Below are 144179 nucleotides of genomic sequence, written 5' to 3' on the forward strand. Positions count from 1 at the left end.
TCCAAGGAGTAAGCATATATCCACGCAAAAAGTTGTTTATGAATGTTCATAGTAGCATTCTTCAAGAGAGCCAAAAAGTAGAAGCTACCCAGTTGCCTATCAACTGATTAATGGATAGGCAAAATGTGATAGATATATCAACACTATATATAAAAAGGAATGAAGTATTGATACACAGTAGAACACAGATGAACTTTGAAGATGTTAGGCCAAATGAACAAAGCTGATCCAAAAGGCTATATACTGTATGATTCCATTTATAGGAAATGTCCAGAATAGACAGATCCCTAGAGACAGCAAGTGAATTAATGTTTTCTTAAAGCTGGCAGGAAGGGGAATGCAGTGTGACTGCTAAAGAATATAGGGTTTGGCAGTGATGAAAATGTTCTGGAATTAGTTCTTATTGATGGTTTCATAACCGTGTAAATGCACTAAAAACCACTCAATTGGTATCCTTTAAAATGGTGAATTTTATGGTATGTAAATTTTATTTGAATTATTTTTAAAAGCACTTGTTTCATAGGGTTGTTGTAAGACTAAATGAAAGTATGTAAAATGTGCATAATCTATATCTGATAAACACTAATTTTCACTTTTTAAAAGGATTCAGTGGAAAAGATAGACGTTATTCATTTTTGAGAATTGAAAACAATTGTAGTTTACATAGTTTACAAAAGCTATAAGGGAAGTGAATACAAATGCATTAAAACTTTTAAAATCAAAACACTACTTACAGAAACACTAATAAATCCTAAGAAAGACAGTAGACCACTTAACTAGCCTTTTTCTGACTAGTACTATTTATATTGAAGTGAATGCACCAAGCTATTAATGCTCCTTTTAAGTTTTATCACAAGAACAAAGTCTGGTCATTGGCCTAGAGATAAACACACAACAGCCCACCCAACAATCAAGTAAACCAATTACTGAGTTACCATTGTGACTAATATTTTGGTTGCTATATATCACACAAGATATTTAAATATAGAATGCAATTATAATAATCATGTCAGAGTTTGCTGTTATCATCAATGGAGCCACTACCAGTAGCAAAAATAAAGTTCACAATTATTAGGGATAAATTATGCCAGCCTCTAGTGTCTTCATTGGTGCAGTACTTAGTGGTCAGCAGTGAATTTTAAACAGTAGCACAGCACATTGTAAAAGCTACCTTATCTGATAAGAAGTATATGCAACTAATTGTTTATGATCCTGCATTCCTGAGAGATGTGTGCTGCACTAAATGTTTAATGTGTCCTTGACCAAAAGAGAATGCAATATTAATTTTGTTTTGGTGACAAGTTGACTCTCTACAGAAATAGGTGTGTAGCTTAGCTAAGTGCAGCAGTTTTAGGAAATCCTGCTCCCTAGGCTATGGACTATCTAAGGAACTTACCTTTCTCAAGAAGGTCATTTCAAAAGACATTCTGTAAATTCATCAACATTGAATGATGATGAAATGCAACAAATTTTACCAATTTATCAGGGAGGTACTTTGAAATATGTCAGAGATTAGAATTCAGAAAAGGCCACAATCATAAAATGGTTCACAGAGATTTGGGTGAATGAAAAATGAAAAAGAAAAAAAAAAAGCATACTTAACTTCCTGAAACACCATGTTTCTTCTTTCTTTGACTCCAGATTAAATAAAACATAAGTGTAAGTTTTAGGATGTTTAAGTTCAAATGTCTAGGCTCTGTTGTATTTAGTATATAAATTCAACTCAATTAAACACATATGACGTACTTAACATTTTACCAACATGTTTTTCAATTACATGAGAATTATGGCTTATTAATGAAAAAATAAATAAATGATAAAATAGAAGTTAATGTAAAGAACAAACGCATGGTACAAAGAAGTACTTTATGAGATTGATAGGTTCAAGTTGAATAAGTGGAGAGTAGGTTTTCCAACATGATGAAGAGAAAACTATGAATTTGACATATTCAGGAAATCACAAGTAAATTAGTCTGACTGAAGTGGAGACGTGTTAGGGAATGTGGAAGAAACAATTAAATAAAGTAAAGATAGATTAGTTTCTGGGATATCTTAGTATGGCTAATTCAACTTGATTTGTGGACAAGAAGAAATTATAGGTTCTTAAGAAGGGAAGTGACATTTATTCAGAACAAAGTGTTTTCAGAACAAAGTTTGTGGCAGTATTTAAGATGGAATGGGGAATTTGAGGTACAGATTTAGGAATGTTACTAAGGAACATTAGGAACTATTAGTAATTATTTTACTAAGATTTAGAATTGGCCCCAAACAAACTTTTACATGAAATCAAGAAAATGGGTTTATATGATAGAATTTTACATATATGGGGGTAAATAGGCTTTTATACACAGCACACTAGACAACTGGATGCAGTTTATTATGTTCCATAGGCTTCCCAGGTGGTACTAGTGGTAAAGAACTCGCTTGCCAATGCAGGAAACAGAAGAGATGTGGGTTTGGGAAGATCTCCTGGAGGAGGGCATGGCATCTCACTCCTCCAGTATTCTTGCCTGAACAGTCTCATGGACAGAGGATCCTGGCGGGCTACAGTTCATAGGGCCTCAGAGAGTTGGACACTATGGAAGCCAGTGAGCGATTTTGTCCAATATTTAAAATTATATGAAGTGAAAGTCACTCAGTCATGTCCGACTCTTTGTGACCCCATGGACTATACAGTCCCTGGAATTCTCCAGGCCAGAATACTGGAGTGCATAGCTGTTCCCTTGGGAAGATTCCAGGGCATCTTCCCAACCCAGGGATCGAACCCAGGTCTCCCACATTGCAGACGGATTCTTTACCAGCTTACCAGCTGAGCCACAAGCCCCCAAAATATAAGAAGGTCATAAATATTCAGTGTAATTCTTTTGTTTTCTGAATTCTCCCATTGGGGAAAACTGGAGAGTGTTTATCATAATTGAGGTCCAAGTAAATGAATTTAAGAACTGAGAGACCAAAATTATCCCTAGCTTTATCTGTATACATGGATGTATAAGGGTCTGTGTGTGTCTGTCTGTCTCAAGGGCACAGAAAAAGACACACACAGAAACGGAGATGAGTCAGTAGCCAGGTTGACATCAGAGAGTGGTGAAGCAAAGTCAGGAAATACGTACCTGATTTGAAAAATATTGATGCCTTCATGATGGTTTGGCATGTGGCATTTTTATCTTTTTAAAGATAAAAATTCTCTTGGTGCCATCAGTTCAGTTCAGTTCAGTCACTCAGTCATGTCCGACTCTTTGCAACCCCATGAATAGATGCAGCAAAAACTTCCTGTGGGGAAAAGGATGGTAGAAAAAGGTTAGGTTATTTTATTACTTTAGAAAGTATGAGGTCAGAGACCACACAGCCAAATTTTTCCAAATCTGCTCAAAATCTTGACAGACCGTCAGTCCATTTCCACTTGCACAATCATCCACAGTGCTTCTAATTATTATCATCTTAGAAATATAATAGTAACAGGAACATATAAAATCGAAGGGAAGATTTTCATTTCACTTATAAGAAAGGTTCCATCCAAAGTCATGGGCTTTCTTAGGACCAGAGATTTATAATATCTAGATACCTATAGAATATGCAATTGCTGCTTCTGTGTTATTTGCCCAACAGAACCAATATGTTTAGACCAATATTATCCAAGTAAAATGAATGACAAGAAAGTACCATGAGACATTTTTAACAGCTGCTTGTAATGTCACAAACACCCATTATTTTTTTTAAAAAAAAGGAGGAAACAATGTTCAATATACTTGAATAGCACCAGATTGGTTTTCTCAATGACCCTATGAGGTTTGAATGAAATGTGCATATGTATGTATCAGGAAAGGAACCAGAATAAGACCCAGGTTCTTTAAGGAGATGGAAACTAAATACAGGGAATTAAAAGCTTAGAAAATAATTGGAAAGGCTAGAGATGGAGGCTGTGCTCCAGAACACTGCAGAGCTGACCTACTAGGGGAACCTCTACTTCTGCTTCAGTCAGAAAGGTGAGGAATCCAGAAGTCACTACAGAATTTGAGTTCAAAAGTGCCCACTGCAGCTACAATTAAGGAATCAAGAAACCACCACTGCTGCCACAACAGCCTCTCAAAACCCATGAAATGTAGAACTTGGATGCTGGACGCCATCACACGAAAGTCATGTCTTTGCCATCTTACTTATTAGCAGAAAACAATACAAGCAGCAGGAAGATGACCTCCACTTGACTTCTGCCTTCTAAATCTCAACCGGTGCATCTAATTGGTTGAACATCATTTGCATCTGCAACTTTAATTGTGCAGGAATCTGGGAAGTGCAATTTTTAGCCTTCGAGCTACTGCAGTCCAGGGATGCACACTACAAAGCGGGGAATGGTTGCCAACCAGCCACATCCACCTCATGCGATTCAAAGGCTTTTGAAATTTCTCATCCAAGGTCACAGAACTAGCGAGTGCTGGAGCAGTAAATGTGAGTTCAGAGATCTTGGCCACTTGCCCAGTGCTCTTTCCACTACATCAGTCTCTAGCACTGATTACTCTCTGAAGACATTTGCCAAAGGAGACATATTTTCAAATCTTGTGCTAATTATATTTTTCAATGAAGCATTAATTCAGGCATCTGTGAATATTGTTACCTTTTAGTCTTATGTCAAATCTAGTTCTTCTTCCAAACTCAGACTTAATCTTATTTTACAGTACTTACAGTTAAACCAACACTGCAAGGGTTTAATACCTTTGAGTATTTTTCTCAGCAGGCTTGCTGCTTAATCCATTTAATGTCAGAACAACACAAACCTTCTTATTAAAATGGGGGAAAGGACATCGTTAAAGTACATTAGTGGCTTTCTTTCTACTGGGTAAAACGGCCAATCTGGCAATATTTGTCCCTTATCTTTATTTGTTTGCATTTTCTGCTAACAGTGCAAGGAAAACATTTAAAAGGAAAAAACTTGGGATGCTAAATTCTCTTGAATTTTAATTATGCATAAAAGAAAAACAGAAGGCTGAAACTCCACTTTGAGAAATCTTCCTAAGTGTATACTTCAATATTAAAATTTAAAATATGGAATATACAAATAAAGTATTTGGATACATGGAAAAATTTTAATGTATCTCTAATATCTCATTAATATAAATATAATCACAACTTTCATTCCACATGCTTTTTTAAATCAACTTTGGGAACATTTTTTTATATGCACATTTAATGATTGAGGTACAGACACTTCTATACATTAAAATGTCAATTACTAGATAATGTCTATTTAGACATCTCTGTTTAGGTTTATTAATTATACTGTGTTGCAGTTAAAAGAAGGGGTTAAATTCATGTTACTACATAGAAAACCTAGTTCTTGCAAAGTTAGCGTTCAACTCTGAGTTAGTCAAGGAAGAATGAGTCGAAGTTTGCATTTTCAATTTTTCATATGCTTTTTAAATACTGTCAAAACACTACAGCTGGATTTAGATTGGTATTTTTACTAACACAGGTGTATATTTTGGTGGTGGTGGTGGTAGCGGTGCTTTGCTTCAAAAAATCATGCAAAAAAATGACATAAATCTGAGATCACAAAATCGTAGTTTAAATGAGGAAATATAGAAAGACACAGTATCTAATAAATATTTTTAAAGTCCTATTTCCTGAAGAATTTAGATAAGAATTGTTTACATTATAAAATAACCAGTTAGGATTTCATTAAATACCAATGTACTCCAAACCAGTTACTGATTTCCATGCTTTTTTTTCTGAAACCCATTTGCTTTATGTTATTATTTATAGACCCAGATAACCAGAATGGATTCAACTTAAAGCAGGGATGTAAAGAGTAAGATGTATCCAAAAGCTGGAAATAAATTGAATCCTTATAACCTATTTCCTTCAAGACTCCTTGTCACTGTAAAGGCAGATGGCAACTCGATCTAGGTTCAGGCAGGAAAGACGCTCAACGAAAGTTTAAAGTTTTACAAGGGAAATTCTTTCACCCTGCCTTAGGAGGGAAGGGTGGAGAACCCACTGATACACAGGACACTCCACCCTCAGCGACATCCCCTTGATTAATTATGTAACCAGATCTCCTTTATCAGTATCTACTTACCAGTCAGGTAATGGCAGATGTTTCTGATGCTTGCTATAGACTTTGCTTTAGGAAGGTTCTATGAACCCTCATATCATTGCATAGCATTAACGTGAGAAGATTTTACTTGGGGTGCAAGTTAACATTTTTCCCAAAAGATTTTTTTAAAGCAATTAGTTTAGTATATGTCTTACACATATAAATGCTGACTTCTGATGCATTGTACAGTTTTATGCAAGTCAGGCAGTATAAGCAAAAGAGTGTATAAAGAAGAAATTTCAAATGTACAGTACAAGAACAAATGAAAAATATTTGTAAGGTAACGGAAGCTACTAGCAGTTTAGTATATATAAGTAGCTAGTGGATACAGCAAAATGAATAATTTGATATTAGCTTAAAGCAGCTAAATTCTCAAAAGGCACGAGTAACTACTGTACACATACATTCTTCAGTCTGTGGATGCTGCGAAATGGGGACATTGGCTTTTAAGTTTGTTCCCAAACCAGAGAAGTGCAGAAATTTCACTGGAGTCTTCTTTCGCTTATCTGCCATCTGTTTCCTGGAATATCAAGGGCTCGAGCAAATTTAATGTCAGACATGAGTCTTGGCCTGTAAAATATAAAACTTCATAACTTTTTCATAATCAAGTTTTACATTCATAAGAATAAAAGACCCAGCAAGCAAAAGGCAAAATCTGAACCTAATACATGTTAATATTTTTACAGATAACATTTTTTCAAAAAATCTTAACATTTCTGACAACAAAGCATTATTCCTAAGTAAATAGAAATAATTTTGATGAATAACAGATTATTTCTATGTATCACTTTAGTTTTCTTATCAGCGTTCAGGTTAGCATTAACCAAAAAGGTGTTACTTTCTTCTTGCTTCTGATTACGACATTGTGTAGAATATCCAAGCAAGGGAAGAGGGCAGTAAGCGTTTAGAAATAGCCCTTAGATGTTTATATCTGTTCTTTTGTGTTAGAGTCAGGGCAGGCAATTTGTAACCAGATTAGTTTTTAAGAAATGAATCAAGTTAGTTCACAGTGAGATAAAATATATTTTTTGACTGGAATAGAGGTCACGAGACCTGAATTCTTGGCTGATTCGCAGGCCACTTTATCTTGTTGGCCCTGAGGTTTTTCAGGTTAATGAAAGGTTTAGCTATGCCAAAGATTCCCGAATTTTCCCAGTTCATGGCTCTCTTAGTGTCTCAGCAATTTTTTCATGTTATGGAGGCTAAAAGAAATACCTATTAATAACAATTCCATTTATTAAGTAGTTAGGTCTGAACTTATTATGTCCATGTGTCGTAACTACTTAGTTGCTATTTCACAAAATAATGCACATACATTAAAAAAATGTTGTTATATTGTTAAGAGTATGTGCATGTTTGTTGTGTACTTTACATCTTTCTGAAAACTTTGAATTGGATAGGAAACCATACCTTCGTTTCCTGTTCCACAGTCGTTTTCCCATGGTTCCTGAGTTTTACAACAGCAGCTTACGAAACCGTCTCCTAAGATGTAATCAAAAGGACTGAGTACAGTTTCACGTTAAAGTTCTAAGCTAATTGAAGGTAGTGTCTTACATACTGTCAAGCTGATGTCACTTTGTTGGCCTTGAAAATTTTAAATATCCCATGAGGGTGCCTCTTTGACTTTGTGTGATGCCCTTGGGGTGCCTCAGTACACAGTTTGTGAAGGATGGGCTATACTCTCTTAAATATTTAATGTCACTAACAATATGTGATCTGAGATGTAGAAACAGAGAATAAGTGACATAGATCACTCTGAAGCCCTGGGCTAAGAAGCTGCAGGACTCAAGAGAAGGGAAAAATAGTAATAAATGTCTGCATGGGGCACACCTCCCCTCCCCATGTCACCTACAAAATGCTTGCCTTTGCCTCACAGTTCGGCTCATACTTCCTAAGGGCAGCCTCCCTTAAGCAAGTCAAATTAACCTATTCAGAGTAGTCATTTCATACCACCTCTCAGAGCAGCAATTATACATACATTTATTTGTATAACTACTTAATGAATTCTTCTCTCTCTAGTTAGAATTAAGTTCTAAGAGGCTAGGAATATGTCTGGTATCAGCACTGTATCCCACAGTCCAGTATATTATAGGAGCTAAAGCCTTGCCAGATGAAATGAATAAGTGCACATACTCTGACAGAATAAGGTTAGCATTCAATTATTAATTCTAAAACAGCTGCTTTTTTATAATAGCATTCCTAAAACTTTCTTTTTCTCATAATATTTATCAGTGAAAAGGAACCCATACACATATAGCTACATTGGGAACCTCAGAAACTAATCTCATCTAAACTAAGGAAAAGCATAACCTTGCTTTGGATAAGACAGTCAAATATTCATAAACTCTTACAGGCAAAATAATTTTACAAGAAAATTTCTTTTTTTTTTGCAAAGTGTGGTTTTATTTTATTATTAAATTATTTTTTATTGGAGTATAGTTGATTTACACTGTTGATCTCAGGTGTACAGTAAAGTGAATCACATATATATATATATATATATATATATATCTCCACTCTTTTTACATTTTTTTCCATATAGGCCATTACAGCTTATTGAGTAGAGTTCTCTGTGCTACAGAGTAGATCCTTATTATCTATTTTATATATATTTAATATCAGTGTGTATATATCAACCCCAATCTTCCAATTTATCCTTCCTCTCTTTCCTTTTTAGTAGCTGTAAGTTTCTTTTATACATGGTATTCTTTATGTTTTGTACACAGGTTCATTTGTACCCTTTTCTTTAGATTCCACATGTAAACAATGTCATATAATAGTTGTCTTTCTCTGACTTACTTCACTCAATATGCCGATCTCTATGTCCACCCATGTTGCTGCAAATGGCATTATTTCATTCTTTTTTATGGCTGAGTAGTATTCCATTATATATATATATATATATGTACCACAGCTTATTTATTCATTCCTCCATCAGTGGACATTTAGGTTGCTTCCGTGTCCTGGCTATTGTAAATAGTGCTGCAATGAAATTAGGGTACATGTATCTATTTGAATTATGGTTTTCTCCAGATATATGTCCAGGGGTGGGATTGCTGAATCATATGGTTACTCTATTTTTAGTTTTTTAAGGAACCTCCATACTGTTCTCCAGAGTGGCTATATCAATTTACTTTTCCAACAACAGTATAGGAGGGGTCTCTCTTCACACCCACTCCAGCATTTATTGTTTGTAACTTTTTTGATAATGGCCATTCTGAGTGGTTTGATGTGATACCTCATTCTAGTGTTGGTTTGCATTTCTCTAATAATTAGTGGGGATTCCCAGGTGGTGCTAGTGGTAAAGAACCCGCCTGCCAGTGCAGGAGACATAAAGATGGGGGTTCAATCCCTGGGTTGGGAAGATCCCCTGGAGGAGGGCATGGCAACCCACCCCTTATTCTTGCCTGGAGAATCCCATGGACAGAGGAACCTGGTGGGCTACAGTCCATGGGGTTGCAAAGAGTCAGGCACAACTGAAGGGACTTAGCATGCACGCAACACTTAGTGATGCTGACTGCTTTTTCATATGCCTCTTGGCCATCTGCATGTCTTCTTTGGAGAAATGTCTAGATCTTTTGCCCATTTTTTTAATTGGGTTGTTTGTTTTTTGATATTGAGCTGCATGCATGATTTGTATACTTGAGTGATTAATCTCTTGTCAGTTGCTTCATTTGCAAATATTTTTTCCCATTCCGTGGGTTGTCTTTTCATTTTTGTTTATGGCTTCATTTGCTGTGCAAAAGCTTTTAAGTCTAGTTAGGTCCCATTTGTTTGTTTTTGTTTTATTTTCATTACTCTTAGAAGATGGATCAAAAATATCTGCTGTGATTTATGTCAGAGAATGTTCTGCCCGTGTTGTCCTCTAAGAGTTTTATAGTATTTGGACTTACATTTATGTCTCTAATCCATTTTGAGTTATTTTTGTGTTTGGTGTTAGAGAATGTTCTAATTTCGTTCTTTTTAAAAAAAACTTTATTTTTGGCTGTGCTAGGTGCTTTGTTGCCACACGTGGGCTTTCTCTAGTTTCTGTGAGCAGAGGCTGCTCTCTAGTTGCGTTGAGCGGGCCTCCCAACGCAGTGGCTTCTGTTCTGTGGAGCGCAGGCTCTAGACTGGGAGCACAGTAGTTGTGGTGCATGGGCTTAGCTGTCCTGCCTTGGACAGTCTGTGGAACCTTCCCGGACTAGGGGCTGAACCTGTGTCCCCTGCATTGGCAGACGGATTCTTAACCACTGGACCATTAGGGAAGTTCTAATTTCATTCCTTTACATGCAGTTGCCTAGTTTTCCCAGAACCACTTATTGAAGAGATTGTCTTTCCCCATTTGTATATTCTTGCCTGCTTTGTCATAGATATGGTTCCCATAGGTACATGGTGTACCTGACTTTCTATCCTATTCTGTCGATCTATATTTAGCTCTGTGGTAGAAAAAGTTATATTACTTCATAAAAGTTGCTCATATACAAAACTTCAAAATCTTATCAAACGTCCAGACCACACTTTGAGAAACGTTCTACAGTAGTGATATCAGAAGTAGAAAAGTGATAGTCTCTAGAAAATGGCAGCTTATTTTTTTTAATGATACTCTACTACAAAGCCTAATTTTACTGACATATTAAGCACAAATTTTAAGGGAAGTGTATGATGTTACTGTTGAAATGAATTCTGAAAATCTTATTAATATTCTATTTTCATCCTGGTATAAGAATCAACTACTAAAGTCAAACAGAATCCTAAAGTGAACAGAAAGTAAGGATATAGGTGTAGGACAAAGTAAGATAGTGAACAATTGCATTAAATAACTATAACAACTTTAAAAAAAAAAAGGTGGACTTTAAAAAAAATAGTAAATTAAGATTGATTCATGGATTTTGTGCATTCAGTATATCTGTTTTCTGAAAAGTGCTTTAAGATATAGTATTGGTAAATTATATTTTGTTATGCATTTCTCACCCTTAAAGTTTTTAGACAAAGAGATTATTTGATTATACATTTTTAGGCAGAATGACTATGGGTAAAAGTACAGAGATGGGGAAATAAAAGAGAAGATAAAGATGGTTGATCTTGTGCACTTGGAATTGCTAATCCGTAAACAGCAAAGTACCCTGCATGCACTGTCTTCTTTGGGACCTTGTTTCATCTTTTCCCTTAAACTAAAAGCTAGCCCTCCCGAAAGCTATCATCTCCCAAATAGTATCTGTTTATTTTCTCTCATCACATATCCAAGATATAGAGTTGACGTCTACATAGTGCCCCTATTGCCACATCCTGGATCACTTTTACCTTATAGTCTTATAAAATTAAAAAAAAAAAACACCATAAACTATCAACCACAAAACACACCTGTACTTTTGTAGGTCATGCTAGAAATTCCTCATCAAACCTTCTTTATCTTTCTGATCCAAAATTACCAGCCTATTCTATCTCACCCACCACCCTTCTGTCCCCCAGCTTCTGTAGATTAATGTTTCTTAACCTTTATGTACATTTCAGTTACCTGGGAGATCTTGTTAGATTCAGATTTTGAGTTAGTAAGGACACCCAGAGACTGCATTTCTTGTAACCTCATTGTGAACCACTCCAAAGAGTTAGCACTAGAGGAGCTGTTTCTGCTGTTGTTTAAACTACAGTAATAATCCTCACTCCCCTCTTCTGCTTTAGCGTTCTTTCCTCCCTTTATTATTTTCAGCATCTAATCTTAAGAGTTTTTCGTCTTTTTAACATAGTCAATTTCAATCTTTCTCTCATCTCTTTCTCATCCGTTTAAATATCACCCACTTAAAAAAAAGGGAGAGGGCCTAATTTAACCCTTTACTCCCCCTAGCTGCCGTCCTAGGTCTCTGTCACAGACTTTTTTTTTGAAGAATTGTCTGTGTTTGCTGATATCACTTCATCTCCAATTCAGTTCTGTTCCCCTTCCATCTAATTTGTAGGTCCATTAGCCCACCAACAGTGTTCGCTAAAGTCACAAAATTACCCCATGGTAGGAAGCCACAAAGGACATTTTCAGTTCTCGTCTTATTTGAACCTCCCAACAGCATGCAGTTCTGTGAACCACTCCAACATTTTTCCACTTTGTCCTCCAACAAGACAGTCTTTTATTCTCCTGCTAACATTCTGGAAACTCTCTTTCAGACAGTTTTACAAGACCATCCTCTTCTATGCAGTTATTAGATATTACAAACTAAAGTTCCTTTGAGTCCTGTCTTCCTTTTCTAGCATATATCCACACCCGACAGTCTACGTAATCTCTTGTCACTTAAATGCAGATGACTTCTGAATTGATATCTCCAGCTCATACATTTCTGAGTTACAAACCTATATATCCTGTGGCCTACTTGACACACCTTAGATAGCTCAGAGCTACCTCAACTATAAGTGCTGCTGCTACTAAGTCGATTCAGTCGTGTCCAACTCTGCGACCCCATAGACAGCAGCCCACCAGGCTCCCCCGTCCCTGGGATTCTCCAGGCAAGAACACTGGAGTGGGTTGCCATTTCCTTCTCCAATGCATGCATGCATGCTAAGTCACTTCAGTTGTGTCCGACTCTGTGCAACCCCATGGACAGCAGCCCACCAGGCTCCTCTGTCTGCAGGATTCTCTAGGCAAGAATACTGGAGTGGGTAATAGTTTCCCACCATTACCTGCCATCTTCACATAGCCTGATGCATAGTGCAAAAAACTGTTTTTGACACATCTTCCTTCAGTGTCACATATCCATTCATTCCATCTTTTAGGACCTCCTTGAATTCTATGGAACCTATTTGCTTTTTTCCATCTACATTATCACCTCCACCCTGTATCAATAATTACCATCTATTGGCTGGGCTACTGTAAATGGCTTCCCATGGAATATCATTTCCATTGCATTCTGCTCCTACCTCCTTTACACCCTGAAGATATGGTGATATTTTGAAGAATAAATTTGATCATTCATGCCTGTCTCCCCTGCTCATCTTGCACTTGCTTTAGTCCCTCATAAAATTTGCCAGGCTCCTTCCACTAATGGGATGTTGCTTGTACTGTTTCATTGACTTGCAGTGTCTTCCCCTCTTTTCTTCTAAGACTTTATCCGTCAGACCTCAACTCCACCATCATGATTTTGGGAAAGCTACCTTTGTCTCAATGACTATGTCAACTTTCTTGACTAGGAGACCATACTTAATCATGTGCTTCTCCATTACAATATCCCTTGAGAGCATGGTGGTGGTTTAGTCGCTAAGTTGTGTCCGACTCTGTGTGACCCCATGGACTGTGGCCCACCAGGCTCCTCTGTCCATGTGATTTTCCAGGCAAGAATACAGGAGTGAGTTGCCATTTCCTTCTTCAGGGGGTCTTCCCCACCCAGGAATCGAACCCAGATCTCCCTCCTTGCAGGCAGATTCTATACCAACTGAGCTAGGAGGGAAGCAAACCATATTTGGATAGGAATCTCAAATGATAAAGCATTTGAGTTGGGCATTTTTTGTGTTATTATTGAAGAATAACGTGGCAGAAGATGAATTAGGGATGTTGCAATACACAAAATTAAATAGTATTTGTTGGAATATTTAGATGTAAGTTGTAGAAGAGTTGAAGATATTTCATAGGGTTGATAGGATAATGGTTGAGTATATGACAGTGAGGTTTCAGCTAAAGAAAACAATGTTCAATTTATTGATGTTCTGAATGTGAGGTAACAAACTCACCGGATGGAAATGGCTTGATGACATTTTGAAATGTAGGAATGGACATGGTGCAAGATTTCATCTAGACTTCTTAGTCTGATTGCCCTTCTCCTGACAAGCAAAACACACTCCTGTGTTTACTTTTCTGGGTAAAGGCACAGGAGGAGTCAGAAATGTTGGAGGTACTTGAGATTGCTCTCTCGTTTGTCTATTTCCTTATTATCTGCTCTTTTTCCCCTCCATCCCACTGTCACTTCCCTGGACTTTCACCTGGACTACTTCAACAACTCTAACTACTCTCTCGGCATCCAGTCTTTTTCTCCTGTAATCCAGCTTGCACTGTCATTTAAAACTTCCAAAACACTAGAATGTCTCTTGCCTGCTGTGGATCCTTCAAAGGTTTCCACTGACTGCAGAATAAAATGTGGACTCTTGATCAGGCTTTATGATTTGACCCTAGATTCCTGGATTTCACTTCCAGCTTCTCTCTCTCCAGCTATACCAGACTGCTTATTCTCAAATGCCTCCTGCTGCCTGCCTTCCCACCTTCCTGAAATCTGACTGTAGTGTAACAGTTATTCTGCCTGGGGAAAAGATACTATACTGTCTTGTACGGAGACAAAAATCAAACTCAAAACAAAAAGACAAGAAAAATGCCTAGCCTTCAAGTTCAACTGAGATGTGGCCTCCTGAAGCCTTCTCCTCTAGGAAGATTTATAGTTCCACAGGTTATCTGCCAGCTCACTGTAATGCTTAGCCAAAAGTTGGCTGACTCACTGTCTCTTGCAAAGGTGAATTTAAGCTCACTACTTGGCATTTCTTTCCTTGAGGTTGTCTGATTACAAAGACTTTGGCTACACATAATTTGTTGTCACATGTCTTTATGGACTGGAAATGTGTCCACAGATTCCTCCCCTTGACCTCAAGAAGATGGCTACTGGAGAGGGTGGGGGTCATTACGCCTTACGTCATCACGTGCCGGGAGGGTGGGGCCCTCAAGGGAAATATAGCGGAGGGCGGGGCCAAGTAGGATGGGGCGGGGCTACGAGGGGCGGGGCGGGGCTGGAGGGGGGTCGGGGGCGCTTCTGCTATTCAGCCGGTGCAAGCAGCAGCGGGAGGCATCGCAGGGCGAGTCCACTTGACGCTAGGTTCTGAAAGCGTGACTGGGACCACCGGCTCAGACCAGAGGTAGCCGCATAGCCGAGCGGAAGCTGGTGGCACCCGTAGCGGCGGCCGGAGTCCGAGCTCCGCAGGCGGGAAGCACCCGGGATCGGGGAAATCCCGGGAGCAGCGCAGCGCGGCGGCGCCTCCCTCACCCAAGGGGCCGCAGCGACGGTCACGGGGCGCGCCGCCACAGCGAGCGACCCAGGCCGGGATTTCAAACAGACAGCCCAGGCTCCTCCTCCATTCGCGCCGCCTCACCTGCGGGCAGCGCGGCGCCGCCTCAGCTGGTACAGACGGCACCTGCGCCTCCAGCCTCCCCGGTCTCCGCCCCTCGCCCCTCGGCGCCAGGCCCGGGCCGCGCACCTGGACGTGCGGGGCTGCAGAAGCCCTGCGGCTCGTGGGGTGCTGTGTCTCCGCCATCGCCCCGGGAGGGCGCAGGTGGAGCAGCCGCGGTTAAGTGGAACACCGTCCCAGTTGCCGCCGGGTCCCGGGGACAGGGCCGTCCGCGCCCGGGAGGAGCCGCAGCCAGCCAGGCACCATGAACAGCAGCAGCGCTAACATCACCTACGCCAGTCGTAAGCGGCGGAAGCCGGTGCAGAAAACGTGAGTCTCCGGAGCCTGTCCTCTGTGCTATGGGGAGGTGGGCTCTCAGGCGCGGGACACTGCCGCACCCCGCCCCCAAATCCCCGAGGCCAGGGGATTAGGTCCCTTCCCTGTGCAGTCTGTGGAATCGAGATCTGGAGGCCGGTCGAGAACCCCAGGCCTTGGATTTTTCCGTGATTAATGATTGCATTTTAAAAATTGTGCCCCCCGTTCTCTGCCCCCCCCCGAACCCCTTCTCCAGAGCACCCTTTCACACCTCCAGCCATTTGCAGCGCTGTTCACTGTGCTGTGGTCCTAATTTGTTGACAGCTCTCCTCTGCCCTGTGGGGCTGGTGGATTAGTTAACCTAAGCCCGTCTTGAAATCCCCTTTCACATTTAATATCCTCCTCTGTTAGGTTAGAGGACGGTCACCATTCTTACTCCTGGTAGGGCGAGATGCTTTAAATAGCTAAACACGTGCTGTGTGCAAGAAAGGGGCTGAGTGCCTCTGAAGGTATTTTTTGGTTCCCTGAAACTGGCTTTCTGTTATACTCTTATTTACTTATTTGGCAGTAATTTTGTAGCGCTCAGCGTGAACATATCAATAAAATGTATAGAGGTGATAGCAGCTTTGAGTGAGTGTAGTAGCCAGGATACAGTAGAAGATTTGTATTTTAAGTCATCTTTTGGGGGAGATTTATCACTTTGGAAGTGGTTTTAGGGTCTGCAAATAATTTGGAGATGGAATTATTGAAACAGACATTTTCATTCTTAGCATCATTCTCTTAATTCCCTTTTCCCTCTACTTCAAAGTTTGGTCAATTCTGATAAAGTACAAACTTAGGTTTGTTTGTTTTGGTGGGATATTTATGTGATTATGGCAAATACTTTAATTTTTTTCAGAAAAAAAAAAGAAAAATCCATGCTTAACACAGATTTACTTTTGCGAGTTGGCAATGTTCATGTGTTTATTCCTAATTATTATCCTTGAGTTATTTTACTTCACATTTTTCAAACTTTCATAAACAATTTTAAGAACACTTTAAACGGTTACTCAGAACAAATCAGAAGTGTGCATGTGGCTTAAGACTAAATTTAGGTCACTAATCCAAACCAGAAAAATAGCAGTTTAAAATTAATATTAAAGACCAGTTTAAAGGTTTCAGTATTCTGGGGTTTTAATTTCCTTTTAGAATTTCAGTGATTGCAGTCCTTCAGATTTAGACTTGGCATCAACAGAGGATATTCATCTATAAATAGACTGATTAAAATTTGGAAGACTTATCCTGCAGCGTGGTTGACATTAGGAATACTGTCAAGTCAGCAGTTTTTATCTTGGCAATTCTGTTGACATTGGTTTACAATACTTGTGTTTTATAGAATGGTTTCTTATAAAAAATGTGCTTGTCTAATTTGACTTGGTCCTTGATGGTTATTTAAAATTGAAAGGCATCACAGACACCTCTGTGTATTTTAGTTAATACAAAAGTACACTTGACATAATGTATAATATATATATGTATATCATAGGTTTTATTTGTATAGTTAGAAAACCTGAGAATTTTAAGTTATTGCATTTCAGGAAGTATGTTACACAGGACCTAGGTGACTTCAATGAAATGCTCTAATTTTTGTATTCATTTTAAAGTTTAACATTTGGGGCTTCTTGTTACCATTTTATTAAAGATTTTCCCTGTAAATATATTATTGCACATTTTCTTTTTTTTAAGGATGTACCTTTTATTATTAGCAATTAAATATGCTTTCTAAGACTTTAATATATTTGTGTTTAATATCTCCTGTAATACAACCAAAGTATTTCCACATTCACCCTTATTTTATCTAGTTAGCAGAGATGTTTATCAGATCTTTACTGAGCATCATGCATGGCTTCTAGTCCTACAAACGCCTTAAAATGTCACTGCTCCATAAGAAAAGCCTAGTGCTGACATTTACAGAATCACGGGAAGTTGTTCATAAATTGTTTTTAACTGAATGAAAAATGATGAACTTAAAATGCAGTTAGAGTCCATTTTAAGAATGGAGCCATAAACCCAGTATTTTAATGTTTTTTAAGTTAAATTACTATAACTAATAGACACTCTAATATGTTGGTATATTGTCTGAAAAATTCATCTTGTTTGAGCTGGAAATGATATTAAGATCTGTTTAACTTTGACCTTGTAAGTGAGCCTCTGTATTTTACTTAGAAGAAAATACGTTGTAACATAATCATAGAACTATTAATAAAATGACCATTAAATACAGAATTCTATAAAATTTTGGAATCAAATGGGTGACATCATTTTAACCTGAAAATCTCCCTGTCTTCGATGGTATTTATTAAACAAGATAAACTCCCCCTAGTGGTGAAGTCCAACATTCAAAGTTATCATTATTGATAGTACAAAATGATTTTAAACGTGTTCAGTTTAATCCTACTAAAGTATCTTGTGCATAGTAGACACTCAATAAATGTTTCCTTTCTTTTTAGGGTAATGAAGGGTAGAAAATTAAAGGACCTGAAGCAGCCCTGAATCCAATCTATGTTCCTAAAGAGATTTTCAAAGATATCTTAGGAATAGGTTCTATTCTGTTTCCTTAAATGTTCCTTAAAATAACCCTGCTCCAAAAAAAAACAAAAAAACAAAAAAACAACCAAAACCTTAAATTAAGAAAAAGCAATCTTTTTACTTAAACCCTCCTCTTCTTTTATCAATATTTTTCTTTGGTGGTGAAGGACCTGTTATTCATTTCTTTAATTACTGTGCATCATGAAGATAGGTGAAAAACACAGTACTGAATTAGAGTCTGAATTCCCCCCCACCAATGAAAATAACTTTGGGTGTGTTTTTGTAGTTTTTAAGCTTTATTAATACATAAAAAGTTTTAGTGGTACTTCAGTTTACCATTTCTGCAGAAAATTAGTGCTGAATGTTGGCAAATAATAGGTGTTGATTAAATAAAATCTACACCTGAAAATGATATCAACAGTAGTGATGATCAAACCAGCTATCATGAAGTGTCAGAATTAGAAATAACTCTCAGCCTTTAGGTGACCCTTTAACTTTGGTAACACACTAATAACAGTAATAGAAAAGCAGTGTCTTCCTTGCTGTGTTTATGAAATTGCTGTTCATTCTGTCTAAACTAAATGAATCTCAGTTATATTGATGCCTACTTAGTTGAATAAAATTTTGCAATGTTTTCTTGAAAATGTTAGTTATAAGTGTACTATGATACAATTACCTAAGTAGCTTTAAAAAAAAAAAAAGTCTTTTTAGTTACATACTTATTTCTCCAGTGTTGTTTTTCATTCAAGTAGTTTCCTTCAGATAGTTTACACGTAGTGGCTGTAGAGGCTCTTAGATGTTGGAACTATGAAATAAATGAATGAAAGTGATTAGCTATAGGTAACCTGTTAAAGGAGAAGGAAACGGCAATCCACTCCTGTATTCTTGCCTAGAGAATCCTGTGGACAGAGGAGCTTGGTGGGCTGCTGTGCATAGGGTCGCACAGAGTTGGACACGACTGAAGCGACTTAGCATGCATTGGAGAAGGAAATGGCAACCCACTCCAGTGTTCTTGCCTGGAGAATCCCAGGGACAGAGGAGCCTGGTGGGCTGCCGTGTATGGGGTCGCACAGAGTCGGACACGACTGAAGTGACTCAGTAGCAGCAGCAGCAGCAGCAGCAATCTATTCAAAATAAATGATGAAAAGAGGAAACAGTGAGATATAGGTTGAAAAACACTAGTTCTAAACTAAAAGGTGCAGTCTGGTTTCCTTGCTTTTGTTGGTCCGAGCAAGTGATTGATCAATAAGGCAGGGCAGTCCACACCTACACTGCCACTCTCACAACTAAAATTAGCAGGAGAAAAGTGTTTTATAATCTGTAAAGGCTGCTAATGATAGAGAGGAAACAGAAACTCTTAAATTTCATTCGTAAATACTTTTAGCCTACACTGTCACAGAATGACCATTTCTCCTGTGAAACAGTAAGAGGCAGTCTACGAATATGTTCTCAATTGTGGGTGATGACATGTGGTACTCCACTAGTGAAAACCTTAACATAGTACGTGCTTATTGATGCACATAATTAAGACAGTTGCTTAGAAATGAATATCATCAGATCTTTGACACCAGTACCTTTCTATTTCTGTGCTTCTTTTAAAATTGATTTTTTTGCATACTGGTTTAATGTAACAAAAAACTACTCTTTGTTAATGTTTACTGTGACACAGGCATGCACAGGGCTCTGCAGACATCATTTTATTTCATTTTGATAGTAGTACTATGAAAAGGTTTTATTATTATTTCAGTTTCCTCTATAGGAACCTAAGGTTCAGATTCAAAGTTGTTAGGTAGTAAATGAAAGGCTGAGTCTGAATATCAGATTCTAGGTCTTTTGGCTCCAAAGCTTGTGTTTGTTCCAACTTCACAATATTGTCCAGGTGAATATGTTCAGTGATGCGTATGGTACACCCATATATGGAGATTTCCTTATAATGCTCACTGTTTTTTCTCGAATAGTGTTCTGAAATAAATTATTCAACATTGCCCCTACCTGATGGTATGCTTGTTTCACTCCATATGTACTTTCACGCCCTGCCTTCTTGGTTCCTTTCCTTCTATTTTCATTGAGCTACTACCAGCCTCACCTCCCTCAAAACATTGTTTTCAGTGGCAGCAGAGTAGTCCCTTCTGCTAATGTTCTGTAATTTATTTTGAGGCAGAAATTTTTTCTTTCCAATCTTTCAATACTTCAAGGAGTACTTCAAAGAATATCCTTGAGTTTTGTGAATTTCTGTATGAAGTTTTAGTTCATTCCTTTGGGAAAAATTCCTGTAAGTGGAAATTTAGGGTACAAAAATATGATGTAATTTTAAGGTTGAGCCAGATATTATGCTCTGAAACATACTGTCAGATTACCAAAAAAGTTATATTCCTATTGGTGGTCTGTAGGGGAGCCTATATCCTTGCATTTTTGCTTTGCAAATATTCATTGTCAACTTCATAGGCAAAAAAGATGGGGTGGGCAATTGAACTTCTATGTTGAGATTGTATGTGTGGAATAATAGTATGTTTGCAGATTTTTCTATTAGAGATGTCCTTTACATACTAGTTTTCTTTGTCTTATGTTTTTCAGTTCGCTCTTTTACCTTATTTTTAATGAAATACTATTTTGAAAAGTATTCATTTTAAACAACACATGTACATTAAGAAGTAAAAAATACATGTATAATGTTAAGTTTGGCATACTAAGCATTATCTGATGATCTTTTATTGTGATAGTTATGGTTATCAATGCTATTTAATCTCTTCTTCATCCTCCCAATATAAGTTTTATCACAATTTTGGATTCAATTCACTTGCAGTGTTTCATTACTTTTTAAACCGTATATATTGTATACTGCTGAGTTAAGTGATACACTCTGATTACATTTCCTTTCTGTTCTCCATTGTCATCGATTTCATTGTTTACCTATTTTTCATCTTCCTATTGTTTATATCTGTGTTTACATCTGGGTTTAGCTATGTCTTTGCTTTATCCAAGACAGATTTTGTGTTTCTGTCTCTGATTTCCTTGTTTGGCATGGTTTTCTGGAAGAGAAGGATAGTTGCAGAAAGCCATGTACTCAGCCATCATGGAACTGGAAGCGATTTACGTATCTCTTAAGACCTGATTGAGAAGCCACGTCTCCATGAAACCTTCCCCCTTTATTCTACCTATAGCCGAATCTTACCTTCCTTAATTCTCCAACATAACTTTTAAGGCACCTACATTATTGAGCAATACATTATGTTTGATTTTTGCCATGTTACAGAGTGCATCTTCTCCTAGTAAGAAAGAAAAGCTCTGAAAAGATAAGTGTCTTTTCTTTGTCTTTGTAGCAACTAGAGCATCCTAGTACCATGCACATAGTAGATATCTGAGACTATTAATTTAACAATTGCCCACCACTTAAAATTTTTCATGTTTTAGTGCTTTGCATATGGTAGATGTATTCTATATGGGTTCCAAGGAAAAGACTTAGAAAAAAGTGCATATTCAAAACAGAAGAGGCTAAAGGGATCATCCTTACATTTTTTTTTTTTTCTTTTAGGATTTTGGAAGTAACAGTGGTTTCCAGGGCGTATTTCATGTTCTGGCTTTCATTGTGAAAGTCTTGTGCTAAAGATTACATGCTGTTTGTACCTTATCACTGCTCCTTGAGCATAGCAGAAGCAGGAAAGGGAAGAAGCCATCATCGCCACAGAGTGGGAACAGGAGAGTAATGGAGAAACTAAGACTCCGTACAAGGAACTGCCAGTCGGAATGCTCAGAAGTTTTTGTAGACCTTTTTTGCCTCACATAGGGAAGTAGATACCCAGCTGTATTGAGCTTAATGTGAAATCTGACTTTATTCATGTCATAGATTGCCCTCTCCAGTATCACATGAGGCATATAATTTATGATGGTAGATATTCCGCTTTTAGAGATAAATAAGTATGCACTGAAGCCATAGGGAGGAAATGAAGAATGAATGTGTTTGGAGCTGGGCTTAATGGGATATGGTAGACAGATTTATCGAGGAATACTTCAATATCCTAGCTATTGGAATGAGAGTCATACCGTTGTAGTTGCAGAGAAGGGGTGCTCAGAGTTCTGAAAAACATGAACTTGAGGACATTCAGGTACAGAGACTGGAAATAAACAAGTTATTGGTAAGTAGCTTGAAGCAGTGAGGGTAGATTAAATCATCCACAGGAAAAAGCTGATAGAGCAGACTCAGTCCTGTGATAGGTAATCTCCGTTAGAAAATGTCACCTTAATCTCATAGGATTACTGAAACAGTCTTTGCATGTCATTTTGAGGTTTTATGGTAAATGCCACATAAAAATATGAACATCTACGAACACAGTACTTTATGGTTAAACTGGGTCCTTATGTTTTTTAACTGTGTTTCAAATACTGAGCACAAATTATGAGCCTAAGAGACAGTTTAGCTCGGGATATTAAAAAGGCTTTACAAGGAGCATGCTAGCTGGCATTGGACATACCATTGGGCCTTTTACACCAGTACTTACGGGACACACGGCTTCTAAAGCAAAGCATGGCATGCAGTCAGCTGAAGGCTTGCTTTCACAACAGTTTTGGTTTACAGGTTGGGACAAGATTTTTGTGGTTAAGGCTTAAAAAAAAAATAATAAATTGACTCCTTTACATGATCAGCATCTACCGTCTCTCAGAAGATGTCTGAATTCAAAATATCTCAAATCCAATCTTTTGGAGACATTTACTTATATTTCAAATGTTAGCCTTTTGTTTAAATAGATGGTTGGCAGTATGTTTTGGCATAGGTTTGAAGAGAATACAGAAGTAATGCTTGCATAACTCAAGTCAAGTGTGTTTGATGTAGAATTACTCTCTCTTTTTACTGTTTGGTGCATCTTAAATAGGCCTGGATAAGGGTGAAGTAGTTTCACAAAATAGTTGTGACTATTTCTCACAAAATCAGTGAAAAGGTTTGTCAGGTCTGTTCCTTTAGCTTTAACAATAGTGGATCTGAAATGCCAAGTCCAGTACTTCTCAGCCCTGGCTTTCCTTAGTAACTTTGTGCATTTGACTTTGTTCTGTGACCTGCAAAATATTCTACCCTAATTCTTTTCCCGTCTGCCTTATTGATTCTTCTCTGTCCTCTTTTTGCCCACTGCCTTTCCTCAACTTTATACCTAAATGTTGACATCATTTAGGTATAAATGAGGTCTATCCTTGAGTACCTTCTCTCTGTTTGGCATACCTTCCATTAGAAAATGTAGTTGTTATCCCGAGCTCCAAATCCCAGGCATTTGTGACCTCTCCTCACCAATTTTTTTTTTTTTTCCTGTTACTCCCTGTACCTAGGAAGTCAGCAAGTCAGTCTGGTTGAGTGACCATTTGAGTCTGGCTACATATGAGCTTTGTGGTGGATTCAAAGTGCTCTTAAAAAATCTCAAGCCAGGCCATCCTTACTACCCCACAATCACTCCTTTTGGACAGGCTCCAGTCGTTTCCTTTCTGGACTCTTCTGATCAGCAGCCATCAATTGAGAGTCCTCTTTGTGTCAAGTACTATGCTGAGCATTACAGATACAAAATGATGAAGTTAACAATGTAATAAGAGTAACACATAAGTATATGCAATATAGGTTGCATAGCACTTAGGAAATTTGATCTTCTGCTAAATAGTCCAGTACGTGCATAATAATACATTAATACTGTGGACAGTTTGCAGTGTGTAAAGAAATAGTTTCTGCTAGTGCAGGCCTGACTTCTGCAAAGAGCCAGTACTAGACAGGCAGCAATATCACATGTAGAAGCACTGCTGAACCTCTTTCTCCGACTGTTCTGTTATTTCTTTCTGTGTCTTAGCAGCTTGTCTTGCTTCAGTGTTTGTGTTACTGTCTTCTCCCCAGTGTTTTATAATCATTACTGGAAAGCTCCCAAGAGCACACAACTGGATTTTATTTTCAGTTGTGGGAAATGCTATCAGCCCAGAATACTCCCTCGTGGAATGGCTATCGAAGGCACTTGCATAAGATGCACACAGTGCCTAGTCGGGTGGGAGGAATCATAGGAGTGGGTCGGGGAAGACAGCAAACATGATCTAATTGAGCAGCACTTTGAAGCTTCTGTGACAGAGCACAGGGATACTGGGGAGTAACGTGTATGAGAGCATGAGTACGTATGGGTGACTTATGTCCTGTCTTTGCTCCGGAGAATAACAGGCAAGGAAGGTTTTGCCTGGGGCATCAGAGACCAGAGGAAGAGTTCGGGGCCATAGAGAGATCAAGAGGGGGTTTCGTTTGTTAGGTCAAGGAACGTAAACTGTGCAGAGCTGCTGGGCGGTTTGGATCAGAGGGTGACGGATTTATGTTTGAGAAAAGAGGACTGGCTGTACTGTGGTCTGCCCTGCATCCCATCCCCTCCGTCACCAGAGTTAGGGCAGCCCAAGACTGGTCATGTAAACCCCAGCTGAGAGCTGAAGCTGACTTCCCGATACCAAGGGCCAACTTCATACCATTTCTGTGGGGAAACCTGCTGTTTCCTCTTTCAAGAATTTTTTTCATCAGATGCCCACATGGCTCACTCCTTCACTATATCCTTGTCTGTGCTAAACCATCGCAGCAAGAGACCTTCCTTGCAGATCAAAACCAGCACCACATCACTCCTTGCTTCCTTATCTTGCTTTATTTTTCTTCTCAACACTCACCAGCCTGGAAAGTTATATGCTTATTTGTTTCTTTCTTCATTTGTGTTATTTCTGGATCCTCCCGTCGGAATGTAAGCTTCGGGAGAACAGGGGCTTTCTTCTGTTTTGTTCACAGCCCAGTGTTGTGGGTGTGGCACGTGGTGGGTGGTCAATATTGTTGAAGGGAGTTGGCCCTAACCCGCTTCCCCGTCTCTCTCTTGCACTCTGAGCTTCTCAGATAGTTCCTCTCACTGTTTACCATTTCTCACTTGTGCCGCCTGCTGAAATCCTGTTCACCTTTCAAGGTTCAGCTCATATACCACCTATGGTATAAAAATCTTTTTTCAAGCAGTTGCTCACTATCCTCAGCCCCCTGTAACACTCTCTCAGTGTAGAGGAGAAGAATGTTTTCTGGGACTGCCTGGGACATAATAGGTGCAAACAAATATTTAACAGGTGATTGGTTGGTAGAAAATTATTCAATGGGGTGGACACGCATTATAAGTAAAAGTTGAAATTCAGTTGATTAATTGGAGAAGTGCAGTAACTAGATGTGACTTGAGTTTCATTTCACATGTGATTAGGGAAAATAGCTAGAGAGAGAGTCTTCAGTTTTGACTAGGTATGGAGTTATGCACGAAGTCTGGAGGAAAGTATTTAGGACTTACTTTGTATCTGTGCCACTTTACCAATTTCATACTCTTATTTTTTTGTAGGAATGACAGGAACTATAACAGAAACAAAAAGAAATAAACAAGTTCTGAAGAAATTACCCATTAGGGACAGTGTAAAAAAATATGCTGAATTTTCATATTGCTTTCTATCATATTCTTGCATGAAATATGACTTCTTTAAAAAAAGTATTACTTCTTCATGTTACTTCATGTAACATTGAAAGCATGCTATCTAGAAATGTTTTGATTGAATCAAATTAATAGCATTATACTCAAGCCAATTTATACTTTTAAAAATACTATAATTTGAGTCATCAAAAATACTTTGTCTTCTCTAGTAAAACTGGAAGAAGTCTTCATCTTAAGAATGCTCTTAATATTCTTTATATTTTCAGGTAAATGGAAGGGTGCAGAGACATCTAAAAATGACTTTTTTTTAATAATATCTTCTCTATATTTTAACATTGGGTATCTGATGATCTGTAAATTCACTTTTATGGATTTCTGTTATGAAATCCTGGGTAAGGCCTTTGTGTGAAGTTCAGTTTCTCATTTCTGAACTCAAGTTCTACTCCTACCCATTAGTATCTTTTCTCTCAGATGAAAATCATGCTAAATGATGGAATTTCATTGGATTTTCTAATTGAGACACAAATTATGTCATAAAGATAAAATTTGCCAGTAATTGCAGGTAAGCAATTAACCTCGAATATTTGTCGGTCAATAAATACTAATAACTGAGGTCAGATTTTTCTTGCCTTAATACTGGAGGACCCCATTAGATGGCTGGAGGACCCTGTGGAGATGCAAGAATGGCTTTGAGACGTTCTCACTGTCAGGATGAAAAGTGTTGAATACAGGAAGCTGAGGGTGATGAAGAAACAGCTTTTTATTTAAGGTCATTTCTGTTTATCTACAACCTAAATGATGCCAAGATGATTCTTGTGAAAGAAAGCAAAGGAGGCATAATTTTACATAAGTTATGGAGATTTCTTTCTTCCCCCTAGCAATGGCTGTGTTTGAGGGAGAAAAAAACCCTAGTAGATTTGTTAACTGGGAACCATGTACCACAGATGTATGAGGTGTGGAAGAGGTACTTGGCGTTTTCCTGTGATGGGTTTATAGTTTTTAATAAAACATTACAAAAGAGTTTACCTATTATCTTGTTTTTCTTAATTAAGATGTGAAAGAAGCATTTTGGAAAAAAATTTATATAAACTTGCAGTAGGTTTAAATGTTTTGTTAGAAACATAGTTGAGATGTTATAACATGATAAAAATGTTTGCTCTCTAGATTTTCATGTATTTTATGGAATTCTGTTTGTTTTTCAGTGTCAAGCCAGTCCCAGCTGAAGGAATCAAATCGAATCCTTCAAAGAGGCATAGAGACCGACTGAATACAGAACTGGACCGGCTGGCCAGCCTGCTGCCCTTCCCACAAGATGTTATTAACAAGCTGGACAAACTTTCCGTTCTTAGGCTCAGTGTCAGTTATCTGAGAGCCAAGAGCTTCTTTGATGGTAAGACAGAAGGGTTTAATTTTTCCATAATCGCTTACCAAGTACTTATGTTGCTTATGGCTGTTACTGCTTCTGTGTTGAAAACTGAAAAGATTAGCCTTATGTGAAAAAGATTTGTTTATTGCTGTTGAATAAAACTTGGGTAGCAAAGCCTAATTTTTAATATTTCTAAAAATCAGTTCTCCCGATGTCTTCATCAAACAGATGCTGCCACTTAAAGGATACGTATGTCATTCTTTGAAAATTATAACACATGTTAAGTATGACACTTTCCGGTTCTTCTCCTTCCAACTCAAATTTTTAAAGTCTTTTCTTAATGGAAAGAATGAGACAAATTAACTACTATGATATATTTTTGCTGGGTTTCCTTCACTGTGTTTCACAGATATATCATTTCGTTCGTCCTTTGAAAGTTATGTATAGTTCTGCTGCTTTATAATTAACTATATATTTACTCCAGGAAAATGTAATTAAAATATCTTCTTCCACTGGGAAGAGCATTTCGTTATTGGAGGCAGTGAACTTGACTTGGCTTTCAGTCGCCAGTGTGCCACTGACAACTATTTTGCTTTAATCTTTTAGCATCGCTTGACTCAGCTGAAAGCAAGGGATTTGAACTAGGTGATCTTTGTTAATCGTGTAGTCTGTTGCAGTCATAAAGTATTTTAAATGAAAGTTTTGGTTTGGAAATACTGTTTCAGTGGGTCTCTTCATGCAGAACAATTCCTTGATTTCTCTTTTGTCTGTCTTCTCTGTTTCTGCTTTTATGTCAGAGATTTTAGAAACTGTTCAGTCTTTTAAATGTACCATGCCATTTGACCAACAGCAGTAGAGAATGAATGATACAATCTCAATGACTTATGTCAGTGCTTCTTAACCTTTAACGTGCTCACAATCACATAGGGACCTTGATAAGAGGAAGATGCCTATTCAGTAGGTTTCACTGTCATCAGAGATTTTGCACTTCTTACAGACGGTCAGATGATGCTAACAGTGCTGCCCTTGACACAGTTACAGATGCTTGAATTTGCAGTTGGTGTGCAGAATATCGCAAGACAGTTATTTCGCTTTAGGTTTGTGTTTAGATGGTTTGCTGTGTTTAGTCTGAGCATCTTTTTTATTTATAGGTTTGTTTGCCTGCCATATGTCGTTTATTTTGGGTTAAAAAACTATATAGTTCAGTGATTGCAAATCTGAGCAATATACACTGATTTCAGGATGATAATTTCAGGGAGGGTTATATATTTAAAGGTTCATAGTGGATACTTAACATTTTCTCTGTTCTGTATAAAAAGTCTTTGAATTTTCCAGACCCTTCATCTTTGGGGTGAGTTATGAGATATTGAGTGGTGTGTCTGTGTATCAGCTGTACAGTCATTTTGCGAGCAGGAGCTAGAAACTAACTTTCCAGACTCCCTCTGTTGTTTTTGCAGACCACATCTCGGTTACTTCTGTCTTCTGGGAACCATATATATAGCAAAATCCTGAAGGCTTTTCCCTCGGTCTGTGCTTCTTAAACTATTAGTCCCCAGATGGTCAGCATCAGTTGTCCGCTGGGCATTTCTAACAGATCTTGAGCCTTACTGAGTGCATTGGAATCAAATACACTGGGGTGGTGGCAAGTTTGGGAGCCCCTGTTGTCGACTGTAACCTCAAGGGCACTCCCAGCTTCTTGGGATGCAGTCCTGACCTTCAGCATCTCTTCACATGCGGTGCTGTCAGACCTGTGATGGGGCGTCTGTGACACATACAATGTGGTCTCTGCCCTTAGAGAGTTTATAGTCTAGAAACAAGGAGGCATTATTCCTTCACTCTGATAAAGATGTACTGACATGATCATTTTGCCTTTTTGTTTCCTGTTCCTCCCTCATGGGCAATCAGCTTATATGTTAAAGAGAGGGGGAAAATGTGTAGGATTTTCCTGTTTAGAAGCAGTGGGGCAGAATTGAAGCTGCTTAGAGGATAGCCAGTGTGCAATTTAAGTACTAATATATTAATACTTACTGCTTTTGAGGCTGTCTTTCTCTCTCTCTGTGTGTATATGTGTTTATGCTTACACATATGCCTACACACATTAATATATGCATATTTAATTAAAAACTATCTATACATATTTTTTCATGATTGGATGTGTATCCTGTTAAATCCCACAAGTAAAAGCGTTTCCAAAATCTACCTTATAAAGAATGTCATAGTTTAGCAGGGCTCATTATGGAATTGTTACTTGTTAAAAAGGGTTTTCTGGGCTCTTCACTAGTGAGTTTATGTTTTATTCTGGTTCAGTGTATTTGACAGTAGGCTCTTATTACCCTCTTAGTGTCATTCCTTCATCAAAGTATCTTTCATTTGAGGTCCTTTGAATTACTGGTGTTTATACTTAAGTGTGCCTCAGCATAACTTGGAAAGGTTGTTAAATGCACATTCTAGGATGTGACCTTTCTTTTGCTGATTCTGATTAGGTTTATCCAGAACCCAGGAATCTGTATTTTTATAAGCAATCTAGATAAGTTTAGGACAATGATTTAATCTGATTTTATGCCCTATGTAACTTAAATATTTTTTCTTTGTCTTTAGAAAGACAAATCCAGATGTAGACAGTTTTAGAAAGACTTATGTGTGTTTGCTTGAGGTTAAGTGAAATGTGTACTCTAAGCAGTTACTGTAGGGTTGTTCAATACAGGAATAGAGTTAGGTGGAAGGTGAGTGAAATAATCAGTGAAAAATCCCAAAGTCTCCCCCAGACCACCAGTGGTCTAGGAAGGCAATGCAGTATTTTGGAAGCACACAGAGAATAAAATTTTCAGGTGATCATTATGACCTAAACAGATACTAAGTGCAAACAGGGAAATGTGGAGCTTGAGGACAGTGATTAGGATTTCTGTGTGTGGTGAAAACCACTCTCCCGCTGTTAGGGGGAGAGTAGAGCGAAGGGAAGCTCTAAGTGAATAACAGGATGCAAACAGGGGGTGTGTTAATTCCTGCGGAAAGAACAATATAAACGAGTAATCATACAATCTTGTTAGAAAGGAAACTCAAGTTCTACTGTAACAATAGATATTTTTCCAAGAAAATACATCTATTTATTGCAAGTTTAAATAATCCAACTTGGATGGGATCTTCTTAGACTGTGAAGCCATGACTCTATTTCCATGACTGTCTGAAAAGCAGCACTTAAGTTTCAAGTACAACATTAATCTTGATCCATTTTTAATTAATCAGAACATTCTAAACTATAACTTTAGAGTACTTGAACAAAACTCAGTCATTATGGTAAAGTTAGAAGGTGTTTCTGTACCATTATGAAACTAAAATGGTTTTTAAATACCTTTTGTAATTCAAGATTGTGCTTTATTTATTCTAAATACTGTACACTGTGCTAAATTCATGAAGAAGGAAAAAAGGGGAGGGAAGGCTTTTCTGCCCTCTAATAGTTCAAGATCGAGTGTCTTATAAACTGTGACAAATATAGTATGTGAAATCCGTTAAAAATGTGCACATGAAATATTTATAATGCAACAGTTAGGGAGTATTTTCAAGGGAGGGAAAAGGATTAGAAGCTTGTTAGTTATTAGTTTTGGTTTCAACTAAGGAAATAATGGAGGAAGTCTTTGAATGTTTAATCCTTGAAAACTCTTGAACTACAGGTATTGTAGATAGTAAAGTCCAGAGAATTTTCAGTTTATAATTTCTACTTATTTTATAGATGAAGTAATCATTACAGCATTTTCATTTTCATAATACAATGCTTTATGGTTTTTTTTGGTGCATTTAAACATGCCACATATTGCCTATTTTTTTCACTAGAATAGAAGCTCCTTGAGAATATTGTGTTTATTGTTACACCTTAAATACTTAGGACAGTGCCTGCCCCAGAGTGAGCACTCAGAAAGTCTATTAATTGTATTAACATATCTGAATAACAATGTAAAATTCATGTTGAAATTCTGAATTATATACTTTATATGAAATGTGTCTCTGGGGCTTGGTTTATGATGTTAATATTTTGCAATTTCCAGATAATCTCGCTGTGAATAGCCACTTACAATGACTGTGGTTGGTTCTATCAATTATTTTCTTTTCTTATTTCAGAATCTGCAGAGGCAGGGAATGTTTGTGTTTAGGAGCTGGAGCAGTAAGAGGTTGTTACATGGTCTTTCATCAGTTGGCTGAATCATATAGTGAGACATGTGGAAGTGCTGAAGGACCCAGTCTGCTTTGAACTGACCTTCTCACTGCCCTTTCGCAGCGCTCTCCCTGCAGCCCCTTGCATTCGTGGCTTCTCTGCCTTCGCGTTGTGTTTATTATCTTGCTCCTGAGCCAGGGTCGTTTTCTTCCTTGTTGGCTGTCCCTGTTGCACTTCCCAGTAGTCTGCCAGTCTAGGTGTATTTTTAAGTTATGTCAGCGCCGATGGGACGTACAAATAGGACTCTGAACTTAAAAGGAAAAAGCACTCTCTTTGTACATTCGATAGATGAAAAATCCCAGAGTATAGGGACATTTTAATTTCTGCACCATGGACACATTTAGACATGTTTAAGGATTAACAACCACATATTAATACTAGATTAATTGGAATTGTAAGTGTTTTAAGTTCTGTTCAGTTTCCTCAGCAGCATTGCTCTTCTGGGTTACCTTCCATTCTTGCCAGCTTGACAGTTGAAAGGCTTTTCTAAATTATGTATCTGTGAAGTATTTCTGTAGAGTCTTCTCTATTTTTAGAAAACAAATTTTAAAAATTCCAAATTGCTGTTTTCTGATGTTAGTAATTAAATAGGAACCTAGGAAAGTGCAGTTTTTGCTGCTTGATAGATTAAATCCAAGAGAAGCAAGCCTCTGGACATAAAATGACCAAGTGGACCTGTGACCTGGCAAGTCAGTGCGAAAGCCTGAAATCTTTAACACTGTGCTTATACTTCTCTATCAGATTTCAGATGTTAAAACTCAACTGTCCTTTTCTAATTTTTTTTTAAAGTAGAAAATATAAGGAAGACCTATGTCACAAGCGAGTTTTAAACTCACATAATATGTTACCTCTGAGATGGAGAATATTTAGAATAAAATTTAAATAATGACTGTGATCAATAATAGTTTATTAAGAGAGACTTAGATTTGGGGGGTTGCATGTGACCTAGTCTTTGAAATTGAGTGACGTGAAGGAAAAGGGTTGTTTCCTTCTTCATTATCTCTTAAAGCCAGGATCAAAGAGTGGACGTTGTGCTTGTTAGCCAGTCTGAATCAGTATGGTAATGGTTTATTCTTAGTAAGAGTAACTTCAACTTGTGAACAATGTTAAATTAGATTTCATTATCATTTTAAAAAATATTCATCATCATGTAAGTATCATTTGCATTATTCTACTTTTTGACAGCCCTCCCCAAAATTAATGAGAATGACTAATCCACTTCTGTGTTGAAACACAAGTATCTATAATGAAGTAAAAAAAGGCAGAAAAGTTTTCTTTCTTTGAGACAATAGTAAGTGTCAAGGACATGTGGAATTGTTCATTCTGTAAAATATCCATAGTACTTGTTGTCCCTTTAAATATAGTCTTTAACTGTGAAATCTTACATCCTTCATTATACCTCAGTCATGAGTTACTCTTCATGACATCTTTACAATGAAGATGTACAGATTTAATTTGTGGAAAGGAAAACTCAGAAATAGGAAAAAGGTGATTGTGTCTAGAGGTGAGTTTGGGGATCTGAGTTTGTAATTTCAAAGTTCTGCATTTGCAGCTGTCACGGGGGACAGTTTTCTGGTTATTTGTAAAACTAGATGGGGCTTCCCAGGTAGAGCTAGTGGTAAAGAACCCACCGACCAGTGCAGGAGATGCAAGAGACGTAGGTCAATCCCTGGGTGGGGGAGATTCCCGGAGGAGAGACTGGTTACCCACTCCCATAGTCCTGCCTGGAGAATCCCATGGACAGAGGAGCCTGGTGGGCTCCAGTCCATAGGGTCGCAAAGCTAACGCGACATAACTGAAGCAGCTTAGTACACACAACACAGAAAGCTGGATAACATAGGGGCAGTGAGTCATGAGTCACCGTGCATGCTTAAATAATCACTGTCTTATAAAGCATGAACATTTTGCACATTGGAGTATCTTAAATTCATAGAGTCTAAAAATGCTGTGAGAAGAGGGGATGAGAAGCATCAACTTCTGTTATGTGATGATCTAGAATGTATTCAGCCTCAGTGTTTACCATGGATCTTGGTGGACTCTTTTAAATTAGAAATTGTATGTGCTTTTTTTCTTGGTCTTCCTTTTGTAGATATTTAATTATTCACTTCCAGTTCATTAGGTTTTCAAAAAAGAGTTATTGTGTTTATTCATCTTTAGCTTGTGTGTTTCTCTCAATTTCAGAACATTATCTTGAAAAGTATATATATATTTGAAGTATATATTTGAAGAATGAACTTGAACAAGCAGTAAAAACCAGCTAAGAAATAGAGCCTTTTTAAGGGTTGATATAAAAGTTTAAGATGTTTGTATATGTGTTTTTTTACATTCACTGAATTTGTATGCTAACTTCATTTCCTTTTTTTTAAAAAAAGGAAATTAAATTCTTTAAAAAAAAAATACTGTAGGCCAGGTAATTCACAAAACTTCCAGTATCATACATAGCAACTGTAATTTCTGAGTTCTAGAAATGTCCTAAAAGATCAACACACTTGAAATCATCCAGTAGTGTTGTTTCATTAACCCGCTGTTTTCAGATGATAATTTATGTGCTTTTTTCCCCAGAACCTGAAAACATGAAAATTCTTAACATTCATGATACCTTCCATAAATAAACTCATAAAATTTAGAGATTCTTTTAAATTTTAATTTATGGACTTAATATAACCAGATCCATGCAGATGGAAACATGGATGCATGAAAAGAATGGTAGCTTGAGTCAGGGTGTAGTACATTCAAGGCCTGGCTCTTATATTTAATAGTATGACCTATATGGGTCAGGAATTTAATGTCTCTTTTCCACGTATAGTCCAGCTTACGGCAAAAGAGGCATTAAATTCTGTGGGTGGCGGCTTAGTCGTGTCCAAGTCTTGTGACCCTATGGACTGTAGGCTGCCAGGCTCCTCTGTCCATGGGATTTTCCAGGCAAGAATAGTGGAGCAGGCTGCTGTTTCTTTCTCCCAGGATCTTCCCAACCCAAGGATCAAACCCAAGTCTCCTGCATTGCTGGCAGATTCTTTACTGACTGAGCCACCAGGGAAACCCTTAAATTCTATGAATAAATAAATAAAATGATAGAATTATTTTATGATATTTTATATAGGATACTTTTATCTAGAGTGTTTTTCTTTGCTTTGGCAAGTATTCTTTAAAAACACAGTGACATGCATATCAGAACCTGCACTCATTATGTTCTTTATAACATGTTTTGCTTCTTTCTTGTCTCTTTTAAATTTACTGCTTTAATGAGTTTTCTCTTTGATCATTTCCTAGTGTTATATGACTCTAGGATCCTTGATCCTTACTTGCTTGGCCATGAGCAGTTCCAGTTGGTTATACATTTATGGGCTTAGCTTTCTCTTTAAAGGAAGATTACCACTGGGGAAATATTAAAGCCAGCCCAACTTTTGTAGTTTTCTCTTACCCACCCCCTCCCTCCACCCCCAGTACAGGTTGTAAATGTCTTTAGTTAAATTTTAGTTTGAGAGACTTTGTGAGACTTTTTGTGAGACTTCACTGTTGGTTAATGGAAATATACATCTGCCCTGTTATAGTGTTTTAGAAACTATTTTCACATATAATGTAAAATTAATCCCTTGAGGGTCTGTAATGAGACACAGTAACACTACCACTAATCATTTTTATTCAGTAATTATATATATAGTATTATTTTTTAATGCCCTTATGGCTTTTTGACTTTTTGATTTCTTTGTGTGTGGTATCCTTTCTAAAACTTTTTATTTTATATTGGAGTATAGTTGATTAACAGTGTTGTGATAGTTTCAGGTGAACAGTGAAGGGGCTCGGTGATACATATACATGTATCCATCCTTGCTCAAATTCCTCTCCCATCTAGGCTGCCACATAACATTGAGCAGAGTTCCCTGTGCTATACAGTAGGGCCTTGCTGGTTATCCACTTTAAATATAGCAGTGTGTACATACCAATCCCAGACTCCCTAACTGTCCCCCTGCCCCCCGTAACCATAAGTTCTATCTCTTAAGTCTGAGAGTCTGTTTCTATTTTTGTAAATAAGTTAATTTTTATCACTTCTTTTTAGATTCCACATATAATGGATATCATATATTTCCCTTTCCCTGTCTGACTGACTTCAGTCAGTATGAGAATCTCTAGGTCCATCCATGTTATTGCAAACAGCATTGTTTCATTCTTTTTAATGGCTGAGTAATATTCCATTGCACGCACACGCGCACACACACACACACACATACACACACACACACACACATACACACACACACACACATCTTCTTTATCCATTCCTCTGTTGATGACATTTAGGTTGCTCTTGGAAACAGTGCTGCAATGAGCATTAGGGTGCATGTGTCCATTTTGACTGGTGTGAGATGATACCTCCTTTGCATTTCATTATTAGTGATGCTGAATATCTTTTCATGTGCCTCTTGGCTATCTTTATGTCTTCTTTGGAGAAATATCTAAGTCTTTGCCCATTTTGATTGGATTATTTTTGATGGTATTAAGCTTCACGTGCTGTTTGTACATTTTGGAGACTAATCCCTTGTCAGTCACATCATTTGTAAATATTTGCTCCCAATCTGTGGATTGTCTTTTCATTTTGTTTGTGCTTTCCTTTGTTGTGCAAAAGTGTTTGAGTTTAATTTGGCCCTGTTTATTTTTGGTTTTATTTCCATTATTCTAGGAGGCAGATCAAAAATATCTTGCTGTGACTTATGTCACAGAGTGTTCCGCCTATGTTTTTATAGTTGTATAATATCCAGTCTCTCATTTAAGTCTTTAATCCATTTTGAGCTTATTTTTTGTGTATGGTATTAAAGAATGATCTGATTTCATTTTTTTACAGGTAGCTGTCCGGCTTTCCCAGCACCATTTGTTGAAGACACTGTCTTTCCACCATTGTGTAGTCTTGCCCCCTTTGTCATAGATTAATTGACCAGAGGTGCATGGGGTGATCAATCATTTTTAATCTGTTGGTCAAATTCATTTATTTGTTCATAGCTGGAGATTTAAATTTGGGAGTCATCATAGTGTCATTGGAATAGTATTTTAAACCATGAAAATGAAAAAAAATATTCTTGGGGAAAGCCTATAGAATAAGAGGAAAATACCAAAGATAAAATGTTTTAGGAATGGGCAGAGAGAGAGGAAAGCACATGTGTGCGTGTATGTGTAACATGAAATTGTGATACAGTTTCAGCAAACGTCATTATGGTGATGCTTGCTCAAAGATGACCTCATTTGGTGTTTCAAGTTCTTAGAGGGTCAAGGAGAAAATTACACCTGAAAGTACAAACTAAAATGAAATTTAAGTCCACAGAAAAATAATAATACTAGAGGAAGTAATTTCTGGCTCTTGGTTGTCCATAGAAAACATTAAGCCATCCAGGTGCCCACAGTGGAAGGTTGAGAGGGGAAACAGTAAAATTGGACCAACTGGAACCTAAAGTTGTCTGTATTGAATTGTTTTAGCCTTAAATTGGGCTTCCCTGGTAGCTCAGATGGTAAAGAATCTGCTTACAAAGGCTGGGGGCGGGGGGGAACCTAGGTTCAGACCCTGGGTCTGGAAGATCCCCAGGAGAAGAGAATGGCTACCCACTCCAGTATTTTTGCTTGGAGAATCCCAGGGACAGAAGAGCCTGGCATGTTGCAGTCCATAGGGTTGCAAAGAGTTGGACATGACCAAGCCATTTTCACTTCATTCAGCCTTAAGTTTGCCTGCATGGTGTGAGAGTGCTTTTATGGTCGGTTTTACAGAACATGCTGTTGTCCACTGGACTGTTGATAGTGTCTAGTCTCTGTATCACAGATGTAGCTCCCCTCTGCTTGTCCTGGCCCAGTAGAGGGAGATTGTTGTGTAAGGAGAACACCAGCAGGAAGGGGACTTGGAGGTGGTTCAGTTACCTAACCGTGTGGCTTTAGATTAGACCTGTATCCTCACTGTTCCACAGCTTTCATATTCTCAGCATGAACAGTACGAATGCTTGCCTGCCTGATGTTGTAAGTTTGTAGTGGATTTATCCTAAATAGTAAGATCTTTGTGAACCAGATTCTGAAATTAAAATTGTTTACAGTTGACCCTTGCACAACATGAAGATTAGTCAAAAACAGGCATGAAACTTTATAGTCAGCTCTCCACACCCATGGTTCCTCTCTAGCCAAAGCTCTGCATCCGTGGATTCAGCCCGTCATGGATCATGTAGTGCTGTGTTATTTACTGGGGAAAAAACCCACATATATGTGAACCTGCCCAGATCAAACCCCATGTTGTTCACGGGCCAGCTGGACGTGTAGAATTTCTTGTTACTGCCCTGTGTTTCAGTCGTCAGTTTTGTGGTTCTACTTTCATCTTTATAAAATTGAGATGAGAATTCCTTCCTGAAGACATTCATGTTAATAATGAACTTTTTAAGCAGATGAATGATAATTTTAGAGGACTTGAGGGAATGAGATCCAGAACATTGTGAGTTACTTCCTCAATCTTGATTTTCGGAGTCACTCGGAGCAGTGGTACCTTCTCTTCAGCATCTCTTGGGAACTTGTTAATGCAGCAGACTGAGGGGCCCCATACTAGGCCTGCAGAAGCAGAATTCTAGAGGCTGGGGTCCCACAATGTGTTTTAATAGTCTTCCAGATGATTCTGATGTCTGAGAAAGTTTGAGAATCACTGCTGTGGTTGATTAAATTCTCCTACTTAGAATGCAGTTTTAATTTCACTGTTTACATGGAAAGTCAAATGCAGCTCAGTTCCCACTGAAAAGGTAAACTAATTGCTCTAGTTGGTTTCATTAATTCAGAGGCCTAACATGTAGTTACAGTAGAGTTGCACGTAACTAAAATGTAAAACTGAAAAATTTTGAGTAATATCATTCAAAGTCAGTTTCCACTTGATGGAGAGTATGTTAGATAGTTTCCACTTGATCTAAGTTTAAGGACTTTTTCAACTTTAGAATGATGGGTGGTTTTTTTTTTTAGATTTGCTAAAAAAAGACAGTAACTACCACTTTAGCCTACATTCACTCATTATAAACTAACATTTGGATTTTTAAAAACCAAATTTACTTTTATTCTGCCTTGGTGAGTAGAAACTTCCAGGTAGAAAAAATAATCTGTGACTATCATCAGAAAGCACTGAACTATATACATCTTTGTCTCCTAGAGACTTAGGAAAATATAGTATATATATATTCTCCTAGAATGCAACATGGGTTTTTGTTTTTGTTTAATATAAATTTATTTATTTTAATTGGAGGTTAATTACTTTACAATATTGTATTGATTTTGCCATACATCAACATGAATCTGCCACAGGTATACACGTGTTCCCCATCCTGAACCCCCCTCCCTGCTCCCTCCCCATACCATCTCTCTGGGTCATCTCAGTTTTTTTTTTAAACTTCAGTTTCTTCTTTCTCACAAAAGGGCAATACTTCCTTTACCAAAAAGCAAACTTCATGTTACTGAAGCGAAATATCTTATTACCCCAAAGGATCTAGAAGAAACTTAGGTACACTTATATATGATTGGAAATTATTTGTAAATACTCATTGATACTCAATTGGGGTATGTAGTATTAAGTAATATAGTATTTTTTATATTCAGTAGTATAGTATAGTATAGTGAAGTCGCTCAGTCGTGTCCGACTCTTTGCAACCCCGTGGACTGTAGCCTGCCAGGCTTCTCCATCCATGGGATTCTCCAGGCAAGAATACTGGAGTGGGTTACCATTTCCTTCTCCAGGGGATCTTCCTGACCCAGGGATCGAACCCGGGTCTCCTGCATTGGAGGCAGACGCTTTAACCTCTGAGCCACCAGGGAAGCCCTTCTATTCAATAAATACTGCTTTATTCAGCCCTTTTTAATTTTTGGTGGTAGTTTTGCTCTCTTACATGCTTATATGAATGTGGGAATAGAACTTAAACTTTTCCTGCCAGAGGTAATAAAGGGGGTGATAAATATTATTGTAAAAGAAATTGAATTTATATCAACAGAGATTAAAAAGACTTATGCTTTTTCCTGGCAAGGCATTTATCATGACATCCTTCTGTTTAAATGCCAACAATAGTAACAAAATACAAAGTATAGTTTACTACATGCCAATATTTGTTCCCTGTGAATTTCTCTCTTAACAATTCAGAGCATGTTTATGAAGAGGAAATATTTGGCTTGTAGGGAGAAATGGAAATCTCAGCTTTGCTATGTAAGGAAAGAAAGTGCCATGTTAAGAAACATGGATACAGTTAAGTGCATGTGGGAATAAGACTTGAATTTGGGGAAAAAGGCTTGAATCAGTTGGTAATAATTAGAATCTTATAATCTGATAATGCTGTGACATATTTACACTCTAAATTCTGTTATCAATTAAATTCTTATACAGCTGTTTCACTGATCTCTCAAAGAGGAAATAGTTGAAATATTGTGATGGTCTATAACCTTAATATCCCACTGAATGCTCAAAGTCAGAACCTTACAGCAGACTTTGGAAGATGGCTGTTCCTACAGATGAGGGAAGGGTTTTAACAAGGTCTGTGCAGTAGGGCAGAGATTTCCCAGTAGCAGAACTGACTCATGACTTGTTTTCAGATAGTATATTTTGTTTCTGTAAACTACCATGTATTTAATTCCAGGGGTGTGATGATTAAAGTGTCTTCTCCATCTGATTATGCATGTAATTTTTATAACAACTTATAAGTTTGAAATACCTTCAATTTTATGTTTATAGTCATCATAGCAGTCCTGTCAGACACTCATTAATGCTCCCTGGTTAGAGATGAGAAAACACTCAGTTATCCCTGGTGTGTAACTTTTAGTGTCAGCTGCCATCATGGTTTGAGGGTGTATAAACTCAGGGTACAGCCTGTCCTCTCTATACTTGACTGTCAGTTATAGATTCAGGCATTACCCAAGTACTCCGCATGCTATTTTAGCCCTCATAAGAATTTGTCTCCAGAGGTATCACTGTCCTGATTTAAAGATGAGGAAAGGAAAGATCACAGGTGGTTAGCATGGGGGAGAAGTCTGGTAGGTGGTTGGTAATAGCTCATGCTATTGGGGTCTAGCTCCCTGGGTTCTTATCTCGGCTTTACCATTTCAAGGTATAACCTTGGTAAAGTTTCTTAACCTCCTTAAGTCTCAGTTTCCTAATCTACTGAAAGGACAATAAGGCCAGTCTCTTATAACTCTTGTGAAGATTAAGTAAGATGTAATACCTGGAAATGGCTTGGCATAGAGTGTGAGCTCTGAGTATCACACATTATTACTAAGGAAATTATTGAAGGGCACTCAGGTGGTAGGAAGGTCATCTCCCGACATCTGCTTCTTACTCTTTTGTTGCTTACTCTTCTGTTGCTTTCTAATCAAGGCAAGAAATGTGCATGTGAAAGTGAGTATTATTAATTAATACATCTCCTAGAAGGCAGAGGTGGTAGGTATGAAATCAAGAAATGGAGGACAGATTCGTGGAAGGGCAAAAATTACATAATTTGGGACAAGTCTCTAGGATCTGAGTTTTCTAAAAAGTCATATTAGTATTTTTTTAGGTGAGAATGGGAAGGGAGTGTACCTTCCTGGACTGATCTTTGCACAATATTTACTTAAATTCTTGAGTGATTATTAGCCTTAAAGATGAGAGCAACAGAAGTACTTGTTTGCTTGTCTTTGGAAGAACCCTAGTGATCCTTCTCCAAAATGCACTCGTCACTTTTCCTACTTAAGCAGTAGTTACACCTATTAAGTATTGTCCCTCCAACAGTTAGAACTGTACATATTGTTGTTTAGAAAGAGTTTATACTTTGTCTCTTTCAAGTTTCTCTAATATTTTAATTAAATTCCATGCTGGTACTTAATATTTTTGGCATTCTTTTCTAGTTCTTTATTTCCATAGCTTCTATGCCCTACTTAAAGGCAGAGTCTGTCTAATGTCTAATTACATTGGCTGATATCTCCCATACAAGACCAGAAACAAGTTACTGAGATGAATGGCCTCTTTCATTTCTTATTCAGCTTCTCAGCCGTCCAGTAATACTAGTGGGAACTGACATAGATTGTTTTGATTGAAAGTTAATTTTAAAAGATTCCTGATTTAATTTAGACATTTAAATTTGACACTATTCATATCTATTTTTAGGATGACTTTGCTTCTTTCATAATATCAGGGTTTGGATTTTGTTTTCTTAAGAACAAATCTTAACCAATATTTGGTATAACTTTTTTGCCTTTTATTGTATTGTATTATTGGAGTATAATTGCTTTACAGTGTTGTGCTAGTTTCTATTGTACAACAAAGTGAATCAGCCGTAAGTATAGATACACAGCCTCCCTTTTGAGCTCCCTCCCACCTCACCCCCATCCCACCCCTCTTGGTCATCCCAGAGCCACTGATGAGCTCCACGTGCTGTACGGCAGCTTCCAGAAGCTAGCTATTTTACACATGGTGGTATATATATTGGGCTTCTCTGGCGGCTCAGACCATAAAGAATCTGTCTGCAGTGTGGGAAACCTGGGTTCGATTCCTGGGTCAGGAAGATCCCCTGGAGAAGGGAATGGCAACCCACTCCGGTATTCGTGCCTGTCAGTGCTCCTCTCCTTCACGCTGGAGCTTTTGGGAAAGTAGGAGAGTGTAGTTAACCCTGACATTGTGAGGCTTCAATGGATTCCAGCAAGTGCAGCCGCTAGAAAGCAAACAAGAGAACTTACAGGATATAAAGGGGAGAAACAGGATATAAAGGGGAGAAGAACCTTTCCGTCCTCTACCTTTCAGTGAGAAGATATTGAACCTTTTCCTTTGGTCTTGGCGAACTATTAGATCAGTTAGTTTACCTCAAACTGTTTTTTGGCCTAAGGAAATCTGTTCTGTGGCCTTTTTGGAATTGTTATATTCAGAGGCCAGTGTTTTGGCCTCTTCTTTCAGAGACATGTTTTAAAAGTTGCAAAGGCCAGAACTTGGCATAAGGTTGAAATGTGACACATGCGTTGGTGATTTACCAGAAAATAGACTTCAAACATGAAAATGTTTTATATGGAACGCTTTTCTCAAACTGAGAGGAAATTTGGTTATTAATAAATCTCTGGTTTATCACTGAGCCCAATTATACTTAGCACATAAAAATTTAATGAAGTAAGAGATCTTAAAAAGAGTGTCAAGGTTTGTTTTGCTTAATGGCTTCTCTTATTCAAATATCACAGGTTACGAAAAGATCAGTAAAATAGAAAGGTATTATAATAGTGTCTAAAAGTCCATACTTTAGAAAAGGGAAATCCATAAGCTCTGGGAAGTACTGCTAATAAGTAAAGCTACCATTTACTGAAGTAATACTGAGTTCCTCTGTGCTGGAAATTTCACATATATTTGAATTATTTTTTACAACAGCTCCTGCAGGGTAATTTTTTGTTTTCTCAATTACCATTTTACATACCAGGAGACAGGCTCGAAAAGCTCCCACATTTAGGAAATGGCAGAGCTGAGATTTGAACTCAGTTCTCTGTGATACCAATGCCCACATGTTTTAACTGAGAGAATATTTGAGAGTGCTCAGGAAAACACTGAATAAGTAAATGGTGGCTGTTATTATTTTTGTTCAGCTGTGCTGTCTCCCAGACTAAATGCGTACACACACATACACACACAGGAGAGAGATGGGAAGGTGGTGATACATGCTGCTTGAGAGCATGGTATCTCCTACTGGAAGCATCTCACCATCCCATCCGCCTCTCCTTCACATAAGCAGTCCACAAGCAGTTAGCTAGTACTCTTGCCTGAAAAATCCCATGGACGGAAGTGCCTGGTAGGCTACAGTCCATGGGATTGCAAAGAGTCAGACACAACTGAGTGATACCACTTCACTTAATGAAAGAGAAGCCATGTTACAAGGTGTAATACCTAGGAACAGACATAAAAATACATGTGCGAGTCTTTTTTTGTGGACAACTTTACAGCATTCTACTGGGACAAAGAATAGAGACTTGAACAAATGAAGAAACATACATGTTCTTGGACAGACTGATTCAAAATCTTAAAGATGTTAATTCTCCATGAGTTGACTTATAAGTTTCATATGAAGTTAATAACAATACTAACAGGTTTTTTTTACCCTAAAACTAGAGGACCCTAACTTTAATGGACATATATCTCTTTATTAAGGGGTTTGATCGATTCTTTCTCTTACCGCCCCTAGTTCACAGAAGTTAGATGATTATATAGAGAGATTAATCTTTTTTTTATAGATTATGTTGTGAGGAACCATATTATTCTAAATAGATAAGAACCAGAGGAGTGTTATAGCAATGCCATACAGTTCTTTGAATAATAATAATGTGTGCTCAGTTGTGTCCGACTCTTTGTGACCCCAGGGACTATAGCCCACCAGGCTCCTCTGTCCATGGGCTTTGCCAAGAATACTGGAGTGGGTTGCCATTTCCTTTTCCAGGGCATCTTCCCCACCCAGGGGTCAAACCTGGGTCTTCTGCATTGGCAGGAAGGGTTCTTTACCAGTCGTGCCTCCTGGGAAACAGTTTACTTGAAACTTCTTAAGTAATATGCCAAAAATCATATACTGAACTCATCAAAAATTGTCTTTAAGAATCTGTCAGCTGGCATTAGAAACCACCCGTTGGCAAAGGACTATTTACTTAGTCATTGCAGTACCAGTAGATAGCAATTTTTCAAATTCTTTTTTCGGTGTACATAGGTTTTTTTTTTTTTTCCTTAGAGCTCTTTGAAATCACTTATTTTAAAAACTAACTACTGTATCCTTGTTTTTCCCTCTTTTTTCCCTAGTTGCATTAAAGTCCTCCCCAGCTGACAGAAATGGAGTCCAGGACAACTGTAGAAGCAAATTCAGAGAAGGCCTGAACTTGCAGGAAGGGGAATTCTTACTACAGGTAAATTGTAGTAGATAGAGTTCTTTTTCATTAGAACCATTATAAATGGAAAATTAGTTAACAGCCTCTTAATTGTCCCTCGTTTCTTTAGGACTCAGTGATTCATAGCAATTTCATCTGAACTACAGTAGTTGGTATAATGCTAGTACATGAATAAATGGAATTTTATGAAGTATTAGAAGTCTAGTTATCACTTTCCCTGTTGCATTTCCTTAAATAGCAAGAAATTCTAGATCATTTTAAAGGTTCCCATTAAGACATTGGTTTTAGGTATATGTTTTTAGGAATATAGTTCCATTAAAATAATTGTATTTAATAGTTTGAAATTGTTCTTAACCTGAACAATGTGTTCTTGTAACTATATTTTCTTTTAGCGGCTGTGTATGACTTACCAATGTGCTATAGATTTTTTTAAGCCTCTATCAGCCCTATTGTCATGCATTAGAACTCTGAGAGTTTCTGGTAGATTTGTCTGTGAAAGTATTTGAAACCTTTTCCTATTTTTCTTTCTCTTGGAGCCGATAAAATGCTTGATTCTCAGTTAAATTCTCAGATATTTATTCTGTTAAAGAATGAAGAGGTATGCTATGAAGTATGTACCTATCCATAACTGAGTCACTTTGCTGTACACTTGAAACTAACTCAGTACTGCAAAGTAACTCTACTTCAATTAAAAATATTAAAGAGAAGAAACTCAAAATTTAAAGGATGTGTGCTGTAATCTGTACTATTATTACAGGTTTTTAATTCTACAGAACTTTTAATTCTACATAACGATTTTTAATTCTACCCAGTGAACTGAGATGTGAACTTAATTTGCAACTGTGATAAAAAGTAGCTGTAAGTTTCAGTAACTCCATTCATTCAGTAAATGCTTAAGTGTAACCTGACAATTTATAACACTTTATTATAATTTATAAAATTGTCTATAACAAATTATAATTTTATAATTGTGTTCAAATCCCTGATAGGGAAAATTAACTTTTGCTTCCATTATGTTAGAAAAAAGTTAAATAACCATGAGTCATCCTCCTGCCTCTGGCTGAGGATTTCTATGTATTGATATATTAGCTGAAACACAAAGACCCCTTAGGTCACAGGAAAGCATTCTAATAATTGCTGCTTAATGTGATTAAACATAGCGGGCTTCCCAGGTCATACAATGGTAGAGAATCTGCTTGCCATTGCAGGAGACACAAGAGATGCCAGTTTGATCCCTGAGTTGGGATGATCCTCTAGAGAAGGAAATGGCAACCCACTCCAGTATTCCTGCCTCGGAAATCTCATAGACAGAGGAGCCTGGCAGGCTACAGTCCATGGGGGTCACGAAGAGTTGGACATGACTGAGCGTGTGTGTGCACGCACACATCACACGCACAGACACACACACACACAGTGTGATTAAATACATCTCGGTTTATGTAGTAACGTAATAAGGAAGTTCTTTATCTCAGGTGAAAACAGACAAATGTGGCATGCTTCATACTTCTTATCTTAAACTGGCTTAAATTATAGGCCAGTGATTTTTATTTTCTCTCTAAAACATTTAGACAGATTGTCAACATATCCTACGTCAAGGGCCCAGAATAAAAATATACTGCTGCAAGCTGGTGTTCACTTTTTAATTGTTCTAAAAATTGGAAGCATTTAAATATTTAAAATGAATAGTCCATCATTAATTCTGTTTTATGCCATTTGTAGATTATTCTCCAGCAGGAGGCATCACATACTATACAATTTGCTTAGGACGTGCTAAGTCACTTCAGCCATGTCTGACTCTTTCCAACCCAATGGACTGTAGCCCACCCAGGCTCCTCTGTCCATGGGATTTTCCAGGCAAGAATACTGGAGTGTGTTGCCATTTCTTCCTCCAGGGGATCTTCCCAGGGTTGGAATCCCTCTTAGGTCTCCTGCGTTGGCAGGTGGGTTCTTTAGCACTACCACAATCTGGGAAACCCTTCCTTAGGACAGTACCTATTCTCCCATATGAAGTAGATGACCAAAAGCATAGTAGACATGTGAAGATGGGATATTTCATTATGTACAGTTACCATAATGTGTGGTTGTCAACTAGTTACCAAAGAAGATATGTCCAGAGGTACAGCACACTATTTGGCTTATAACTTTGGTGAGTCTTTGCCTTTGGTTTTAACAAAGGAGGCACATGAAGAAAATATTTTTAAATATTTAACAAAAGTTTAAAATATTTATTTTCTTTATTAAATTTATTACTCTTATAAAAGGAATGAAAATAAAATAATAAGTAACTTTTGTATCTTTTCATTATGCATATACATTCTGTCTGGTGACACCTAATATTGTGCTTATTAAAATCTACAGCTTCATTTTTGAAATAACAGTTCAAATTATAAATAACAGTGTTAATTGCAGTTAATTCTCTTATTAAATAGTAAGTGTAGCTCAACATGATTTTCAGATAGTTGTGACTGAGACTAATAATAATAATTTTGTTAGTATGTAATTACCAAATTTATTCCTTCTTTTAACTTGCTGAGATAGTAATTCAGTATAACTTCATTCCACATGGTATTTCAGATCATTTTATATATATATATATATATATATATATATATATATATATATAAACTGATATGTACATGTATATTTTTTAGAGGCTTTTTGGTTTATTTCTGACAGTTAACATTTGTCTAAAAGTTACTGGTATACCCTAAATTATCTTCGTGTCTTCTGGAATACACTAATGAGCTTCTTGGAAAGTACTAAATTTCTTTCACTCTTCAGAAAACATGATATTCTCCAAAATAATATGCATATGATCGATGGGTACTGTTGTCTGGAAGGGAGATATTTTCAAAACAGACCAAAAAAAGCAGTAATGGACATAACCGTACTACAACCAAGTGAAATTTAAGAATGCTCAATTTGGAGGGTGTTAATCATTAGACGTTTTAGTTCTTGGTGGGTGCCATTGCCATTATTCATCCTGGGGAAATTGCCAGGTCTGATAAGGCGTAATATGTGAAGTCAAGGATCTCAGATCCCAGTTGTGATTGTGTGAGTTACAGCCATACAACAGTTGGTGATTAGTAATGCTTAAAGGTAGCAGATCACGGTACAACGCACAATGCTACGCGGGCAAACTTTAGAGCCAACCTCTCCCTTGTGGTTCAGCTTGTTCCTAGCTCTCGGCTCTTCACTTCCGTGTCCTCGATTTACAGACTGGACTGTGACACCTACTTCTGTGGATTGCTGAGGGAATTAAGTTACTTGAATCCATAAGAAACCATTGAGAAAAGTGATTGTTACAGAGTAGGTGCTGTCTGTTGTCTGTATAGTCAGGCTCTCGGAAGTATGATATAGACTAGGGATCCTGAAGCTGCAAGGGATTGGAGTGAAAAGGAAGACAGTCACTGTGTTTCTTTCACCCCGTCTGACAGTGAGGGCATTTACTAGTGCGTGGGCATCATAAGCACATAACAAATGACGGCTTGTTCGTTGGTGAATCTCATTACTGAGCATGCGTCCTGTCTGGTGTGTAACATTTTATTAAGTGCTGAGCAGACTACTTGCTATCATTTGTGTGTCCCTGTAGTTCACAAAGCATGATCTGGTAATACTTGATCTGCTCATTTCCACAGCTGCATGTTGCCTCACCTGAGGTGAGTGCCAGCGCTATACCAGGTACTGCGTTAGGTGAGACACAGTCATCCTATCCACCCGATAAAGAGCCTGTTTTTCAGTCAGGGACACTAAAGCTTGAACTGGTAAATAACAAAACCACACTGTTGGTAAGAGACAGAAGAATCTAGTCCAAATTCTGACTCTAAACTATGTGGTTCTTAAACTAAACCATTCCATGTCTCGCTTTACAGAGAAAAGAGTGTCTCAGGAGGGTTTAACAATCAGAGCACATAGCATGAGGAAAAACAAGTACTGAGTTGAACTCAAGCAGGCAGTAATGAGGGCTTGAGATTTAAAAGATGTGATCACAATGAATTCTTAGGGTGATCTAAATACTTTTATTACCATATAGAGATATTAACATAGGATTCAAACAACCACTAAAAGAATAGGAAAAGAGAGCATAACTTCTAAACTAAAATAAAGAAAAAGGGATAATAAAAAATAATTGCCCCAATGGAGGCAAAGTGGAAAAAGTAGCGTAGTATATAGGTTAACAGATAGAAATAACATCTATAAAATATGATAGCTTTAAAAGTAAATATTATTAGTAATTATATTAAATAGAGCTTAATTTGCTATATACTTGTCTTACATGTATATATTAGTTCTAATGTATAGTCCATTTGTATTCCTTTTCTAAAATAAAAATGTTTTCAGTGTTTTATAATACTTTGAGAGTATCTAAATTTCAAAGTGCATTAGTGCTTAAACTACCTTTACACAGAGATTTTCTGCTATCAAATTTCTTTTAAGGCTCTAATCAACATCTTTACATGCTATCTTCCTTTAAAAGCAGTGTGACAGAGTGCAGTAAATGATATGTATACAATTATGTTTAGAAAACATGTCCAGTATATTAAAAACAAAATCTATAGCACATGAGGAAGAAGAAATCAATATTCTATTCAAGTTATTGTGATTGAGTGTTCAGTGAGCTCTAAGATTTTCTTTGGCCAAATCAAAAGAATGGATTCTTTTCACCACTAGGGGTGTGGTGTGTCTGCATTTCTGGGGTGTAATCATTTTAACGATTTAAGAGATTTTTCATCAGTAAAAGTAATAACCTTAATTGAAGTCAATACTTAATGGATGATAATACTGTTAGTTAGTCACATTACTAATCTTCTAACTTTTCTCGTTGCAGGCACTAAATGGCTTTGTACTGGTTGTCACTACAGATGCTTTGGTTTTCTATGCTTCTTCTACCATACAAGATTACCTGGGGTTTCAGCAGGTAAATATAGTTTCCTTAGGTCATTAAAAAATTCTTTTTTGGACATTAACTTACTACTTTTTATTTATCGTATACTTTAGGGACACAAGTGACAATTTTTAGATTAAAATGTAATTGAAATGCATATGTTATAGAATAAAAAAGTATATGTTTGCAGCTAATATATTTTTATGCTTTTAATATTTTACTGCATTATAATTTCCTTAAAGGTACATGTGATTCATGGGTTTTGTGTTTCCTCTTTCATTTATAAGGAATTCTTATGTATAAGAAAGAGCAGATGGGGTTTGGATGGGGGCAGACAGGAGAATATTTGCCATCAAATTAGTTATGGAAATTGGAGGGCAAGTGGTAACTATGAAATGAATGAGGTGATACATAAAGGTACAAGCAAACTACTGTGGCTTATCCCTTTAATTCCTACTTGTGTGGATTATAAAAGTTTTCCTGAAGGAAATGGTATTTAATCTGAAGAGATTGTGGGCTCCAGATGAGTGGACAGTTGTGGAGGGAATGCAGAGAAGAAGAGCTAGCCGTACTCTAGGTAGTAGGCTGGAAGGCCTTGAAGGAGGTAAGTGTGTCTGGTTTAATGTTACTCAGTATATGGTGAATATGGATTCGTAAGGTGTTCTGTGTATTTGAGGGGCGAAAACATCCAATATGATTTGGGAACAGCTTGTAAGTACCCTTGAATGCTCGCTACTGTTATATATCAGTAGTTCTTAATTTCTAATGTTCTTAAGAATCACTGAAAAAAGTCATTAAATTGATGAGTGTCAGTCCCATATAATCTAATTCAGTATGTCATAGTGGAGCCCATGTATTTTATTTCTAACAGGCTCAACAGGTGATGCCAAGACTGATGTCGAATAACACTGTCTGCACTGTTATATGGCCTGAAGTTTAAATTATGTCATACACACTATAGAAGCCACTAAATACTTTTGTTGAAGGGAATGCATGTGCTCCAATCTATATTTCATAAGATAACTCTGGCAGTTGTGTAATGAATGGCACAGAGATGACTTCATGTTAGAAGAAAAGGTTCATAGGAAGGTTCAAGTCCGGATAGCTAAAGAGGTGGAATCTGGCTCCTGACACCAGACCTAAGTATTTTTGAATTTTAAAGGAAATGTATTAATGTCCATGGAAAAACCTGTTAGAAACTTCATTACATAACTAGCTTAATTATTATTTGATTGATTCATAACAGTTAAGAAATAAAAAAGCTTAGCTATTTCCCAATCTGTTTTTTTTTCTTCATATCTATACCTAACCTGGATATTCTTTAAGAAAACATTTATATCTGACATTGATAGTGGTTTATGGCACCATTTCTAAAACTGCAGGTCATGACTCATGAGTGGTTGATGAAATTGATACAGAGGATCACCAGTCATTCTTTTTAGCTGCTTCAAATAAAATAGGAAACACAATATTGTCACACATAAAAGCTCTCTGTGGAACTTTTTTCCATGTCTATATGCGTACAACAAACACAAGGGATGGAAAATATTTCTTGCTGTGAGTTGCAATAAAAAAGTTAGAACACTAATGGTGGAAAGGCTAAGGTCTCAGCACTGTAGTAAATGCTGAGAAGCAAGAGGTGGAGGAAAGACTCTGACCTTTGTAAAGGCAATATCCCTTAATCTTAGGGAATCTACTAGAAGTCAAAATTTCATGTCAGGAAAATTGTTAAAGAGCAGGGAAGGAAATATGTAATACTTCAAGCTGAGGGAAGTCAGATTTAACTGAAAGTTCAGACAAGTTTTGTCAAAGGAAGATTTTTTAAAAAATTTTAATTGGTGGAAAATTGTCCTACAATGTTGTGTGGTTTCTGCTGTATAACAACGCAAATCCGTCATAATTTTATATATATGTACCCCCTTCCTCTTAAGCCTCCCTCCCCTCTCCCCAGCCCTCTAGGTCATCACAGAGCGCCAGGCTGGGCTCCCTGTGGTGTGTAGCAACTTCCCACTGCCGGTTCTGCACATGATAGCATGTATGTATCAGTGCTCTTCTCTCAGTTCGTCCCTTCTGCACCTTCCCCTGCTGTGTCCGCAAGTTCATTCTCTACTAGGTTCATCAGTACTGTTTTTCTAGATTCCATATATATGTGTTAATATATGATACTTGTGTTTCTCTTTCTGACTTACTTCACTCTGTATAAGAGGCTCTATTTTAAAAGATCAATAAATAAAAATCAGCAGAACCTAACGTGTTGCAGTTAAGGAACAGGAACGTGACTTATTTGACTAAAAAGTGGTTCACATAGGGAAGCGATGACAAATAACCTTTGATTTGTCAGCTGTAGTGCTTGTGTCTTTTTAGCTTTTCTTGTTTTTAATTCCAGGAGAGCGTTGCAATTGTTTGATTTGCATACATCACCACTAAAAAGCACCCTGTAATCGAGCAACTAGGTTTTGAAATTAATAAACCACATTTTTAAAAATCAGTGTATGTGTGCTCCGTCACTCAGTCACATCCGACCCTGCAACCCTATGGACTGTAGCCTGCTAGGCTCCTCTGTCCTTGGGATTCTCCAGGCAAGAATACTGGGGTGGGTTGCCATTTCCTCCTCCAGAGGATCTTCGCAATCTGGGGATTGAACCCACATCTCCTGTGTCGCCTGCATTGGTAGGCAGATTCTTTACCACTGAGGCACCAAGGAAGTTCTTTTAAAAATCAGCACTACTTGTTAATTTCTTTGTTTCTGTTTTCTTTAGTCTGATGTCATCCATCAGAGTGTGTATGAACTGATCCACACCGAAGACCGAGCTGAATTTCAGCGCCAGCTGCACTGGGCATTAAATCCTCAACAGTGTCCAGACTCCGGACAAAGAATTGATGGTAAGAATGTTTACCAAAAGGTAGTGTTGGGAATTGAATTCTCTGAAAGGAGGCAGAGAATCGTTAGGGGCATGGAACTCCACAGTGAAGATGAGGAAGAAGGGGAAAGACATGAGTCTCTAGCCACGGGCCAGAACCAGGTCACAAGAAGCCTGATGACCTAAGGAGGACCTCGAGAGATGACAGCCACTGATGAATTCCAAGTGATAGAGTATAGCCATATACTCAGTAATATAGTGTGTAAAAATAATTCTTACATTATTGTGAAAGAGGGGATGGAATGTAGAAGGTTAATTCTGGAGTGTGTATAGACTGTTCTGGGTTTAAAATGCACCAAATATAAAAGCAAACTGGCAGATGGAGGAATTAAAAAATACTTTTTTCAACAAAAGCAGTGTCTTCATACATATGTAAAAATGTTAAAAAGGAGAAAAAAGGTGTTAGAAAATATAGAAATTGTTGACAGTGATAGCTCAGTAGAAATAAAAACAGCTGAATAGGTAAAGTTCTGTGTAGTAAAAGTATTATTCAATAAGTTTTAATTTCTTTACACTAGCTCCTCTTCTGAAAGTGATTTTTTTTTATAATCAGAATATAGCATTGGTTTAGAAATGAACACAGATTTCAGCTATTCAGACACTTGTGCTGTGCTGTGCTAAGTTGCTCAGTTGTGTCTGACTCTTTGCGACCTCGTGGACTGTAGCCTGCCTGGCTCTTCGGTCCATGGGATTCTCCAGGCAAGAATACTGAAGTGGGTTGCCAGGCCCTCCCTCAGGGAATCTTCCCAACCCAGGGACCGAACACATGTCTCTTATGTCTCTTGCCCTGGCAGGTGGGTTCTTTAGCACTAGGACTACCTGAGAAGCCCAAATACTTAATTTTTAGCAAAACAGAAAGTAACTTTGCGTTTATTTCTATAGAAGCTAATGGACTCTCCCAGCCAGCCATGTATTATGACCCAGACCAGATTCCTCCAGAGAACTCTTCGTTTATGGAGAGGTGCTTCGTCTGCCGACTCAGGTGTCTGCTAGATAATTCATCCGGTTTTCTGGTAAGGTGTAGCATCTTATACTGGCATTTATTATGAAGTTGTAGAAAATTAAAAAGAAAAGAGAAACAAATCTGAATGTATTTGAGTTTGGGTTATAAAAATCTACTTAATTAAATAGTTTTATAAAGGAAAGTAACTTTTTAAAAGTCTTTTTAGATTTTTGAAAATATCTTCCGTAACTCAGAGCCTCTATCCTTTAGGATGCTGTATAACAAAGACTGAATGGAATAACATTGACCATTGTATTTTGCCCTTCTTTTGGACTTTGTAGGTATAAGATAATTATGTGGCGCTTTTTTGGTGGCACACTGCTTATTATCTTCTTTGGGTTTAACGCCTGCTAGATGGAAAAATTATCACGGCATTTTCCATATGGCTAGAATAACTGCCATGTAGAAAAACGGTTGCATATTCATCACTGCAGGGTCCTCATCTGGTATGAGACACTCTTGTGTAGTGTGAACTCTCATGCGTTGGAGTTAATTCCATCACAACACCCTGTGTGAATTCCCAGGATGACCTGCAAAGGGAGGACGCTAGGAGGGGAGGTAGATGGTCCAGGCTCTCACTTGTATCCTTAAGACAGTGCACTCCACCACAGATCCGTTCACAACATTTTTGTTGGGGTGTTTATGTCTGAATTTTGCTTACCCAGAATTAGAATTGTGCTTTGAGATCGTTTTCCTTGTACTGATGGTCAATTAGTATGTATTTCTAGATGAAATTTCTTTGTGTAATTGGGCCTTTTCTCCCTTGTACTGGTGTCATATGGACATCAGAGTCATCCCTTGGCCTGGTCAGTACTGTTTTAAGCAACCAAATTGATCATGGTCATGATTGTCTGTTTCCTCTGTCTAAAATTATTCTTTATCCCAATAGAGGTCTACATTCTTTATATGGTTTTAGGATTCATTTTAGTGTTTTTGAACAGTTGTGTTTTCTCTCTACAGAAAAGATTTCCTTGAGTTTTGAAATATACTCTGAGCTATGGAATCGAGCCCATGAATATTTGAAAATTAATGTGTACTTGCTGACTTTATCACAATTCATTTGTTCAGGAAATAGATTTTGAGCATGCACTGTGCACGGACCCGTGCTAGACATAGATGCTAGGGCAGCTGCAAGCTCAGAAAACTATGTAGGTCTTCCTATTGTGATCTGTTAAAACAAGGAGTGGGTCTCTTAGCAGTCCCTTGAGGACAGTCTCATACTATCTTTTAGGATGTTTTTAATGGGCTTCCTGGGAAGAAGGGAACAACAATAGCATTTGATAGCCTCATGAACTTTTGTGGAATTATCAAAACACTGAAAATGGCCTTGATTGAGCCCTTTAAAAAGGAACCATTTTATTTATTTTTCAAAAGTTTAAAAAAACAAAACTTTTATTTAAAAAGGCTTAAAATGAAGTGATTGTATGCTAATTTAACAGGTAAGTTGTATAAGGAAATTCTACTTTTTATATTCTCCAAGAGCTGGATTCCATTCTGTGTGCTTTGCTCTTTCTTCAGACCTCTTAACTTCAGACTGGAGTTGAGCAGAAATGTGGCTTACTGCTTTCCTCTGGAAAAGATTGACTGGAAACTAAGTCTCTCACCCATCCCCAGAGGACAGACATATGCTATGAAGATCTAACAGACATTTTGTAGAAGCAACCAGCCAGTCCCAAAAGCTTCCTATTGGCTATAGTGCCTACTCAGCTTCCCACTATTGTCACCTTTCACCCCGGGGCAAACTCACAGCCCAGAAAATTTCTTTCTGTCATAGTGATCAGACTGGGGTGGTATGGAACCTTTATACAGCATTCATCTTAATGAACTTTTTGTTTCTTAAGGCAATGAATTTCCAAGGGAGATTGAAATATCTTCATGGACAGAACAAGAAAGGGAAAGATGGATCGATGCTTCCACCTCAGTTGGCTTTGTTTGCAATAGCTACTCCACTGCAGCCACCATCCATACTTGAAATTCGAACCAAAAATTTCATCTTTAGAACCAAACACAAACTCGACTTCACACCTACTGGTTGTGATGCCAAGTAAGTGAAACTTTTTCAGGTTTATTTTACCAAATGTGTATTTTATAAATGTGTCTGTCTTATATATATATTTTCCATCTGGTATAGTTTATAACTTTGTTTATTATCATAGTAGCTAGTATTAGTTCATAGTTTGTAGCATAGCCTTTTAAAATAATTTCGTCACATTCACAGATCATTTATTTTATATCTTACAGTATTGCCACAATTTCTGTATTACAGATAATGTGTTTATATTAATAAGATTCAGTATCCATTTATTGCTGGCTTGTTTTACATTGTACGAAGTTTGACTTTTTGCCCTGGAAGTTCAGTAACCAAAGTATGTTACTGCTTTTCTCCTTCCTAGTATGGGAATGCATACAGGTTTGAGAAACCCTGCCCCTCCAAATGAAGTAAAAGTATTCTAAAATATAATTAAAGATTTTGTATTTCATCTATATGATCTACTCTGTTAGACTCATCTTTAGTGATTATTCTCCTGAATGAAAACCATGAAAGTTATCTAAAACTGAAATTTGCAGACATATACAAAAGAGAGCAATTATAGAAATGTGTTCGTTTCTACCTGCTAGTGTGAAATTCTGAGTGTCAACATAGTGCAGAAAATAACTAAATAATTTATGTAGGTGACTTCATTTGTGTTAAATTTCAATTTTGTGGTTATTTTCCCTTTAAACAGAGGAAAACTTGTTTTAGGCTACACTGAAGCGGAGCTGTGCATGAGAGGATCAGGATACCAGTTTATTCATGCTGCTGACATGCTCTACTGTGCTGAGTACCACATCCGGAGTAAGTTGCAGTTTCTTATGAACTTGGCTGAGAAAATACCTTTTACTCGAGGATATGTTTCAGATTATTACTGATGTAAAAGTGTTTAAGGAAACTATCTGGATTAGCTTCTACTCAGTATCACACAACTGTGAGTAACTGGAGTTACACTTTTAATTCATTAGCTGCCACACAGGAATGGAGTAGCTTAATTACTCTGAAAATGGCCATTTTGTCTCATCAATTTATTTCATAACTTTGTTAATATAGTGAAAATGTTAGTTGCTCAGTTGTGTCTGCCTCTTTGCAACCCCACAGACTGCAGCCCACCAGGCTCCTCTTCATGGAATTCTCCAGGCAAGAATACTGGAGTGGGTTGCCATTCTCTTCTCCAGGGGGTCTTCCCGACCCAGAGATTGAACCTGCATCTCTTGCGTTGCAGGCCGATTCTTTACCATCTGAGCCACCATGGAAGCCCAGATTATACTTTAAAATTGTAGAGTAAAATATCAGACTGTAGGACATGTTCCCTTTTAAAAATGAAAACAATTTCCCCCCCAAACTATACTTCCTAATAGTTTCACATATTACTTGAGTTGTCTGACTTAATCTTTCCTTGAATCGTTTAAATAATAAATTTAGTCTGAAATAGGAAAAAACAGCAATGCTGAAGAACTATCTTGATGCATTTTAATATACTGTGCTTAGAAGTCATCACTGTATTTATCATCTTTGGTGATATGTGAATTACACCCAGAAATATTATAGAGATTACTGTGTTGATTTTAGATTTGCTAATTTTGTTTGTTTGTTTGTTTGTTTTAGTGATTAAGACTGGAGAGAGTGGCATGATAGTGTTCAGGCTTCTTACGAAAGACAATCGATGGGCTTGGGTGCAGTCAAATGCACGCTTAGTTTATAAAAATGGAAGACCAGATTATATCATTGCAACTCAGAGACCTCTAACGTAAGCACAAAGACCTATAATGTTTCATGTTTTGGTTTTTTTATTTTTAACACTTTGGTTTAGAAATCTTCTTACATGAAAACCTTAAAGTAAATTCGAGGAGAATTTACACTGGAAATAAACACCGAAAAGGTAATATGTGTAGAGAGAAGCCTAGGTAAGTTAAAGACACTGAGAAATCAGAGTTAACCAACTTTCTTGAACAACTATGGATGTAGAGCTATTGAAGAGAATGATTAACAAAAACTCCAAGGGTTCATCCTGGGTATCTGAAAGTAAGGTGAAAAGCCAGGGCCTTCTGTTAAAATAAAAATATAATAGTGCTTTATTTAGCATGTGTTTGCTAATAAGCAGGCAGTGATTCTTAAGTTTCTCATATGTTCTAGAAGTGGGGATGTCAAATATTCACATTGCACACCTTTTCTCTACTCTGGAGAATTGATTTGTGTATGTGGCTTTGAGGGTAGGGATCACAATTAGTCTTTTTCTCTTACATGGACATTTAGTCGACTAGTAACGTTTATTTAAAAGATTTTTTTGAAAAGACCACCTTTTCCTCACTGCACTACATTTCAATCAGAGGATTGTATCTGTGATTCTGCTTCTCAGTTCCATGGGTCAAGTTGTCTGTTTTTATTCCAAAGCACATTGTCTTAACTATTCTGTATCTTGATAGGCCTTGATATCTTTATGCCCACCATTTTGTTTGGTCAGAATTTTTGTTCTCCTTGGATAGAGTCTTGGCCTCTTCTTTACCCTTCATATTTCCATATATATTTAGAAATCAGTTGCCAATTCCTATGGGAAAATCTGTTGAGATTTTTTTAATGGGACTATATTGAAATTATAGTTCCTTTTGGAAAAATTAACGTCTCTATATTGAATCTTGCAACCCATGAATGTGGTGGTCCATGTGTATGTACCCATGTTTTTATCTTAATAATGGGCTGTATTGTTCTTGCTGCTACTGCTAAGTCGCTTCAGTCATGTCCGACTCTGTGTGACCCCATAGATGGCAGCCCATGAGGCTCCCCCGTCCCTGGGATTCTCCAGGCAAGAACACTGGAGTGGGTTGCCATTTCCTTCTCCAATGCATGAAAGTGAAAAGAAAAAGTGAAGTTGTTGAGTCGTGTCCGACTCTTAGCGACCCCATGGACTGCGGCCCACCAGGCTCCTCCGTCCATGGGATTTTCCAGGCAAGAGTGCTGGAGCAGGGTGCCATTGCTTACCTGAGTCTTATACATATTTTAATTTTATTCCTAGATATGTTATATGATGTTGTTTTAAATGGTGTGCATATATATATGTATATAAATATATATAAATAGTTTTTAATATTGGTGTTTTATATCTAGTGACCTTCATCTCACTTATTAATTCTAATAAGGTATCTGTAGACATTTTTCTAAGGTTTTCTTATATGTCCTATGTTGTTTGCAAATAATTTTTTTCTTTTAACCTTTAGACTTAGTTTTGTTCTTTAAGTTCTTCCATTGTAGAATGCAATGGAAATAATGATAATTCATTTTGGTCTTAATCCCACCTTTAAGGGAGAAAGATTTCAAATACTTGATCATTTCATATGATATTTGTAAGTAGTCTTTTGTTATTTTTGTAAATACTGGGTTTATTGTTTCAGGTTTAAAAGCATCCCTTTCTTCAGTTTACCAGAAGACTATCATCATCATGAGTGGTTGTTGAATTTTTACACCAAATACTTACTTCGCATTCATCAACATCATGATTTTTCTCCTTTATGCTCTTATTTTCTTTCTGTTCTATAAGTTCTGTACTCATATAATTTTAAGACATATTTTCTGGTATTAGGAATTTGTGCCCTGTCTTCGTCACTATTCCTCGAAGGCCGTTAATTTTATCATCCTTCTCAAGGAGTCAGCTTTTGTTTTATTGATTTTTCTCCTGTTATACATTTGTTACCCAGTTATGTCTGTTCAGTATTATTTCCTTCCTTCTACTCTTCTTGGGTATAATTTGAATTTCTTTCCATCTTTTTCTTTTTTAATGTATTTGGTTAAGGTATTAGTTTTTCTTTTAAGTATGATTTTAACTACAGTCCTTTGTCTTTATCATTCAATTGAAAATATGTGCTAGTATTTGACTTGTTTATTCAGGAATTATTTAGAAACATAGTGTTATGTACTGTTCAATACTAGGGGATTTTCTAGTTGTCTGTTTGTTACTTGACTTTAATTCCACTGAGGTTAGACAATAGACTGAAGGAATTTAGTCCTTTGAAATTTGTTGTGGCTTATTTTATAATCCAGTGTATGGTCAGTGTTGATAAAATCTCCTACAAACTCTTATCAAGACTACACGTTCCCTTGTATGTACAGTATTCTTTACATATCAGTGGTCTGGTTTGTTTTGTTCATGTTTTTATACATTTGCTATTTTTGTTTGCTTGTTCTATTAGTTATAAAGAGGTTGTTAGACCTATTTGGAGCTCTTTACGTAATACCAGCATTAAATTTTACACATATACACACTATATAGTATATATGAAACTATGACATTTATTCCATGCCTTAACCTTACAATTCTTTTCCCATGCAAAACATTTTAATTTTCATATGTCAATCTTCCTTTAGAGCTTTATATTTCAGCATGCCTCACTTGTATATTTGTTTTTTGTTTTTTTTTTTGTTTTTTGTTTTTTTAGTTTTTTATTTTTTAAAAATCTTTAATTCTTACATGCATTCCCAAACATGAACCCCCCTCCCACCTCCCTCCCCAATTTGGATCTGTATTCCATTCAGAATTTTTTTTTTCAGGTAGGGATGGAATCTGAGAGTGAAATTAAATTTTTGGACAGATTCTATCTAAATTTCTATAAACAGTTTTAATTACTTGTCATCAGAAAGATTTCTCTCAAATTTATGTTCACCTCTAGCAAATTTAACTACTGTGTATTTTGTGTGCTAGTTTTTCTTTTTTAAACTTATTTTGGAAATGTTTAGGATACGGCTTTTTCTAATACATGCAAACTTTCTTGTGCCCAATCGTAGTGATGAAGAAGGAATGGAGCACTTAAACAAACGCAACATGAAGTTGCCATTTATGTTTACCACTGGAGACGCCGTTCTATATGAGATAAGCAGCCCCTTTCCTTCCATAATAGATCCCTTACCAATAAAGACTAAACATGGTGCTGGTGGAAAAGACACACCAACTCTAAGTAAGGATTCCCTCAACCCCAGTTCCCTCCTGAATGCCATGATGCAACAAGACGAGGCTATTTACCTCTATCCTGCCTCAACTAGTGCACCTTTTGAAAGGAATTTTTTCAGTGACTCTCTGAATGAGTGCAGTAACTGGCAAAACAGTGTTGTGCCTATGGGGAGTGACAGTATCCTGAAACATGAGCAGATCAGCCAGTCTCAGGACATGAACCCAACTCTCTCTGGAGATCATGCCGGGCTCTTTACAGATAACAGAAACAGTGACTTGTACAGCATTATGAAACACCTAGGCATTGATTTTGAAGACATCCAGCACATGCAACAGAACGAGGAATTTTTCAGAACTGACTTTTCCGGTGACGATGACTTCAGAGATACTGACTTAACAGATGAAATTCTGACCTACGTTGAAGACTCTTTAAATAAGCCTACCTTCGGGTGTTCAGGGTACCCTCAGCAGCCAGCCGTGGCTCTGAACCCTAGCTGTATGGTCCAGGAGCAGCTCCAGTTAGACCAGCAGCAGCTGCAGCCCCATCAGATGCACACAGCAGTGGAACAGCAGCAACAGCTGTGTCAGAAAATGAAGCATATGCAAGTTAACAACATGTTTGCAAACTGGAACTCTAACCAATCTGTGCCTTTGAATTGTCCTCAGCAAGACCTCCAGCAGTACAATGTCTTTGCAGACTTACCCGGGACTAGTCAAGAGTTTCCCTACAAACCTGAGCTTGATCCTATGCCTTACCCCCAGAACTTGATACCCTGTAGTCAGCCTGGGTTGCCACCACAACCTCAGGGTACACAGTTAGACTTTCCCATGGGTAATTTTGAACCAGCCCCGTACCCTACTACTGCTTCTAATTTAGAAGATTTTGTCTCATGTTTACAAGTTCCTGAAAACCAACAGCATGGACTCAATCCACAGTCGGCCATGGTAGCTCCTCAGACATGTTACGCCGGGGCTGTTTCAATGTACCAGTGCCAGCCAGACCCTCAGCACAGCCAGCTGGCTCAGATGCCGTACAACCCAACCATGCCTGGCTCACAGGCATTTGTAAACAAGGTAAGGGTATTCTCAAACTGAGTAAGTCCTTTCAAATGCCTCTTCATAAATCATAAACAGATGTAAATTATGAGTTTTCTGTCAGTGACTGATTTTAACATTTTATCTGTAGCATGTATGGGAGAACATTTCTAATTTTATTTGTGACTATTTTGTGTAAGCTGGTACCTTTACATTACTAATACAAGTATATCATTTAAAAGAAATCAAGGACGAAAGCAGTATGAATACATCCATAAGTTAAAAGTAAAATTACCAAGTAAAATTAGTTAAAAGTACACTGTTTAGAATAATGTTGATTTTTTTTTTAATCTGACCTTTTAAACATGCTGACTTAGAAAGCTTTAAGGTTTTAAAAATAGCTTTTTCAAAGCTCTTTTTTTGTTGTTGTTGTTGACATAGTTGATTTACATTTTCAGGTATATAACACAGTGACTCAGTATTTTTATAGATTATACTCATTATTATTAAATGTTGACTCTCTTCCTGTTGAAACTGGGTTAAAACCAGTATCAATGTGCTTTCTTCAAATACTTTTGTCCTAGGTGATCTCTGTTAAAAGTCCTAGGCTCCTCAAGGTAAAGTAGTTTTTATCCTTCAAGGTAAAATAGTTTTTTCCCTGGTACCTGAAGAAAAATAAGAAAGGTAACTTATCTGGCTTTCTATCACGAGACTCAAGCTGGATGTTTTTAAATGTGTCATTCAGACCCTTCTACCAACATGGTAACTTAAAGTACTTCCTAATGATCGCTGCTCTTCGTGACCACCCAGGAATCTCTTATGCTTGCCTTTATGCTTTTCCATTAGAAAATATTGAGTTCATGTTGTGTATTTTAGTCGTGAAGCAAATCCCAATAAGACTGTAATCATAGTTTGTAAATGTCATTTGCAGCTTTCTCATTGTCTTTTCCTGATCTTTCTTATATACTTGGCTTGTTTGATTACCTATGAGTTTTTCCCTAGAAAAAGACTGTGAAAAAATTTCTTATCCTCATTCCTGACATTGTTCAGTTATAATAAAATTTAACAATGAGTTACAATCTATCTCACAACATTGCTGCAGAATAAGCACAGGTAGGTAACTTGTAAACTGTAGAGAAGTGAATTATATAAAATTATATTCTGAAGAGGGCCTGCATTAGCACCAGCTCCTTACAGTGTTTTCTTTCCCACTGTTTTGTGTTACTTCCTTATGAATAGTAAGAATTCTGGACCTACATATTCCCCCAAGGAGTAATTGGACTTCCCTGGTGGCTCAGACAGTAAAGAATCCGCCTGCAATGCAGCAGACCTGGGTTCAGTCCCTGGGTTGGGAAGATCTCCTGGAGAAGGGAATGGCTAGCTACTCCAGTATTCTGGCCTGGAGAGTTCCATGAACAGAGGAGCCTAGAGGGTTACAGTCCATGGGGTCTCAAAGACTTGGAAATGACTGAGCATCTTTAAAAAAAAAAAGTTATTAAATCTAAAAAAAATTGGAACTCCATTTGTGGCTCACATTGTATTTCTGTTGACTAGCACTGCTCTAGACAGTCTTTTTTCAGGTGGCGCTAGTGGTAAAGAACCCACCTGCCAATGCAGGAGACATAAGAGACACAGGTTCGATCCCTGGGTTGGAAATATACCCTGAAGGAGGAAATGGCAGCCCACTCCGGTATTCTTGCCTGGGAAATCCCATGGACAAAGGAGCCTGGCGGGCTACAGTCCATAGGATCCCAAAGGATAGGACACGACTGAAGTGACTTAGCACACAGTCTCTTTAAAGACAATTGCTGATGTGCATTGTATTGAGTGATGAAAGTAATTTATCCAAAACCTACCTTTTAGTGGGCGATTATTACCTTCCCTTTGAAAACTTGACAACGTTTAGAAGGACTGAAACCTAATGTTACATAGAAAGGTAAATTTCATTTGAAGCAATTAAAGGTATGATTATAATCTATTACTTTCACTAATTATACTAAGATTCAAAAGTTCTTTAATCTATAAGAACCTATAGAACTATGGAATTATTCAGGTCAATCGCTCACTCATGTCCAACTCTTTGCAACCCCATGGACTGCAGCACGCCAGGATTCCCTGTCCATCACCAACTAATTATTCCACAGAACTGTGTGTCTCAAGGTCCTCCCCTCCCTCCTTTTTTTCCAGCACTTATGGAAATGAGACTAAATTTCATTGTTAAAAGGCAAGAGCAAGCATTTTACTTTGGTAATTTTTATTTCCATAATTAGGACAATAAGTTTAGTAGTACTTTGAAAGCATAGTATGAATAAAATTGGTTATAGAAATCATACCCATGGTATATAGTATATAAGGCATATTAAGAAACCTCTCGCAAATCATAACTTGCTGCTTTTCAGAAAGTTCTGGGTTATCTGTAGTCCAATGTGGTGATCTTGAATGTTTATTGGTACCTAAAACTTACTGAGATACAATCTGGTCAAAGCAGACTTATGACGGAGAATAGTATCTGTGGTTCGTGACTAGTACCTTCTGATCCAGTGGCTCCTGCCCAAACCAAAGGCATTTCATTGATCAGATAGTCAATGGATCGCCACATCTAAAGTGAGACAATGATATCACTCACCTATACTATCTAATGGAGAAACTGAAAGATTGTAAGTGCAACTAATACATGTGTTCAATACAACTTCACTGAATGAGTTAAAATAGCAGTAAAGGAGTTTGAAGTTTAACAAGAACAACTTGGAGGATAAAGATTTTAGAACTACATTTCACATACCTAATGGTTTAATATATATGAAGGATCTGTTCTAATAAGTTGCGTTGCTGTTTGCAGTTTCAGAACGGAGCAATTTTAAATGAAACGTATCCAGCTGAATTAAACAGCATGAGTAACACTCAGCCTGCCACCCATCTTCACCCATCAGAAGCCAAAACTTACCCTGATTTGACATCCGGTGGATTCCTGTAATTCCAAGCCCACTCCTCACCTTGGTTTTTGAGTAGTTTGTGAAGCATCACAGAGTAATAAGACTGTCCTTGTTGGATGTCAGCAAGTTCACATGGAGGCATTGATGTACGTGTTATTTTCACTGTTATAAAAACATTAAAATCTGGTTTGTAATAAGAGGAGTTATTCACCTATACTACCATCATTAGAATAGTATGCTGTCACAGAGGAGTGAAATACCATCTACAGTTTACAGTATTCTGAAATAATACCACAGAATATACAGAACCTTTTCAGGGAGATATTTTGACAGTTTTAAATATGAAAATTTTTTCTCTGGTGGAATTACTTCCATCAGATTGAAATAAAATACTTTGTGTTTTGAACTTGTAGATTATTAGTGTACCAAATATGAACTATTTCCTTTTACTCTTAGCTTCTGCTTTTATCTCAGAGGTTAAAACAAATGGTTTGGTGCTTGTATAAAAAGATAATCTCAGTATGCTCCTCCCTCCTTGGTAATGTAAGTGCCTCACACTTTTTTCTACCTATAACACTGTAGGGAGTATATTTTATGTAAAATATATATTTACATAAAATATACTTTTTCTTTTTAAAATTAATAACATTCTGCACACAAATATTATTGGTATTTCTTAAATTCAGTCATTTTTATTAATCTAGGCATGTTTCAACTGCACTACTCACCCACTTTCTTCAGGTAAAGAGCAAATAATGGTTGAAAAGAGAAATATTTATTACTTACTCTAGTTGTTTCTAGATTTTAATGTTGCCGTGTGCCTTACGTTGAAAAATTTTGGAAGTGGAAATATCTTCCTAAATTTTTTTTTAGTTATTGTAAGAGAGCAGCACTAAAATTTCAAGAGTTTTCAGAAGTAAGAGATATATCACCATTTAGCTTTACTAAAATCTCCACCTTAATAGTTGAATGTTGCCCTGTAAAGAATCTGCTGTTAAATGCAACCCTGAGTATTAACTTAAAATGAAGAGAAGCAGCTTTATTTTTAGCTCTTTCATAAGTACAGCACCCATTTCAATATGTATAAATTCTTTAAAAAACTGTTTTAGACCTGTAATCCTTTAAAATGTAATATGTTGACTTTATAAATTTCACTTCTTAGTACAGTGGAAACTATTTGTTTTTCTCATATTTGAGGAGTGTTAAGATTAAATATAGCAATGTTTGGTGCAAAGTATTGGTATAAGTGAAAAAATGGTGCATTGTATAGTTTATAATGAACAATGATGTTTGTAAAATGTTTTCAGTCTTTCATTGAAAAATAGTGCATACCTTATATGCACATAAATAACTTGTTTGGGTCTTAACATATTTTATCACTGTGTCTTTTTAAGTAAGCAAATTAATCAGACCACTAATAACTTTACCATCCTTGGGTGACTTTAAAGTGCCACCGTCTGACTTTCTTTTACTTAAATAGGACAGCTGAAAGGCATAGACATGTTTTGCATGTATTATATAAAAACACAATGAAATCCCTAACTGAAATATAGTATTAAAATACTATACTTTTCTTTTTTTAGTAAATCAATGTATATAAAAGTGACTTCAGACACAATAGCTAAGTCAGTTTTATGCATTTTCCAACAGAATTTTGAACCTCGACAATGAATTCAAGTGTTGAAAAAAATAAATTTGTCTAAAACATTTCATAATTTGTTTGTAGCAGGAGGAATCACTAAAGATTTAGACCAGATTAATATTCCACTTTTACATTGAAACCTTTTATGAAAAGTCTTCATCTAAATAATTTTTGTTAGTGTCTTCCACATGTTACTGGATGAACTGTTTAGTGGGGGAAAAACAGGCTTCTAAACTGTATGTGAATATGTTGACGATCAAGTATACACTTAAAAAACTTAAAGCAATATTGTATATTTTTATCTATATAAAGTAACTAAAATTTACCTAATAATAAAATCACATTAAACCCAATACACCTTTGTCTGTATTGTTAAGTGCCAAAGGAAGAATCTCTGTGTAATGCTATATTGAGGGATTTATTTTTTGATGACATGCACTTCTAAGGACGTGGCTGTTCCTACTCTGATCTTTTCCCTATGCCAGGTTGTTCCTCCAGTACCTGAAGACTTACCAGTGTTCCGGTGTATTACACATAGCTTTTAATCATTACTCTGCACAATCTAGTGTTTTTCAGTGTTACTAAATTTTAGGTAAATGTTTTCTTGGGTGTTTTCTCCTTCGAGATGTTACTGCTTACATATGCCATGCATACATTTTTGTTTAAAATATGATTTATAATATCCTTATCAAAAAATTGTATACAATAATTTATGGTAATAAAATAATCACCAAGTATGAATAGTATGTTTTAATGCAAATTATTTTTGGTCCACATAAAGGAAATGAGCACTTATAGTACAGTATTGTAATTATGTCAGATGAAGGCAACCTATAATATTTAAAGATAGGTTATGTCAGTAATTCCTAAACTTCTTATGAAGTTCTGCTCCCCTGAATATTTTGGGCTTTACTGGAATATAAAAAAAGACTTCAAGGAAACTCATAGATTAAAATGCTTCTGCAATGGACTGTTCTTTTAAACCTTGCACAATCAGTGTTATAGTTTAGTGGTGGTAGTATTCATTCCATTTTAATAGTATTTTAAGAATATTTATGAAAAAAATTTTAAACAACCCATGTTCTACTTTGTGCTTTGATAAGAAAAGTTATTGCCTGAACTTAAGTCTCTATCAAATATACCATGTTAAGCCTTTGGTATTACATTGTAACTATTAAACACTCACCTTGAATTCTGCAGTTGGCATTATTTGAAGAAAAATTCCTGAGAAAAAGTTCATTCTCAGTAACAATTGTTTACATTAATTTTATACTTATTCTTAATCATAACAACTTGATAGTAACATAGCAAATGCGCATTACACCTGAGTCTGAACATCTGAGAAAGACTAATACTGTCTTTTGTCTGAAAAGTGCATAATATATTCAGTTTCAAATATTTGATCTCAAAGAACCAAGAAAAAAATCCAGATAATCATATTCCTGATGCCTGCTTTCATTTAGTCAATTGGTTTCCTTCAGCATGAGTGACTTCAACTTGCCCCCCTGTTATCAAGCCTATCAGTCACTGACCAGGGATGTTATTAGCTACTCACCAGACTAAGGAATATTGCTCTAAGTTTTTTCCCAGTGTCTCCAGAGGACCATGCTTCCAGTTCCACTAATACAACTGAAACTATCAAAACCCCACAGCACACCCTAAGTGACTATGTACTTTGACCCCAGCAGTACCATTGGCCTCTGCTCTTAAGCCAACCTCCAATGAGGGAGAAGAACAAGATCCCTTGCCTTCAAGATTAAACACCCTTCCTAACCCCAGCTTCCCACTCTATCCCTCCCTCAACCCTCGCCCACCCCCTTGGGAATGACAAGTCTATTCTCTTATGTCCATGAGGAGGGTTAGCACATGTAAGCTATTATATATGGAATGGATAAACAAGGTCCTACTGTATAGCACAGAGAACTATCAGTCCAGTTCAGTTCAGTTCAGTCACTCAGTCGTGTCCGACTTTGCGATCCCATGAATTGGCAGCACGCCAGGCCTCCTTGTCCATCTCCAACTCACGGAGTTCACTCAAACTCATGTCCATTGAGTCCGTGATGCCATACAGCCATCTCATCCTCTGTCGGACCCTTCTCCTCCTGCCCCCAATCCCTCCCAGCATCAGAGTCTTTTCCAATGAGTCAACTCTTTGCATGAGGTGGCCAGAGTACTGGAGCTTCAGCTTTAACATCATTCCCTCCAAAGAACACCCAGGGCTGATCTCCTTCAGAATGGACTGGTTGGATCTCCTTGCAGTCCAAGGGACTAGAGATCTCTTCAAGAAAATTAGAGATACCAAGGGAACATTTCATGCAAAGATGGGCTCAATAAAGGACAGAAATGGTATGGACCTAACAGAAGCAGAAGATACTGAGAAGAGGTGGCAAGAATACACAGAAGAACTGTACAAAAAAGATCTTCACGACCAAGTTAATTATGATGGTGTGATCACTCACCTAGAGCCAGACATCCTGGAATGTGAAGTCAAGTGGGCCTTAAAAAGCATCACTATGAACAAAGCTAGTGGAGGTGACGGAATTCCAGTTGAGCTATTTCAAATCCTGAAAGATGATGCTGTGAAAGTGCTGCCCTCAATATGCCAGCAAATTTGGAAAACTCAGCAGTGGCCACAGGACTGGAAAAGGTCAGCTTTCATTCCAATTCCAAAGAAAGGCAATGCCAAAGAATGCTCAAACTACCGCACAATTGCACTCATCTCACATGCTAGTAAAGTAATGCTCAAAATTCTCCAAGCCAGGCTTCAGCAATACATGAACCGTGAACTTCCAGATGTTCAAGCTGGTTTTAGAAAAGACAGAGGAACCAGAGATCAAATTGCTAACATCCGCTGGATCATCAAAAAAGCAAGAGAGTTCCAGAAAAACATCTATTTATGCTTTATTGACTATGCCAAAGCCTTTGACTGTGTGGATCACAGTAAACTATGGAAAATTCTGAGAGAGATGGGAATACCAGACCACCTGACCTGCCTCTTGAGAAACCTATATGCAGGTCAGGAAGCAACAGTTAGAACTGGACATGGAACAACAGAGAACTATATTCAGTATGATAAACTATAATGGAAAAGATTATTTTTAAAATGTATGTATATGTACAACTGAATCACTTTGTACAACAGAAATTAACATTGTAGACCACTGTATTTTCCTCTTCCAGAATCTTTTCTCTCTCCTATAAGCTTACCTGTGCACAGGTCATCCTCTATCCTGGAAAAAATGTTACTTAATTCTGCATCCCTTTCCTTATCACTTCTTTGCCTCCTTTCTCTAAAACAGTGTTGAGCTCCTGAAATCTTGTTTTCCTTCCATTACGTTGCTCTGTTGAAGTTCGCTTAACTTCCTTCTTACCATAGGCTGGTTCTCTGTGGCCCTGCAGCCAAATATATTGTAGCCTCAATGGATTTCTTTCCTCCAGTTGCTTCTGTGGTATTAGTTACCCTGTGTCTGATTATTCCTTCAGTTACTCTCCTCTCCTCCCACCTGGCAAGAGTCTCATTTCTGATCACTGTTTGTGGTTCCTTCTCTTCACACTGACCCTTTGGAAGCACGTCCTCTCCGCAACGACTACTTTTGTGATGATCCTCTCAAAAACAGATCTTACCTCTGAAATGGTGATAGAGACAGCTTATCTCTGATCTGTATTCGTAGAGATCCTTTTCCTCTAAGAGAGCTAAGCACTCAGACACTGAGGTCATACTCCTGGCTTCAGCACACATACGATGTGAATCACTGGGAAGGTTTCTTCCTCTCTCTCAGCCTGAGTTTCTGTTTCTACAAAATAAGGATAACAGTAATGCTTCACTGTATTGTTGGGGGATTCCACAGAGACTTTATATAAAAACAGTTCTCAGGAGGCCAAAATGGGAACAATTTGAGCAAAACGATAACAGTATTGGATTACAACTCACGGAATGAAATATCCATGAATCCATGCTGATATAAAGGGCTGCATAAATGGGGAAAAGGGCAAATCTTCCTAATAGCAGAATCCTGAGTATAGATAACTATGCCTTCTAATAGATAATTAAGCTTCCAGGGAGCTTAATACCCCCCTTCCCTTGAGTGTGGGCTAAACTCAGCCTCTTGCTTCCAAAGAATACAGTAAAGAAAGGGAAAAAGTTAAAAGTTGGCATTGTAGAAATCTGTCTAGCACCACTTTAACCAAGCAGTCGAGTTTAACAATGATAAGTGTTGGTGTTCCTCTCAGATATAATGGTATGGTCAGTACACTTCTGCTCTGTGGCATTTTCTCAAAAACACGTAACCCTAGTCGTCTGCTGCTGCTGCTAAGTCGCTTCAGTCATGTCTGACTCTGTGCGACCCCATAGACAGCAGCCCACCAGGCTTCGTCGTCCCTGGGATTCTCCAGGCAAGAACACTGGATGGGTTGCCATTTCCTTCTCCAATGCATGAAAGTGAAAAGTCAAAGTGAAGTCACTCAGTCATGTCTGATTCTTTGCGACCCCATGGACTGCAGCCCACCAGGCTCCTCCGTCCGTGGGATTTTCCAGGCAAGAGTACTGGAGTGGGGTGCCATTGCCTTCTCCAAACCCTAGTCTAATCATGAGAAAAATGTCAGAGAAACCCCAAATTGAGAGAGATTCCTCAAGATTTCTGGGAGTGTTCTTCAAAGTGTGAAGAAAACCGGAGACTGAGACATTTTCACAGGTTAAAAGACTAAGGAGACATAACTGTTGATAAAGACAAAATATAATAGAGTATCCTGGACAGCGTTCTGCAACAGAAAAGAAGCTTTAGTGGAACACCTGCAGAAAGCCAAATTAAAATTTAGGTGATAGTATTGGACCAGTATCATTTCCTAGTTTTACCAAAGTACCATGGTTATGTAAGAGGTTCAATTTAGAGGAAAATGAATGGAGACAATAAAGGAACTCTGTATCTTTAAAACTTTTATGTAAATCTAAAATTATTCCTAAATAGTTTATTTAAAAATCATTTTGTATTAAAAACACAGTTTGTTGACTGTCACATAGCAAGTACTGAATAAATGTCCGTAATTACCATTTCCCTGTGATTTCCAGTCAACCTCAGTTGTAGGTAAGTCTCTACATTGGTACTGTTCCTTCTCATTCTGTTTCCTGTTTATTTCATGAATATCTAGGTTTTTAGTCTCCAGTGCTCCTTTCTACTTTAATCTCTTGATTATCATCCTTATCAATGATCCTTCTAGGCATGTTTCCAGAACTCTTACACATCAATATAATAATCTATTTTTCCATTCCAGCTAAAAACAATCATATCTCAAACTCTGAGCACTTATAACTGCCTAATTTTTGCCAACGTCAAATTTCCTTTTCTAATCACACTGTCTTCCACTTTCCTGATCCTTTCTTCTTTGTTCAACTAGCTCTTTGCCCTTCTTGTGATCTCCAGCCCTGTGAGTACACATTGTTCTTTTTCACTCCATCAGCCTGGAGCTCAGTATCAGGGCATCAGCAATGTGTTTGCTTCTATCCTGAAATTGCTCATTCCCTTATAGGTAGCTGACACTCCAATCCATAGCCCCGGCCAAAACTCAGCACAGCACAGAGCCTGGCCACTTCTTTTCCTGATAAGCAGTTTTGCTAGACAAAGTGACAAAACTGCAATAATGGCCTCACCACAAACTGAACTGGAAGGAAAGCTAAGACAAACCTAGACAGTGCATTAAAAAGCAGAGACATTACTTTGCTAACAAATGTCCATATAGTCAAAGCTATGGTTTTTCCAGTAGTCATGTACGGATGTGAGAGTTGGACTAGAAAGAAGGCTAAGTGCCGAAGAATTGATGCTTTCAAACTGTGGTGTTGGAGAAGACTCTTGTGAGTTCCTTGTACTGCAAGGAGATCCAACCAGTCCATCCTAAAGGAAATCAGTCCTGAATATTCATTGGAAGGACTGATGTTGAAGTGAAACTCCCAATACTTTGGCCACCTGATGTGAAGAATTGACTCATTGGAAAAGAGCCTGATGCTGGGAAAGATTAAAGGTAGGAGGAGAAGGGGGTGGCAGAGGATGAGATGGTTGGATGGCATCACCGACTCTATGGGCATGAATCTGACCGAACTCCCAGAGTGAAGGATGGGGAGGCTGGTATGCTGCAGTCCGTGGTGTTGCAGAGTCGGACACAACGGAGAGACTGAACCACACACAAACTTTTACCATGTCTTTGGCAGAGACTGACAATTACCTAACACCAGTAACATCTTCCTTCTTTCTCTGTAAGAGAACCCTGACTTTTCTCTGATCATTGAGGGAGAAAAAGGACTACGTTTTTCAGACTCTTTTATCAATCAGTTCAGTTCAGTTCAGTTGCTCAGTCAATAGGTTTAGCTAATATAAGATCTGGCCAACTATATGAACGCAAAACTTTTGTGATACTTCCAAGAAGGATGCTGAAATACAACTAATGCAGCTGCAAGAAGTCTTTTGTGCTTTTTTGCTTTTCCTTTCTAGCCAGCACACATGGGTATGATCAGTGGAGATTCAGCAGCTCTTCTGAACCTTGAAGACGGAAGCCATTAAACTAGGATGGTGAAGCGAAAACAGGACACGCCAGGGTCCCTCATGACTTGAAACCACAAAATAAACCCTGTCTGCCTACCTCATGACTTCTCACTTATAAGAGATAAGAAGATTTCTGCCTTGTTAACCCGGCATTTTATGATTGCCATGGTGTCTCCATCTTCTCACTCTCCCCAATGATAGTATCTCTGACTTGACTCCAAGAAAGTCTGATGTGACAATCAGTTTCCTCCTCTTTTACCTTTATGTTTTTATCAATCAGTTATCCTCTCAGGCTTTCCCTACTCCTTTTTCTTGCATTTTCTGACATTGAACGTGTTGGTTTCTCCAGCACACAAGCATCAACCATTTTCTTCTAAGGACAATAAATCACACTGCTACTTCATTCTTTTTCCATCTGTCGATTCACTCATTCATTTTTATTGTTTTACATCTAAATAGAGCAGCTTGCTATGACTTGCTTTCTTCATTACTGACCTATTCCTTAAATCTTCACAGTGTGAATTTACTACCAATTTGTAAAAATGTTCTGTTAAGTCAAGAAATCTTTCTTCCTTGATACTTTCTTACCTTGGCTTCCATAACATGATAATATTTTATTGCTCTTAGTTCCCCTCTCGCTCCTAAATAAAAGATCTAAATAGACATTTCTCCAAAGAAGACATACAGAGAGCAAGAGGCACATGAAAAGATGTTCAACATCACTAATTATTAGAGAAATCTAAATTAAAACTACAGTGAGTTGCCACTTCACACCAGTCATAATAGCCATCGTGAAAAAGATCTACAAACTAAATGCTGGAGAGGGTGTGGTGAAAAGGGAACTCTGTTGTTCTATTGGTGGTAAGCAGTATGGAACTTCTTTAAAAAACTACCATATGATCTAGCAGTCCCATTCCTGGGCATGTATCCTGAGGAAAACATGATTGGAATGGATACATGCACCTCAGTGTTCATTGCAGGGCTGTTGACAATAGCCAAGACATGGATGCAAACTAAATGTTTCATAGACAGACGAATGGGGAAGGAAGGGGTGGTACATGTAAACAATGAAATATTACTCAGCTGTTAAAAAGAAAGAAAGAATGTCATTTGCAGCAATATAGATGGACCTGGAGATCTCATACTAAGTGAAATCAGAGAAAGTCAAATATCACATAATATCTCTTATATGTGGAAACTATAAAAATGATACAAATGAACGTACTTACAAAACGGAAACAGACTCACAGACTTAGAGAATGAATCTATGGTCTCTGAGGGTCACCTTTTAACAGACTCCTCTGATGAGATGTGTGTTACATTAAAATATGAAAACCATCAGGATAATCTTCCAATATAACTATTAGACTAGGGAGGCCTGTCCCAAGCTACACTGTAATTTGAGTGACCCCAATTGATCCTTTGGCTCCCAACTGAGAAAATCACATTTACCAGGGGAAGAGGTTAACTACCCTCTTCCCCTGGTATGTGCACATGCTTGACAGAATTTAATTTGGCCCCATTAGCTTTCCTGTGCTGATGCATTTAGACTTTTAAATTCCACTAGGCAGAATACTGCAGGTGATGACTGCAGCCATGAAATTAAAAGATGCTTACTCCTTGGAAGGAAAGTTATGACTAACCTAGATAGCATATTCAAAAGCAGAGACACTGCTTTGCCAACAAAGGTCCGTCTAGTCAAGGCTATGGTTTTTCCAGTGGTCATGTATGGATGTGAGAGTTGGACTGTGAAGAAGGCTGAGCGCTGAAGAATTGATGCTTTTGAACTGTGGTGTTGGAGAAGACTCTTGAGCGTCCCTTGGACTGCAAGGAGATCCAACCAGTCCATTCTGAATGAGATCAGCCCTGGGATTTCTTTGGAAGGAATGATGCTAAAGCTGAAACTCTAGTACTTTGGCCACCTGATGCGAAGAATTGACTCATTGGAAAAGACTCTGATGCTGAGAGGGATTGGGGGCAGGAGGAGAAGGGGACGATAGAGGATGAGATGGCTGGATGGCATCACTGACTTAATGGACATGAGTCTGAGTGAACTCCAGGGGTTGGTGATGGACAGGGTGGCCTGGCATGCTGCAATTCATGGGGTCACAAAGAATCAGACATGACTGAGCGACTGAACTGAACTGAACTGAACTGAGGCAGAATCAGTCCTGGCTTCCTACCCAACCCCCAGCCCCACCATCACCACCTTGGACAGGATATACTGCCCATGGGGGTCATTTTCTGATGCTAGTTCTTCCACTTCTAGAAAAATTTTTCAGGAAGAGTGATGGACAGAATTCTGTTTGGTGTCTAAAGTATACAGGCCTGCATGAAACAGCTTACAATTTAAAGCCAGCCAGAATTTGAAGGAACACAAGACTCATATGTAGAAACATTTATAGAAATCAGGGATTAATAGATTAGAAAAGAGAAGAGGTCTGTGATATGATTACCTACTTCAAATAACTAATAAACTAGAATTAGGGAAAAAGAGATTATTTATGGTCCAGAAGTTAATCCAGGATCAATGATAAAAGTTACAATAGGAAATAAAGAGCCTCTTGACGAAGGTGAAAGAGGAGAATGAAAAGCTGGCTCAGAACTCAACATTCAAAAAACGAAGATCATGACATTCGGTCCATTAACTTCATGGCACATAGATGGGAAAACAATGGAAGCAGTGACAGATTTTATTTTTATTGGCCTCCAAAATCACTGTGGATGGTGACGGTAGGCATGAAATTAAAAGATGCTTGCTCCTTGGAAGAAAAGCTATGACAAACCTAGATAGCATATTAAAAAGCAGAGACATCACTTTGCTGACAAAGGTCCATCTAGTCAAAGCTATGGTTTTTCCAATAGTTATGTACAGATTGAGAGTTGGACCATAAAGAAGGCTGAGTGCCGAAAAATTGATGCCTTTGAACTATGGAGTTGGAGAAGACTCCTGAGAGTCCCCTGGACAGCAAGATCAAATCAGTCAATCCTAAAGGAAATCAACCCTGAATATTCACATTGGAAGGACTGTTGCTGAAGCGCCAATATTTTGGCCACCTGATGTGAAGCATCAACTCATCAGAAAAGACCCTGAGCCTGGGAAAGATTGAGAGCAAGAGAAGAAGGGAGCAACAGACGATGAGATGGTTGGATCGCATCACTGACTCAAGGGACATGAGTTTGAGCAAACTCCAGGAAATAGTGCAGGACAGGAAAATAGTGAAGTCTGGCATGCTGCAGTCCATGGGTTTGCAAACAGTCAGACATGACTTAGTGACTGAATAACAATGACAGATTTTACTTAATATAAAGAAGACCTTATTGAAATATCTCTAGAGATGAAATAAACTGATTCATTGAAATGTAATGATCTTCCTGTCTCTAGAAACACCACTTAGAATTTATGCTGAGAAAATAATTCAAAATTCTGAAACGTTACACTTTATCACTACTGTTTTCCTTCTACTTCTGAGAGTCTAGGATTCCATTAACTTCCATGTTAGATGTGAGCTTCCAGCTGATATAGTTCATGACCCCTCTTTTATGCTTGAAGAAAGAATAAGGCCCAGATACTATTTTGTGGAAGTTGCACAATTAGTTGATAAAATGATCTCACCTATTTTGAGTTCTAAACCAGTAATTTTTCCCTAGCACAAGAGATTGGTTTTATTCTCCAGTTAGGGAAATCAAAATATTCAAATAACATTATTTTTTAACCACTATGGATGAAATTTTTATTTTCTTTCTATTCAGAATTATAGTTTCACCCTCCTTTCAGGTAAAGTTGGACATCCTAATCCTTGTGGAATGTCTAAAAATTTATCAACTCTATTTCCCCATCATGCTGTATCTTCAAAACATTTTAGACTATGTATTTGTTGACATTTGAAAGTACGGAAATCTAATTTTGGAACTTTCTCAACACGATTTGGAACTGGGTTTCGGAATTGGGTGGACATGAATTCTGACTGAATGAATATCTATTTCAAGGGTGTTAATTTCCATTATCTTTAAAGACTTTCCTTTCTCCTTATTCAATCAACTGACAGGTAGAAAATTCAGACCAACTGCCTTTGAATACTGAGTGATTCATTGCAATTAAAAGGGAATAGAAAAACTTACTTTATTGTCAAGAACTCGGAATAGTTTAAGACTCTCCCCTACATTCAAGCCAACACATTAACTAACTGCAAAAAGACATGATTTCTGAGTCAGAGGCAAAGGGTGGTTGATTACTTACAATAGTAATAGCAGCCAGCATACGCATTTGTGTTAGTTCCCGACAAGGCAAGACAAACATCCCCACACACAGTTACAGAAAAGGAGCCCTGAACTTAGGGAACCCAAATCTTTTAAGATGGTGGTAGACATGCCTGACCCTTTGCTCTGAAGGGAAATACCTTCAATATCTTCTCAGGCTGTTCACTATACAAACTTCCTTGAAAAGATGGTTCAGAACAAAAGCAGCCAGTGCCTCTGCTTGAAAGCACATGTAGAAACACAAGAGCCCCACGGAGAATGGTCTCCAGCACTTATCCTGATGGGTTCTGCTTGCCCTTCTAACTAAAATTATCCTTCTTCTGTTGACTGCCTCCCTGTTCTAGCTTCACAGACAATTCAAATAATTTCGATTATTTTCAAGGGAGTGAAGTGACTGAAAGTCACTCAGTCATGTCCTGCTCTTTGCAACCCCATGGTCTATATAGTCCATGGAATTCTCCAGGCCAGAGAGAGTGGGTAGACCTTCCCCTCTCCAGGGCTTGCAAGGGGGTGCATGGCAAACCTGAAACATTTTCTATCTTCAAGTTACACTGTTCTGACTCTCCATGGAAATAGAGAAACCCTGCCTTCAGTTCTCTGCTCCAAGCCCTTGTAAAGGGCAAGACATCATGATGTTTAAGAACCAAGGCAGGGGACACTGTGTTGGAACTCTTGACTCTGTTCCTTTGCTGTGTGTGTAGTATAAGTTGCTTATTTGGCCTTTCTGTGTCTTTGTTCCTTCCTCAAAAAAGAATGTAATGACTTTACCTTAGAGGATATTGATGAGACCCAGGTGACATAATACATGTGCAGTGCTCCACCCAGATCCTGGCACATGATATTAAGTGTTAAAGAGGACTGACCACAAGCACTGAAATTGAAACTGACTTTAAAACTTCCAACAAACAAAATTCTAGGACCAGATGGCTTCATAGGCGAATTCTATCAAAAATTTAGAGAAAAGTTAACTATTATCCTTCTGAAACGATTCAAAAAAATTGCAGAAGAAGGAATTCTTTCAGATTCACTCAAGGGGCCGCCATCACCCTGATACCAAAACCAGACAAAGATACCACACACAAAAAGAAGAAATTGCAGGCCAATATCTCTCACTGATGAATCCAACAACACATTAAAAAGATCATATACCATGATCAAGTGGGATTTATCCCAGGGATGCAGGGACATTTCATTATCTGCAAATCAACCAGTATGATACACTGCATCAGTAAATTGAAGAATAAAAACCATACTATCATCTCAATAGATGCAGAAAAAGATTTTGACAGAATTCAACACTCATTTATGATAAAAACTCTCCAGAACATGGGCATAGAGAGAACATACCTCAATGTAGTAAAGACCATATATGACAGACCTACAGCTAACATCATACTCAAAATGATGAAAAGCTACAAGCATTTATTTCTTCTAAGATTAGGAACAAGACAAGAATGTCCATTCTCACCACTTTGATTCAACATGATGTTCGAAGTCCTAGCCATGGTAATCAGAGAAGAAAAAGAAATAAAAGGAATCAAACTGGAAAAGAAGTAAAACTGTCACTGTTTGCAGATGACATGATACTACGCAGAGAAAATCTTATAGCTGCCACCAGAAAACTACTCGAGTTCATCAATAAATTCAGTAAAATTGCAGGATACAAATTAATACATAGAAATCCATTGCATTTCTATACAATAACAATGAAAGTTCAGAAAGAGAAATTAAAGAAATTATCCCATTTCCTACTGCATCAAAAATAATAATATACCTAAGAATAAACCTACTTAAGGAGACAAAAGTCCTGTACTCCAAAACTATAAGATACTGATGAAAGAAACAGAAGATGACACAAACAGATGCTCTTTGACACATAAATCATAGCAATATTTTTTGAGCCATCTCCTACAGTTATAGCCATAAAACAAAACAAATGAGACCTAATTAAACTCAAAATCTTTTGCACAGCAAAGGAAACCCTAGACCAAATAAAAAGACAACCACAAGAGGGGATATAATATTTGCAAATGATGCAACTGACAAGGGATTAGTCTCCAAAATTTACAAACAGCTCATGAGGCTTAATATCACCAAAACAAATAATCCAATCAAAGAATGGGCAGAAGACTAAATATACATTTCTCCAAAGAAGACATACAAATGGCCAATATGGAAAAAGTCTCAACATTGCTAATTATTAGAGAAATCCAAATGAAAACTACAATGAGATATCACCTCACACCAATCACAATGTAGTGAAGGGAAGTCGCTCAGTCGTGTCCGACTCTTTGCGACCCCGTGGACTGTAGCCTACCAGGCTCCTCAATCCACGGAATTCTCCAGGCAATAATACTGGAGTGGGTTGCCATTTCCTTCTCCAGGGGATCTTCCCGACCCAGGGATCGAACCTGGGTCTCCCACATTACAGGCAGACGCTTTACCGTCTGAGCCACCAGGGAAGCCCATGGTCATCATCAAAAAAATCTACAACTAATAAATGCTAAAGAGGGTGCAGAGAAATGGGAATGTAAACTGGTATAGCCACCATCGAAGTTCCTCAAAAGACTAAAACAGACCTACCATATGGTCCAGAGAAAAACATGGTTTAAAAGGATAATGTGCCACAATGTTTATTACAAGGCTGTTTACAATAACCAAGCCATGGAAGCAACCTAAATGTCCATCAATAGATGAATGGATAAAGAAGATGTAGTACATACACACAATGGAATATTACTCAGCCATTAAAAAGAATGACATAATGGACGGACCTGAAGATGATCATACTAAGTGAAGTAAGTCAGACAGAGAAAGACAAATATCATATGATACCGCTTATATGTGGAATGTAAACAAAATGATACAAACGCATTTATTTACAAAACAGAAACAGACCTAGAGAATGAACTTGTGGTTACCAGTGGGGAAGGGTGTCTGGGAGGAATAGACCGGGAGTTTAAGATTGACATGTACACACTGCTATATTTAAAATAGATAAGCAACGAGGAGTTACTGTTTAGCACAGGAAACTGTTCAATATTCTGTAATAACCTATATGGGTTGAAAAAGAATAGATAGATGTGTATGTATAACTGAATCACTTTGCTGTATACATCAAACGAACACAACATTGTTAAATACATGTTGATATAAAACAATAAAAAAAAAACCTCCAAAAAAAAGCTAAAGAATTGTTAGCTCTTATTGGTTTTGGAGTCCGCACTGGTTTGGAGTTAGGTGAGCAGCTTGGTATAATGAAGAGATCAAAGAATGAGTTATTTCAAAATTGGGCTTTTTTTCATGTAAGTGGATGTGGGCTCTGCTCCAAAATGCTTCCCAGGCTTGTGGGGCAACTATTCTAGCCTCAGCGTGCTCCAGCCACTGCCTTTTCCTACCAGGAGAAAGGAAAGGAAAGAACTTGTTCAGGCCAAGGATCTTTAAGAGCTAAAGTCACAATTTGCATACATTTTTTTCCCACCCAACTTTGCTACCCATGGACTTAGTCCCCAGATTATACCTGGCTGCAACCATCTGCCCAGCAAAAATTCTATTTCTATGGAGAAAGAAGAAACAGATTTTAGTGGGTAACCTAAAGGACCAAGACCAAAAATAAATACTTCTCAATTCCATCTGAATTTTGATGCTAGCAATCCCACTGCTGGGCATACACACCAAGGAAACTAGAATTGAAAGAGACACGTGTACCCCAATGTTCATCGCAGCACTGTTTATAATAGCCAGGACATGGAAGCAACCTAGATGTCCATCAGCAGATGAATAGATAAGAAAGCTGTGGCACATATACACAATGGAGTATTACTCAGCCATCAAAAAGAATACATTTGAATCAGGTCTAATGAAGTGGATGAAACTGGAGCCAATTATACTGAGTGAAGTAAGCCAGAAAGAAAAACACCAATACAGTATACTAACACATATATATGGAATTTAGAAAGATGGTAACAATAACCCTGTATGTGAGACAGCAAAAGAGACACAGATGTACAGAACAGACTTTTTGACTCTGTGGGAGAGGGAGAGGGCGGGATGATTTGGGAGAATGGCCTTGAAACATGTATAATATCATATAAGAAACGAATCGCCACTCTAGGTTTGATGCAGGATACAGGATGCTTGGGGTTGGTGCACTGGGATAATCCAGAGGGATGGTATGGGGAGGGAGGTGGGAGGGGGGTTCAGGAGTGGGAACTTATGTACACCCGTGGTGGATTCATGTTGATGTATGGCAAAATGAATACAGTATTGTAAAGTAAAAAAATAAAATAAAATAATAATTTAAAAAAAGAGAAAAAAGTAATGGAGGAAAATGTCATCATCATTAGAAACTATAACTTAGAAGAGTCAAACAGGAATTGACCACTCCATTCCTCAGTCTTTAATCTAGACCCGTGTGTAGACTATTCTGGGATCATTTTCAGTGGGCAGAGCCAGCCTGCTTTTCCATGTCACTGTCTCTTATAGTTCCAGAGAGATCAAGAAAGGGGGAAAGGATCCAAATTCGTCATGCCCAAGACCATTGAAAGATTTGCTTCATATATTTGAGGAAATTGAACCGTGGCCATCTCCCACCCAGCCTTTCTCCAAGGAGAAAATTAAGGGATAAGACAAGAGGCTAGAAGTGTTCATCCTTTCTCATAGAAACTCAAGTAACAGAAAAGATTTTTCTGTCCAAACCTGACCATCACAACTATCATCATCATCATTATTAAAAGGCAACCTAATTTGGTAAAAATTTCAGTTTAGGGCCCTTTCCACTGTCCATTAATTTGTTCAGTGGCACCTTTGAGATGCAGAACTAAGTCAGAGTTCAGACTGAGAAAAAAGATTTCTCTTCAAGCAAAGTGCTATCTAGTTTATTTTATCTACCTGTCCATGCTGCCAGAAAGCACAGAATTCAGATTTGTACTCAGTGCAACAGATTCCCTCGGGCTGTATTTCTGGCAAATTTATTTGTGCTTCTGCCTGACTGCTGTTGGGTGTCCCAGGTGGTACTAGTGGTAAAGAACCCACCTGCCAGTGCAGGAGAAGGTAAGAGATGCAGGTTTGATCCTTGGGTCAGGAAGATTCCCTGGAGGAGGGCATGGCAACCCACTCCAGCATTCTTGCCTGGAGAATCCCACGGACTGAGAAGCCCCAAAGAGTCAGACAGGACTGAAGTGACTTAGCATGCATGTTTGCTGACTACTCCCCCTGCTTCATCCATCACTTCCCTCTAGACAACACTTTTTAAGTTTTCATGTCAGCTGCCACAAATTCTTTAAAGGCAGGATATAAATTATCCTTATAAAGATACAGTCAGTGAGTGTACTGAGAGAGAAAAATACGCTATCCATGAGTGCTTTTAGAGAAAATATTAGCCAATTAAACTTGGGAGCATTAACAGCAGACAGATTGGCTCAGGACAGAAGTAGCCTTCAAATGAAGGGATGATGACTGTGAATTACAGTTTCAATTTTGTCTGCTTTTCACAGAGGTGATGACATTTTATCATGATCATTTTTTCTGACACTGCGAACTTAATTGTGCTTGAAATACTTGACTTTTGACTCATCTAATAGTCCCAATCATAGTTTGCCTGTATCTTCTACTAGTTCCTATTCCTCAGATTTTCTGCTCTCTTTACTGGACTTGAGTGAACCAAAAGGGCCCAGAGTAGAAAGGACTTGGGAGAACTGGTATGTGGATATATGCAGGACCGTGCCTTCTCACTCCTATAAAGAAGTGGGTGAGATTGTGAGGAGGTTCCAAGTGCTTTCTTTTATAGGTGGGGTCAGACTGAAACTTGAGTCATTACTCACAGGCTGATGAGAAAACTCAAGCTGTTGTTGCTGTTCAGTCTCTAAGTCGTGCCCGACTCTTCTGTGACCACCCCCCGCCCCCCATGGACTGTACCCGCCAGGCTCCTCTGTCTATGGGATTTCCCAGGCAAGAATACTGGAGAGGGTCACATTTCTTTCTCCAAGAGATCTCCCTGACCCAACAGCTGAATCCACAGCTCCTGCATTAGTAGCTGGGTTTTTACCACTGAGCCACCTGGGAAGCCTTTTATAGGTGGAGTTATATTGAAATTTGAGTCATTACTCATAGGTTGATGTGAAAACTCAAGTTGTGCATTTAAAAAGTGAGAAAACCTAGGGCAAAGTGGCCTCTTCAGGTAGCAGGCAGCAGTGAGAGCAGAATCTCAACTCTGCATCTCTGAATTCAGAACACATAAAAAAATCTTCTAACAGCCACTATGCAAGTGTTTTGTTATGATGGCTGAAGCCAGGCTATCTCATTGACTTTATATCCCCAGGGGGTGAATATCATTGTCCCAATTTTATACACAATGAAACTATTTTAAAAAGCAGTCAGAACAACCAGGATGGTGGTGGTAGATAAAATAACGGTGCCCCCAAAGATGTGCATATTATAATCCCAGATTGGATGGCAGGAAGGTCTTCACAGATGTTACTAGGGAAAATCCTTGAGATGGAATGCTTGTCCTCTGTTACCTTGGTGGTCTCATGTGATCATAAGAGTCCTTATAAGAAGAAAGGAGGAGGGTCAGAGTCAAAAGAGGAGAGGTGAGGACAGAAGGAGAGAGAAATTTGAATATACTCTGCTGTTGGCCTGAAGATAGAGGACCACAGGCCAAGGAATGCAGGCAATCTCTAGAAGCTGGAAAAGGCAAGGAAACCAGTTCTCCTCTCGTGCCTTCAGAAAGGAGGCAGCCCTGTCCACAGCTTGATTTTAGGGCTTCTGACTTCCAGGACTTTAAGATAATTAATTTGTATTGTTTTAAGCCACTAAGTTTGTGGTAATCTGTAACAATATCAACAGGAAACTAATACAGTGGTTATGGATTTTAAGAAGGCAAAGAAGGCCTTTGGGAAGAAAACAGTTACTCCCCCATTATCATCATGTCTGATTATAATCGAGGCTTCCCTGGTGGCTCAGACAGTAAAGAATCTGCCTGCAATGCAGGAGACCCGGGTTCGATCCCTGGGTTGGGAAGATCCCCTGGAGAAGTGAATGGCTACCCCATTCCAGGATTCTTGCCTAGAGAATCCCATGGATAGAGGAACCTAGCGGGCTATGGTCCATGGGGTGGTAAAGAGTCGGACACAACTGAATGACTAACACTACACTTATGATCATGTCTAGAAACAAACAGAAGAGCCGTGCTCTGCCCCTCTCCTGCCACTCTGCAGTAGTCTCCATCCCTCAGCTCCACCTCAGCTACATCTGGGCCTCAAAAGGACCTCCCCTTTATGAATGATGGTGGTGCCTGGTAAGCTCCAGTCTTGCCTGGGCATGGCAAAGAAACATGGGAGAACACAGCCAACACAGTTTCATTACAGCTTTGCCTTTTCCAGATATTTAGCTCATGTCAGAGGCCAGGCAATATGTTGCTTATAGCCTGCATTTTGTTTCTAAAGAAGGGTCCTGATCAATGTGTCTGGTCTTTGCAAATAACCTGAATTTGGCCAGATTCCTAGGAGAAGAATGGCTTTACTCCAGTAATTTAGCTGTTAGATAAGAAATATCAGATATACAGCTAAGTGTTGGTTCTTCTTTTACAATTAATACAGCCTTTTTGAGAATGCAATTTTCAGCTATGCATCTATGATGCTATGGGGAAAAAACACATTTTTACCTAGACCATGATGTTATCACACAGATAGGTTGAAGAAAAGACTATTCAAAGAGAATAAGTGACCCAGAACTGTCTGAAAGCTTTTCTTTGCTGAATGCAGGGCAGTGTATTTGGACACTCAGTGCTGTATTTGGAAACCAGTTTCACAACCATTATCAGAATTGCCAATGACTATGGAAGGTGAGCTTTTTTGGAAAAAGAAGAATTCAAGAAGATTATGTAACCCCACACCACCAGTAACTGGTAGGATTAAAAACTGTGTGGAAGTCACCTTACCTCCAAGTTCAAAAAAAATTTTTTTTAATAATTCAGGTTGGTCTTCAATAAGATACAACAGGGATTGAATCACTGGTTTAACTACATGCATCAAGCAGTTAAAGTTTCTTTTGAAGCTGAGCTGCTACACGGTGGGTTAAACCTCAGATAGCAGGGCAGGAATATTTGTGTGGAATCTGCTAAGGCAAGGCTAGTGAGGAATCCCTATAGTTGAGGAAACTGAAGCTAGAATGTGAGATAATTAATGCTAATATGGGGTACTAGTGGTAAAGAACCCACCAGCCAACGCAGGAGGTATCAGAGATGCAAGTTCGATCCCTAGGGCAGGAAGATCCCCTAGAGAAGAGCATGGCAACGCTCTCCAGTATTCTTGCCTGGAAAATCCCATGGATAGAGGAGCCTAGTGGGCTACAATCCATGGGGTCAAAAAGAGTTGACACGACTGAAGCAACTTAGCATGCGCGCAGGCACTACCTAAAATGACCTTCTTCTGTCATGTAAATTGTCATAACCAGACTTAAGAATCATCTGGCCATCTGACTGACCAATCTTTCAAGAGGTCTCTCTGCTTGATTCTAGTGGGATATGAAACAAATGTCTCCCACTCAACATTCATAACAGCTAGAATATTCAAGATGGCTCTTTGCTCTTGACAGAACTTCATGGTTCCTAGGAAATTAACATGTGCCTCTGCACTAAGGCCATTGACAAAATGTCATCTTGCATTTGATATATATATATATCAAGGAAAAATCCTAGATTGCCAATGGGACTAAAAAATCTTGAGAATACTTCACTGTAAAAATATGACAACACTGAGATAATAGATTCCCATATTTTCCCTGAATTCACTAACTACTACATTTGAACATTCATTTAAAAATCGAGTTACCAAAAAGATTTTGTCGTATAAAAAGAATTTTGACTTCTCACTACCTTGCATGTTCTAAACATCCATTACACAAATTCTCATTCACCTTCTGGGGTTTTGAGGAAGCCCTATGTCCATTTTATACTTGTTTGAAGTAGATGTACTAGAATCCTATTCTGGCTGCCGGTATGCAGGACCTCTGCATCAATGTCTACTGTTTCGTTTCCTAGAATGTTCTTCACATTGATGTTTTTTAAAGTGGTTTTAATCTTAATAACACATTGAGTTAATGTCATCAGAAACTATATTTTTCAGGTTCTGTTTTATAGAATATTAGTCACACCAAATATTAACATGTGGATTTGATAATCAAATAACTTGGGAAACACTCAGCAAAGAAAAGTTAATCAGATTCCTTCATTATGGCTCTCTAATGTATTACTGTGCTGTGCAGTATTTTTTTGTGTGTGTAGTACTGCCAGGCATCACTACTACTACTTTTCCAAGAAATGGAACTGCTATGCAATATTCACCAAACTTATTTGACACTAGAACCATTTTCAGACCTCATTATTACATGATATTAGCATGTCAAGGAAAGTACTTTGAGAAAAATATGATCTATGGCAAAAGATCCCAGGTTCTTCTCTTGGATTGTACCTATGGCTCAGAGTCCTTATTTTACAAATACAACTTGGAAGACCTATGACACACCCATCCACATTGAAATTATCTGTCATTTCTCTGTCTAAGCATACAGATTCGTTCAATCCAGCTTTTTACTATGTAGAAAGTTGAACGTTACTTCTACATCTCAAGTACTCACTATAGGAGCTCTTCTCTATATCACCTATAAAAATACCACAAACTTTTCTTTTGATCCAACTTGACCATCAAAAAACTCTGTAGTTTAGCCTTGTTACTTTGAACCATATGCAGAAGGAGTTTCACTCAGCTTATCTCGGGAGGTTTTTAGTTTTTTTTTGAGAGGTAGTAAGAGAAGCAGTCTTATGAGATACATTATGGCAATTACTGTCGCGATTGTATTTAAGTCCCTTCAAAAAGGATCCATTTGCCTTTTTTAGTATCAGAACTAGGAAAACAGCATGTTTTCACCTCATCAAATTATAATGGATTCTCTTTTTATTCTGAACACCAAGAAGCATAAAGCCAAGTCAGGGCACAGCTAGATCAATGATTTATGCTCCTACAGACTGCACATTTGTGTTCTATTTTCATCTCTTCCTAACTTGTATTAACTTTTCACTCCAATTTATTTCTCTGCTATCATTTTGCATTTATTTTTCTGCTCATGCTATACTATTTTATGTGTTCTCATTTTAATCAAATTTATCTTCTTCTTTTTGGAGTAATTTGATAAAGTGACAAAATAAAGCATGTAAAAAAATCAAGAAAAATAATTCTGGTTCTAATAATTCTTGATTACTAGAAGCTGTGGTACCAGACTTAACTGATCCTGGGTGAATAGTTAACATTCATAGTTCAATTTGGAATGCATGTCAGCAAAGTTCATGATAGCAGATTTCTTTTCTAGTTTTATAATGGTGCCATCATACACAATAGAGGAGCCAAATTCTTCAATCCTCCTTAATTGATTCAGTTAAAAGTCTATAAGTATCTAAAGGTTTGATATAAACCACTAAGATAATTATGAACAGGGGTGTAAGCCAAGATGGCAATAGAGGCGACTCTTGAATTCCCATCTTCCTATGTACACACTGAATCTATCTACACAGAGAGCAATTACCTCTGAAAGAAATCTGAAACTAGGGAACAACCCCTATGTATCAGGCAAATTAGAAAATAGCCTGCATCAAATGGCCAGGAAAAGCTGAGACACATGCTTGCCATGACCTGACACAGCACCATACAATTGGAAGGGAACTCCTAACTTTCAGATTCTCGTTGAGGAGCAAGGAGTTTGTCCAACAGTTAATACCCCGACTTTTAAAACTCTCAACGGAGGTATATGCTCCCTAAAACTTCTAATTCTTAAGGCTAATGAGGCTTGGATCCACAAGACTATAGCAAATAAAGAAATAGTTGTTAACGGGTGTGCAAGTGCTTGCAATAGAGCTATTCTTCCAGATTTTGGTACAGAGAGAGCAGACAAAATTGTGCATCTCCTAGTCTTTCCCCTAAAGGAGTCCTTCTGCATACTTTCAAAGCTGCTGCCTAAAATGTAGGCTTTTAATTTAGCACACATATAGGGGATAGCTGAAAGTTCTCAGAAACCATGGAAACTAACAAACACCTCTCTCATTGTCTCCTGGTAGCCTGCTCCAAGTCACCAGTATCTCCCTGGCAGGAGCTTATACATATGTCTATGCCCCAGGTTTTATAATTGCTGCCCAAGGGGCAAATCCCTGGTGTGTCAGGTAATGACATACCAGGGGCCTCCCTTCACATGTCCAAAAAGACTGTGACAATCTCAGGTAAATCCCTGCAACAATATGCCTGGATCCAATACAGGGGAAGCAGAGGGGGAAAAAATGCCCATCTCTGGTTTCTCCTTGAGAGGGACTTAACTCCATGCATTGCCTTCCACCTGATGGTCCACATTCTAGGCCCTGAGCATGATCTTCCTTCTAGGGACACTGACAGGTTTTGGTATGCCCTCAACTCCTGGGAATCCCTAAGAACAAAGTGGGCAACTTGGTTAACTACAAAGTCTTGAGAGAAAACCAAGATGTCAGGCTGGACTGATTGATGAGTTTCATCTCTTACATGAGACCACTTGGTCAAGACTGGGAAAGGGGCTGCTTTACCTCATGCATAGAAACCAACACAGACAGTCAAGAAAAATGAAGAAACAGGAAAATGCTTTTCAAATAAAAGAGCAAGATAAACCTCCAGAAACAGATCTTAATGACACAGATATTAGTAACTAACCTGACAGACAGTTCAAAATATGCTCATAAAGATGCTCATCACGGTTAGGACAGCAATGCATCAACAAAGGAAGAATTTCAACAAAGAGACAGAAAATATTTTAAAACAGTGAAAAATCACAGAGCTGAGACTATAATTCAGCTGAAAAATTCAACAGAGAGGTTTAGCAGCAGACTAGATCAACTAAAAGAAAAGATACAGAAATTCAGCAACAGGCAGTGGAATTCATCCAATCAAGGAGTAAAAGGAAAAATGAATGAAAAAAATGAAATAGCTTAAGGAACTTATGCAACACCAATAGTCAGACCAATATTCAAACCAGAAGGAGAGAAAAAGGAACAGAAAGTTTATTCAAAGAAATAAGGACTGAAAACTTCCCTAACCTGCAGAAATGAACAGATTTTCAAATTCAGGAAGCCAACAGACTTTCAAACAAAAGGAATCCAAAGAGATCACACCAAGATATATCATAATTAAATAATCAAATTTAAGCACAAGAAAAAAAAAAGTGGCAAGACAAAACTAACTTTTTACATGTAAAGGAACCCTATGATCAGAATTTTCAGCAGAAACATGCAAAGCAGAAGGGAGTGGCATGATTTAACTAGAATGGTGAAAGAAAACAACCTGCCCACAAGAATATTCTACGCAAAACTGCCTTTCAAAATGGAAGGAAAAACAAAGAGTTTTCTAAACAAACACAAGCTAAAAGAGTTCATCATGACTTGACCAGCCTTACATGAAAAGTTACAGAGGATTTTACAAGTTGAAACAAAAGGATGCTAATTAGTAACATGAAAACAGATGGTAAAAAGTAAATATACAATTTACTTCAGAATACTTTAATATGGTAAAGGGGGTGTGAAAATCACTTATAACTTTAGTACAAAGATTAACGGACAAATACTTTAAAATAACTATAATTTCAATAATTTGTTAACTTATATACAAAGGGCTAGTGTGCTGTAACTTATATACAAAGGGCTAGTGTGCTGTGCTTAGTTGCTCAGTCGTGTCTGACTCTGTGCAACCCCATGGACCGTAGCCCACCAGGCTCCTCTGTCCACCGGGATTCTCTAGGCAAGAATACTGGTGTGATCTGCCATGCCCTTCCCAACACAGGGATTGAATCCAGGTCTCCTACACTGCACATGGATTCTTTACCAGCTGAGCTACCAGGGAAGCCCATATACAAAGTTAAAATATGTAAATTTTGACATCAGAACAGAAAATGCAGAGTTAAAATTTAGAGCTTTTGTGTGCACTTGAAAATGTTATCAGCTTAAAATAGACTGTTATAAATATAACACGTTTTATGTAAGACATGTTAACCACAAAGTAAAAACTTATAGTATATATACAAAAGGTAAAGAAAAAGGAATCTAAGAATACCACTAAAGAAAGTTATCAAATCACAAAGGAAGAGAACAAAAGAGGAAGAAAGGAACAAAGGATTTATCAAACAACAAGAAAACAATTCACAAAATGGTAATAAGTCCATATCTGTCAATAGTCAAATAGAAATGAACTAAAGTCTCCAGTCAAAAGACACAGAGTTACAGAATGGATACAAAAAACAAGAACCATCTATACGCTATCTACAAGAGACGCTTTTTAGATTTAAGGACACATGTAGACTGAAACTTAAGGGATGGAAACATATATCCCATGCAAATGGAAGCCAAGAGAAAGCAGCGGCAGCTATACTTACATCAGAAAATACAGATTTTTAACCAAAAAGCTTAAACAAGAGACAAAGCTATTACATAATGATAAAGGAATCCATTCATCTGGTGGCTATTATGTCAATAAATATGCATATACCCTTTATAAGAGCTCTATATCTTTAAAGAAAATATCAACTTATCTGAAGAGAGAAATAAGTTTCAATACAAAAGTACTAAGGGATTTCAATATCCCACTTTCAACAGTGAAAGGTTCTCGTCAACAGAAAATCAATAAGAAAATGAACCCAAGCTATTTTAGAGGAGATGGACCTAACAGACATTTACAGTACATTTCTACTGAAAGCAGAACACATTCTTCTCAGTTTTAATAAATTTAAGGAGACTGAAATCATATTAAGCATCTTTTCCAACCACAATAATAAGAAACAAGAAGTCAACTATAAGAAGAAAACTGGAAAAATTCACAAGTATGTGGAAATTAAACGCTACACTTCTGAACAACCGATGGATCAAAGACAAAATCAAAGTGCAATAAAAATATCTTGAAATAAGTGAACATGAAAGCACAACATACCAAATTATGCTGTGCAGAAAAAGCAGTTCTAAGAGAAATTTCACAGTGATAAATGTCTAGATTAAGAAACAAGAAAGATCTGAAATAAACAGCTTAACTTTACAATACAAGGAACTAGAAAAAAGAACCAAGCCCAAAGTCAAAAGAAGGAAGGAAATACAAAGATGAAATTAATGAAATAGAGGCTAAAAAACATAGGAAAAAGTCAGTGAAACTAAGAGCTGGCTCTTTGAAAGGATAAACGAAATTGCTGAACCTTTAGGCAGACTAACCCAGAAAAAAAGAGAGTGCGCTCAAATAAATAAAATTAGAAATGAAAGAGGGAGCACTGTAATTAACACCAAAGAATACAAAGAATCATAAGAGAGGACTATAAACAATTATTATGCTAACAAATTAGACAACCTCTAAGAAATGGATATATTCTTAGAAACATGTAAATTACCAAGACTGATTCATGAAAAAATAGGAAATCTTAATAGACTAATTGCTACTAAGGAGAATGAATCACAAATCAAAAACCTTCCAGCAAATAGCCATTTGTAAATTTAATCAAACATTTAAATAAGAATTAATACCAATCCTCCCCAAACTATTAAAAAAAAAAAGATGAAAGAACACGTCTAAACTCATTTTGCAAAGGTAGTGTTAATATCATACCAAAGCCAAAAACACTGAAATGAAAATTACAGGACAATTTCTTCAATAAACATAGATGTGAAAACCATCAACAAAATGTTAGCAAACTGAATTCAACAATACATTAGAAGGATCATATACCATAATCAACTGGAATTTACTCCAGTAAAGCAAAGTTGGTTCAACATGCACAAATCAAATATTGTGATACACTACATTAACAAAATGGAGAATAAAAAATCGTATAATCATCTCAGTCAACATAGAGAAAGCATTCCACAAAATTTCACATCTTTTCATGATAAAATCTTCCAAGCATCTTGTTGGAGAGGGGATGTACCACAACATAAAAAAGGCCATATATGACAAGCCCACAGCTAATATCACACTCAACGGTGAAAAGCTGAAACGTTTCCTCTAAGATCTGGAATAATACAAGGATGCTCACTCTTGTTACTTCAACATACTACTGGAAATCCTAGTCAGAGCAATTAGGTCAAGTAAATAAATAAAGGCCATCAAAATCAGAAAGGATAAAATTGTCTCTATTTGCAGATGCTGTGCTATTACATAAAGAAAATTCAATCTGCCACAGACCAGCTGTGTCACAAAGTTTTGAAAACACAGAACACTCTTTGACATAAATCATAGCGAGATCTTTTTTGACCCACCTCCCTAGAGTAATGAAAATAAAAACAAAAATAAACAAATGGGATATAATTAAACTTCAAAGCTTTTGCACAGCAAAGGGAACCATAAACAAGATAAAAGGACAACCCTCAGAATGGGAGCAAATATTTGCACATGAAGCAACTGACAAAGGATTCATCTCCAAAATATACAAATAACCCATGCAGCTCAATACCAAACAAACAAACAAACAATCCAATCAAAAAATGGGTAGGAGACTTAAATAGACATTTCTACAGAGATATAGAGATACATGGTCAAGAGGTACATGAAAAGATCCTCAACAGCACTAATCTTTCAGTTCAGTTGCTAAGTCATGCCCAGCTCTTAGGGAGGCCATGGACTGCAGCACACTAGGCTTCCCTGTCCATCAACAACTCCCAGAGCCTGCTTAAACTCATGTCCATAGAGTCGGTGATGCCATCCGACCATCTCATCCTCTGTCATCCCCTTCTCCTCCTGCCTTCAATCTATGCCAGCATCAGGGTCTTTTCCAGTGAGTCAGTTCTTCACATCAGGGAGTCAAAGTATTGGAGTTTCAGCTTCAGCATCAGTCCTTCCAATGAATATTCAGGACTGATTTCCTTTAGGATTGACTAGTTTGATCATCTTGCTGTCCAAGGTACTCTGAAGAGTCTTCTCCAGCACCACAGTTCAAAATCATCAATTATTTGGTGCTCATCTTTCTTAATGGTCCAGCTCTCACACCAATATATGACTACTGGGAAAACCATAGCTTTGACTAGATGGACCTTTGTTAGCAAAGTAATATCTCTGCTTTTTAATATGCTATCTAGGTTTGTCATAGCTTTTCTTCTAAGGAGCAAGCATCTTTTTATTTCATGGCTGCAGTCACCATCTGCAGTGAATTTGGAGCCCAAGAAAATAAAGTCTGCCACTGTTTCCACTGTTTTCCCATCTATTTGCCATGAAGTGATGGGATCCAATGCCATGATCTTAGTTTTTATAATGTTGAGTTTTAAGACAGCTTTTCCACTCTACTCCTTCACTTTCATCAAGAGACTCTTTAGTTCCTCTTCGCTTTCTGCCTTGAGAGCAGTGTCATCTGCATATCTGAGGTTATTGATATTTCTCCTGGCAATCCTGATTCCAACTTGTGCTTCATCCAGACCAGCATTTCTCATGATGTTCTTTGCATGCAAGTTAAATAGGCAGGCAGAGTGACAACAGGCGGCCTTGATGTACTCCTTTCCCAACTTGGAACCAGTCCACTGTTCCATGTTTGGTTCTAACTGTTTCTTCTTGACCTACATACAGATTTCTCAGGAGGCAGGGAAAGTGGTCTGGTATTCCCATCTCTTGAAGAATTTTCCACACTTTGTTGTGATCCACAGAGTTAAAGTCTTTAGCATAGTCAATGAAGCAGATGTGGATGCTTTTCTGGAATTCTCATTTGTTCTATGATCCTGTGGATGTTGGCAATTTGATCTCTGGTTGCTCTGCCTTTTCTAAATCCAGCTTGTACATTTGAAATTTTTTGGTTCATGTAATGATGAAGTCTGGCTTGGAGAATTTTGAGCATTACTTTACTAGCATGTGAGATGAGTGCAATCGTGCAGTAGTTTGGACATTCTTTGGCATTGCCTTTCTTTGGGATTGGAATGAAAACTGACCTTTTCCAGCCCTATGGCCACTGCTGAGTTTTCCAAATTTGCTGGCATGTTGAGTGCATCACTTTCACAGCATCATCTTTGGGGATTTTAAATAGATTAGCTGGAATTCCATCACCTCTAGTAGCTTTGTTCATAGTGATGCTTCTTCCTAAGTTCCACTTGACTTCACACTCCAGGATGTCTGTCTCTAGGTGAGTGATAACACCATGGTGGTTATCTGGGTCATTAACATCTTTTTTGTATAGTTCATCTGTGTGTCCTTGCTTTTCTTAATATCTTCTGCTTTTGTTAGGTCCATACTGTTTCTGTCCTTTATTGTATCCATCTTTGCATGAAATGTCCACTAATCATTAGAGAAATGCAACTCAAAACTACAATGAAATATCACATCACACCAGTCAGAATAGCCATCATCGAAAAATTTACTAACAATAAATGTTGGAGAGGGTGTGGAGGAAAGGGAACACTCTTGTACTGTTGATGGGAATGTAAATTGATACAGGTACTATGGAAAACAGCATGGAGATTCCTCAGAAAGCAAAACTCAGTGCTACCATTGACCCAGAAATCCCACTACTGGGCATACACCTTGATAGAACCATAACTCAGAGACACGTGCACTCTAATGTTCACTGCAGCATTATTTACAGTAGTTAGGACATGGAAACTACCTAAATATTCATCAGTAGAGGAGTGGATCAAGAAGATGTGGTATATATATGCAATGGAATATTTCTCAACCATAAAAAGGAATGAAACTGGGTCATTTGTAGAGACATGGATGAATCTAGAGACTGTCATACAGAGTGAAGTCAGAAAAACAAATATCATATTAGCGCATATTGTGGAATCTGAAAAAAAAGTGGTATAGATTATCTTATTTACAAATCAGAAATACAGAATACAGATACAGATGTAGAAAACAAATGTATGGATACCAAGGGTAAAGGTGGGTGAACTGGAGGATTAGGATTGAAATGTATACACTAGTGATACTATGTATGAAATAGATAACTAATGAGAACCTACTGTATAGCACAGAAAATGCTACTCAGTACTCTGCAGTGACCTAGTTCAGTTCAGTCGCTCAGTCGTGTCCAACTCTGTGTGACCCCATGAATTGCAGCACGCCAGGCCTTCCTGTCCAGCACCAACTCCTGGAGTTCACTCAGACTCACGTCCATCAAGTTGGTGATGCCATCCAGCCATCTCATCCTCTGTCGTCCCCTTCTCCTCCTGCCCCCAATCCCTCCCAGCATCAGGGTCTTTTCCAATGAGTCAACTCTTCGCATGAGGTGGCCAAAGTATTGGAGTTTCAGCTTCAGCATCAGTCCTTCCAAAGAACACCCAGGACTGATCTCCTTTAGGATGGACTGGTTGGATCTCCTTGTAGTACAAGGGACTCTCGAGAGTCTTCAGTACCACAGTTTAAAAACATCAATTCTTCGGGGCTCAGCTTTCTTCACAGTCCAACTCTCACATCCATACATGACCACAGGAAAACCACAGCCTTGACTAGATGGACCTTTGTTGCAAGGTAATATCTCCGCTTTTCAATATGCTATCTAGCTTGGTCATAACTTTGCTTCCAAGGAGTAAAGCGTCTTTTAATTTCATGGCTGCAATCACCATCTGCAGTAATTTTGGAGCCCAGAAAAATAAAGTCTGACACTGTTTCCACTTGTTTCCCCATCTATTTCCCATGAAGTGATGGGACCAGATGCCATGATCTTAGTTTTCTGAATGTTGAGCTTTAAGCCAACTTTTTCATTCTCCTCTTTCACTTTCATCAAGAGGCTTTTTAGTTCCTCTTCACTTTCTGCCATAAGGGTGATGTCATTTGCATATCTAAGGTTATTGATATTTCTCCCGGCAGTCTTGATTCCAGCTTGTGCTTCTTCCAACCTAGCATTTCTCATGATGGACTCTGCATATTAGTGATGACCTAAATGGGAAGGAGCTAAATGGCTGAGCACCAAAGAATTGAAGCTTTTGAACTGTGGTGTTGGAGAGGACTCTTGAGAGTCCCTTGGACTTCAAGGAGATCCAACCAGTCCATTCTAAAGGAGATCAGTCCTGGGTATTCTTTAGAAGGAGTGATGCTAAAACTGAAACTCCAGTACTTTGGCCACCTCATGCGAAGAGTTGACTCATTGGAAAAGACCCTGATGCTGGGAGGGATTGGGGGCAGGAGGAGAAGGGGACAACAGAGGATGAGATGGCTGGATGGCATCACCAACTCGATGGACGTGAGTTTGAGTGAACTCCAGGAGTTGGTGCTGGACAGGGAGGCCTGGCGTGCTGCAGTTCACGGGGTCACAAAGAGTCGGACACAACTGATCAACTGAACTGAACTGAACAGAAAAGGAAATCCAAAATAGAGGAGATATGTATGTGTTATATATATATGTGTGTGTGTGTATATATATATGTGTGTGTATGTATATATATGTATATATATGTGTGTGTATATATATATGTGTGTGTGTATATGTGTATATATATGTGTATATATATGTGTGTATATATGTGTGTGTGTGTGCAGCATATTCACTCTGCTGTACAGCGGAAACTAACACAAATTGTCAAGCAACTATAAAGCAATAAAAGTTTTTTAGAAAAATAAAATTTAAAATCCTCCGCTAAATAATGGTTAAATAACTAATAAACAAATTCAGTAAAGTTGCAGGACACAGACACAATGTACAAAAACCAGTTATGTTTTAACATACTAACAATGAATTATCAGAGAAATTAACAGTCCTATTTACAATAGCATCATAAAATAATATACTACTTAGGAATAAATTTAACCAAGATGATAAAAGATCTATACACTGAAAACTATAAGATATTGATGGAAAAAAAAATGAAGACGACACAACAGAAAGATATTCTGTGCTCATGAATTAGAAGAATTTTGTTAAGAAGGCCATACTACTCAAAGCAATCTCTGGGTTCAATACAATATCTATAGCAGTCAAATGACATTTTTCACAGAAATAGAGAGAGAGAGGAAAAAAAAAAAAGAAACCTTAAAATATGTATGGAATCACGAAAGACCCCAGATAGCCAAAGTCATCCTGAGATTAAACACAAAGTTGAAAATATCACACTCCCTGATTTCAAACTACATTACAAAGCTATGGTAACTAAAACAGTGTGGTATTGGTATAAAAATAGCCATATTGATGAATGGAACAGGATAAATAGCCCTGAAATAAACCCTTTCATATATGGTCAACTAATATTTTTCAAGGGATCCAAATATACTCAGTGGGAAAATATAGTCTCTTCAATAAAAGGTATTGAGAAAACTGGATAATTAAATGAAATGAATGAAACTGGACCTCCACCTTACATGATACACAAGAATTAAAGACTTGAAAGTAATATCTGAAATTCTTAAAATCTTAAAAGAAAATGGAAGTGGTTAAGGTCTTTGACTTTGGCCTTAGTAATGATTTTTTTGAATTTGACACTAAAAGCAAAGGCACCAAATGTAAAAATCAGCAAGTGGGACTGCAGCAAACTACAAAGCTTCTGCTCAGCCAAGGAAACAATCAAGAAACTAAAAGTCCAACCCCATATCCAATACAAAGTTAATATCCAAGCTATACATGGACCTCATGTATAACAACCCAATAGTAAACAAATTTCATGAAAAATTTTCATGAAATTCATAAAATTTCATATATAGAAACCCAATAGTTTTATAAAACACAAACCCTCAATTAAAAAATGGAGGAAGGAACCAAAGAACTGTTTTTCCCCCCTAAGGTTAAAGTATTCTTGCCTGGAGAATCCCACGGACAGAGGAGCCTGATGGGCTACAGTCCACAGGGTTGCAAAGAATCAGACAAGACTGAGCACACCTAATTCCTGTATCTTTCTCTTTTCCAACAGCCCCTTGAAACAAGTAAATAGTTCTTTGCTCTGTGGAGCATAGTTGTAAAGATCACCAAGCAGATTGGATCACTTAGAAAGGAGACAATTATTTACACAGAGTCCAAGAAGAGAGGCCTTTGACACGATAAATTATGCATAACGAGTAAGGGCTGACAGTACGCTCATTACAGAACAGTGGTGGGATTGGTAATACTATATAATGAAGATATGTTCATCTTTATTATTTCTTTCAGATTATAGGTGTAATATATTTTCAATGTAAACAGCCAAATTTAAACCTATATTTGCAAATGTAGTTCCTGCTGTTGCAAAGTGTATAAAGAAATGCATAAAACAAAAAGTCAAAGTTTCATTTTTTTCAAACCATTTTCCAGAATTTACCATTTTTAAATTGCAAAAATTTAATGGCCTGCTGCATTGATGTATATACTGTCATACTCTATATGCAATCATTTCACTGTTTCATTTGTGTGTGGGTGTATGAAGATTTTTCACTTAACATATTTTCTATGGAATGATTGAGTTTTTTTCTTACTAGGAGTTTGGGTAGTGATTTAATGTATGCACATGCCACAAATTATCCAACTATCCCCTATTAATGGAAGCTTAGGTTGTTTACAATTTTTTCTGTTTTACAAACAAGGAAGGAATAATCATCTTTATATGTATGTCTTTGTATACTTTGAGATATTTATTAAATTCTTCATATTGGAATATCTAACATAAAGTATATGTACATTTAAAATACTGAAAGATAACAGCCAAATTGCCCTCTGAAAATATTATAGCAATGTAAATCCTACTACAGTGTTCAAAAGTGCATGAAATATTAATAATCATTTTATAATTCCTACCTATTATGATAGAAGGCAGACTGGGACATGTCAAGGAATGAAGGAAAGATACATTTTCTCCTGCTCGAGGTGTAGAAGAGCTCGACTTCTTTAACGTCTGATGTCTTTCTAAGGGACAGTGGAAGTAGGTTATCCCATCTGAGGAGACCCCACAGGCCCAGGCAGAAAGCTGCACATGGATGTGGCTGCAAGGCTAGGTGGACTGTGTGTGAGCAAAGCCTGGCGTAAGGACCACATTAGGTCTGCAGGAGCCACAGTCCAGATGCCCACCCCGCCAAGTCTCCCACCTCACCACCTGCAAAGGCTCCCTGAGTTCTTAAATACCCTCGGGCGAGGACACTAATTGTGAATGTTTTGCTCATCTGGGCCCAGTTCTAATTTGCCTTGAGAAATGAAGAAATGTGACATTATTTCCAACTCTAGATCATGGAGCAGTTTGCACTGGCTACCTAGACAATAAAAAACCATTATATTTTTCTATGCTCTGGTTTATAGTAAGAAGAAATCTCACTTTTCCGCTTGTATTCAATCTTTTCCAGAGGAAAAAGAACTCTGAGTGCCCTGCCTGTGCTTCAGAGGTGTGGTAGTGTTGTGGTTGGGCTGGTGTCTGTGACCTTATGGTCTCTTGGATTGTGCAAAACCAAAAAGCCAAACTCGCATCTCCGAAATCACACTCCAGGAGCAGCTCTTGAGAGAAGCCTGATTGCAAACACTTTTCTTCTTTGTGAGTTGTCTTGCAAGATCTTCCTAAAACCCAGGCTTCCTGTTTTCAAGTGTGACAGGCTGGAAGAAAGCAGCTGGGTGACTTCTCCTTTGGGACTTAAGTGGCGTGACCGGGAAGAAGTAGGCATTGCACAGGAACCCACATGGCACAACCAGGCTGAGCCTGCTTGTACAGACAAGGCTGCTACTTGAAGTAAGTGTTAGTCGCTCCGTTTGTGTCCCACTCTTTGTGACCCCATGGACTGTAGCCCTCCAGGCTCCTCTGTCCATGGAATTCTCCAGGCAAGAATACTACAGTGGGTAGCCATTCCCTTCTTCAAGGGATCTTTCTGACCCAGGGATCAAACCTGGGTCTCCCACACTGCAGGCAGACTGTTTACTGTCCTAGCCCACTGAGGTGGGTGTTTGGTTATGGTTACAGATGATGCAGGTAACCAGGGAGGCAAGCAATGCTCCTACAGAGAGCAGATCCAAGTGCCAGTCAAGAGGAGGCACACCCCGACTTCAGTAGGCGGGAGGTAGAATATTTTACATAAAAATTCAGTGGCTATGAATATACATGGGTCTCTTTCTATGTGCATTGATAGTATGTACTGGCCAGAGACCTTCTTTTTAAATTTACATTCACCAGGGTAACTCAGGCAGCTATAAATGATATTTATTTTGGATAAAAAAATTATATTTATTCCTACCATGGTAGAAGTGGAACAGAACTTAGAGATTCTTTCATTGCCACTCCCTCTTTTCAAAAAATGAGACTTCAGTTCAGTTCAGTTCATTTGCTCAGTCGTGTCCGACTCTTTGCAACCCCATGAATCACAGCACGCCAGGCCTCCCTGTCCATCACCAACTCCTGGAGTTCACTCAGACTCACGTCCATCGAGTCAGTGATGCCATCCAGCTGTCTCATCCTCTGTCGTCCCCTTCTCCTCCTGCCCCCAATCCCTCCCAGCATCAGAGTCTTTTCCAGTGAGTCAACTCTTCGCATGAGGTGGCCAAAGTACTGGAGTTTCAGCTTTAGCATCGTTCCTTCCAAAGAAATCCCAGGGCTGATCTCCTTCAGAATGGATTGGTTGGATCTGCTTGCAGTCCTACTGAAGCCCAAAAGGTGAACTGATTTGCCCAATACAACAGAAAGTGAAAATGTTAGTCTCAGTTGTGTCCAACTCTTTGGGATCCCATAGACTGTAGCCCACCAGGCTCTTCCATCCCTGGGATTTCCCAGGCAAGAATACTGGAGTGGGTTGCCATTTCTTTCTTCAGGGGATCTTCCTAACCCAGGGATCAAACCCAAGTCTCCTGTATTGTAGGCAGATTCTTTATCATCTAAACCAACAGGGAAGCCCAGCACTGGTCATTAATAAGTGCCCACATATTTTGAGAGGAGTGAAATGCATTTCATTCACAGGCTCAAAAATTAGGGCTTGATTACCATAGAATGAAGATCATCTAGCAATGCACCTGATCTTGAACATGCTTAGCCATCTACCTCCACCTTCCACCCACATTTTGTAACAATGCAGATTCTAATTCAGGAAATCAAGGCTGGGCCTGAGATTCTGCACTGCTAACAAGCTCCCAGGTGGAACCCACGTAGCCTGCCTACAGGTTCGAATATCAAGTGTGTATTAGGCAACACCCTGGTCTTGTGGGAATGGATCTCAGCCTCCAGCTGAAAGGTATGCAAGACTTCCCACTGAGAATTCATTCTGTCCTGGTAATGGTAAGGAGTTCCCATCAGAAAATTATTTTGCTATGCCTAAGGTAAATGGGATTTCTTGTGAGTGCTCTTTTCAGAAAAAAAGTGAAATTAAGAGGATGGATACATTTAAATGTCTTCTATTTGTGTAAGCACCCAAATTGTACTTCTGAATGTCCTTGGCAGAGGAACCTCGTAATTCAGAAAGTTCACGTCTGTTTCTCCCACTCAGTTGGAGCATGCTTTGCTTCCTCTTAAGTAATAATCAACATTGCAAAACTTGCAGTTACGCAACTAGCAAACTGTTCCCAGGACATACAACTGTGAGCTTCTGCTTATGACGAGTTGCATTCCTTAACCTTCTCCTACAGACTCTCGTTCATGGGTTTCTTGGATTCAGCACACCTGCCATTTGGGGATTGATTGATCTTGGTTGTGGGGAGCTTGTCCTGTGCCCTGCAGAATTCTTCAGCAGCAACTCTGGGCTCTGGTCATGTCTTAGCTCAGGCTGCTAGAATAGAACATCCTATATGATATATTATACTACCCTATGTTATACCTTGGGGCTTCCCTAGTAGCTCAGATGGTAAAGCATTTGCCCGCCATGCAGGGGACCCAGGTTCAATACCTGGGTCGGGAAGATCTCCTGGAGAAAGAAATGGCAACCCATTCCAGTATTCTTGCCTGGAGGATCCCATGTACAGAGGAGCCTAGTGGGCTACAGTCCATGGGATCGTAAAGAGTCAGACACAACTGAGCAACTAACACACACACACACACACACACACACACACACACACACACATTATACTCTATATAACAGATAGGTTGGCTGAAACACAGTGCGTTTATTTCTCATAGTTCTGGGGGCTAGAAGATCACAACCAGGGTGCCAGCATGATTAAATTCTTGGTGAAGGCTTTCTTCCTGGTTTATAGAGAGCTGTCTTTTCAGATCCTCACTTGGTAAAAAGAGATCAAGGGTTAGCACTCTTCCTCTTTTTACAAGGACAGTCATTTCATCATAGGGGTTCATGACCTAATTACTTCCCAAAGGCTCCATCTCCAATATCATCACATCAGTTATGTGAATGAATAAATAAGGTATGCAAACATATGAATGGGGGGGCACTAACAGTCTGCTGCAACCCACTAGATACCAATAGCACCACACCATCAGTCATGACAACCACAAGTGTCTCCAGAAATTGCCAAATGTTCCATAGGAGGCAAAATCACCCCAAGCTGGAAACCACTACTTTAAAAAGTAATAGCACTGTGTTAGAAAAGATGGCTAACATTTACAACTGATTTAAAACATAAAATTATACATGTTTAGATCTAAAAGGAATCTTAGAATTCTTCCTGCATCTTGAGGTCGTACACTGAATTTAAGTCAGAAAGACCCTTATTACTATTGGTCACATTTCTTTCTGTTCCAATAGTGAAGCACTATACTATCAATATTCCATTTTTCAATGGTTCAAACTTCAGTTAAGCAAAATCTCAGAATCCAGGTCAAGATGGAGTCTTTGCTGCTGTGGCGGGGAGTGGGGAGGAATCGGTACTTGTCTTCAACATCATCAGTACAAGCTTAGAAAAGGTGAGACCTGAACTGCGTGGAGGCACCAACATGTCCCCAGATCAGGAAGTAACCAGCTAGGGTGTGAAATGTCTTCAGTCTTCCATAAAGTGCAAATGTACAAACATCACTTCGAGATAAAATTCCTTGCCCACTATGCAGAGCTTCTCAACCCTCTAGTTAGCTAGCTAAATTCTGGAACAGCTTGCATTTCCATTCAGCGACAGTAGGTCAGCTTACAACAGACACCACAGGATTCTGAGAAAAGCTTTCTCACTGCAGTATTGGTGACAAATGTCTTTACTAATACTCTATTGACAAAAGAGACAGCAAGAGAGAAAGAGCGCAATCAATCAGACATTTGCCTTTTGGCAAATGCTGAACAACAATGGTCTGCTAAGGGCACCACTTATTATTCCATTTGTTAGCTCACTGTTAAGAGAGCTCTGAAGTAAAACACATAGGTCAAGCACTAAAAACTCACTTCATGTTTGTGGATTCACTAACATTATGAAAACGGGATGGCTGAGAAGTGTGTCAGTGTCAACACAAATTATTTATGGTTGCTAATATTACTAGCTTAAGGCCCTGGCACAGCGCCAGACTAAAGGGGCCCTTTTTCCCCCCTCTCCTCTACTGAAAAGGAAAAGGAAAAGCTGGTGTCTCTCTCCCTCTGCTCTAAGCTGGGGATGTCCATCACCTTCCAATAAATAGCCTGTTGCCCTGTAGCCACCACACCACCTCTGTTCACACTCTACTAATATTACTTATACACCCATCATGTGCCAGATGCTAAGCCAGACATCACCACATCATTTATCTTAATTTTTACAACTCAGCATATTTCAGGAATATAAGGAAAGCATAAAGGTTACTAATGCCAAGCCTATTGTAGAGTTCTCTGTGCTCAAAAAGAACTTACATTCATTTTTAAAATTTCTTTTTATTTTTATCTTTATCATTTCCTTCCTTGGTTGATTTCTTTATGCAATAGATATGCTCCCAAAACTGGGAAGCAAGTTGCAATTTTCTAAGCTGACTCACTTTAAAAAGTTCTAGTATGGCTCAATATTTAAGACTCATGCAATAAATCTGCCTTTGATTAAACAAAACATCCTTTGGTGAAAGGGCCAGTCTTCATCTGATTTTTTAATCCTGGATTTTGACTTTAAAGTTTTCTCCAGGATGGCCATATACAGTATTTTCTCAAGTAGTCAAAGAAATCTAAACCAACAAAAGCTGACATTAATATTTTTACAGTGATGAAGTAGACGGTGTAGGAATCAATATTAACACCAGTACTTGGACCAATCTAATGAAAGGTACAGATGTCTATCCTGAATGTTTTTGTTAGTTTCCTATTGCTATTATAACCAATTGCCATAAACTTAGCTTAAAACAACACAGATTTATTATCTTATCATTCCAGAGGTCAGAAGCCCAAAAATCAGCTCACTGGGCTAAAGCCAATGTGTTAACGAGACTAGTTGCTTCCAGAACTGGAGGAGAAATGATTTTCTTGCTATAACTGGTTTAGGTAATTAGTTGGCTTCCTACCAATTTTTAACTAAGTTTAGTTTGTAGTTTGTTTTAAAGCTTGCTTTGTCAGTTTCTAGAAGCTACCTGCATTCTTTGGCTCACGACTTCTTAATATCACTCCAGTTTTTGGAAGCTACCTGCATTCTTTGGCTCACGACTTCTTAATATCACTCCAGTTTCTAGAAGCTACCTGCATTCTTTGGCTCATGACTTCTTAATATCACTCTAACCTCTTGCTTCTATTTACTTCTACTCATCTAATCTCCTGTCTGCCTCTAATAAAGACTTTCAAGATTACGGTGGGCCTGCTCAGGTTATCCAGGCTAATCTCTCCATCCAAAATTCCTTAATTTAATCACATCTGCAAAGTCTCTTATGATGTAAAGTAACATATTCACGGGTTCTAGGGATTAGGATTTGGGGGGGGAGGGGTATTATTCACTGTATTGCAATGTTAAAACAAATTTCAAATTAAATTTAGTTAAAAATTGGTAGGGAGCCAACTAATTACCTAAACCAATTATGGTACATAAGGACTAGGTCTGGAAAAAATTCATTGACTGATTAATTTTAATCCAACATACTGATAGAAATCTGGGACTTTTCATTGTTGTATTAAAACCAGGAGCCAAGCTTCCTGAAAAGATTATTGAGATGCCCTGTAATTGTAACTTGTTTCATGGAAATGAAAGGAAAACTAAAAAATGATCCCTAAAAATGCTGAATTTTGCTCTGTGTTTTATCAAAGATCTTGCTAAGTAACCATATCATAGAACCCTGGCTTTTTACCTGTCTTCTAGATTAGCTTGAATTGAACCATTCTCTTATCTAGATCCTATTTATAATAGATGTGTCATACCTATTAAAAGAAGAGTTTGAGATCATAGTGTAGCTGTCTTTTCATTGATACTCTGCTCTGACTATGTGGGGGAGCTTGCTTAGACAGTTTGCTTGCTAAGTAAAGTGCACTTTAAAGAGCTCAGTTTTATTATTTTCCAGTAGGTTTAAAAATCATTCTAAACTATGGTGTAACAGCTATACTAGCTCAACAAATACTTAGATATAGTTCCCATTAAGGTAGACATTATGTACTTTGCATGCTAGGTTACTTCAGTCATGTCCGACTCTGCGATCCCATGGACTGTAGCCTGCCAGGCTCCTCAGTATATGGGATTTCCCAGGCAAGAATACTGGAGTGGGTCGCCATCCCCTTCTCCATGGGATCTTCCCAACCCAGGGACTGAACTCACATCTCCTGCATTGGGAGGTGGGTTCTTTACCACTGAGCCATCTGAGATGCCCTATGTACTTTGCTGCTGCTGCTAAGTCACTTCAGTCGTGTCCGACTCTGTGTTACCCCATAGATGGCAGCCCACCAGGCTCCACTGTCCCTGGGATTCTCCAGGCAAGAACACTGGCGTACTTTGAGGGAGACATAAAGAGACTTTATTCTTGAGTCTAAAGCACCTGTGGGATGTTGGTCTCCTCTGGGCACTGAACAGGTCTGTGTCTGCTTCAGTCAATAGAGTTCACCAGATGGGAGGCAGACTGACTGTCCACAGCTGGAAAGGCCAATGAATGTCAGTTGGAACCTTTGTTCTCAGAGCCTTAAGCTGCCATATAAGGCAGAGTTGTGGGGACACCCAGAGTACATGGACAGTGCCTGTGGAAGGTACCAGGGACAATCTCAGCTGCAGCCAGCCTTCTTGTCATTCCAGCCAGGGCCTCAGAGACCTGAGGGAAGATAATTCTCACCCACTGCCATTCAAGTCCCCCTGCAGCCATGGACCAGAGATATGTACCCCCTACACCATGGACCAGAGATAAGCCATCCATGTCCAGATAGATCCCTGACCCGTGGAATCTGAGGGGATTGTGAGATGGTGTTTAAAACCACTAAGTTTTTTTTTTTTGAATTATAATAGCTTACATTTATTAAGCATTTACAATGGAAATATAAATATACCTGTGAGTATGAATTAGAATCAAAATAGCTGTATTAGCATATGAGATTTGGGTGATCTTTTTTATTTTCTTGAAAATTTTCTTTGATATTATCACAGCATTTATCAATGAATATAAATACAATCAAAGAATTAATTCTAAAGGAAAAACAAAGTGATAAATACCCAAATTACAGCTATTGATTTTGTTTTCATTCTCTTTACCTGTTCCTTCTGTTTTTTCTTTTTAATTTCACATATATGCATTAATATTTCCTCTCAGAGGACAATATAGGAAGAACACTCTTCGACATAAATCACAGCAAGATTTTTTGACCCACCTCCTAGACTAATGAAAAATAAAAATAAACAAGTGGGACCTAATTAAATTGAAAAGCTTTTGTACAGCAAAGGAAACCATACACAAGTTGAAAGGACAACCCTCACAATGGGAGAAAATATTTGCAAATAAAGCAACTAAGAAAGGATTACAAACAGCTCCAAAATATACAAACAGCTCATGCAGCTCAATACCAAGAAAACAACAACAACCCAATCAAAAAAATGGGTGGAAGACCTAAATAGATACTTTTCCAAAGAAGACATACAGATGGGCAAAAGGTACAGAAAAAGATGCTCAACATCACTAATTATTAGAGAAATGCAGATCACCTCACACTGGGCATAATGACCACCATGACAAAATCTACAAACAATAAATGCTGGAGAGTGTGTGGGGAAAAGAGAACCCTGTTGCAGGGAATATAAATTGATGAAGCCACGGTGGAGAACAGTATGGAGGCTCTTTGAAAGACCAGAAATAGAGCTGCCATATGACCAGCAATCTCACTTTTGGGCATGTACCCCGAGAAAACCATAATTCAAAAACATACATGCTCGCCAATGTTCACTGCAGCACTATTTACAACAGCCAGGACATGGAGGCAACATAAATGTCCACTGACAGAGGAATGGATTAAGAGAGATGTAGTACATATATACAGTCGAATACCACTCAGTCATGAAAAGGCACAGAGGTGTTTGGATGGGAAGGAGGTAGGGAAAACAGGAGAAAAAAGATTATAGCACATCCTAAGGGGACAGTAAACCCAGAAGATACAGATCAGGACCTTATTTTTCAAAGCATCATTTATGTTAATAATAAAGAAATGCTTATCTCACCTCCACAGGTCTCAATTTAGGGTGATTTAAAAAAAAATACTGATGCCAAGTCCCTCCCTAGACTGATTGAATCAGACTCTCTGGCTGGAATGTGAGGCCCAAAAGTATATTTTAAAACTGCCCAAGTGATTCTAATAGGACAGCAGGTTTGATTATCAATATAAGCAAAAGCAATTCAGGGAAACTGTCCAAAGATTAGGTTCAGTGGAATGGAATAAAAATACTTGAGAAGGTAAGTGTCAGCCTGATGTTGGGCAGGGGTGTGGCATCCTGGGACTTGGTCTCCTGCTTGCTAATCCTCCAGCCCTGGCCTCTGGCATCAGATTCGTATCTTTAAAATGGTACTATGATGCCACCTACACTCTGATTGCAGTGACAAATAATGAGATAAGCCATGAACTGTTTCTGGTAAATTTGAACACACAGAAATGACCTGGTATTCATATAAGCTTATCTTGGAAGTTTACACTGAAATACTGCCATTCCATAAAGTCTTTTGGAGTTTTTAAATTGTATTTTATTTCAGCTCTATTTAAGAATTCAAACAACCATGTAAGATTGATATGCTATTTATCAAATTTTTCTTAATATCAGAAAAAGCTGCATTTTGCCTAAGCAACTAGACTGCTTTCATTTTTCTCTTTTATTTCAATGTGGATGCTATTAATTTTGTGGTTGACCTCTCTCTTTGTTTTGGCCATTCAAAAACTAATGTGTCTGAAATCTAGAACTTAATCTCAAGAACTAAATAAAACTGGCTTTATTATTTTCTCTCCTTTTTCCCCTTTTTTCCTTAAAATCTCAGCTTTGACATTACACTTTTACATAATATTTTGTACATTTTACACATATGTTTTATATAACTTTATAAAAACATCTGTGTTTTTGTAAGGTGATTCAAATACTTTATGGAATGGGACCAGCATCAATTAATTGCATTAAAAGCACTTTTCTGTGATGAGATTCAGGCTAATAGGTAATTGATTAGTTGAAATATCCAACTAAATGTGAACTTTTCTGAAAACATGATGTACACAAGTCTTAAAAATTTTAACTAAAAACATAAAAATTATACATCTTTTAATTGATCTTTTGATATAAAGTCAAGCCTTTTCTTAGAAATAGATCAACTGATAGAGCTTGTCACTGTCTTTCTTATATTTCTCATATCTGTAATTAACTACTAGCCCCATTTAAAAAAAAAAAAAATGGAGTAAGAACTCAGAGACACTCCTAAAGAGAGCAGAGTGCAGAATGTCCATAAATGGTAACATTTGATTCCCTGATCTCTTGTAACAACTTTTCTTCCCACAATTAATTCAAAAGCATTTTTTAATGATTCCCCTTCTTAGAACATATTAGAACTTTAAACTGAATTTTCATAGACACAGTAAATTTCTTCCTTGTTACACTTAAACTTCGCTTGTAATATTTATAATTACAGGTTTGAGACAAGTAAAAATGAACCTCAGTCAAGATACAACTCAATGCTTGGAAACAAAAATACATGAAGCCCATTAATTGTGAATGTTCTATGCTCTGGCCTGGGTGTTAGAGACAGAGTGAAATGCTTTGCATAAATTATTGACTTAGAAAAATAGCTAAATGTATAGGCCCATAGAAAATACATAGCAAAACTTAGCAATGAGAACATTCAGAGGCACAAATACACACACGTGTGAAGGAACATGAGTGGATTGTCATGAGTTACCATGTAGATGTCCGTGTGTGTGGGTGTGCCTGTGTTTTCCCAAAGAAGCTATTTTCCTTCCCTCCCTCTCATGGTGTTGTGCTTCCCAGGACCTGAAAACACCTTTCATTTGGTTGTCATTTCCAGAATTAAGGCATCATTAGTTTTTTAATTGGTGACATATAGTTCAAAAGGTGTTTCCTAAACTGATATTTGCTGTTCTCTAAAATTCATGGGAACACTTGATACTTTTTCTGAAGTAAAAAAAAAAAAAATTACAACAGGGTTGTGCTTAGTAGAGCACATTCTACCTCTTTGTGGTTCTGTTTTTTAAATTATTGATCATGTGTCTCAAATGATAAAACAACTAATTATCTACTTGGGAATTAACGTCACAAAACAATGGATCTCTTTAAACTGGAAGGTAGGTTCAACACTGAGCAATGAAAACTGCTAAATATTAGGAGCTAAATTTCTATCCCCTTTGCAGCCACATATGACATGCAGTGACATGCCATTTGAGACTTTCTATGACTCTTACAGAAAGGGAAATTCATAATAGAAGTGTGTCGGGGGGTGATCTCTATGATGGACTGAAATTCTCTGAGGTGTACTCACAATCAAAATCATACTCAAAATGACAAACATTGAAGGCAAAAGATTTTATCTAATGGCTGTTAAATCACAGTTACATCTGCAGTAATGTATAATGTTACAGACTTATTCAAAATATCATGGAATTTGGACCAAGAATATTCACCTAAAGGACTTTGAAATGCACATTAAAATTGTCAAGTTTAAAAAGGTAATTTAAAAGAAAGTTAGCCAGGGTCACCAAATAATGAAGTACCTTCACCTTCTCTCTACCAAACATGAAGGCAAGTGAGCTCTCTAGATACTTATATTCATCCACCACTGGTTATCTTTTTTGGGGGAGGTAGTTTTTTTTTTTAATTAATTTATTTTTCATTGAAGGATATTTGCTTTACAGAATTTTGCTGCTGCTGCTGCTGCTAAGTCGCTTCAGTCATGTCCGACTCTGTGCGGCCCCATAGACGGCAGCCCACCAGACTCCGTTCCTGAGATTCTCCAGGCAAGAACACTGGAGTGGGTTGCCATTTCCGTCTTCAACACATGCATCCATGCTAAGTTGCTTCAGTCATGTCCGACTCTATGCAATGCTATGAACAGCAGCCCACCAGGCTCCTCTTTCCACAGGATTCTCTAGGCAAGAATACTGGAGTGGGTTGCCATTTCCTTCTCCAAGAATTTTGCTGTTTTCTGTCAAACCTCAACATGAATCAGCCATAGGTATACATATATCCCTTCCCTTTTGAAACTCTCTCCCACTTCCCTCCCCATCCCACCCCTCTAGGTTGATACAGAGCCCCTGTTTGAATTTCCTGAGCCATACAGGAAATTCCCATTGGCTATCTATTTTACATATGGTAATATAAGTTTCCATGTTACTCTTTCCATAACTCACCCTCTCTGCCCCTCACCCTATGTCCATAAATCTATTCTCTATGTCTGTTTCTCCATTGTTACCTGTAAATAAATTCTTCAGTATCATTTTTCTAGATTCCGTATATATGCGTTAGAATACAGTATTTATCTTTCTCTTTCTGACTCCACTCTATAATAGGTTATAGGTTCATCCACCTCATCAGAACTGACTCAAATGCATTCCTTTTATGGCTAAGTAATATTCCATTGTGTATATGTACCACAAATTCTTTATTCATACATCTGTTGATGGACATCTCGGTTGCTTCCATGTTCTAGCTATTGTAAATAGTGCTGCAATAAACAATGGGATACAGGTGTCTCTTTCAATTTTGGTTTCCTCAGGGTATATGCCTAGGAGTGGGATTGCTGGGTCATATGGTGGTTTTATTCCTAGTTTTTTAAGGAATCTCCATACTGTCTTCCATAGAGGCTGTATCAATTTACATTTCCACCAATAGTGCAAGAGTGTTCCCTTTCCTCCACATCCTTTCCAGCATTTACTGTTTGTACACTCTTTGATGAGGGCCATTCTGACTGATGTGAGGTGATATCTCATTGTAGTTTTGATTTGCATTTCTCTAACAATGGACTTCCCTGGTGGCTCAGATGATAAAGCGTCTGTCTACAATGTGGGAGAACCAGGTTCGATCCCTAGGTTGGGAAGATCCCCTGGAGAAGAAAATGGCAATCCACTCCAGTACTATTGCCTAGAAATCCCATGGACAGAGGAGCTTGGTAGGCTACAGTCTATGGGGTCGCAAAGAGTTGGACACAACTGAGCGACTTCACTCATTTGCATTTCTCTAATAATGAGCAATGTTGAGCATTTTTCATGTGTTTGTTAGACATCTGTATGTCTTCTTTGGAGAAAAGTCTGTTTAGGTCTTTTTCCCACTTTTTAATTGGGTTGTTTGTTTTTCTGGGATTAACTTGTATGAGCCTCTTGTATATTTTAGAAATTAATCATTTGTCAGGTGTTTCATTTGCTACTATTTTCTCCCATTCTCAGGGTTGTCTTTTCACCTTGCTTATAGTTTCCTTTCCTGTGCAAAAGCTTTTAAGTTTAATCAGGTCTCACTTGTTCACTTTTGTTTTCATTTCCATTACTCTAGGAGGTGGGTATTAGAGGATCTAGCTTCGATTTATGTCATCAAGTGTTCTGCCTATGTTTTTCTCTAAGAGTTTTATCACTTCTAGTCTTACATTTAGGTCTTTAATCCATTTTGAGTTTATCTTTGTGTATGGTGTTAGGAAGTGTTCTGATTCCATTATTTTACATGTAGCTGTCCAGTTTTCCCAGCACCATTTATTGAAGTCATTTATTGAATCAATCCCATTCACCATTGCAACAAAAAGAATTAAATATCTAGGAATAAACTTACCAAAGGAGACAACCGGTAAAGCATCTGCCTACAATGTGGGAGACCGGGGTTCGATCCCTGGGTTGGGAAGATCCCCTGGAGAAGGAAATGGCAACCCACTCCAGTACTCTTGCCTGGAGAATCCCATGGAGGGAGGAGCCTGGTAGGCTACTAGTCCATGGGGTCGCAAAGAGTCCGACATGACAGAGCAACTTCACTTCACTATTGCATTGATTGATTTGCATATATTGAAGAATCCTTGCATCCCTGTAATAAACCCAGCTTGATCATGGTGTATGAGCTTTATGATATGTCACTGAATTCTGTTTGCTAAAATTTTATGAGGATTGTTGCATCTATGTTCATCAGTGATATTAATCAGTAGTTTTCTTTTTGTGTGTTTTCTTTGTCTGGTTCTGGTATCAGGGTGATAGTGGCCTCATAGGATAAACTTGGAAGTGTTCCTTCCTCTCTGATTTTTTGAAAGAGTTTCAGAAAGACAGGCATTAACTCTTCTCTAAATGTCTGATAAAATTTTCCTGTGAAGCCATCTGGTCCTGGGGTTTTGTTTTTTGGGAGACTTTTGATCACAGCTTCCATTTCAGTGCTTGCAATTGTGTTGGTCATAATTTCTATTTCTTCCTGGTTCATTCTTGGAAGACTGAGCTTTTGTAAGAATCTGTTCATTCTTCCATGTTACCCATTTTATTGCCATATAGTTGTTCATAGTAGTCTCTTATAATCCATTGTATTTCTGCATTGTCTGTTGTAACCTCTCCTTTTTTATTTTTAATTTTGTTGATTCGATTCTTCTCTCTTTTGTTCTTGATGAGTCTGGCTAAGGGTCTGTCAATTTTGTTTATCTTCTCAAAGAATGAACTTTTAGTTTTATCAATCTTTACTATTGTTTCTTTCATTTCTTTTTATTTCTGCTCAGATCTTTATGAGTTATTTCCTTCTAATTTGGGGGGGGGTGGTGGTTCTTCTTTTCCCAGTTGCTTCAGGTGTAAAGTTAGGTTGTCTATACACTGTTTTTCTTGTTTTTTGAGCTAGGATTGTATTGCTATAAACCTCCCTCTTAGAACCGCTTTTGCTGCATCTCACAGGTTTTGAGTTGTCATGTTTTCATTGTTGTTTGTTTCTAGAAATGTTTTGATTTCCATTTTGATTTCTTCAGTAACCTGTTGCTTATTTAGAAATGTGTTGTTTAATCTCCATGTGTTTGTGTTTCTTACAGTTTTTTTTTTTTCTGGTAATTGATATCTAGTCTCATAGCATTCTGGTTGGAGAAGATACTTGATATGATTTCAACTTTATTAAATTTACTGAGGCTGGATTTGTGACCTAAGATGTCTGTCCTGGAGAATGTTCCATGTGCCCTTGAGAAGAAGGTGTATTCTTCTTCATTTGGATGGAATGTCCTGAAGATATCAGTGAGATTCATCTCATCTAATGTATCATTTAAGACTTGTGTTTCCTTAATAATTTTCTGTTTTGTTGATATGTCCATTGGTGTGAGTGGGGTGTTAAATTCTCCTACTATTATTGTTTTATTGTCAATTTCTCCTTTTTGTCTATTTATTTTATTTTGTCTATTTATCTTATGTATTGAGGTGCTCCTATGTTGGGTGTATAGATATTTACAATTGTTATATCTTTCTCTTGGATTGATCCCTTGATCAATATGTATTGTCCTTCCTTATCTCTTGTAGTCTTCTTTATTTTAATGTCTATTTTGTCAGATATGAGGATTGCTACTCCAGCTTTCTTTTGCTTCCCATTTGCATGGAATATATTTTTCCATCCTCTCACTTTCAGTCTATATGTATCGTTAGGTCTGAAGTGGGTTTCTTGTAGACCGCATATATATGGGTCTTTTCTTTTTTTTAATCCATTCAGCCAGTCTGTGTCTTTTGGTTGGAGCATTTAATCCATTTGTATTTAAAGTAATTATTGATATATATGTTCCTACTGACATTTTCTTAATTAATTGGGATTAATTTTATAGATCTTTTTTCTTCTGTTGTATTTCTTGACTATATAAGTCCCTTTAACATTTGTTGTAAAGCTGGTTTGGTGATACTGAATTCTCTTAACCTTTGCTTGTCTGAAAAGCTTTTTATTTCTCCATCAATTTTGAATGAGATCCTTGCCAGATACAGTAATCTTGGTTGTAGATTTTTCCCTTTCAGTACTTTAAATATATCCTGCTATTCCCTTCTGGCCTACAGAGTTTCTGCTGAAAGATCAGCTGTTAAGCATATGGGATTTCCCTTGTATGTTACTTATTGTTTTTCCCTTGCTTCTTTTAATATTCTTTTTGTGCATTTAGTCTATGTTAGTTTGATTATTATGTGTCTTGGCATGTTTCCCCCTGGGTTTATCCTGTATGGGACTCTTTGTGCCTCTTGGACTTGACTATTTCCTTTTCCATATTGGGGAAATTTTCAACTCTAATCTCTTAAGAAATTTTTTCATTCCCTTTCTTTTTTTTTTTCTGGGACCCCTATAATTTGAATGTTGGTGCATTTGATATTGTCCCAGAGGTCACTGAGACTATCCTCAGCTCTTTTCATTCTTTTTACTTTATTCTGCTCTTCGGCTATTGTTTCCACCATTTCATCTTTCAGCTTATTGATTTGTTCTTCTGCCTCAGATATTCTGCTATTGATTCCTTCTAGAGTACTTTTTATTTCAGTAATTGTGTTGTTTGTCTCTGTATGTTTATTCTTTAATTCTTCTAGGTCTTTGTTAATTGATTCTTGCATTTTCTCCATTTTGTTTTCAAGTTTTCTGATCATCTTTATTATCATTATTCTGAATTTTTTTCATGTAATTTTCCTATTTCCTCTTCATTTATTTGGACTTCTGTGTTTCTAGTTTGTTCCTTAATTTGTGTAGTATTTCTTGCCTTTTTTTTTTAAGTTATTGTTTTTGAGGTCTCCTTTTCCCAGGCTTCAAGAAAGTTGAATTCTTTCCTTGAAGAAGGTTGAATTCTTTCTTCCTCTTGGTTTTCGCACCTCTAAGGTTGGTCCAGGGGTTTATGTGAGCTTCAGTATACTGTGGGATTTGTGCTGAGCTTTTGTTTGTTTGTTTGTTTTTCCTCTGATGGGCAAGGCTGAGTGAGGTGGTAATCCTGTCTGCTGGTGATTGGGTTTGTATTTTTGTTTTGTTTGTTGTTCAGATGAGGCATCCTCCACAGGGTAATCTGAGTCTTGTATTCAAGTGGTTTCTTCTGTGTGAGTTCTCACTATTTGATATTCCCTAGGGTTAGTTCTCTGGTAGTCGAGGGTCTTGGAGTCAGTGCTCCCACTCCCAAGGCTCAGGGCTTGATCTCTGGTCAGGAACGAAGATTCCACAAGTGGTTTGTTATGGCATTAAGTGAAATTAAAACGAATATCCAAAAACGAGAAACCGAAGATAAACCCCAGACAAATGGCAGTTACAAAATCAGGCAAATAATAATTAAAATAATGGCATATACACATATACATATACACCCATGAGCAAAGTGAAAACCATCCAACAAAAATAAAGTACAGTAGACTGATCCAGCAAACAAAGGAAATAAAAAATTATTATTTACCAGTTAAGAACTAAACTAACTTAAGCATAAACTGGAAAACAAAACTAAAGCAAGGTGCCACATGGGGAATAAAGCAATGGAAAAAAACTAACAAATATGTTGAAACAAAAGGAAAGAAAGACAGAATAGATATGCAAAGTTAAACAGAGATAGATGAAGAAGATTTATATACATTAACTGCAAGGTGAAAAAAACAATAGGAAAGGCAAACAAAGGAAAAAATAGAGAAAAAATATAATAGGCTTAAAATGTCTAAATTATAGAAAAGAGAAAAAAATGGAAGAAGAAAGAAAAAAGGGGGGGGGGGGGAGGAAAACTCCACAGAACTGCAAAAGCGCAATGTAGAGGCAGAGGTTTATAACAATAGAAAATGTGACTGAATATACACATATACATATACACCCATAAGCAAAATCAAAGCAGTCCAACAAAAGTAAAGCACAACAGATTGACCCAGTGAACAAAGGAAACCAAAAATTATATCTGCCAGAACAAAACTAATTAAAGCACAAACAGGAAAACAAAACTAAAGCAAGGTGCCAATTGGGGAATAAAGCAATGAAAATAAAACTAACAAATATGTTGAGAGGAAAGGCGATAAAGAAAAGAAAGAATAGATATGCAAATAGAGATAGATAAAGAAGATTTATATAGGTTAAAGATTAACTGCAAGGGGAAAAGAACAGTAGGAAAAGCAAACAAAGAAATAAATGTAGAAAAAATAATAGTATGTTTTAAAAATTAAAATTAGGGGAAAACATGTACACTTGTGGCAGATTCATGTCAATGTATGGCAAAACCACTACAATATTGTAATTAGTCTCCAATTAAAATAAATAAATTTATATAAAAAATAATAAACAAAAACATTAAAATTAAAAAAGAAAATAAATAAAAAGAGGAACACTCCACAGAACTGCCAAAGCCCAACATAGAGGCTGAGGCTTATGACAACAATAAAAAATGTGACTGAGGGAAAAAAAAGCTCAAAAGGTTAACTGTATTTCTTAGTGCCAATAAAATCAACAACTACAACAGAGTGGGGAGAAAAGATGGGGGGGGGGGGCGGAGAAAAAGCCCAAAAGAATCTACAGAACAAGTAAAAGAATAAGAATAATAAATGTTTTTCTTGAGTCTCTGCTGTCAGAGTCCTTTCCCTCGCTGGAAGTCACAGTCCACCTCACCTCCCTAGGATGCCCTCCAGCACTGTGCTGATCTCTGGGCCTGCTGTGGGGCTGCTCAGATTCTAATCTGCTCCTACTCCTGTGTGTTCTTGCCTCCAATGTCCACAGCTATCAGAGCTAGTGTGTTTTCTTTTGTGGGAGCTCTCTATGGACCTTTATATATTCCACAGACACAGAGTCTGCCTACTTGATTGTGTGGATTTAATCTGTAGCTCATACAGCTGGTGGGAAGGTTTTGGATCTTCTTCCTTAGCCACACTGCCCCTGGGTTTCAATTGTGGTTTTAGTTCCACCTCTACATGTGGGTTGTCCACTGGGGGGGTAGCTCCTGAGACTGCCTTGGAGGGCTTGGGTTTGCCCCAGTGAGGGCCAGGGGTGGAGAGGGTGCAGCTGCTTGGGTCACAGGGGTTCTGGCAGCACCGGTTACTCAGGAGAGTTGGTGGTCAGGGCAGCAGGAAATATAGTGCTCTAGAAGGTATGGCAATCCATCTTGGCCAATACACTCTAGTATTCTTGCATGGAGAACCCCATCTCTGACAGAGAAGCCTGGCAGGCCACAGTCTACAGAGTCAAAAAGAGCTGGAATTGACTGAAGTGACCATGTGTGCATATATGTGAGACTTTTTTTTTTTGCCTGTGGCAGCTCTGCCCCCATAAGAGTGTGAAGGTGGCAGGCACATCTGCTTGACTTGGTGGAACCCTGGTGGTGCCAAGTATGCAGGGACACAGACTGTCTCCACTGCAGGAGTTGTGGCCCTATCAGAGTGTTTTTTCAAGCCTCTTTTAGCTGGCAATCAGAAGGCCTCTTTGGCCAGTCTTTCTCCCTGGCTCCTCCCGTTCAGGCACTTAGAGGGCTCCCTTGTCTGGGCTCCTTCTCTCCACTACAGGTTATCTTTAAGTGGAACTAAGTAAGTTCAGTTGAATGAGTGCCCATCTTTCCACCCTAACAATGTAGTCCCTAGATTAGTAGAGGGTTCTGAGAATTTCTGGGCAGCATGTCTAACAGACTGGGTTTTACTTTTTTTTTTTACATCAAACTGAATTTTTAAAATTAAATTTATTTAGTTTTACTTGAGGGATAATTGCTTTATTGTGTTGGTTTCTGCCAAACATCAATATGGATCAGCCATAGGTATACCTATGTTCCCTCCCTCTTGAACATCCCTCCCCATCCCTCCCCATCCCACCCCTCTAGGTTGTTACAGAGCCCAAGTTTGAGGTGAATTTATTTATTTATTTTTATTTTTTAATGTACGATCCTTTTAATGTACTGTTGATTTTTTTTTTTCTGCTTTACAATGCTGTATTGGTTTTGCCATACATCAGCATGAATCCGCCATGGGTGTACATAAGTTCCCACTCCTGAACCCCTCTCCCACCTCCCTCCCTATACCATCCCTCTGGGTTATCCCAATGCACCAGCCCCAAGCATCCTGTATCCTGCATTGAACCTAGACTGGCGATTCGTTTCTTATATGATATTATACATGTTTCAAGGCCATTCTCCCAAATCATCCCGCCCTCTCCCTCTCCCACAGAGTCAAAAAGTCTGTTCTGTACATCTGCATCTCTTTTGCTGTCTCACATACAGGGTTATCATTACCATCTTTCTAAATTCCATATATATGTGTTAGTATGCTGTATTGGTGTTTTTCTTTCTGGTTTATTTCACTCTGTATAATCAGCTCCAGTTTCATCAACCTCATTAGAACTGATTCAAATGTATTCTTTTTGATGGCTGAGTAATACTCCATTGTGTATATGTACCACAGCTTTCTTATCCATTCACCTGCTGATGGACATCTAGGTTGCTTCCATTTCCTGGCTATTATAAACAGTGCTGCGATGAACATTGGGGTACACGTGTCTCTTTCAATTCTAGTTTCCTTGGTGTGTATGCCCAGCAGTGGGATTGCTGGGTCATAAAGCAGTTCTATTTCCAGTTTTTTAAGGAATCTCCACACTGTTCTCCATAGTGGCTGTACTAGTTTGCATTCCCACCAAGAGTGTAAGAGGGTTCCCTTTCCTCCACACCCTCTCCAGCATTTATTGCTTGTAGACTTTTGGATCACAGCCATTCTGATTGGTGTGAAATGGTACCTCATTGTGGTCTTGATTTGCATTTCTCTGATAATGAGTGATGTCCATTCACCATTGCAATGAAAAGAATAAAATACTTAGGAATATATCTACCTAAAGAAACTAAAGACCTATATATAGAAAACTATAAAACACTGGTGAAAGAAATCAAAGAGGACACTAATAGATGGAGAAATATACCATGTTCATAGATTGGAAGAATCAATATAGTGAAAATGAGTATACTATCCAAAGCAAGCTACAAATTCAATGCAATCCCTATCAAGCTACCAGCGGTATTTTTCACAGAGCTAGAACAAATAATTTCACAATTTGTATGGAAATACGAAAAACCTCGAATAGCCAAAGCAATCTTGAGAAAGAAGAATGGAACTGGAGGAATCAACCTGCCTGACTTCAGGCTCTACTACAAAGCCACAGTCATCAAACAAAGACAGAAATATAGATCAATGGAACAAAATAGAAAGCCTAGAGATAAATCCATACACCTATGGACACCTTATCTTCAGCAAAGGAGGCAAGAATATACAATGGATTAAAGACAGTCTCTTTAACAAGTGGTGCTGGGAAAACTGGTCAACCACTTGTAAAAGAATGAAACTAGATCACTTTCTAACACCATAAACAAAAATAAACTCAAAATGGATTAAAGATCTAAATGTAAGACTATAAACTATAAAACTCCTAGAGGAGAACATAGGCAAAACACTCTCCGACATAAATCACAGCAGGATCCTCTATGACCCACCTCCCAGAATACTGGAAATAAAAGCAAAAATAAACAGATGGGATTAATTAAACTTAAAAGCTTCTGCACAACAAAGGAAACTATAAGCAAGGTGAAAAGACAGCCTTCAGAATGGGAGAAAATAATAACAAATGAAGCAACTGACAAACAACTAATCTCAAAAATATACAAGCAACTTATGCAGCTCAATTCCAGAAAAATAAACGACCCAATCAAAAAGTGGGCCAAAGAACTAAATAGACATTTCTCCAAAGATGACATACAGATGGCTAACAAACACATGAAAAGGTTTTACTATTTTTAATCACACAGCTCTTAGGATTTATCCTAAAACCTCTCACTCAAGACTCATCCCAAAGCACTTTCTTATGATGTAGATTTTTTAGGATGTTAATATTCTCTGAGTGGTATATTGCCATGAATAATGTCTTTCTATTAATTATGTTACTATATATATATCTCTCCCCAAATATTTTAAACATGGGGAAAAAATAGAAGTGCTCAGACAAATTACACACAAAACAGTCAAGCATCTTTATTTTTCTTCCCCAGAGACCAAAGGATTAATATGATTATGTTAAGGGGCCAAAGTTAAGTATTCGTACTATGGAAAAATTGACCGTTAGTCACAGAAGGAATGTTAACCATTCAATTAGATGAATAATTAAATTTATTAGGATCAGAGCTTAATGGATCAGTTATGGACATAAGTGTTACAGTGACCTGATGGTAGAATTTTAAAGCACAAAAACACCTAAGAGTGTTAGGGTCTAAAGCATTGTTCTTGCCTCCCAGGAAATGCACTGAAGGATCCAATAGGGTACAGGGAGTTGATATCAGAACTTAGATTAAATTTACTTTTGTATATGAAGAGAGAACAGGCTACATGTTACTAATATTTGGTCTACCTTTGACACCAATGCCTGGATACTTAGAGCATTTCTGCAGTCATGAGTCATGGACTACACATGAGTGTCCCATGGCCAGGGAGGGCTCCTCACAAGCCTCACAATCCTTCAGCATTCCACCTTTTACAATTTAGAGTTGCGTTTCAGTTTGCCTATGAAAACCTTTTGTTACAATATTTTTCTAGATGTTGGAATAATTTATCTTGACTCTTCTATTAGATTTTATTGCTTTTCTCATAATTCTAATAATTTTATCATTAAGAGAGTTCAAAACAGTTTTGAAACTATCGTTTCTCATCTGTTTTATTTAAATGCTCTAAATATATTTACAACTTGCAGTTTAAAATGGTATGTGTGAGCTTTATTAACTTTTAAAATAAGTGTTATATTTTGAGTTTAAGGTTCTCTTCTGTGTCTTCAAATAGTCTTAAAAGTTCTTATCACAAGAAAGAAATTTTAACTAGATATGATACTGGATATGAACTAGACTTATTGTGACGATCATTTCGTAAGATATATGTATATTGAATCATTGTTACATACATGAAACAATCATGTTTGTGTCAATTATACCTCAAAATTTTTTTAAAAAAGGTTTCATTGTACCTCTTCCAAGATCTAAAAGACTTTGTAGTGGGCAAACTACTTCATTATATTTAAATTCTTTAAAGAGAAATCTAATTTGACACATGTGTTTAAAATACTCCATTTTTATGACAAACCTGAGAAGAAAATATAAATATGCAACTGTTGCAAAAGGACACAAATAGTCCACAACTTCAGCTTGTCCTGAAGATTGCTCTTCCTTTCATGAAATTTAGAGAATAGGCCACTTCTGGACATATTTTGTGTATTTATTAATGTATTTAAAGGAATGCTGTCTATACCTTTCATCATTGTAAATGCAATCAGTTTTCAGTTGCAGGTACAACTGTCCAGAGCTCCTTGGCTAAGTCACAGAAGGGTTTCAGTTAGCAAAAAAAAAAAAAAAAAAATTAAAACATTTGCAGGATTGCTCATTTTAATAACTGTACACAATAATCACCAACTGATTAGTGCTGGTCGCGATCAGGGAAGAACTGATGTTTTATTTATTCCATTTACTACTACTTCATTTGGTTTATGTTTTCCAAATATTTTGAGTAATTCTAACAAGTTTTTTGGGGTAAATGTTTTTTTGAATCTTTACTGATTTCTAGCAACCTTTGTAAAAATAGATCCAAATCAGCAATTTATTTAAAGATTCTACAATTTCTATGAATTTCCATCATTTGCAAGATACCGTATTTTATCATGCCCTCCGAAGGGCCAATCTTTTTTATTTATAAATGCAGTAACTACAATAACCCTTTTTTAGCACTTCCAAATAACTACAAATGTTATGACAATTCCATTATTCAAGATATTAATTTGATGCATTTTTATTTGATTTCCATGTAATCCAAGCAAACACTATTCTTTATTATCTGTCCTACCAAGACACTGTGAGGTCCTTTGGTCTACAGAAAGCCCACTGCTCTGTCTGCTTTATAAATGGCTTTAAACCATAGACTCATGCCTTCAGAGAAATTAAAAAAACTTTTTAAAAATAGTAGATGCATCTGAAAGAAAAATGAGAAGACTGAGAGGTTTAACATAAATATTCTTACAAACCTTCAACTTTAATTAAAGTTAAAGGTGAGCCCAAGTGAGCCCCTTAGGACTCTAAGTCTAACCTGCTTTTCATTAAAAGGTAAAGTCTGATAGAACTTCTGAGATCAGATAAATCCTAAAAATCCCTCAGGCAGAGCCAAAGTAAAGAAAAATTTTACAGAAAGTGAGTTTTCTCCTGGTCTTCCTCCAAAACATCCATCCTCCCCTTCTTCTGTATCCCCAAAGGTACACTTAAGCCAAATCCCACACATAACTTAATTTCAATTTTGTGGTAAAACTGCTCATAAAAATTTAGCGCAGCAGAGGTCAAAGCCTTCTCCTTCTTTGCCAAAGAACCTCTGCACTGTTAACTTTACATTATTTGCAAAGGAATAGTTCCTTTCTCCATAGACCTGCTGCATCTTTAGTGAATTAACCAGCTGCGTGGTTCTAATCATATTTCTCTCTGCTGCCACAGCAAACAACCAATGTTTAGAGATTAAGTCAAACTGATTTAAACAAAAAGAAACTCAGAATCACTATACAGCATGATTTGAAATGTGTATTTTCATTTGGATCATTTATTAACCTCTTATCGGAAAATGGACCAAAGACCAAAGTGCTTATTTCACTGGAAAGAAATGTGATGATTCAGTGAGTTGCTCCATACAGAATCAATAAAAAGCAGATGTCTTATTTTTCCTCCCTAGGAGTCAGTACTGTATGTAAGTCCTGTACAGAAGATGGTATTGAGCATGTTTGCTTCTAAATGTGGATTTGTGTTACTGGCAGTCATGTGTGAAAGACTGCTGCTCAACTCCTGTTTGATTTTACAAAGTGGGATGCATTTCGTTTATCATAACACTGAGCCAAAATAAATTTGCCCCGAACTATGCGTGACCATCATGTTATGTCCAGAACTAGTTTCTTCAGCAAATGTGCAGCTCTAAACGACCCTCATGCTTCCATAGGAACACTTATCTAGGTTCAATGAATTACTTTCCAATCAAGCAAGATAAGAATGATTTATAAAATAGGCCATTTCATTCATACAGCTGGCAAAGCATGCCCCACCTATTTTCAAGATTAAGACCTTATCTTTGTTACTGTAAGCCATCATTTTGGGAAACTGCCACCTAAAGTATGTAGATGAAAATGGTATTTTATTATTATATTATCTTTTTTTTTTTTCTTACTAAAAGTCCATGTTGGTTATAGAAAAAAGTAGGCTATTACAGGTAAGCAAATACAATAAAGTATTTGCTCTAAAGTGAATCTGCAATCTCGCTAGTAGGAAATACCCACTATTAGTTAGCACTCTGATACACATCTTTATAGGCCTCATAATCTCGTTTTTGTGTAAGGCCTTTCCACTGCTGTTTCTTCTGCTTAAAATATTCTCCTCCAGATCTACGTGTGCCTGCCTCATTCAGGTTTCAATTCATCTGTCACCTCTGTAGAGAGGCCTTCCTTGACCTGTCTAGACAAAGCAGCCCCTCCCTAGCCTACCTGTCACTCTTCATCACATCACCCTGATTTTATTCTCCTTATAATCCACAGCAGTACCTGAAATTCTCTTGACATTTTTATATCAGCTGAGCCTACAACCAATGTCAGGCACATTTTTGTTTTTCAGCAAGTATTTGTAAGTCTGTTAATTGGACTGACCGTACTATGAAAATTTTTCCATGTCAGAAAATATTTTCCCAGAACATCATGAGACGGCTATATCCAGTGGCTCTGTGTATATATAGGTGTGTGTGCATGTATTATAAATTACTTTCATCAATCATTCTAAAATTTCAGAATTTCAAATGCTGGACATTGGTCTTTTCCAATTTTTCACTATGTTAATCATTCAGTGATAAACATCTTTTTGCCGCTATTGCTTTCACAGGATTTTTGTCATTGCATGTTGTTCAAATAGGATTTTATTTACAAAAAAACATGATGGGCCAGATTTGGTCTATGGGCCATGGTTTTCCAAATAGCAGTTTTTTTTTTTTTTTAACAGCTTTATTGAGATGTAATTCACTTACTTATCTATGTCTAATCTCACAATGATATTTATAATTTAGTGTTATAATTCAATATTTTTGGTATGCCATTATTAATTTCTTTTTTACCACTCTGAATCTTTTTTCTCCCAGTTTTGTTGAGATATAACTGACATAGCACTGTATATGTTTAAGGTGTACAACACAATAATTTGACTTATATACATCAGGAAATGATTACTATAAAAGGTTTAATGAACATCCAGCATCTCATATAGATACAAAATAAAAGAAAAACTATTTTCCCCTTGTGATGAGAATGCTTAGGATTTACTCTCAACAACTTTCACATACTGTGAAACAACTATATGACATACTGAAATGGGTAGCCTTTCCCTTCTCCAGGGGATCTTCCCAACCCAGGAATGGAACCCAGGTCTCCCACATTGCAGGCAGATTCCTTACCAACTGAGCTATCAGGGAAGCCCTCATATATTGCATATAGCAGTTTTAATTATATTTATCATGTTGTAACTTACATCCCTAGTACTTATTTATTCTTTCAACTGGAAGCTTGCACCTTCTGACCACTCTTACTCATTCAATTCCTTCTCCCCTCGTCTCCCACCTCTGGTAGCCACATATCTGATCTTTTTTTCTACACGTCTGTTCTTAAAGTATAACTGACCTACAACACTATGTCAGTGTATGGTATGTGTGTTATAAATTATTTTTATCAATCATTGTAAAATTTCAGAATTTCAAATGCAGGACATTTTGATCTTTGCCAGTTTATCACTATGTTAATCATTCAGTGATAAGTATCTTTTAGTTGCTGTGTTTCTGTGGGACTCACTGGTGTATAGCATAGAGATTTGATATTCCAAACATTATAAAAATGAACACAACAAGCATCTTGATAGCTATATTTGAGTGCACACCCAGGGTTATTTCCTTAGGAAAAATTCCTAGAAGACAGCTATATTAAAAGATATGCAAAGCCTCTGGCAATATGTATTCAATTATACTGCCGAATGTGGAACCAATCAACACCCTCACTGGCGATGTAGGAAAGGGCTCATTTTTTTTACACCCTTGCCAATCTCTGAGGTCTGTCATTTAAAAATCCTTGCCAGTGCTATTTTTAATATGAAACTAGGTTGAAATTACAAATATTTCATGTGCATGCTTGTATCAAGGATAAAAGGAAAAGTGATCGGTTATAAATCTCAATATTACTTCTCAGGGCATTTATCATGACATGTCTTAATTAAGTATCCTCCCACTATCAACTGGACCTTTTCTAGGTTTTATACATCTTTTTTTATTAGCTTCAAAACTGAAGCCGAACTCAACTGACTCCAAATGGGCTACTTTAAACTGTAAACGTTACACAGTGCATTTAAAACAAGTAATGTTCTAAATATAGATCTTATTATTTTCGTTTACAACTAAAAATCATACAAGGAGATAACCTTAGACTAGAAACCAACCTGGTTTGACTACGGTTATTTGGAAATAATGGCTAAGTATCTAGAACTTGTTATAAGTTTTTTAAGAACTGTACAAACACTAATAACAACTGAACATTACATGGATTTCACGAGAAAATTAAGTCTATTTCCTGAGTAGAAACAGAATGGGACCCACGAAGTGAGTTCTTCTTGTACATCCAGAGTGTTGCTTAGTAATATTGATTAGGTCAAAGAAATAAGCACTGAAGAAAATGAGCTGAACACTGACTATATGATGTCCATGGGGGACACCAAGAAGTATCACAATTGACCCTGAACCCAAACATACTTTTAATTCCTCAAAATGAATACCAGGCTCAAAACATATACTCATGACAAGAATATTGAGGGATCTCAAGGCAGTACACAACAGACTAAGCATGTCTTCGGAGAGAAAAAGCACAGAGATACACAGAGGACTGACCTGGCACACATGGGCTGAGTGTAGAAAAATTTAAATCTGCATTGCAGTCCAAAAGATAAGCAGGAGGACAGAAGGATTTCTTGACCAAAGTTGGAAATGTGGGAAGGACTATTTGTTCAGGAGATTGATGGTAGGCCACCAGGGGCAGAGGTTGGGGAAGTCAGGTGTAATCAGATACCAGAGAACCTTAGTTACTAATGTGAGCAAGTTACTATGAAATTCATTCATTTTGATGAAACAATTGACAAAAGATTAATTTCCAAAATATACAAGTATCTCATACAACTCAATCCCAAAGAAACAAACAACCCAATCAGAAAGTGGGAAAAAGACCTAAACAGACAGTTTTTCAAAGGAATACAGATGGCTAACAAACACATGAAAAGATGCTCAATATCGCTCATTATTAGAGAAATGCAAATCAAAACTGCAGTGAGGCATCACCTCACACCAGTCAGAATGGTCATCATTAAAAAGTCTACAGACAATAAATGCTGGAGAGGGTATGGAGAAAAGGGAACCCTCTTGCACTGTTGGTGGGAAGGTAAATTGATACAGCCACTATGGAAGACAGTATGGAGAGTCCTTAAAAAGAAAAAAAAAAAAAAAAAAAACTAGGAATAAAACCACCATATGTTCCAGCAATCCCACTCCGAGGCATATACCCTGAGGAAACCGAAATTGAAAAAGACACATGTATCCCCAGTGTTCATTATATTTACAATAGCTAGTACATGGAAGCAACCTAGATGTCCATAGATGAACAGATAAAGAAGCTGTGGTACATATATACAATGGAATATTACTCAGACATAAAAAGGAACACATCTGAGTCAGTTCTAATGAGGTAGATGAACTTAGAGACTATTATACAGAGGGAAGTAAGTCAGAAAGAGAAAGATAAATATCATATACTATCATGCATCAAACCTGTGATGCTTGGGCTGGTGCACTGAGACGACTCAGAGGGATGGTACAGGGAGGGAGGAGGGGGGGTGGTTCAGGATGGGGAACACGTGTACACCTGTGATGGATTCGTGTTGATGTATGGCAAAACCAATACAATACTGTAAAGTAATTAACCTCCAATTAAAATAAATAAATTTATATTTAAATAAATAAATAATATCATATACTGACACATATATCCAACCAGTCCATTCTGAAGGAGATCAGCCAGGGATTTCTTTGGAAGGAATGATGCTAAAGCTGACTCTAGTACTTTGGCCACCTCATGCGAAGAGTCGACTCATTGGAAAAGACTGATGCTGGGAGGGATCGGGGGCAGGAGGAGAAGGGGATGACCGAGGATGAGATGGCTGGATGGCATCACTGACTCGATGGATGTGAATGTGAGTGAACTCCGGGAGTTGGTGATGGACAGGGAGGCCTGGTGTGCTGCGATTCATGGGGTCGCAAAGAGTCGGACAGGACTGAGCGACTGAACTGAACTCAACTGAACGCATATATATGGAATCTAGAAAGAGAAGTAGCAGTGAATTTATTTGCAGGGCAGCAGTGGAGAAATAGAGAACAGACTTACGGACATGGGGTGGAGGGGAGGGAAGAGAAGGTGAGATGTATGGAAAGAGTAACATGGAAACTTACATTACCATATGCAAAATAGATAGCCAATGGGAATTTGCTGTATGACTCTGGAAACTCAAAGAGGGGCTCTGTATCAACCTAGAAGGGTGGCAGTGGGAGGGAGATGGGAGGGAGGTTCAAGGGGGAGGGGACAAATGCATACCTATGGCTGATTCTTGTTGATGTTTGACAGAAAACAGCAAAGTTCTGTATAGCAATTATCCTTCAATTAAAAGATAAAAGAAAACAAAAATCTGTACCTCAGATAAAAATAAATGAAAACAAATGTAATTATATATTCTCCTGCTTAAAAAAAGAATTTATTCATTTTCAAGAATCTAAGGACTGTGGCAATATTGTTTGCTTTATAGTTTAATATTTTTAGGTAGAAGGTAATATTTCAGCGAGAGTTAAACTTCATTTATAGCCTCCTCTAAATAGATGGTGGATAATAAAAACCTGAATACACCCAATTGCTTTCAGAAGATAATTAAGACCTTCCACTGTAGATGCCAAACAACCTTTTGAATTTTCGTCCAGGTAGCATAGGTTCCAAATGGTGCAAGTGATTTGTTGGCAACTGTTCCTTTCAATTCTTACCTTTATCCTGTTGTCACAGTCTGAAAAGGGTAGATCTTCCCATGTATTTAATCTAATTCAGTCAGGTATTAACTAAATGCTACATCCCTGCTAAGCATCTCATCCATCCTCAGCTGGATAAATCCCCTACTTTCTTTCTGCTAGTAATTAATATCTTTTGCCCAAAATAATAGTTCTTTCTGTTCTTTAGTCCTCTGTTGAATTTTTACCTTCAAGAGCACAGGTATCATGCCTTTCTTTATTAAATCAAATGCTTCAATAATTCCCCCTTTTTAAAATTAAGACAATCATTGTGTGTTATGAGGCTATGTCACTTGCCCACAGACACACAGCTACTAAGTGGGGATATGAAAAATGGCAGGCTGCAGACAGCTCTGCTTTTCAAGCAGAGTAATTTTTAAGAATTATGTATCTTTTTATGTAGAATCAAAGCATTCCATCATGCTACTGTGCCATAATTTACTTGACCATTTTCTTTATACTGACATTTAAATTGCTTTCATTTTTGCCATTTAAATGGCACTGCAACTATCATTCGGTGTCCAAGACTTGTGAATTACTGGATTGAAAGACATGATTATTTGAAGACTAATAATGGACACTGGGCTTTCCTTGTAGCTCAGCGGTAAAGAATCTGCCTGATAATGCAGGAGACCTAGGTTCGATCCTTGGGTTGAATAGATCCCCTGGAGAAGGGAATGGCTACTCACTTCAGTGTTCTTGCCTGGAGAATTCCAAGGACAGAGGAGCCTGTTGGGCTACAATTCATGAGGTCACAAAAAGAGTCAGACACAACTTAGTGACTAAACAACAACTATGCACATTACTAAACTGTTTTCCAAAACAGTTTTTAAAAATTATAGTTCCCAGATACAGTCACTAAAGTGTACTCTAGTAGCCACATATCACTAACAATGAATTTTTTTATTACTTTAATTGGCTAAGTTCATGGGGAAACATATCTTTACATGTATTTTTATGTCCCTTCCACTGAGTGGAGATACTTTTATACAAATTGCCCCCCCCCCCCTTTTTTTAATATCTTCTCTTTTGTGAAGTCCATGCTGGTTCTTTGAATGTTAATTTATTAGACATCTTAGTATTTTTCTCATCATTCTGAATAAACAGTTCTAAACAGAAGTAACATAATATTCCCACTGGAATTACTTAGCGTATGTCTATGTTTAATAGAGTGGCTATCTATATATTTCCAGAAATATAAAGTTTAGAATTTCTATCTTTTGCTTTTTCAATTGTGATTTCTTCCACTCTTTTTAAATCTAGGAAGCTCTTGCTTCTTTAGAAACTTATGAAATAGTCATGTCTATTTTCTTTCAATTTAAAAATGTAGATATAATTGGGTCTTTAATAATTCTTGTTCAACTTCTATTCAATTTATTGCTTTGGCAGTACAACTGAGAAAATGATCAAAATTTAAGAAAAACATTTATTTTCTCTAAATATCTAAGTAGTTAATACCAAGAGCTCTGTCTTAAGTCACATATGTACATTGTGGAGAAATCAATAGAGTCTTACAAAATCCAAGTATTAATAGAACAAAAAAAAAAATTACAGTTGGTCTGGGACTTAAGTTTTAAGACATTTTGAAGAAACTAAAGTCACCAAGCCAAGAGTTGATGCTGGTACAGTGTCCTATTGAATGTCACAGATTTTAGCCAAGAAGAAATGGAAGATTTCTTCCCTTTCAAGCTGCTGCTACTGCTAAGTCGTTTCAGTCGTGTCTGACTCAGTGCAACCCCATAGACAGCAGCCCACCAGGCTCCCCCATCTGTGGGATTCTCCAGGCAAGAACCCTGGAGTGGGTTGCCATTTCCTTCTCCAATGCAGGAAAGTGAAAAGTGATGGTGAAGTCACCCAGTCGTTTCCGACTCTTAGCGACCCCATGGACTGCAGCCTACCAGGCTCCTCCATCCATGGGATTTTCCAGGCAAGAGTACTGGAGTTGGGTGCCATTGCCTTCTCCATTCAAGAGATAAACTAAAATACCTGAAGAAGCATTTTAATGTTTTTGTAAGAAAAAAGTATGTGGCTAATGGGCAGGGGTTTGTTGTCATTTTCTGAGTTTCCTTATTATGTGTGGAAATAAGTGTCCAGACTATAACCTAGTTCAGTCATGGGTAGCCTCAAGAATCACGCAAAATAAGGACTGAGTTTTACAAAATAAAGGACATGTGACTAGTACTGAAATATCAAATGCTATTATGCTAAAGTTTAATAATATTCTGTTTGGAATACAGAAGAACTTTAAAATCCCTCGTGATTCAGATGGCAAAGAATCTGCCTGTAATGCAAGAGATCCAGGTTTGATCCCTGGGTCAGGAAGATCCCCTGGAGAAGGGAATGGCAATCCACTCCAGTATTCTTGTGTGGAGGATTCCACAGAGAGAGGAGAGAGTCAAATACAACTGAGTGACTGACACTTTCACTTTACACTAAAGTTTAACAATATTCTATTGGAGTCCAGAAGAATTTTAAACTACTGTGTCTAGTTTAAATCCTGTGATTGTTATGAATACTTGTAGCAGTATGTGTGCTATTTACTGGTATCACATATTTATATTAGATATGACTATGAAGCAGTAAGACTGTGTTTAAATACTTTGAGAAATGACAGCATCTGTCTATAGTGATTACTTTCAAGATGCAATACTTCTTTGCATATAAGTTCTAAAGCCATTAAAAATAATTTTATACAAATCTCATATATACACGAGAAACTTCTGATCACTAATTTTAAGTTCTTAAGTATTCTTACCAGGTCTTATCCAAACAGTCTACCTATTTTTTTTTTTTTTTTTTGCTGTAAAAAGCCATACAAGGCAAAATATTTTGCAAACAATTGTTTCATAATTCTCGGTAAACAAACAAAGGAAAAACCTCAGTAATCATCAAAAAACAAACACAGAAAAAAATTCTGAAATATTTTCAGCCTGAGGTTGAAGTGATACATAAACTTCTAAGAATGTAGGAGAGAATAGATTTATATCTCTCAATCAGGATTTTAAATTAGATATCCAGACAGATCTGGTTAACTTTAATAATGAAGGAGAATGGTATAAATCACTCACAAGTAGACCTTTAGATGAGCTTCCCTGGTGGCTCAGATGGCAAAGCGTCTGTCTGCAATGCAGGAGGCCCGGGTTGGGATGATCCCCTGGAGAAGGAAATGGCAGCCCACTCCAGACCTTTAGATATGTCATGCATAACACTGAGTCTCCTGTTTATGCATGGAATAGGATGTTAAATTAGACCTTCTTTGCTGCCAAATTTTGGCAGAAGTCCCTAAAACGAGTAAAGTTCCAAGAAGCCCAAGATCCTAAATGGAGGTGCACAAGCTAAACTGTCCAACCAATCACCTGCAACCAGTTATATAGAATAAATCCTTTCATGGAGAAGAAGGTAGTAATAACTTTGAAGCAACGAGTAAATGCGTTAAGTATTTCTCCCATGGGGTAGGAGAAGGGAAGTCTTCCTATTTGTGTCAAATCAATGAAGAGAGTTTTGAAAGAACCACTGGAAGAATTTGTCATATTTCTTTGGAGTGTAGGGCTGGGAATGGTCTAAAAATTGTAAATCCAGAGCAATAAACTGGCAGCATTCTGAGAAGGCAAAGGGAATAAATAAAGGGCTCTTCTTTGACCAATGGTAAATAAAGGGTGCACATTTCCCATGGGCTAGGTGGGGAGCTGGCTGCAAGCTCTCTTAAAAAGGAAGAGGGCTTTTGGCTGTGATTACAGAAATACCCATTACTGAAACTGAGTGGACTCCAGGCAGGGACAGTGGGAGGTCTGGGAAGTGAAGGGGGCACAGGGTTCAAGGAACTCTGCAAAGTCACCTTCAAGAGAGTCAGCTTTTGTCATCTGCCACAACTAGAGGGTTATTGTTGTTGTTCAGTTGCTAAGCTGTGTCCAGCTCTTTGCAACCCCATAGCCTGCAGCATGCCAGGGTTCCCTGTCCTTCACCATCTCACAGAGTTTGCTCAAATTCATGTCCATTGAGTTGGTGATCCTATGTAGTCATCTCATCCTTTGTCACATACTAGTGCCCTATTAACTATATCAATCAAGAAATCACATCCCTCTTTTCTCTGCCTTTCTTCAATCACAAGAAAATGCATCTACAATTAAGGGAGGAGGTGCGTTTCAAGGCAGAAAAGCAACAACTACTCCCTATTCCCAAAGCAAGATTCCCAACTCATGGAAACTTGGATGAAGCTGGTCAAAAATTACAAATTTCCTGTTAGAAGGTAAATCAGTATTGAGGACGTACAGCAGGATGACTATAGCAACCACTGCTGGAAGATCTATTTGAAAGTTTCTAAGAGAGTAGATCTGGAAAGTTCTCATCAGAAAAGAAAAAAAATTCTTTTATTTTGGTATCTGTATATGATGATAAAATAAACTTTTTTGTAATCATTTTGTAATATATGTAACTCAAATTATTATGCTGCACATCTTCAATTTATACAGTGCTGTACACCAGCCATACATTGATAAACCAAAAAGGAGAAAAAGTTTTTCCTGGGGAAAAAAAAAGCCAGGCTCAGATGGCTTCACCAGTGAATTCTAATAAAGACTTTCGGACAAAGTAGACTCTTCCAGAAAATGTAAGAGAAGGAATTCCTCCTCAGTCATTTTATGAGGCCAGAATTCCCTTTATACCAAAAACTAGGCAAGGATGCCATTAGAAAAGATAACTTCAAACATTATTTAGAACATACCCACTATAATTGCTACAATGGACAATTCTCATACATTGCTAATAGGAGTCCAAAATGGTAAAGCCACTTTGGAAAATATTTTGGCAGTTTCTTATATAAAATTAAGTACATGCTTATCATATATCCTGGAGAAGGAACTGGCAACCCACTCCAGTATTCTTGCCTGGAGAATCCTGTGGATGGTGGAGCCTGGTGGGCTGTTTGTCCACAAGGTCGCACAGAGTCGGGCATGACTGAAGCAACTTAGCATGCATACGTGCGTATCATATATCCCAGTAGTTTCATTTCTAGGTATTAAACCAAGAGAACACATATTTCTCTATAAAGAATTTTATATAGCATCTGTATTTCATAACAGATGAAAACTGGACACAACTCAAATATTCAACAGTGCTCCATGGATAACTAATTGAGGTATATCATAAGATGGCATACTATTCAGCAGCAGAAAGAATGTACTGATATATGAACAACTTGGATGAATACACAAAGAATTATGATAGAGAAAAAAATCCCAACCAAAAAAAATATGATTTCATTTATATGACATTTTAGAAAAGGCAAAAGTATAGGGACAGAAATCATATGAATGACTGGCGAGGACTGGGAGGTGGGGAGACTGCAAGGAACTGAGAATAAGCTCTGTTAGAGTGTATATGTTCTCTAATCCTGATCACAGTGCTATTACAGGATAAAATAAAATCTGCTAAAACTCGCTAACCAGTGAAACACAATGAAATGTGTTGTACATATGTTAGACCTTAATAATCCTCAAATCAAAACCTGAATAAAAATAAATAAGTGTATATTAAAAAAAATATTTCCAGCTCAATAAAGAACAGAAGTTGTATTTTGGATGACAGCTTTGGTCTTGATATTACACTGAACAAGTCATTTCAATACTTGGAAAATGAAACTAGTTATTTATTACCTGGGTAAGTTACCAGATTTACACAAGATTCCATCCAGGAATGAGAGGGTGAAGTCTACAGAATGGATTCAAGGGACAGATATGGAAAGGGGGAAAAGGCCCCTTCCTAGAGAACATATGAAAAGTATGTTGGTCATATGTTCAAGCATGCATGCACTGGAGAAGGCAATGGCAACCCACTCCAGTATTCTTGCCTGGAGAATCCCAGGGACAGAGGAGCCTGGTGGGCTGCCGTCTATGGGGTTGCACAGAGTCGGACAAAACTGAAGTGATTTAGCAGCATATGTTCAAGCAGAAATTTTGGAGACATATTAACTTTTGCTAAATTTATCATGACTTTTTCATCCTGGCTTTCAGTATGACCCCTACCTTTCTTTCCAGCATTGTCTCTCTGAAATGCTTCGGTTCAGTTCAGCTCAGTCACTCGGTCGTGTCTGACTCTTTGTGACCCCATGAATCACAACACGCCAGGCCTCCCCGTCCATCACCAACTCCCGGAGTTCACTCAAACTCATGTCCATCCAGTAGGTGATGCCATCCAGCCATCTCATCCTCTGTCGTCCCCTTCTCCTCCTGCCCCCAAGCCCCCCGAGCATCAGGGTCTTTTCCAGTGAGTCAACTCTTCACATGAGGTGGCCAAAGTATTGGAGTTTCAGCTTCAGCATCAGTCCTTCCAATGAACACCCAGGACTGATCTCCTTTAGGGGGGACTGGTTGGATCTCCTCGCAGTCCAAGGGACTCTCAAGAGTTTTCTCCAACACCAGAGTTCAGATGCATCAATTCTTCAGTGCTCACATCTTTTTCCCAGCTCTGCTACCTCTGTTCCCAACCTGCACCCATTCTTCTGCATAGCTGCATATGCACTATTTCCTTTTTCTAGAATGTTCTTCCTTTTTTTTCTTTCCATTTGAAATCCTTTGTGACTTTCAACGTTAACTTCAAAAGATTTTTCATAAAGCTTGTAAAGGAGAAACAGCTGGGAAGTCAAACCCTAAAATCCTTTATGAGCTGCCAGGGGCCTATGACAACACCTCTGCTTATTTCTGAGGGTTATTTTCATGGGATTCACTCCAAAAAAAATGTGACAGGTTCCTGAATTCCAAACAAGGACTAGGAACAAATCTTCAGCTTTCTCTTACTCTAGTGCACAGAGCTGGGTCGCTTATAATTCACCTACTGCCCTTATCCTTTTATTATCAATACAATACCAAGAATAAGAGGTGCCTCTTTTTACAAAAAGTCCTAAAACAGATACTGCTTCAGAACCCTGGACAATCCCATAAAGATCACATCAGCTATATCAGCACTCATGGGGGAAAAAAAAAAAAGCACCACAAAGAGGGAAATTAAACTCTTCTATCCTCCCATGAAATGAATGAATGCTCCACTCACTACTGTAATATCTTAAATAAGCATATTTAAGGATTTGCTTTTCTTTACCCTATGCTCATTCACATATTCTTCTTCTGTCTTTGGAGAAAGTGGTTTTACTTATTGATTCATGTTTTGCTGTTGATTGTGAAAACGGCAATAGTCAGCTCTCCCCTAGTGACTAGAGAGTGACACCAGCAGAGCCTTTTCCTGACCCACTACCTGAAACATCCAAGTATTTCACCTCTTATAAACTTATATTATTTTGCATATAGACCTATTATGACTATATGTGTGCATGCTCAGTCATGTCCAAGTCTTTTTGACCTCACGGACTGCAGCCAATGAGGCTCCCCTGTCCATACAATTTTCCCCAAAAGAACACTGGAGTCGGTTGCCATATCTTCCTCCAAGGGATCCTCCCAACCCAGGAATCAAACCCACATCTCCTGTGTCTCCTGCATTGGCAAGTGGATTCTTTACTACTGAGCCACCTGGGAGGCCCATATGTCTACATGGGAGAGCACAAAACAAATTCTTCAAAGAAGAATCTGTCTTCTCATACTAATATTTGTATCATCTATAGATACCAGCACACAGGAGGTATTCACTAAATGTGGTTGTTGTTGTTCAGTTGCTAAATCATGTCCGACTCTATGCTACCTCAAGGACTGCAGCACATAAGGCTTCCCCATCCTCCACTATCTCTTGGTTAAACTCATGCCCACTGAGTTGTGATGCCATCCAAGCATCTCATCCTCTGTTGCCCCCTTCTCCTGCCCTCATCTTTCCTAACAGCAAGGTCTGTTCCAATGAGTTGGCTCTTTGCATCAGGTAGTCAAATTACTGGAGCTTCAGCTTCAGCATCAATCCTTCCAGTGAATATTTAGGGTTGATTTCCTTTAGGACTGACTGGTTTTATCTCTGTGCTGTCCAAGGGACTCTCAAGAATCTTCTCCAGCATCCCAATTTGAAAGCATTGATTCTTCAGCACTTTGCCTTTCTTATGGCCCAACTCTCACATCCATACATGACTACTGAAAAAACCATAGCTTTGACTATATGGGCATTTGTTGGCAAATGATGTGTCTGCTTTTTAATAAGCTGTCCAGATTTATCACATCTCTTCTTCCAAGGAGCAACCACCTTTTAATTACATGGCTGCAGTCACTGTCCACAGTGATTTTGGAGCCCAGGAAAAGAAAATCTGTCAATGTTTCTACTATTTTGATGTTAAATTACAACACTGATATATTGCAATTTCTCCTTAATATAACATAAAGTATGATCTTCTTAAACTATATTTAAAAGGTTCATCTATTGATGTTCCAGGGACCCTTCTCTAGAAAATAACCTCCCTTTAAGACCCTCTTAATATGTGAAAACTTAAAAGGTTATAGTAGGATTCAACATAGTAAGTTGCTTATTACTTCATTATATGTAATGCTTGGAGAGTCTGTTATCCACCGTGAAAGTTCTTATGAAAGTGGATGGGCCAATTTCATTCTACAACCCTTTTGCCAAGTTCAAAACCACAATATCTTAGCAGCTTTTATTTTTCTTCCAAACACCATAAGTTATGATACTATATGATGCACTGCATACTTGCCAAAGCACTTCAGCCAGATTTTTCTGTTACATAAGCACAAAAGCATCCAATTCCTATTTTGCTTTCCACTTTTTTTAAAAATATAAATTCAAAGAACCAATTCACATTTCTATGCCCTTGGGTTAAAAAAAGAAGCAATCAGTAACATTTGAAAAGTATTGTTCCAAGCCAAAATTGTGAGGTATGTTCCTCAACTGACAAACTTCTTCCTAAGTATAATTTACCTGGGATTATACAAGTTTTATAATAAATTTTTTGGTAATACATCTGAAATGTGTTGCTTATAGATCCAATACAGTGACTATTGGTTTGTCTTTTATTTGTTTACTTGTTTATTTTTGAAAATATATTATGCTAGAGTTAGAAACTTGGTTTTTCTTTTGTTTGCCCAGCTACAAGATTAATATGGGTCTGAATTTTAAAAACTGAAATACATACACATATTTGAGCAATAATTTGGATTTTTCTTCAACCATCTAAAGAAAGATAATAAAAGTTTTCTATCACCAAATGTAGCTTAACAAACAGTGGTCCAAAGCTTGTCTTAAGATTGCTCATATGTTGTTCTAAAGTTTGTACACTGTATCAATTTATCTGTACATTTTTATAAGCAAATACTAGTTTCTCTTTCTCAATAGTTGCACCATTAGCCTGAAAAGTAGGCTTTGTTGTTGCTTAGTCACTAAGTCATGTGACTTAGTGTAAAACAATTTTTATTTGAAAGGAAGTTGATGGTTTAATTATATAAATACATGTGCCCACACCTGTGTATCAATGTGCTAGGTTCTGAATACATAATGGAAAAATAAGCAGATATTGTTCCTGCCTTTCTTTTAACTGACAGTGTAGCAGAAGAGCCTGACTTTAACAAGTATATGCAGAAATGAGCAGAGAACAGTATCATGGGAGAGACTGACTTCAAGTTGGATGATAAGGAATAGCTTTTCTTAGGGAGGGAGTAACTAGGAAAAGTGAGGAGCCAGCCTTAAGAAGAGAACATTTCAGGCTGACCAACAGCTCAGGGATGGAAATGAGCTTGGCTTGTGGGAAAAACAGCAATGAGACCCCAGTGGTAGGCGATCACAAACAAAGGGTTGGACAGAACAGCAAGAGTTGAAGAGTTAAAAGTCAAATCACACCAGACCTTGATAGCCGGAGACAAGGCTTTGTCTTTTATCCTGATTAAAACTGGAAGCCAAAGAGAGCACAAGAGAGACAAGACACAGTTTGTCCAGAAATTATTCTGGCTGTTGATAGGTACATAGTGAAAGGAGGGAGACAGAGTCAAAGCTGGAAGAGGTGTGTGTGCACGGACATGCACATGCACACCCCCACGCATTTGTGTGTGCATGTGTGTGTTTCTCTGTGAACATGTATACATGGGTGCGGCATGTGTGTGTGCGTGTGTGCATTTGTGTGTGTACGTGTATATGGATGTGATATGCATTTTCTGCAGTCAGGATATTAAAACACTTCCAAAGTCCTTAAAGAAAACACTTTTGTGTTTGAACACAATTTGAATTTTGTAATTTCAAAATTACAAATAATCATGTCAAAAAGCACTTAAAAGAGAGGAAAGGTAGAAAAAGAACTTTAGGGTTTAGTTTCCAGAATTTTCTCCTTTTTTAAAAAAAAAAATCTGTAATTTTCTGAAAGCAGGATAGACTTACCTTAGTGCATTATTTGTATTTGTGTGTTGTATATTCACATATCCAATTCAAGGTACAATTATTCACTTCCTCTCAGAATGCTTTTCATAAAGGAACACATCCTGCATGTAGGTGAATATATTTGGGGGCAGCCATTTGTCATTTTCACCTTTCTAAGGTTAATCATGTCACATTACTATTTCTTCTCATTACATGCATCAGATAACCCATGTGAATAATGTATGAGGGAGTATGTTTTGAGAGGCAGTTGTTCAAAGTACAAGTTTTTATCTGTGAGGTGGCATCCATTAGGGACTTTCCAGAACTCTACATTCTTCAACTGCTAGAAGCTTGCAGTTTGGAAGTCATCAATAGTGTTGTCTAAAGCTTTAGTCTTAAAAAGAATTGTGACTTAAACATCAAAATGTTTTGATATGTATAAGTGTTTTTTGTATGTGTACATGTGTATGTGTGTGGTATACATACCACTGTGGAGACTCAGAGTACAAGCTGGAAGGTGTGTGTGTGTGTGTGTGTGTGTGTGTGTGTGCACATGATTAAAAAGACAGTCGCTGTAATGTCAAGATCTAAAGAAAAAAAATGCCCTTTTTCTTTCACATATTCATTCATTTTCTTAGCCATCTGGAAGAACATGATATTGTTTGCAAAGTCCACCTGCAAATCTACAAAAGTCAAGTTTTGAAACTGTGGAATGAGAAGCTAGAAATAGAACTCCCTCTGTCTTCTTGGTCCATTTCTTTGTTTCTTGAGGGTAACTGATGTCACATTTCATGATGTGTGATATTCAAAGATGATGAATGACAAGGAGTCTATCCTGGTGGCAGATCCTGTTTTGCTTGTCTCTAGGATCTCTTAGATTTGAGGAAAGAAGAAAACGAGTCAATGTCACAGCATAAAATCTTCCCACTTAACTGTAAGCGTGTGTGAAATAGCTTTAAGAAAAAGGAAACATTTTTCAACTTCAAGTCCCTCTCTTGAGGAGGAAGCTCTAGTGACAGAATCCAGGTGTCATTTTCTCTGCAAAGGACAGCAATATCATTCTCCCAGTGGAAGATTAGTCCAGTCAACTCAAAGACAGGACTTAGGGGTATATTACCACTGCCTCTGCATTTAAAAATCTAAGTATGTATTTTTAAACTCTAAATATGAAATTGTCTCAGTGGTTCCATTTTCAGATTAATGTAAGTCAAACAGATCCTTTGAGGCAGAGCTTAAAATCTTAGGCTTGGAGGTCAGACAGCTTCCATTCAAATCCTGGCTTAGCCACTGATTTGCTGTATGACTGAGCAAATTGTTAAATCTGTGTCTCAGTGTCTTCAGCCCTTAAATAAGGATAAAAATAGTACTGACCTCCTAGAGTTCTTAGAGGGATTAACCAAACTATCTCATGCATAGCACTTAACACAACTCCTTACTCATTACACCCACCCAGTAATAATAAATACTAGTATAACAAGGACTAAGGTAACAAACAAACTGAGGAGTGGTGGCTGCGCAGGCACAGGAGGGCCTAGAGGAGCTATCCCACGTTGAAGGTCAGGAACGGCGGCGGTAAGGAGATACCCCTCATCCAAGGTAAGGAGCAGCGGCTGTCTTTGCTGGAGCAGCCGTGAAGAGATACCCCACGACCAAGGTAAGAGAAACCCGAGTAAGATGGTAGGCGTCACACCTATTTCTGCTTTATTGACTATGCCAAAGCCTTTGACTGTGGATCACAATAAACTGTGGAAAATTCTGAAAGAGATGGGAATACCAGACCACCTAACCTGCCTCTTGAGAAATCTGTATGCAGGTTAGGAAGCAACAGTTAAAACTGGACATGGAACAACAGACTGGTTCCAAATAGGAAAAGGAGTACATCAAGGCTGTATATTGTCACCCTGCTTATTTAACTTATATGCAGAGTACATCATGAAAAATGCTGGACTGGAAGAAACACAGGCTGGAATCAAGATTGCCGGGAGAAATATCAATAACTGTAGATACTCAGATGACACCACCCTTATGGCAGAAAATGAAGAGGAGCTAAAAAGCCTCTTGATGAAAGTGAAAGAGCAGAGTGAAAAAGTTGGCTTAAAGATCAACATTCAGAAAACAAAGATCATGGCATCTGGTCCCATCACTTCAAGGGAAATATATGTGGAAACAGTGTCAGACTTTATTTGGGGGGGGCTCCAAAATCACTGCAGATGGTGACTGCAGCCATGAAGTTAAAAGACGCTTACTCCTTGGAAAAGTTATGAGCAACCTAGATAGTATATTCAAAAGCAGAGACATTACTTTGCCGACTAAGGTCCGTCTAGTCAAGGCTATGGTTTTCCCTGTGGTCATGTACAGATGTGAGAGTTGGAATGTGAAGAAGGCTGAGTGCCGAAGAATTGATGCGTTTGAACTGTGGTGTTGGAGAAGACTCTTGAGAGTCCCTTGGACTGCAAGGAGATCCAACCACTCCATTCTGAAGGAGATCAACCCTGGGATTTCTTTGGAAGGAATGATGCTAAAGCTGAAACTCCAGTACTTTGGCCACCTCATGCGAAGAGTTGACTCATTGGAAAAGACTCTGATGCTGGGAGGGATTGGGGGCAGGAGGAGAAGGGGACGACCGAGGATGAGATGGCTGGATGGCATCACGGACTCAATGGACGTGAGTCTGAGTAAACTCTGGGAGGTGGTGATGGACAGGGAGGCCTGGCGTGCTGCAATTCATGGGGTCACAAAGAGTCGGACACGACTGAGTGACTGAACTGACTGAAATGAACTGAAGGTAACAAACTATTGTGATCAAAGAATTAAATTATTTAACTCTGTACTGGTGGGACCAGTACAAATGTTGCTGTCGCACCCAGGTAGATTCTTCTTAAGGAGAATGTAAAGCCTGTTGTGGTAGGGTGGATTCAAGTTACGTGAACAGCTAGAAATTTTTGCTTCCTCCTTACAGCCCAACTCAGGATCCCATTGCGATCCAAGGGGCACCAACAAACCACAGCTAAAAAGCAGTTTAATTCTCTATGGAACCATCTTGAAAAGTGCCCAAGAGACATTCAATCATGAGGCAGAAAAATATTTTTCAATTCTCTTTTCCCATTGTCACTCCTATAATTGTCTCACTTGCAGAAAGACAGCTGCAGTCCCTTGCCTCAGTTTGACCCAAACTCTTCCTTAATCCAGTCCCAAATGGCTCCTATCTTCTCTCTCTGCACCAAGGCAGCTATTCTAAATCTTCCGGTTTTCTTTGTAGCAACCCTCTATCCTTTCCAGTCCAAATCAAATCAAGCTACAATGAATACTGTGAATTCATATCCTCTCTCTCTCTTTCTCTCACCTATTACTCAACATCTACACAATAAAACTTAAGACACAAAGAAGTAAGACTCAGTAAGCTGAATGCCAAACTCAACCTTCATCGCAGCAGACAGTCAATTGTGAGACTAGGACTATCTTTTTTTTTTTTTTTTCCTGAAGCATATGTACTATTTTCTTCTTGACTCATTTTCTCGTAAGGCAGACCTTGTGTTGTTGTTTAATCACTAAGTTGCCTCAGACTCTCTAAAACCCCATGGACCATAACCCACCAGGCTCTTCTGTCCATGGGATTGCCCAGGCAAGAATACCAGAGTGGATTGCCATTTCCTTCTCCAGGGGATCTTCCCGACCCAGGGACTGAACCTATGTCTCCTGTATTGGCAGGCAGATACTTTACCACTGAGCCACCAGGGAATCCAAAAGCAGACCTTAAAAACCTAATAAATGTAAAAGAAATGTGATCATGTTCTTTTGCTCTCACATGGAATTCAAATAAAGCTACATGGAAAGGTCACTAAATTCTTCCTATCTTCACAAAAGGGAAATGATAAGCAGCACTGAAGAGCTCACCCAGTTTCTTTTCCAAAGGGCACAGCTAACAGGGTTGTCTACACCCTTCCTGTTGCCCCAGGTGCTGAAGTTGAAGATATCTAAACACTTGGAAATCCTGAAGATGCTCTGAGTGGCTATAAAAAGATGGGTCTTGGCTTCTGCCAATACAGCAGCAGACACTTCAATATTATTTTATCTTGAGAGGATGTTCACTAAGTTGTCTCCTCACCCCCTCCCCCACAACACCTCAACTTCTCTTTTTTATGTGAAAATTCTTTTTTCTACTTCTGTTTTTCAGGAATGGCTTTTTAGTGGTTTAGCCATTTCCTGTGCTTTTACCTGAATGTGGGCAACCTCAGCAGCAGAGGCTCGCGGAAATATCATCCACTTATTTTCTCAGAAGATGTGAGAACTGTCGACTGGAGTTGGGAAGAGGAAGCGGCTGGCTCAAGCAGCTGCCAAAGGAGCAGCAGAACCATCTTTATTGATTTAGAAATCATGACACCTCATATTTACCTTGTGGCCATGGCAACACATGGAATGAAGTCCCTCTGCTTTCTTTTGCTTCAAGCAGGAAGTGAGAGATGTTGGGTTTAGAGTCGTGGGAAGCCAATGGTTTGGGGTTATTTTCTTCCTGTCTGTTGTCTACAATTACTTAGAAATTTAATATTGGCTTCTGTCTTTATCATTAAATCTTTTTTTTCAATGAAGCAATTTTAGTGAGATAATTTCTCTTATACAAACATTAACATTTTATTAAATGAAGTTTCAGCAGTATCAGCCATGAGGAACTTAGCTGTAAACTTAGAGGTGAGAGTAAATCTTCAAGGTTAAGAGGAACTTAGAAAGTACAAAGCATGCTTAACTTCTTTACTTAGAGGTGAACAACAGAACACCTTGCATCAAAAACAACTAGAGTTGTAGGTAAAATTACAGCTAATGATTAAGCAAGATGGTTTATTTCTTGGCTATATTTAGGCTTTCTTTAATTTCATGGAGCAATTTGAAAAGAATGCAGTACTAAGAGATTTTATTCAGTGCTGATATAAGAACTGACAGCTGACAAGTAGGGAGAAAGTTCAGTTTCAGTCATGTTGAATTTTGGGCTTCCACGGTGGTTCAGACAGTGAGGAATCTGCCTACAATGGGGGAGACCAGGGTTCAATCCCTGGGTCAGAAAGATCTCCTGGAGAAGGAAATGGCTACCCCCTCCAGTATTCCTGCCTGGAGAGTTCCATGGACAGAGTAGCCTGGCAGGCTATAGTCCATGTTGAACAAAATAACCAGAAAGAATTTGAAATTGTACCTTAAACTCAGATGGCCATCAGAGCTAACAGCACATGCATGGGAATCATGAGGGTAAGTCTGGTGTCAAGAACTGCACATAAGGAGCTTAGGTGGAGTGAGAAGAGATGACTGGGAACACACAGGCAGCAGGAAGAGGACTATTTAGAGGACAGAGTGAATGAGGGGTCAGGGAAGGAGCCTGCAACTCAGGAGCTGGAGCAGAAGGGGAAACTGGACCAGATAGGTCTGCTGCTGGTGCAGATGGGGGCTTTCCTCAGCACAGTCTTCATCCCAGTTTCTTGCCAACTGCGAAAGCTGTAAGTCCAGATCTTACCATCTGATATTCAGTGAAATTCCCTCTATAACATTTCCAATCAAATTTCCTTTGATGAGCATAATTTACAAATTTTATATAAAAAGATACTTTACTACAAAACATGGAGAGGTAGGTATCATAGGAGTGTTCAGAGTGGCCCCAAGCTACCTCCTCTGCTAGCCATTTCTAGAGTCACGGATGTTCCCGCATCCTGCCTCAGGGACACAGCTGAAAAACAGACCTCAAGCTGATGTTCTGGTGGTGAAGTGACTTATAACTCTGGAACTTCCACCCCAGTCATTCCAACAAGAGCTTTATTGAAGTTGACTTTTATCACTACTGTAGAATTGGATAGTTGCCACTAAAACCAGCACCTAGCCGTTTATTCACTGGTAATTCACAGCAAATCAATCAACCATGAAGCAGGGTACAATAAAATCAGGAAGTGATAGGATTTTAAGTACCAAGCAACTTCTCATATGGGCTGGTGCATTTTTAGATTAGATGAACAGCAGAGCAGGCTTGAGAGACAAGCCATTCATGCAATAAGAAAGAGAGGCATTGAGATGCATGGCCAATAGCCTGCTGAACAGAAAGAGGGTTAGGAAACTGTGCTTGGGGTGGAATATGTCTTAGCAGACATTATTAGGAAAATAGTGTGAAAATATCATCCTAGGAGTTGATACTGGCAAATTTCAAATTAGTGTGGTATATCAGTGTGCATGCCTATGGAATATGGGAAAGGCATCAGATAACACATGGAAGAAGAGAAATTCATGGAGAAAGTGAACAACAGTTTATAAGACTGCAAAGTGAGAAAAGGTCTGATGCCTTTATTTTATTTAGGACTTACGATGTCATTGATGACCTGAACAAGGCAGATTCTACAAAATGCTAAGGGCAAACCTTGGTTACAGGAAGGTGAAGAGTAGACAGAAACTTCCTTTTCCAACAATATTGGCAGAGTAAATATCCTGAAAAATGATCCTGCCGCTTATCCTAGCTCCCAAAAGTAGTAGATACAAAATTAAAAACATATTTTAATGCATGGCCA

The 144179-nt window shown here is 37.9% G+C and overlaps 1 protein-coding gene and 2 non-coding genes across 3 annotated transcripts; 1 reads left to right on the forward strand and 2 right to left on the reverse strand.

The window, feature by feature from the left end:
• Positions 1-14804: 14804 nt before the first annotated feature.
• On the forward strand, positions 14805-66077 carry AHR (aryl hydrocarbon receptor). Its single transcript, XM_069587632.1, has 11 exons — positions 14805-15523; positions 26721-26908; positions 43861-43964; positions 48775-48864; positions 51591-51714; positions 52635-52765; positions 54597-54799; positions 55482-55591; positions 56396-56537; positions 59564-60800; positions 63601-66077. The coding sequence occupies exons 1-11, from the start codon at positions 15459-15461 to the stop codon at positions 63733-63735; spliced, it is 2529 nt and encodes an 842-aa protein (XP_069443733.1). The 5' UTR covers positions 14805-15458; the 3' UTR covers positions 63736-66077.
• TRNAW-CCA (transfer RNA tryptophan (anticodon CCA)) lies at positions 38831-38903 on the reverse strand. The gene has a single exon. It is a non-coding gene; the product is annotated as a tRNA-Trp (tRNA).
• Positions 54500-54563, reverse strand: LOC138439883 (small nucleolar RNA SNORD31). The gene has a single exon (XR_011256827.1). It is a non-coding gene; the product is annotated as a small nucleolar RNA SNORD31 (small nucleolar RNA).
• Positions 66078-144179: the final 78102 nt, after the last annotated feature.

Source organism: Ovis canadensis, chromosome 4 (assembly GCF_042477335.2).
Source record: "Ovis canadensis isolate MfBH-ARS-UI-01 breed Bighorn chromosome 4, ARS-UI_OviCan_v2, whole genome shotgun sequence".
Taxonomy (NCBI): Eukaryota; Metazoa; Chordata; class Mammalia; order Artiodactyla; family Bovidae; genus Ovis; species Ovis canadensis.

Excerpts from the sequence above, each read along its gene's own strand:
- AHR (XM_069587632.1), top strand. The coding sequence starts at position 15,459 with ATGAACAGCAGCAGCGCTAACATCACCTACGCCAGTCGTAAGCGGCGG. Across the intron at positions 15,524-26,720 it reads CGGAAGCCGGTGCAGAAAAC|TGTCAAGCCAGTCCCAGCTG; the intron begins GTGAGTCTCCGG and ends TTTGTTTTTCAG. Across the intron at positions 51,715-52,634 it reads CTCCGGACAAAGAATTGATG|AAGCTAATGGACTCTCCCAG; the intron begins GTAAGAATGTTT and ends TTATTTCTATAG.